We start from the raw sequence: 144,179 nt of genomic DNA on the forward strand, positions 1-144,179 counted from the left end.
AAATTTAATCCAGAAAATCTGAAGAATAACTGAAATTTAGCATCGGTCTTCTCAGAAAACGGGACCGGGGGCAAAAGGGTCTTTTTTACAAAACTTTGAAAAATTTGGGGTGTTCACAGAGCACCACTCTTAATAATTTTATGGGTACTTAATCCTCGCAAGGGGGTTTTTATTTAACAATTTATATTTTTTATATTTTAATCCGAGAGATGGCAAAAGAATTGCACCAAAGTCTAAAATACGTCGTCACGTCATCCCTTGGATTGGAACGTCGTAGATGCACTACTATAGCTCAACTCCGACACAATTTCAGAATATGAATCCCCTTAGACCACTATGGTAAGAAAAATGTTTACATTTGACCTCACATGACAACTTCAGTCTACGTCTGCCGGAAGAACTAAGGTTACATTCACAATTTTTCACACAATCAGTGTTGGCGCAGGTTAACATTTGACCTACTTGCTCAACCTCAATAGTACGAGCAACTTTCTTAGAGTGACACACATATGCGCAACTTTTTTATCTTTCGATAACTTTTTCTCAATACATGCATTTCATAAAGAATGCACACAACCAAATATTATCACATCAGTAGGTGCACTCGAATCAATACCTAAACATCTCATGCTACTCAATCATGTATTTCATGAACATCATATTTGTCATAATTGAAAATTAGAAAATAAATAACATAAATTTTTACAACAATCAAACACTTGGGTTAATACCCATAATTTATGCCATTCATCTATGCATCATATCACATATCATTCTTCAAACTTGTGAGTGTTAAGACAAATAGCAAAAACTTGCATTTGAACAAATCATTCGAATCTATACTCAAAAATCCATAACATCAAAAACCATCACCATACATTTTTCAAATAGCCAATTATCAAACTCGAATAAGAAATCTTGTATTTGAATCCATCATATGGGTCAATGCCTATCACTTTCATATATGAAAGTATACGATGCACTAAACCACACGAATAGCAAAACTTTCACATTCAATGAAATCATTGAGTTGATACCCATCACTTTCGCATTTAAAAGTATACAAGAAGAAACACATCACATTTACCATATTCTCAAATGCTAAACACAAACAACGAAACATCACATTTGTAGGGACCATTTGAGGTAAATACACTAAACTTCACAATGTCTAATATAAATAACACAAACATTTGTATGTAAACATCAGTTGTATATGAACATGTCATACATCAACATTTGGTATATACAAACCATCCAAGCATATGTACCTCATGAATATTTTCGTTCACTCTACTTTATCAACAACACGAGCTTAATTAGTGGCAATATACCAACAAAATTAAGCATTAGAGACCTCGCCTGAGCGAAAGCGCATGCATACATTATCTTACCCTAGGAACCACTTTGCAAAGGTAATAGACCCAACAAAGACTCGACTTCTAGAAATGAATACAATAAAAATATACATATCAAGTGCACACACACAATATAATTCTCGTATATATATATATATATATATATATATATATATATATATATATATATATATATATATATATATATATATATTGTAATTGCATATGTACGCATCATAATATACATAATCATATGTATGCCTATATTGCATATGCAAATAAATAAACATTCATTTGTATGGCGTTCTGATGCATGCAAAAAAAAACATATTTTTCATACCTATGCTATGATCACATACGTAGGCATCACCTCACACATGTCTATGCATATACCTCTATTGCATACGTGCATAATGAATATTTTCATTCATCATTTCGTATGTTGCAGTTATATACACGCACATATCATCATTAATTGTGTTGTATGCCATAATTGCATATATACACATAAATATCATTTATCTTTCTCTAAATGACATGTCGTAAGCAGATATCTTCTAATGCATGCAAGATGTCTTATATAGTTCAATTCTAATGCATACATCAATTCATTCTATTTCATTTCACACATTATATTTATACATACATTTGTCACTTACAAACATAAACATTATATCATAAAAATTAAACATATGCCTCTATTGCATGCACGCACAAATAAATAATAATTTGTGTGTTGATCCTACACACATAATTAATAACATAAGCATTCACACGTATACCTCAATTGCATAAGCACTCATAACATCACACAAGTATTTTTACATATGATACAATTGTATATGTATGTGTCACCTATCAACATTAGTTATACATTCATGTGTACGACACAATTGCATACATATAGTTCACATCAATAAATATTTATATGTATGTACAATGTAATACATACCCATTTTAACACATATTTGTATATATGCCAAACTTTTATACGTACATATTACCTCAACATTTGTATGTATACAATACTGATATACACATGCAAGCATATCAAACATTTGTACGTATATCATACCGATATACACATGCATCACATCAATCTTTCATATGTATCCTTCAATTGCATTCACACGTACTGCATATCGATAATCAGTTATTTGCAAACCACCCCAATTCTATTTTCTTATACATAACAATTGCATACGTACAGGTCGCATCACATAAGTATATGCAAATGCCTTAATGACATATGTGTATAATTATACACTTGTACGTATGTCATCTCAACACACTCACACACATCGAACATTCACTTTTAGTATTCTTACATGCACAAAACACAATTTTATATAATTTGTTTTATCTTGTAATGTATGACATTTATTGTGCAACATAAAATACTTTTAAAAGTTCTTAGTTACCTTATTCTACAATTGTAATTTTTAGTTCGCCAAATCTCTCAACACTGGTTAGTTGATTAAAATAATTATATATAATTATAAACCCCAAGATGCCTTTTTTGGGATTTGTATATTTTGTCAAAAGTTAGGGTAGAGCTTGCTCTATATCCACACAATTATCCTAAAGATGCAGTAAGGAACCGAGAAACCATACCTTTCTGGTCATGTCCTTCACTTCAGGAATTTTTCAAACTTAGCATGAACTCGAGTGGCATATCAACCACACGAGCGATCGAAGACAACTACGAGGCGACTGTGCCATGATTCTCAAGGCAGCTTCGACAATGACAATGGTACGATAGTGGTAACGGTTTGCTTCCAGCATAAGTGGGGCCCACCCAACCCGATGAGAATGGTTGCAACAACTTTAGAGGTGTGGTAGCTAGGGGTGGAAAAATCTGACACGACCCGCCAACCCGCTTCTTATGACGGTTCGAGTTTGGCTTAAATGGGTTCGTGTCGTAAACGGGTCGACCCGCCTAACCCATTTAGTAAACGGGTCGGGTTCGTGTTAGGGGTATGTCAACCCGCCAACCCGTCTGACCCGTTTAATAAACGGGTTAGGCGGACGGGTCAACCCGTTTACCCAAACCTGACCCTCTTGCCAACCCATTTACCCATTTACTCGAACCCGACCTGCCAACCCGTTTACCCGATCCCGACCCGCCAACCCGTTTACCTGACCCCGACCCGCCCGCCAACCCGTTTACCTGGCTCGACCCATTTATTAAACGGGTTAACCGTGTCGTGTCGGGTTACCCGTTTAATAAATGGGTCGGGTTCGTGTTTGCCACAGCCTACCCGTTTAATAAATGGGTCGGGTTCGTGTTGAGGTATGTTGACCCGCCAACCCGACCCAATTACCACCCCTAGTGGTAGCAACGATTGCAGACCTCTAGTCAGCCAGCAAAATTGATAGGAGGAGGGGGCAGTCCAGGTGCCCTCGGTTGGGAGGAAACCTCTGTGAAGTGGGGGGTTCAGCTGGCAGAGGATCCCTTGTGTTCGGTAGCCGACGGTTGGTCAACGACTGCAAGGTGGCTGGACAAAGGAGGCTGGCTACAATGGTGGCTGGACAGGGGAAGGACCGACGAACAAAGAGGAGGCTAGCTAGGGTTCAGGTGACCTCGGTAGGAAGGAGCTTCGACAGAGGGTGGCTCTGACAGAAGGTGGTCCTGACAAATAGACAATAAAATATGCACCCTAAGACTACACCAACTACATTTCATACTCTTTTTTTTTATTGGTTGTTGCTTCATCAATAAAATATTTTTCTTTATTTATAATTTTAAATACTTTTTATAATTTTTTTAGGTTTAAAAAAAATTAAAGCTTTATGCCTGGCCTCAAATTTTGGTGGAGCACCTAGCTAAGCCTCAACGATTTTCACAACACTCGATTTGTCTAATCATAAGCAAATTGTGTTTAATAATATATACAACCGACTGAAATGACCAATGTATCCATAAAAGTAATGACATTTTTTAAAATACATAACCTTTTGGGCCAAGTTGATCCTTGATTTTAGAGAGAAACATAATGTCAAATACTTTTGAAAAAACATTAAAAAAATGTGTATTTTTACAAAGTTGATCAGACCTCAAAAAAGTGATCATGAAATGTTAAATAGGTTAAAAGTGCCTCTGCTTCTAAGGATATTTTAATATTTTAAATTAGTTAAATGTTACTAATGTTAAATTCAATTAGTTTAATATTAAATAAACCCTTATCTATATAAATATTGAGTAAATCTCTCAAGTCACACATATATATATATATATATATATATATATATATATATATATATATATATATATATATATATATATATATATATATATATATATATATATAGTGGTAGCTGCACAGCCCTTAAGTGCGCAGCTACCGACGGAATACCTCTGGCCATCCATCACTGAGTGTGATGGACGACCCCCAAAAAATGCAAAAATGAGGCAAAACCATGCTAAAAACGCTAAAGTGCATTATTTATGGATGGTCAGCGCAATTGTGTAGGTAGCTGCATACTTAAGAGTTGCCTAGTTATCACTTTATTTATATATATATATATATGAGTTTATATTTGGTACAATCGATTGTACTTACAATCTAATTTGAATATCACATTGAGTTGTTTTCTCACAATCTAACCTCACAGATGCATTCAACATACTTATTCAGTAGGAATAGACTTAGTTCATGTTTTTTCAATGAAAAAATATATTTTTATTAATTGCAAAAAATCTATGCTTAGGCATTGATTTTTGGATTGCTGAAAGAAACTGTATACAAATCCTTATTTATTAAAAACGTGATTTTATTAGACCAGAAAGAAAGTACATAATATGGACTAAAAGCCCTTATTTATTACTTAGGGGTAGGCACAAGGCCATAATTTGCTAGGAACAAAATGTAGACTTTTAAGACATGGACCAAGTGACTAGTTTATCACTATCGGTACTGAGACCCAGTGCATGCCACACAGCTTGCGAGCCGTCCACATTCGGACCAAACCCTATAGGGTCTGGGTATGGTGACAAATAAGAAGGCCCGATTAAGACCTGGGTCTGATTAATACATGGACCTAGGTATAGTTTGTGAAATTTTATACCGGACCCTGGCTCGACTCGAGTTATGATTAATGCCTGCAAAATTTTAATGTAAAAATGATAAAAAATATTATTTCATTGGGTATGATCCGGGTCTGATTCATGTAGTTTTTATCGGGTCTGGTTATGGTTTCTCTTATAGTATATACCCGATTAGACTCAAGTCCAAACCCATACCATACCCAAAAAATTTAGTTGATGTAACTTCATCAAGTGAAAAAAAAATCAGTTCATCATGAAGATGGAAATTGTTGATCTATAGTGGTCTACGAATATGGACCAACACTGACAAACTAGGTCAAGGTCGAAGTCCCTTGTCACCTACAAGGACAAGTTTTTTCTTTATTTTTATTTTTGTTGCAAAACCTCTTATTGTTATGTTATATTTAATATAAGTTTTTCTTTTCCTTTTTCTTTTGATTTTTGTTTTAGCTGGAGAAACTAGCAACCTTGTCCACCAACTAGGGTTGTCAACCGGTCACGAACGGTACCCAACCCTATAGGGTTTGAGTATGGTGATAAATAAAAAGACCTGATTAAGACTTGGGTCTGGACTTGAAGGTCCGATTAATACATAGATCTGGGTATTGATTGTGAAATTTTATTTCAAACTCGGGACCGGCCTGAGTTCAGATTAAGACCCACAATTTTTCAATGTCAAATAAAATAAAAAATTATTTTACTGGGTCTGGCCCGAGTTTTGTTCATGTAGTTCTTATCAGGTCCGAGTTTTGTTCATGTTGTTAAAATAAGATGTGAACCTATAATCGGATCTGGTTCAGATTTATGCAGTTGTTTTTTCTTTTCTTCTCCTACATCAGATCCAAATAAATTATTTGTTGGTTGATCTTTACTCGGATCAGTGTTAAATCCTACCCCTTAGTATTTTTACGTGGTGTTTCCGCTTTACCAGATTCAGTATTGATATATACATAAAGCTCGGATCCAGATTCAACTAGGACTGTCAATGGGTCGGGTGCCCAAACCCATCCGGGTGTACCTGAAGTGCCCAAATAACAAAGTGCTGGGCTCAAATTTTTCCGGGTCATATTAACGAAATCCCAAACCCAAATCCAAATCCATATAATTTCAGAAATTTATTTTGTACTTAAAATACACATAAAACAGCTGGGTCGGGTCGGGTAACCAAACCCATCAGGGTGTACCTGAAGTGCCCAAATAACAAAGTGTTGGACTAGAGTTTTTCTGGGTCACGTTTATGAAATCCAAAATCCATATAATTTCAGAAATTTATTTTTTACTTGAAATGCACATAAAACAGTTGGGTCGGGAACTCGGCAAAAATCTGGGTCGGGTTGCTACCTGGCAAAAATCATAACCCAAACCCGACCCGACCTATCATATTTCGATCTCCAGCCTCATCTACAGAAAGAGGGGCTTCAACTGAACCGTATCATACTTGGATCTGAATCAACGTGCCAAGCGAGTCCCAATCCAGACCCGATTAAATCCTACATTTGCATCCGATTCCTACTCGCGTATGAAAGCAGGTCTGATTCATATCCTATTTCCGAAAGGAACCGACCCTTTTCTCTTGGCAGCTGGGGTTCTTTCTTTTCCCTGCCCTATATTCGCTTGCAGAAGACGCTCACCGATCGTCTCTGAGGGAGATAGATAGGAGGAAGAAGATGAGGGATAAGGTGAGTACCTGTTATTCTCCGTTGCCTCTTTGATTTAGATCTTCTTTCATCTTATTGTTGGCTTCTCCTCTTCTGGGGCATTCTGAACCTAGAAGGTAGTGAAGATCGGTTTCTCATCATTTTACTGCTTTTGTGTCGGAGATCTTTTATGGTCGATTTGGTTGCTAGGATTTTTTCTTTTTAGGATTCTTTTGTTAATCCTACCAATCCTAATTTTTGCGATTTTAATGCTGGTCATGTGTATGTTGGCGAGGATAGTCAGGATCGATATCTGGATTTTGTTAGTTGCTTCTGTGATATAGATCTTTTGCGCCCCGTGGTTATTTGGCTTTCTTCCAAGGTTTTATTTATTTATTTTTTCCGGATAGAAACCCTAATCTAGGTGTCTGTTCTCACAATCCCTAAAAAGGACTGGAGGTCAATTTCTCATATTTTCTTTGCTTCTGCGATCGGAATCCTTTGGAATTTGGATCACGTGGTTATTGGGGTTTTCGAGGGTTTTTGCGGAGATTATGGACTCTAAATTGAAGTGTTTTCTTATGTTGGGCTGGTACTAATTGGCTAGAATCATCATGATGGGTTTCTAGTCTTATTGATCGCTTCTGTGCTCGGGAGCCCTTATGTTTCGTGGTTAGTAATTTGGGTATTTGAGTTGTAAATGCACCGAAGTTGGATATCTTATCCTTGATTACTTCTACGATTGGAATCCTGTAGGCTGCTTGGTTATTAGGGTAGAGCTTCTTATAGGGGTTTCACACACCGTATCAACCCTAGTTTATGTGTTTCTTATGTTGAGAAAGTGCAAGCTGGTTATGACTAAGATCCACGAATTTTCATAGAAACCCTAATCTAGGTTTGTGAAATTTCACATCAGACCCATGCCCAACCTGAGTTATGACTAAGATCCACAAATTTTCAATGCAAGAAAGATAAAAAATACTATTTTACCAGGTACAACCTAGGCCTGGTCCATGTAATCCTTATAGAATCTGGGTATGGTTTTTCTTATGATGGATCCGATTGGATCCATGTGGTGCCATCATTCAAATCAGGTCTAGGTTTGGTTCTGCGTGAATCCTAACCAAACATATCCATCAGCTTGCCTTTTTTTTTAACTGTTATTTAACGAGAGTCATTGCGCAATAAAATATTCATTTTTTCTGTGGAAGAGATTTTGGTGGGATACCCAACCGAATCTGAATCCACTTAGTCCCATTCAATAGAACATATAAAATTTGAATTCGAACTGGATCTAATCCAACGAATGACCCGAATCTGAACACACATAAGATTTATCAATTTAGAAAGTTGTGCACAAATTTGGCATTATAATTTTTCATTTTAACTGTGACTTAATTTGCGTCTAGAATCTAAAAACTAATTACATGGATCAATTCAGTAAAAAATACCTACATCTTGATCCAATCTGAATCGTCTAAATCCTTAAAGCAGAGGGGCACCGTACCAAAACTGCTTTGAATGGGCAATTTGTGGGCCACACTCAGCCATAGTGACAAACGTTTTTATCGGCAATTTCTAGTTTTTCAAAAACTCACGAGAAATTGAAAAAAAATCCATAAATCACAATTTTTGGCCAAATAAAAAAAATGATTTTTATAAAAAAATATTGATAAAATTTATTAATATCGCATTTAAATCATGATAAATAGCAGTTTAAAATGTAAATATCATGTTTAAATTACAGTATCTATGTTTTTTTCATTAATCTCACGATATTTTGAAAATCTTGCTAGAAATTGCCGTTTTAAAATTTTAGACAATTTCTCGCTATATTATCACTAGATTTTCATAAATCTCGCGATATTTGTCACTATGGTTGGAGGGTAAATAACTATGTGCCTAAGACAATCTGCTAAACTTGCCGGTGCTTAGCTGGATCATTAAATTTTCTATCCGTGCGATTCAGGCTCCAAACGGATGGGGTTGAATTGTTCAATTTTTATAATTTTCATTCAAGAAAAATATAAAAAAGACAAAGAAGTTTTATCTTCTGACTAGATTGTTCATACTTGAGTGGGGCAGCATACTTACTCTTTTGACTTTGTCAAACTCCCCAATTCAACTGTTATTTATGAAATGGAGGCGGAGATGAAGGTTAAAATCAAAATGTGTGTGTGTGTGTGTGTGGCAGTGTTGTGAGAGGCGTACGCCTCAGTACCTGAAGCGTACACCTCAAAGGCGAGGCACATGCTCAAGGTACTGAGGCGTTGCTGTGATGCGCAAATTGTCCCTCATCAACCTCCGGAATCCCCTCCTTCATCCCCAAGTCTTCCTCCTCCGCCCGATTCGTCGGCTGTGCTAACCCCAAGTGCCGGTGGATCCACCGCCACGTGCCGGCCAACTGCTGCTCCGCCGCTCCCTGTCCCCCGTACATCCTCCTGTCCAGCTCCGGCATCACCGGTGGCGGCCTCCTCCTCTCTGATACACTGTCGCTGTCGGGGAAGCCCCCGGTGGCGAACTTCGCCGTTGGCTGCTCAGTCTTCTCCGACCACCGAACGACCGACATAGCTGGTTTCGGACGCGGCCTCCCTCGCTTCCGTACCAGCAGGGCGCGTGGTCCTTCTCCTACTGCCTCCCCTCCCACCGCTTCGCTTATGTACCAGTTGTGAGAGGCGTACGCCTCAGAGGCAAAGCGCAGGCTCAACGCCTCGCTTCGCCTCATCGCATTTAACAACCTTGGTGTGTGTGTGTGTGTGTGTGTGTGTGTGGAGGGGGGGGGGATGGACTTACGCTTTCTCCTTCTCTTCTCTTCTCTTCTCTTTCTCTATTAGTAAAATAACTAAAATACCTTTAGGAATGACAATAGATCGACAAGAAATGGGGCTTTGCCCACCTCACCCCGTTTCTACCGGGAATGAAGACTATGAGATGGGAATGAAGGTTAAAAATCAAAACTCATGCAAAGATGGAGGGGATGGAAGGCAGAATTTTGGGACAGGGTGGGAGTGGAGACCTTGTCCTCCCACCTCTGCCCCCATCCACTACCATCCTTATATTCAAGCTCGCTTGTTCAAAGGCTGACCCAATCTCGACCTTATAGCCGCCTCAATTAAATGAACTGAGATCCAACGGACTCACTTGTAAAAAAAAAAAAATCTTTTTTTTTAACTGAAAATAATATAACTATGTATAGTAATTGGGCTTTTGAGTTTTCCTAGTAGTGTGGTTAAATGAAAACATTTCTAGCCATTGTAACTAGTATTCAGATAACAATGTATATTTTTCAGTGGCATAACAAGGATATATATATATATATATATATATATATATATATATATATATATATATATATATGTTTCTAGGTTTTTATTTAGGCATGGAGTATGAAATAATTGGCTTTTTTTAATAACAATTTGATCTAATGCAAGTTTCACTATAAACAAGTCATAATAAAAAATTTATTGATGATTCAGATAACCAAATATCACCTCTAGATATGACTTTTTGAACATGTCTTTACCCTTTTAGTTTGAACTCATCTTTACCTTTTCAGCTTGAACCCTTCTATACACTTACAAATAGGCACATCTTTTATTGTGTGGTGTGTCATTAAGGGTTTGTTTGATGGCTTGTCTAGGATTGGATGGACAGAACACACATTTTGTCTCTTCTCCAACAACTGTACTAAGTCCAATATTTGTTTTGACTATACACAAACATTATGTTTCAAATGTTCATTATTTGATTATGATGTGCCAACAACTTGGACAGACATGGATAATGGGTTAAATTACTTCATTTTAAACCATACTACTTGATCTCCTCACCGTTATCCATGGATTTAGACCTTGTATATGGATCTCGAATTTGATTCAAATACGAAAGAAAAACTTATGTAAAACAATTTCACAAACCATATTTCGATATACAAATATATTTTTTGTATTGGATCCAATTCTGAATGTGTGTCAAAAATCATAGATTTTTTTCTCGAATATAAATCTCAAATTAGATCTTAATACAAAATAGTATAAAACTTATGTATAAAAAAACCATAATCATTTTTTTTTAATATCCCAATGTTGTAATTGGTATCATACTGGATGCAATTATAAATGTGTGATTAAAATCATGATTTTTGTCCCTAATATGAAACTCAAATTGGATCTAAATACCAAAACAATATAAAACTTATATAAAACAAATATGCAACCATTCAAAAATCCACCTATTCATATATATGTTTATTTAATTCATTAAAAAATCAACATCCTTATAAATAAATTTATTCTATTTATTAAAAAATCAACTTGTTCATGCATACATTCATTCAAGAATCAACTTGCTCCTACAAACATTCATTTCATTTACTAAAAAATCAACTTGTTTATACATATATTCATTTCATTCATTCAAGAATCAACCATACATTCATTTTATTCATTAAAAAATCAACCTACTCATACATACGTTCATTCTATTCATTGAAAAATCAACTTGCTTATAAATACATTCATTTCGTTTATTCAAAAATCAACTCACTAATATATACATTCATTTCATTTATTCAAAAATCATTCAAATTATAAAATACATTCATTCAAAAAGCAACTTGGTCATACATACCTTCATTTTATTTATTAAAAAATTAACATGCTCATACATTCATTTTATTTATTCAAAAATCAACCTCTGGCACATACATTCATTTTATTCATTCAAAAATCAACTTGTTCATATATAAATTCATTTGTCTCATTTAAAAGTTTATCAGCTCACATATGCATTCATTCCACTCATTCAAAAATCGACTTGCTCATACATGCATTCATTCCACTCATTCAGAAATCAACTTGCTCATACATACATTCATTTAATGCATTCTAGGACCAACCCAAGGTACACCACGAGATGACATGGAAAGACGTATTGCAAGCAATAACATTTTGAGAGACATGTTCCTTTTCTTTGTAGTCAGCTTTTGCTTGATAGATTCCTGAAAGATTTCAAGCAGTGAAATGATGAAGAGACTTTGTTTAACAGCAACCAACAAGAACAAGATATCAAAACAAGAATGAGTTAGACCACCTCCTCAAATAAAAAGATTGTTAAACAATAAATTTGTTTTAGAAGAAAGCGACGCACTACCGGATTGAGATTTCAAGCACAAAACAGAAGGCTAATCAAGCATGAATTCAAAGGCATGGCAGGCGTACAAGCTGCATTATCCAAAATTAGTATATACATCTGTTTGCAAAAATGTACCATCTACAGCAAGAGCAGGCATGAAATCAGAGTTACATATAATTGCACTGAACACAAGGCAGAAAAGAACCATCAAGTATCAAACAACATGATGTAGCCCAAGCTCTTTCAACCAATACAAAAGGCTAAGCTAAGGAATTTAAGGGCATGTTTGCAACACCCAGTGATTCTTGGATTTTACCAGCTTCCAATGATTGCAAATCACATTGAAAGCACTTTCTACAAGTTTAGTGAAACGTGAGAAAGTGCAAGTTGTGATTGTGATTCTCACTAGAATACTGTCAAAGTTGGTCACAAGACAAACCTTGTGACCAACAATCTCAGCTCTGATTTCTCATTCGACCTGTGACCAAAGCAAACATGCCCTAAGTGGATCATAGTATGAAAATGAATTTAGACCAAAGGTTCAATAGTTAATAAGTAAATCAGAGCCTACACAAAGTCAATATAACCTTTTGCATATGAAGGAACTTTTCGTCAACAGCGAGACACTTTTTAACCAATACTTAGTAGACAAATTAAAAGTAGATAATCTGAGGATGATGCACCACATACAACAATACAGATCTACCTGTTAAACAGCACTGTTAAGAGGTTAATCTATAACATGGAAACTAAATACAACACCAGCATACCTTGTACTGCGCTGTAATTTCAGTCAACTTGTCCAGAATATCACGTTGTAGCTTTTCCCTTTCTTGTGAAGGGTCCCAACTGGCTCGTTCAACAGATGCATCTGATATTGTTTAGAAAACATTAGTAATAATGCTGCACATCGCCCATGCCCACCGACACACCCACATGCAAGCAAACACAAGCACAGAAACACACATGTGCACACACATGCACATGCACGCACACATATGGAACAATGTATCAGGCAAACATGACCGTTCTATATATGTAGCTGGAAACCATAGGTCCATGTCATATCCACCCAATCTGACATAGTATATGTGTTCAACATGGTATGTTTACTGAGGATTACAGCATAGATCAGGTTTTCCCAACGCAAAAACTCAATTGTTTAAGAAGTGTATCCACTGTGGGCTAGGGTCTGGTTCACCAAACAGATTAAAAAAGAAAAACTTAGACCAATATGATGCCATCTCAACATTATCTCTCTCTCTCTCTCTCTCTCTCTCTCTATATATATATATATATATATATATATATAGAGAGAGAGAGAGAGAGAGAGAGAGATTGGTCTGTCCTCCCCTGAGTATTGACTCAATATAGACCACTTCCAAAAGCTATAGATGCAGGTGTTTCTTGATTAATCTGAAGCTGTAGATGTGTTCACCATTGTTCATTTGCTAGAAAACATGCCATCCATGGAATTATTTTGATGAAAAAATACTACAAGAAAAACCTTGATTAGCGACGGATATTTGGGATGGATTTTTTTCCATCGCAAATTAGCGACGGACTTAACGAGAGAACATTATCCGTCACCAATCTTTGAAATATTTTTGAAATTAGCGACAGCATTGTTCCGTCGCTAATTATCGACAGATCGTCGACAAAAAAAATTCGTCGAAAAAAATGTAAGAAATTAGCGACGGAATTAGCGAGGGAATTTTTCCGTCGCTAATTAGCGACAGATTAGCAATGAAAAAATTCCCTAGCTAATTCCGTTGCTAATTTTCGACTTAAACTGTCCCACCTAAGGCGCGAAATTTTCCCTCTCTCTCCCTTCCGAAATTTAAACTGATGTTCGATTTAAACTGTTCCCAAACGAACGTTCTTGTGGGCAATTTCTTAAAATAAAAGAGGAGGGCGGGGAAATCTCGCCAGACGATCCCGCTGGCCGGACGATTTAAACCGCCTTGCCGGACGATCCTGCTGGCCGACGATCCCGCTGGCCGATGATCCCACTGGCCGATGAAGCGGAGCCTCGTTCTCACCGTCTTAAGGCTCGTCGGACGATCCCGTTGGCCGATGTCGACGGATGTCGACCGCCGCAACGGCCGTCGAGCCATCGCCCAACTCCGACGCAGCACAGGAGGGCGGGGGAATCTCGATGAAGGGTGTGCAGATCGCAGAATGGCTGTTGTACCTGGACATGCAGACGACGTCGCCGATGGACCCGCGGATGCTGGACGCGATGCTGCCCTTCTTCACTGGCCGCTTCGGCAACCCCCATTCCCGCACTCACCTCTACGGCTGGGAGTCGGACGAGGCGGTCGAGCGCGCCAGGGAGCAGGTTGCTTCCACGCCACCTCTACCTCCCCGTCGGCTCCGACGACCTCCTTGACCTCGACCGCCTCTGCCACACCATCCGCCCCGACACCGGCCTCGTCTCCGTCATGGCCGTCAACAACGAGATCGGTCCATTCCGACATCTGCGAGACCCAATCAACGATCTTGGGGTTGAGGGAGTACGACTTGCTGGGATCCGGTGGTGGGTCATCTTCCTCCTCCGCCGCCGCCGATGAATCGGTCCAAGTCCGACCTATTGCTGCCGGAATACCGCCCGACATGGAGCAAATTTTTTTAAATTTTTTTAAAAAAATTTAGCGACGGATTAGTGACGGATATTATCCGTCGCTAATTTAAAATAGTGAAGGACTCACGACGGATAATTTTCATCGCTAATCCATCGCAAATTAGCGATGGATTAGCGACGGATAAGTTTTGTCGCTACTTAGCGTCGAAAAATTCACGATGAAAGCTATCCGTCTCTAATCTGACGTTAATTCGTCGCTAAACTGTTTAGCGACGGATTAAAGACGAATTTAGGTCGTCGCTAATCCACAAGTTTCTTGTAGTGAAACTAGAACATTTTATTGCAAGATTTTGGTGCATGAAATGAAATTAGGATCTTCCAAAAATGAACTAAGATTCGCAAGAGAGAGTGTCACATAACCCTTAAAAAGGATATAATGGGAAATACAAAAAGAGAATAAAATATATTCTTTATTGAAGTGGAACTCACAATGCTTAAGAAGCATTGGATACATTTACAAGAGGGGCTGCACCCCTATATATACAAGTGGGAAGAGGAGAGCTCTTAAGGAGCTCTCCTTGTAGCCATTGGAATAGTCCAACGGTTAGAAATGTAACCGTTGGACTATTCCAATGGTTACCATTCTAGTTAAGTTCCATGTAGAACTTAACTAGATAAGATATGTCTCGTTCTATTAGAACTAAACACTAAAAAGTGCTAAAATAAAATAAAGAAAAATACAGAAAAAGATAAAAATAGAGAAATATATATATATAATAATAATATAAATATTAATATATATATTTTATATTTTAACACTCTTCCTCAAACTTATGGTACAATGAACAAAAGTTTGTCTAAGAGAAAGTAAAATCAGAGAACAACGAGAGGCTTTGTAAAGAAGTCTGCTAACTGATATTCTGAAGTAACATATGACAGATCAATTGTCCCATGTAGATATTCCTCTCTGACGTAGTGAAAATCCATTTCGATGTGTTTGGTGTGTTCGTGAAATGTTATGTTTCTTACAATGTAGATCACACTTTTGTTGTCACAGCAGATTTGTGAAGCTTTTGTTGCTTTATCTTCCATGTCAGCAAACAGACGGCGGAGCCAAACTACTTTCATGGTCGTGGTTGTCATGGTTCAGTATTCAGAGTGGATGATAGAGAGACCTTCTGCTGATTTTTGCACCTCCACGAGATTAATGATTCACCTAAGAAGACACAAAAACCAGTGGTTGAGTGTTTGTTATTAGAATTACCTTCCCAATCAGCATAAGTATATGCAATTAAATCAAGGAAGGATGAGGAAGACAAGAAAAGTCCCCATGAAAGAGAGGATTGGATGAATCTGATAATGCGCATGACTGCTCCTATGTGAACAGAGGTGGGAGCATGTTGAAACTAGCTTGTTGTGTGAACAACATGTGCTATGTCTGTCTGATAATGAATAAATAAGAAAGTGAGGAGTAGTATCTTCAAGAAGTTCTCCATCATCAATCTTCATTTTAATATTGACAACTTCTGGAGTGTCTACTTTCTTATCATCGGTAATGTCAGACCTGAAAACAATGTCAAAAGCAAATTTAGTTTAGATAATAAATATCCTCTAGGCAAATATGTGACTTTAATGCCTAAAAAATGTCTCAATAAGCCTAAATCAATCATTTCAAAGTGAGATTTAAGGAGTGTTTTGATGTTTTCAACTTTCAATTTATCGCTTTCGGTGATGATCATATCATCAACATAGAGAAGCACAATAATTCCCAATAGGGGTATTATGGTCATTTTACATAATACCCAATAGGGGTATTTGGTTTTCTTCTTTTTTATTTTCTGTATTTCTTTCATTTTTTCTTATTTTTATTTTCTTTATTTTATACACTTAAGGGGCCCCACCATAGAGTCGTTGGGGGCTCCCAACGACTCTATTGGGAGCCCCCAAGTGGTCCCTTTGAGTGTATAAATAGAGATACTCCCCTTGTGTTTCTTCAAGCCTTAGAGCTCATTTTTTAATAAAAAGAATCTATCTTTTTTATGTATAGCCTTCTTGTAAGGCCTTTTCGTATTATCCCTTAGTGGATTTCCTCTTTGTGTGCCTTTGTGCCAAGTACATTGTGAATGCATTTACATTCTTGATTCTTATGCATACTTCATTACAAAGGTATGTCTAGTTCTATTAGAAATAGACACTAAAAAGTGCTAAAATAAAATAAAAAATATATAGAAAAATAAGATAAAAATAGAGAAATATATAATAATAATATAAATATTATTATATATATTACATTTTAACAATATGGACTAGTGAGTTTTAGATTCTTTTGCACACTTGGTTTGACATAAGAAATTCCCCATGTAATAAATGCTCAACTTGAAATAATTCAGGGTTTGATTTATAAAACATATGCAATAGAGCACCAATCCAGATGGAGCCATACACAAACCAGGGAACACAAGCAAACAAATGCGCATACATATAATGTGAGCTCCTTTACGAACCAGGGTTTTCAAGTTTTTTTTTTTAAACTGAGAGTATGGATGTGATCTGCATGGTTGATTTCATGGGGATCAACTCTTGGATTATGTGATTCCAATAGCTAGGTTTTTATAGGTTTTTATATGTTTTTATAAGTTTTTATAAGTTTCCAAAATAAGATCCAAGTGTCAAATCCTATCAAATGGACAACATTGAACACATTTGTGGGTCAGATTTGTAGAAAAAGTGCTGGAAATAACCTCACATAGATATGCCAAATCTCACAGTGTGTCCCACTTGATACAGTTACAACTCATTTATCATATGGTAGTGTTCACATGGAACCACAATCAACCTCATTTGATCACCTTTCATTTATTATTAACATTATATATATATATATATAGAGAGAGAGAGAGAGAGAGGAAATCACAAAGAAATTTGTGTAATATATACTTAATTACAAAAAATAACCTTATAAAAATTGAAAATGAAGGAGAACCCTGAAATATGAACTGAATTACAAGGACTTTAAATAAATGAACCTAACTATGAAATATAAAAAATGCATTAAACAAAAGGCCTAAACTTTTAATTATATTGCAAAAAGACCATTATATACTAAGTCACAGGGACTCGACAACGCAGGTGTCGCACCCATATCGATGCGATGTGATGCGGGTGCTGCACCTGGTGTGGTCAACATGACTTTGGGTGCAGTCAATGCACCCAGGGTCATTTTAGTCTAATTTTCATACACAAAAAAATTGTTGCTCGATCAAAAGGCTGTCAAAAGAGGATTAGGGCAATTTTTTTTTGCACTAATCCTCTCCTCTCCCGTGCAGCTCCACTCGCGTCCTCTTCTACAGACGCCTCTCAGGGGAGCCCAATGCCACCACCTCTTCTCCCTCGTTGTAGGCACCCTCTAGCTCCCTGCTTCCTCTGATTTCAGGGGAGGGGCCGAGCCTCCCTCCTTGCTCCCTCTGATTTCAGGCCCTATTTTCGACAGTGGAGGGTTCGAGACCCTAACCCTACTCCCTCTGATTTTAGGGGAGAGGTTGAGCCCCTCCTTGTTTTCGGCAAGGGAGGGGTCGAGCCCCCCTCAACGCTCCATCTGATTTTAAGGGAGGGGCCGAGCTCCCACCCTGCTTCCTCTGATTTTAGGGGAGGGGCACAACCCCTCCCTCTTTTCGGCAAGGGAGGGGCCCAGACCCCCTCCCTGCTCCCTCTGATTTTAGGGGAGGGGCCGAAGCCCCCACTCTGCTCTCTTTGATTTTAGGGGAGGGGCCGAGCCCCTCTCCATGCTCCCTCTTATTTCAGGGGAGAGGCCGAGTCCCTCCCTATTTTCGGCAGGGGAGGGTCGAGCTCGCCTCCCTACTCCCTCTGATTTCAGTATATTTTTTTATTTCGAAATAATGTCTGCATAATTGATTTCAATGTAATTTTTTGTGTTTTCAGGATAAAAATGACGGATAAAGGTAAAGGACTTACATCATTCTCGTCCCCACATGTGAGTTTTGCTGCTAGTTTTGCTGATAATTATAGTGGGAGTGATGATGTGGGGGCACTATGGGTACATATAGATAAACTTGCAAAAACTGGAGAAGGAGGTGGTGAAAACAAGTGATTTTGATGCAAGCTCTGTGAAAGAGATTTTGTTGGGTCTTAAACAAGAGTGAAGAATCATTTGTTGAAGACACCAGAACATGGCATTTCAAGATGCAAAAAAGTTGATGAGGCAATGCGTAGACAATACAAGAAGAATATGAGAAGAGAAAGACAATGAACGATTCTTGTGCAATTAGTATGCCAATTGGAAGCCACTAAAAAGATGCTAAAAAAAAAAGAAAAGTCAATGTAGGAGGTAAAAGAACGATACACACAACATTTAATACATATGGAAGGGAGAATATAGATAGAAAAGTAGGGAGGTATTTTTATTGTAGTTCACTCCCATTTAATGCGGCTAGAAATCCTTATCAGAAGGATTTAGTAACATCTTTGGCAAATTATAATTTGAGTGGCTATGTGCCTCCAAGCTCAAAAAAACTATGAACCACACTTCTTGCAGAAGAGAGGGCAAATGTGGAGAGGTTGCTAGAGATTAAAAAATATTCATGGGAGCAAAATAGAGTTTTTATTGTTTCTGATGGATAGACAGATATCCAAAGATGTTCACTGATCAATTTCATTGCTTCTTCTCTTAGTGACCCGGTATTCTTGAAAGCAGTTGATGCATCTGGGGAATATAAAAATACTAAGTATTTGAAGGGGTTGTTTATAGAAGTCATAAAAGAAATAAGTGATTAAAAAATAGTACAAATCATTACAGACAACACTCCAATTTGTAAAAGTTCAGCGTTGAGTTTGGAGAGTAAGTACCCTCATATTTTTTGGACTCCCTGTGTAGCACACAACTTAAATCTAGCCCTAAAGAGCATCTGCAACCCCAAAAAAAAAGAAAATTCACAAGCATATGCTTTATGTTCATGGATTGAAGATTTAGAAAGAAATGTCAAAAGCATTAGGAATTTTGTTGTTAACCACCATTGTGCTAATGCTATATTTAATAGGCATTCTGACGTGAAATTATTGAAGGTCGCTTAAACACATTTTGCATTCATCATTGTGATGGTGAAGATGATTAAAAAAGTGAAGAATGCTTTGGTTAGCATGGTGATTGATGGAAATTGAACATTTTATCGTGATAATGATGATGTCAAGGCTCAAAAAATTAAGAAATTCATTGTTGATGATGAGTTTTGGGACAGAGTGTTATACTTTCTTCAATTTATTTGGGAAATGTTAAGAGAAGTTGATAAGGATGAGCTCATGCTTCACAAAGTTTATGAAATATTGGATAATATGATTGAAAAATACAAGTAGTTTTCAAGCATGAAGAAAAAAATCTTGTATTGTATGATTCAATTTTTTTTATCAATATTCATTCAATTTTAGTTTGAAGATGCGATAAGAGCAACACTTCTTTGCATTGCATGACACATTCTCTAAATCCAAAATAATATGCAAAAAAGTGGCACGCAGGTGGTATTGGTCATGTCTCTCAAAATCTAGACCGAGAGCTACCATGATATAGAAATTTGTATATGATAAGACTTTTTCCAGAAGCATATCTTCTAAATCAAGTCACACAAGAGTTTGAAAAATTTTCATCTTTGAGATTATATGGACCGACATTATTCGTGAGAGAGGAGGATAATATAGATCCTATCACATGGTAGTCAGCATTTGGATCAAAAACACCTCTTCTCCAACGTCTTGCATTAAGATTGCTATGGCAGACTGCTAGTTCATCTTGTTGTGAAAGAAATTGAAACACATATTCTCAAATTCACAACGTGAAAAGAAACAAACTCACCAACAAGCGTGAAGATGATTTAGTATATGTTCATTCAAATCTTTGATTACTTTCGCGAATCAATGATGAATACAAGTACTAATTTGCTCTCTTAGTTATTTGATTATTTCTTAGTTTTTCATTTAAATGTACTTGTATTGTATTTAACATTTTCAAATTAGGTTTTTAACGTAGTCAAGGAACATCCAAATTTTGGGATGTAAACCCAAAAGACTGTGACCTCGAGGGAGACCATGATTTCAACATGAAAAACATGAATTTGTCTAAGCCCAGTCTTCCTTCTAATTATGCATTTGATGATGAAGAAGAAAATTATTAAGTTCCATTACTTCATCGTCATATACATTGTAGGATAGACTTTTGGTATGTAATTTAGTTCTTTTTTTATTTACTTATTTGATTGATATTTAGGTTGATTTATGTAATTGGTTTACTTGTTTGATTGATATTTAGGTTGATAATGCATGATGAATGATATTATGACAATGTTAACTGTTAAAACTTCTAAATTATATATATATATATATATATATATATATATATATATATATATACACACACACACAATTTTTTATATTTTTACCCTGCCGCACCCAAGGTTTTTTAAAGTACCACATGCTCGCACCCGCACTCGCATCCGCACCCATGTGACTTAGATTATATATATAGTTGGATAGCTTCCTACTCTGATCCTTGTCTGCCGTTAGCATACCAAGCTTCTAAAGGGTTTTTTCATGTTTTCCACAAATTTGACCATATAGATGTGTTCAACATGCTTGATTTTATAGAAAGACTCTTGGATCATCCCTTTCTGTCACATGGGTAGGAGTGCACACGAGCCAGGCTCAAGCTCGACTAGACTCAAGCCAAGCTTGAAAACCTATGTACTTCCCAAATTCAAGCTCGAGACTGGCTCAGCTCAGCTCGAGCCGCACTAAATTACATAAAAAAAAGAATTCAGTCTCTTACAGGGTAGGATTTGAACCCAGGACCTCTCACATGCACACAAAGACGTTAACCACTTGGCTAAGGGGAAGTTATATGATTATTATCTAACAAAGAATGATACATATCCTAAAAGTGGTCACCATATGATACTAATAATCAAGCTTAAAAGGGCTAATCGAGCTTAATCAGGCTTGAACCCCTGATCAAGCTCAGTTCATTTATTTACTCGGACAAGCCCAAGTGGGGTTTATAAGAGTCATTCCTGAGCCGAGCTCGAGCTAGCTCGTCTCGTTGTGCAGCCCTACAGATGGGTAGGTTTCTATGAGGTTTGAAAATCAATGATGTAAAATTTTCATAAATATTCAAGCTTAGAAGTTTATATTTTTTTATCAAAAAAACACGATCCAAGTGTTGTTTTCTAGCAAATTGACCATGTTGGAAAAACCTTGTTCGCTGGAGGTGTATATATATATATATATATATATATATATCGAGGTGATTTTCTCGACGAGGATTTTTCTCAAGACTTTTAAATATATAAAATATAAAAGATATTAAAAATCATAAGAAATATAAAAAAATACTAGGTATTCTTGGAAAAAATATAAGAAAATAACTATGAAAAGTTTTTAAAATACAAAAACTGAGATTAAATTTATAAAATATTATCACAATATTTTTATTTATGGTGATATTTTGCCGATAATATCATAATATTTACAAAATATCAACGATATTGGTGACACTGGTATGTATACATATGTTTGTCATAGTGTCATATTTTCTTGAATCCATGTCCCATTTGTGAGTCAAATACAAGTCTGTGTCCATGTCTTTGCAACATACATACATACATATATATAAATATTCATATTTATGTATATATGAGCCCGCTAGTGAAGAAGTTGATTTTGATTCCATTGAGGATTAGAGGCAAATAGGGAGAAGACAAGGAAGAAAGCCAAGAAAAGATGGAATCTCTTCTTAATAGGAAGAACCGAGACCCAAAGGCTTGCAAAAGTCGGACTATGAAACTGGTTAGGTTCCAGCACGAAAAACAAAACCCAAAAGAAAAGGAAGTGGCTCCAATTTTGGAGCCCCACCAATTTATGCACTCCAAGTTTCCAGCAAGCAAGGTGCCAGAAAAAATGATTTGATCATGAATCACCTAGCCATTTCCAGGAAACTAAAACCAGAAATGTATGTCTAAAAATTATACGTGCAATACAAAAGATAACATATTTAATGTTTACTTGTAAGATTCACTTGGGAACACATGTTATCAACCAATGTAAAAAACCAGTAGGGATGCAAAGAACAAGAAAGAACAAATAGAGAAATAAGCAAAGAACATTTTTTTTCAAAGTAGACTAAAAGGAGAATTTTCCTGGTAACTACCTGCACATCCTTTATCAAATTCTGACATGCCACGAAAGCCATAATTTAAAGCATCCAAAGCAGATCCTACACCTTGTAGAGCTTCATCAGCGAATTTTTTAAAACTATCTAGAATTCTAGTCCTTAGGTGCCCCAGCACAGATTGATATGCAGGAAAGACAAGCTACAAAGGTGGGAAAAAAGAAACATGAGAAAGTAAATCATATGTAGCACTCTTGAATGGAAAGATCAACTCAGATACTTTTTGAGAGTGTCATTATACTTGGCAAAATAAATATCAATTCCGAAAATTGAACAACAGAGTGAAATGAAAGCTTATTTTGTCTCACACAGTTATTGCGAGCAATGCTTGTTAAGATTCACACAGTACTTGGCGAATGATCAATAAATAGAACGGCTGGAGGCACACGGGTGGTTTTTTTTCACAATATAACACTTTTAAATTCCTCATTCATTAAATATCCAATAGAATGGGTGGTTTTTACCATGTATGGGTTAATAGGTGTATCATGTCATGCACTGCATGCCTGACTGAGCAAAATTCATGTGTTACTTCGAAACCAAGAAGCCAGAGAAGGGTGAATTGGGATGTCTTCTTGCCCTTCTAAAATAATAATGTCTATTTTCAGCTACTTTAGAAATTTAGTAATCAAGTGCGTTTTGGGGTTACAAACACCATTTTCATCTGTTTACTTCATAGTTTTGAGTGAAAGGTAGATATGTTGGTGTTTACGACACCTTGTTTGGTATGTTTCTCCTCCTATTTTATTCTTTCTAACTCACATCCCTGCTGTCCCTAGAGTAATTGAGTTTGATTATTTTTTTATGATGAGGAACCCTTGCCGAAGGGAGAAAACCCCCGGGTGGGGGGCCACCACAGTTGAGTTCGATTATTCTGCATTACTTTTTATACTTTATCTTTTTAACTTATGATTTTTGGGAATGGTAAATGTAGAACCAGGGATATGTTACCAAAACCTATTATGATTTCTACGGCAGGGTAAACAATGGCAGCATGGTCATGGGTTGTGGGTTATTGATCACCTATTGCAGGGTTCCTGAACGCCCTGGAATGTTAGCAGGTGCACACACACATGGTTTGAATCTGGTATTAAAGACAGTACCATACTATCCCATAAACCTCATTAATTTTTTTAATAATCTATTGATTGGATCAGAGCCTACAGATGTGACCTCTATGGATAAATTAGTACAAGAACATACTTTAGGTTTTGATAGTCAAAGAAGGTGTTTAATGACAAGTGAAGACAGTAACCCACAATTCTCTAAACTTTCATGATACAAAAAAACAGATTTTTCTGTTGGAAGTTGAAAGAATTCAATCCAAAACATGTTTTATAATTAAAAAAGGTTAAAGTAGTACTCGTGTTCTAATTAAGTAGATTAAGTCATGCAACTATAACTTCTAAGCAAAATATTCAATAGAATTTTAGAAAATCAAGGGGCTTACCTTTTACGAGGTAGCATCTCCCTGAACTGTGGCGGAAAAAATGCACAATGACTAATATATTGGTATATCTAATACGTGGGTCATGCAGACAACCAGACATGGAGAACATGTGTTAGAGACCCCTGATTTGAGATGGCACCACAATTCATGAGGTGCACACAAATTTAGTTCTTAAACAGTCAATGATTTCTAGGGGGCTGCAACGTGGGTCCATCAGAACATCTGAAGTCCCAACAAAAATAAGGCATATGTGATTAACCATATAAATAGTAAATAAAGTGCATGAGATTTCTACATGATAGCATGGAGGGGAGTTTAAAGTGAACCTTAATCCAATTCTTCGCATATTATCGATCATCAAATTTCTAAGGAAGTCTATAGTTCCAAGCTTCAAGAAGAAATGAAAACTTCCAAATTCTAAGACGAGAATTTATTTTTAAGATTACATGTAGCGCTTTGGATTCCAACTGTTGGCGTTTTCGCACTCGAACAACTTCATCATAATCAATAGCTTCCTTATCATACCTGTTGAAGCAAAAATATGAGTTAGGTTCCGATTCTTGGCATAACATTGAACAATTCAGATGACCTGAAAGCAGCCAATCAATACACTAATCTATGCCAACTTATATGTCAATTATCTATTAGTATTGATAGTATAACTGAAATAGAAAAATATATTACATCACAATAGGTTTTCTTATATATCTGCATGCATATATATGGGCCTTTATATGCCATTGTCGCCATTACCTACAAATGCCTCCTTTTTTTTGCTTTTTTGTTTTTCATGACTAACCTTACAGATGTGATCTACATCTTAGTGGGAACTCTGATTACAACACGTAGGCAGAATTTTACAAGTCTTGAAAAATCAACTACAATGTTACGATACTTTCCCAGGTCATAAAATCGATTTTTTCATCAAAAAAACATTATCCAAAAGACGGTTCCCACTATTTTGAGCATGCTGAATCCATCCATGAGGTCAAATTGGATCAAAACAACCCATGCATGGGACATCCAGAGGCGTTTGAACATAATGGCAACATTATTAATACATTACCCTATATACATACATACATATATAATATATATAGAGGGAGAGAGAGAGAGAGAACCCCAGAAACACACACAAGCACAAGCACATTATTTTCAATATTTATTATCCACTGGGAGCAGGAGAAGCCAAATGCGGATTATATAATTATGACTTGTTACTCTTCCTATTGATTCAGGAGGAGATAGTAGATAAAGGAATATATAAATATGCATAACAGGCCGAGTCCAGTCTTAAACATCAGTGTTTACAGGTCTTGGCATCATGTTGTGCTTCTCCAACTGAAATACGAAAAAACATTCATTACTCATTATTTAGTGGGGATTTGTATCTAATTTGCTTGTTTACATATTATTTTTTCTTTTTAAGATGCACATAGTCATCATGATCAATCACAACTGAACTAGTCTTCAAGAAAAGCTGAGATATCATGACAAAGACCATCAGGTATTAGTTATTACATTCCCGTCTCTTAGAAAGAGCCGCTACACCATCCGACCAGACAGGTCCTCTACATCTAAATTAGATCAACTTGCAAACAATTTAGGTGGCCTAATTAGTTGTCTTCGCTATGTTGGTTGAAACAGTTTTACTGTTAACAGGTGAATAAGATCAAAAAATCATATGGAGGCATCAGGTGTTTAAAAAACAGAAAATGCAAAAGATGGTTTACCCTGACAAACAGGAATTTAGAATTGCAGTGAGCTTCTTTCCAAACTCAGGAACTGGACCCAGTTGTGCAGCCTCTTCCAGCTCACACCAATCCTATTAAAATAGTAGTACAGGGCACAGTGTGTTATAACTGGCAAAATTAATCCTAACTACCTGCAATGACCACAATGCCCAATGTAAATTATATACCTTATCAGCTGTTAAATCAGACAATTTCTCATTGGCAATTTCTTCACACCGGACAGTCGCCAACATTACCTATGATCATGAGCGGAAAGAAGAATACTTCAGTCTGAACAAATAGAAGACATCCAGGGTAAAATCTATTTCTTAAATCAACATATACAACATAAATCTATGAACAGTTGACAACCTAACCTAACTAGCATTGCAAAATAACAAGCAAGATTAATGTTTGGGAAATTTGAATGACTAAATGTTAAAATAATATATCGTGGTTTACTTGAAATTGCTTTCCCTTTTGCCACTAAAAACTAGAAAAAGCATGAACAGGTCGCCATGACATGTCAGACAATTGAAGGGACTTTTCGTGAACAGCGAGACACTTTTTAACCAATACTTAGTAGACAAATTAAAAGTAGATAAGCAGAGGATGATACACCATATACAACAATACAGATCTACCTGTTAAATAGCACTGTTAAGAGGTTAATCTATAACATGGAAACTAAATACAACACCAGCATACCTTGTACTTCACTGCTATAATATGCCCATCAATATCACGAACTAAATTTTCCCTAACTTGTGAAGGGTCCCAACTGGCTCGTTCAACAGATGCATCTGATATTGTTTAGAAAACATTAGTAATAATGCAGCACATCGCCCATGCCAACAGACACACCCACATGCAAGCAAACACAAGCACAGAAACACACATGTGCACACAAATACACACAGACACACACATGGAACAATGTATCAGGCAAACATGACCGTTCTATCTAGCTGGAAACCATAGGTCCATGTCATATCCACCCAATCTGACATAGTAGATGTGTTCAACATGGTTTGTTTTCTGAGGATTACAGCATAGATCAGGTTTTCCCAACTGTTGAAGATAAGGATAAGATCGTGCCACCTCCTGCTTCCTTTATCTTATGAGTTTGTTTAGGAAACCTGTTGAACCGTTATGATGGTTTCCTTTCTTTTCTTCTTATCCTCTTGGATGGGTCTTATCCCACGAGCCTGTGCAACAGGCTATAAATATGATGTATATTGTACCAAGGAGAGACAGAAAATATATGAGATTGTGAGGTGTTGCCATGGATGTAGGTCTTCATGACTGAAGCTATCCGTCTCTAATTCGACGCTAATCCGTCGCTAAGTTGTTTAGCGATGGATTAGCGACGAATTTAGGTCGTCACTAATCCACAGGTTTCTTGTAGTGCCAAGTGTTGTTTTCTAGCAAATTGACCATGCTAGAAAAACCTTGTTCGTTGGAGGTATATATATATATATATATATATATATATATATATATATCAAGGTGATTTTCTCGATGAGGATTTTTCTCCAGACTTTTACAACAACAAACAACAACAACAACTATGCCTTCATCCCAAAACAATTGGGGTCGGCGATATGAACCAAAAAAGAAAATCATTCTGGGTCTTTCACATGAATCCTTCTCCTCCAATCATTTCTATCCAATGCCATGTCCTCGGTGAGGTTCAAAGCATTCATATCCTTTCCTATCACCTCCATCCATGTCTTCCTAGGCCTACCCCGACCTCTTTTAACTAATATTTCTCCAGACTTTTAAATATATAAAATATAAAAGATATTAAAAATCATAAGAAATATAAAAAAATACTAGGTATTCTTGGAAAAATATAAGAAAATAACTATGAAAAGTTTTTAAAATACAAAAACTGAGATTAAATATATAAAAACAATAGTTTTTTTCCAAAAATTTCATGATATTATCACCATATTTTTATTTCTGGTGATATTTTGAAAATATCGTGCTATTTTGCAGATAATATCAAAATATCAACGATATTGGTGACACTGGTATATATACATATGTGTGTCTGTGTGTCATATTTTCTTGAATCCATGTCCCATTTGTGAGTCAAATACATGTTCGTGTCCATGTCTTTGCAACATACATGCATACATACATATATATGAATATTCATATTTATGTATATATGAGCCAGCTAGTGAAGAAGTCGATGTTGATTCCATTGAGGATTAGAGGCAAATAGGGAGAAGAAAAGGAAGAAAGCCAAGAAAAGATTGAATCTCTTCTTAATAGGATGAACCATAACCCAAAGGCTTACAAAAGTTGGACTATGAAACTGGTTAGGTTCCAGCACGAAAAACAGAACGCAAAATAAAAAGAAGTGGCTCCAATTTTGTCCCCACCAATTTATGCACTCCAAGTTTCCAGCAAGCAAGGTGCCAGAAAAAATGATTTGATCAATGATCACCTAGCCATTTCCAGGAAACTAAAACCAGAAATGCATGTCTAAAAGTTATACGTGCTATACCAAAGATAACATATTTAATGTTTACTTGTAAGATTCACTTGGGAACACATGTCATCAACTAGTGTTGTTAAAAACTAGTAGGGATGCAAAGAACAAGAAAGAACAAATACTGAAATAAGCAAAGTAATAAAAACCAGTATAAGCCAAACTATCAAAACTAAACATGCATGCTGTCGAGTTTCGCATGCATAAGTAGTTAACAGAGAAGCAGTAAGACAAAGTGCTAAAACAAGGCAGCATAAGCAACTAGTAGTGCAACTGATTCTACAACTAAAGTGTAACTGACACAACCAAACAGTCAAGCAATAAATAAATGAAATTAAGGTAGCGGTTTAATATCACAAGTGTCACATTCCAATTATGAAGAGCAATATGCTATATAACTATTATAAGCATAGAATTGGCACGAGTAGGTTAATCACAAAAAATGAACTGTGCAAGTAGTTTTAACTAACTAGTGCAATGCTACATCAAGCATGCATAGCTCAAACGAGTAGCACACTGAACTACTAAGCAGATAAACAAGTCATGTCACAATATGCACATAAAAAAAATAATGTGAACATGTTAACTTATGTTTCGATATTAGTTGGTCAGGCGGGTACGCGCAAGGCACGAAACTTATAAACAACCGAGACTAGTCTGAGGATTTATTATGCTATGTGTTTTATGATACCCCGAGTGACTGACTGAGTCCATTCCTAAGGGTATGGCCAGTGACTAAGAGAGTAAATCCCGAAATGCATAAGTGGCCCATGGATGCATCCAAACTTATGCAAAAGTGGCCTGAAAGCTATCTTTTATAGCACTTTTTCTCTTAACTCCGATGACTAGGAAAGACGAGTCTTTTGCCCGTAGGGTGATTATTAACAACCTCTTTATATGAGTTTTATACCATCTGGTCCTCTCTCTCGGTGGAAGTCAACGGGTCGAATGTGTACGTGAGGTGTTACTTAACTGAAGACTCATTCTATATGCTCTGGTCTTTCGACCCACTTGAGTATCTTGCCTGTAAAGGCAAAACCATCACTATTAAGTGATTTATACGCTCTATTGCATGTTGGAGGCAACCACACACCTCTAATCCTTCTCACCGCAGTACGTAACATTCATGTACAAAAGTACAACCACGATGAGAGGGGTCAACTTATTGAGGGTGAAAACATCACCATTTTTGTATTCACAAACACGTGCCATTGCACATTCGAGGCAACCACGCACCTCTCATCCAACTCACCACAGTACGCAACGTACATGTTCAAAAGTACAACCACGATGAGAGGGGGGGTCTGGATCTCTCTCTCTCTAGTCTCTTCTTTTCCTTCTGTTTTTCTCCTTTCTTCTTCCCTTCTTATTCCTCTGTTCTGCTTTTTCTTCCTCTCTTCTTTTTCTTGTTCCCTTCTCCCCTCATTCCTTTTCTTCTTGAGTTCTTCTTCCAACGTTCTTCTCCTTCTTTTTCTTCATCTTTTTTTTTTCTTCGGCCCTTCTTTTTAATGACTGGATTTTTTTTCAATTAATTGACTATATATAAAAATTTTGTATAGGAAATTTGGTAATTTGTTTATGCTTTAGTTTGTTTATATAAAAACCATACATGTGAAATTGTTACTTTCAGTTTGTGTAATTATTTGCAAATATGCATGTGAGTGTGTATGTGCATGTAATTGACTGTAATTAGATCATGGAAATTAAAAATATTTTTTTGTTAAATGAAAATGATTGTTTCTTTGTTTGTGAGACCAAATGTAGATATGGATTATTATGTGTGATTTTAATAGTTTGATAAAGCTAATTTTTCAAACAAGCATGCATGAAAATTTAGTTTAATGTTTGTATAGAACTTTAGATGAATTTGTGTGCATTATATGATGATGTTGAAGAAATTGATTGTTAGTGATTTTGTTAATTTTTTATTGAATGCACATATTGTATTTGTTAGATACTTGGAGAGATTTCTAATTAATTGCTTCATGAATAAAGCATTTTTTATTTATTTGTATTTTAGATATATATTTTTTAATTTAAAAGCTTTTAGAAATACATTTTTGAAGCTTACGCTTTACGCCTCGCTTCATTTTTGGTGGAGTGCTTAGCTATGCCTCAACGCTTTTCACAACATTGTTATCAACTCCCTCTATGAGAAACACTGTAGGTGCATGTGTGCATACATGTGCCAATAGAAGAAAGGGAGCATTATAGTTGCATCATACATAGATAAAAAACATTGGGAAGGAGAACCCAAATTAGAAAAATTCAAACCTGTAAATTTTATGGTAAAGAAATCGGAACAACATTTTTTTGCTAGGTAGACTAAAAGGAGAATTTTCCTGGTAACTACCTTCACATCCTTGATCAAATTCTAGCATGCAAAGATTGCGACAATTTTGAGCCGCCACAGTAAGTCCTTCACCTTGTTGTAGAGCTTGATCAGCGACATTTTTAAAAATATCTAGAGTTCTAGTCCTTAGGTGCCCCAGCACAGATTGATATGCAGGAAAGACGAGCTGCAAAGGTGAGAAAAAAGAACCAAGAGAAAGTAAATCATATGTAGCACTCTTGAATGGCAAGATCAACTAAGATACTTTTGGAGAGTGTCATTATACTTGGCAAAATAAATATCAATTCCGAAAATTCCACAACAGTGTGAAATGAAAGCTTATTTTGTCTCACACAGTTATTGGCAGCAATGCTTGTTAAGAGCCCCAACAAGATTCACACAGTACTTGGCAAGTGATCATTAAATAGAACAGCTGGAGGCACACGGGTGGTTTGTTTGAAATTGTGCCCAATCATTTCCAACAATGAGGTATGGGTTAATAGGTGTATCATGTCATGCACTGCATGCCTGACTGAGCAAAATTCATGTGTAACTTCGAAACCAAGAAGCCAGAGAAGGGTGAATTGGGATGTCTTCTTGCCCTTCTAAAATAATAATGTCTATTTTCAGCTACTTTAGAAATTTAGTAATCAAGTGCGTTTTGGGGTTACAAACACCATTTTCATCTGTTTACCACATAGTTTTGAGTGAAAGGTAGATATGTTGGTGTTTACGACACCTTGCTTGGTATGTTTCTCCTATTTTATTCTTTCTTGCTCACATCCCTGCTGTCCTTAGAGTAATTTTTTATGATGAGGAACCCTTGCCGAAGAGAGGAAAACCCCGGGTGGGGGGCCCACAACAATTGAGTTCGATTATTCTGCATTACTTTTTATACTTTATCTTTTTAACTTATGATTTTTGGGAATGGTAAATGTAGAAACAGGGATATCTTACCAAATCCTATTATGATTTCTAAGGCAGGGTAAACATGCAATGGCAGCATGGTCATGGGTTGTGGGTTATTGACCACCTATTGCAGGGTTCCTGAAGGCCCTGGAATGTTAGCAGGTGCACACACATGCTTTGAATCTGGTATTAAAGACAGTACCATACTATCCCATAAACCTCATTAATTTTTTTAATAATCTATTGAGTGGATCAGAGCCTACAGATGTGACCTCTATGGATAAATTAGCAAAAGAACATACTTTAGGTTTTGATAGTCAAAGAAGGTTTTTAATGACCCACAATTCCCTAAACTTTCATGATACAAAAAAACAGATTTTTCTCTTGGAATTTGAAAGAATTCAATCCAAAACATGTTTTATAATTAAAAAATGTTAAAGTAGTACTCGTGTTCTAATTAAGTAGATTAAGTCATGCAACTATCACTTCTAAGCAAAATATTCAATAGAATTTTAGAAAAATCAAGGGGCTTACCTTTTACGAGGAAGCATCCAAAATATAACTCCCTGAACTGTGGGGGAAAAATGCACAAGCATGGAGGGGAGTTTAAAGTGAACCTTAATCCAATTCTACGCATATTATTGATCATCAAATTTCTAAGGATGTCTATAGTTCCAAGCTTCAAGAAGAAACGAAAACTTCCAAATTCTAAAGACGAGAATTTATTTTTAAGATTACACTTAGCGCTTCGGATTTCAACTGTTGTCGCTTTCGATCTCGAACACTTTCATCATAACAAATAGCTTCCTTATCATACCTGTTGAAGCAAAAATATGAGTTAGGTTCCGATTCTTGGCCTAACATTGAACAATTCAGATGACCTGAAAGCAGTCAATCAATACACTAATCTATGCCAACTTATATGTCAATTATCTATTAGTATTGATAGTTTAACTGAAATAGAAAAATATATTACATCACAATAGGTTTTCTTCTATGCGACACAGACCGGCTAGGAGGTCGACGCACCCGCATCGACACAAGTGCAGACACGAACACGGGATGGACATGGTCAACAAGTGTCAGACTCGGTCAATGCATTGGGGCCGAGTCTGTCTACTTTTTGGACTCGGTCAACTTTGACTAAGTTTATTTTTGTCCATTTTAAGGCAAAAGAAGTATAAAAAATAAAAATATATATTTATATAACAAATTTTACAAATATAAGAGTTCCCATTAAGTCTTTGTACATTAGCCCTAAACCTAAACAAATCGGGTCTGATCCATAGGAAACTGGGTGTCAAACATAAGCCCAAAAAAAAAAATCTGGCTCCACAACGCACCCGGGCCGCGCCGAGGGAGACCCCAGACCCCCCCTTCTGTAAGGGCAAAAAAATTCTCTGTCAAGCTCCACAACTCATGAGTCCTCACTGTAGTAGCACAAGTCGGCTACTTTATGATATTAGTGAACAATAAAAGAAAATCCTATGAATTTAGAAACAATTTCATGCTTCCATCCCTATGACAATAGGGCAGCAATGCTAATATAACTAGAAAAAACTTTAACCGAATCTTTAATGTTTCACTTATATTTTATGCATGTATCCTTATTTTTAAATTATCACATGCATGCACCAGAAATAGAGAAACCAAGAGTATAAAAGCTTATTTGTTTATTTTTGCTTTAAAATTTACAATCTTTATGTGTTAATTTATTGCTATATATATATATATAGCCGAGTCCCCGTGTCCAAAATTTTTGAAATTGGGCCGCACCCGTGTCGCACCCGCACCCATGTGACATAGGTTTTCTTATATATCTGCATGCATATATATGGGCCTTTATATGCCATTGTCGCCATTACCTACAAATGCCTCCTTTTTTTTGGCTTTTTTGCTTTTTTGTTTTTCATGACTAACCTTACAGATGTGATCTACATCTTAGTGGGAACTCCGATTACAACACATAGGCAGAATTTTACAAGGCTTGAAAAATCAACTACAATGTTACGATACTTTCCCAGGTCATAAAATGGTGTTTTTTCATCAAAAAAACATTATCCAAAAGATGGTTCCCACTATTTTGAACATGCTGAATGCATCCATGAGGTCAAATTGGATCAAAACAACCCATGCATGAGACATCCGGAGGCGTTTGTACATAATGGCAACATTACTAATACATTACCCTATATACATACATACATATATAATATATATAGAGGGAGAGAGAGAGAACCCCAGAAACACACAGAAGCACAAGCACATTATTTTCGATATTTATCCACTGGGAGCAGGAGAAGCCAAATGCGGATTATATAATTATGACTTGTTACTCTTCCTATTGATTCAGCAAGGAGATAGTAGATAAAAGAATATATAAATATGCACAACAGGCCGAGTCCAGTCTTAAACATCAGTGTTTACAGGTCTTCGCATCATGTTATGCTGCACCAACTGAAATACGAAAAACATTCATTACTCATTATTTAGTGGGTATTTGTATCTAATTTGCTTGTTTACATATTATTTTTTTCTTTTTAAGATGCACATAGTCATCAAGATCAATCACAACTGAACTAGTCTTCAAGAAAAGCTGAGATATCAAGACAAAGACCATCAGGTATTAGTTATTACATTCCCGTCTCTTAGAAAGAGCCGCTACACGATCGGACCAGACAGGTCCTCTACATCTAAATTAGATCAATTTGCAAACAATTTAGGTGGCCTAATTAGTTTTCTTCGCTATGTTGGTTGAAACAGTTTTACTGTTAACAGGTGAATAAGATCAAAAAATCATATGGAGGCATCAGGTGTTTAAAAAACAGAAAATGCAAAGATGGTTTACCCTGACAAACAGGAATCTAGAATTGCAGTGAGCTTCTTTCCAAACACAGGAACTGGACCCACTTGTGCAGCCCTTTTCAGCTCACACCAATCCTATTAAAATAGTAGTACAGGGCACAGTGTGTTATAACTGGCAAAATTAATCCTAACTACCTGCAATGACCACAATGCCCAATGTAAATTATATACCTTATCAGCTGTTAAATCAGACAATTTCTTTTTGGCAATTTCTTCGCACCCGAAAGTCTCCATTATTACCTATGATCATGAGCGGATAGAAGAATACTTCAGTCTGAACAAATAGAAGACATCCAGGGTAAAATCTATTCCTTAAATCAACATATACATCATAAATCTATGAACAGTTGACAAACTAACCGAACTAGCATTGCAAAATAACAAGCAAGATTAATGTTTGGGAAATTTGAATGACTAAATGTTAAAATAATATATCGTGGTATACTTGAAATTGCTTTCCCTTTTGCCACTAAAAACTAGAAAAAGCATGAACAGGTCGCCATGACATCAGACAATTGAAGGGACTTTTCGTCAACAAAGAGACACTTTTTAACCAATACTTAGTAGACAAATTAAAAGTAGATAAGCAGAGGATGATACACCATATACAACAATACAGATCTACCTGTTAAATAGCACTGTTAAGAGGTTAATCTATAACATGGAAACCAAATGCAACACCAGCATACCTTGTACTTCGCTGCTTCAATATGCCCATCAATATCACGAACTAAATTTTCCCTAACTTGTGAAGGGTCCCAACTGGCTTGTTCAACAGATGCATCTGATATTGTTTAGAAAACATTAGTAATAATTCAGCACATCGCCCATGCCCACAGACACACCCACATGCAAGCAAACACAAGCACAGAAACACACATGTGCACACAAATACACACACACACACACACACACACATGGAACAATGTATCAGGCAAACATGACCGTTCTATCTAGCTGGAAACCATAGGTCCATGTCATATCCACCCAATCTGACATAGTAGATGTGTTCAACATGGTATGTTTACTGAGGATTACAGCATAGATCAGGTTTTCCCAACGCAAAAACACAATTGTTTGAGAAGTGTATCCATTGTGGGCTAGGGTCTGGTCCACCAAACAAATTAAAAAAGAAAAACTCAGACGTAGTGTTTTCTACCAAATTTGATGCCATCTCAACATTATATATATATATATATATATATATATATATATATATATATATATATATATATATATATATATATATATATATAGAGAGAGAGAGAGAGAGAGAGAGAGATTGGTCTGTCCTCCCTAGTTTGAGTTACTGAGTATTGACTCAATATGGACCACTTCCAAAAGCTATAGATGCAGGTGTTTCTTGATTAATCGGAAGCTGTAGATGTGTTCACCATTGTTCATTTGTTAGAAAACATGCCTTCCATGGAATTATTTTGATGAAAAAACTAGAACATTTTATTGCAAGATTTTGGTGCAATATGTGAAATGAAATGACGATCTTCCAAAAATGAACTAAGATCCGCAAGAGAGTGTCTAGAAAGACACTAAAGCATAACCTTTAAAAAGGGTATAATGGGAAACACAAAAAGAGAATAAAAAATATTCTTTATTGAAGTGGGAACTTACAATGCTTAAGAAGCATTGGATACATTTACAATAGGGGTTGCACCCCTATGTAGTCCAACGATTACCTTTCTAGTTAAGTTCCATGTGGAACTTAACTAGATAAGGTATGTCTAGTTCTATTAGAGCTAGGCACTGAAAAGTGCTAAAATAAAATAAAGAAAAATACAGAAAAAGATAAAAATAAAGAAATATATATAATAATAATATAAATGTTAATATATAGATTTTACATTTTAACACTCTCCCTCAAACTTACGGTACAATGAGCAAAAGTTTGTCTAAGAGGAAGTTAAATTGGGGAACAACGAGAGGCTTTGTAAAAAAGTCTGTTAACTGATATTCTAAAGTAACATATGGCAGATCAATTGTCCCATGTAGATATTAATCTCTAACGTAGTGGTAATCCATTTCGATGTGTTTGGTGCGTTCATGAAATGTTATGTTGCTTGCAATGTAGATCACACTCTTGTTGTCACAACACATTTGTGAAGCTTTTGTTGCTTCAGCTCCCATGTTAGCAAGAAGACGTCGAAGCCAAACTACTTTCATGGTCGTGGTTGTCATGGCTCGGTATTCAGCTTCGACGGATGATAGAGAGACCTTCTGCTGCTTTTTGCAGCTCCACAAGATTAAGGATTCACCTAAGATGACGCAAAAACTGGTTTTTGAGTGTTTTCTATTGAGATCACCTCCTTAATCAGCATCAATATATATAATTAAATCAAAGGAGGATAAGAAGACAAGAAAAGCCTTCATGAAAGAGATGACTGAATAAATATGATAATGTGCATGACTGCTCCCATGTGAACAGAGGTGCGAGCATACTGAAACTGGCTTGTTGCATGAACAACATGTGCTATGTCTGGTCTAATAATGGATAAATAGGAAAGTGAGGAGTAGGATTGTAAAGTCCACTTAAAAAACAAATGAGTCAAACACGTATCCGACATGCGCTAGGCATGTGTCGGACATGTGCCTTGGTCGATCCGTTGCATCGAACCCAAGCTGGACCCGGATCCGCGCTTGAGCGGGACCCGGATCTGAGCCTATGCCTTTTAAAAAGGCACAGGCACCTCGGGCGATGGGCTAATGCCCTCGCCCGTTCTCTCTCCTCTCTACACCTCATGCCTTCTTCTTTCGCTCATTCCTCGTAGTTGTTGTTGTCGGTGAATGATGTCGTTGGCCATCTCACCCTCTGCATGAGCGCCGACAGTTGAAGCTGTCGGCCACCTTCCTCCTCTGCAGTGTTGGCGTCTGCAACCCACCACCTCCGCCTTTCGTTCTGGAGGTCTCGACCGATGCCTCTGACGCCAGCCCCCTCTTGTTCTTCTGCGTCTGCCGATGACACCGAAGTCATCACTGGTAGCCCCCAGGTAAAACCCCCATCTCTTGCCTCGCCGTGTCGATAGGGGGGTGAAGCCCCCTGTTACCTCTCGTTTTGACTGGGGGTTCCGTCCCACTGTCTCTCTATGTTTGTCGGCAGGGGGACGGAGCCCCCTGCCACCTTTTGTTTTGACAGGGGGTTCCATCCCCCTGTCTCTCTGTGGTTGCCGACAGAGATGGGGGGGAGTCCCATGCCACCCCTCGTTTTGAAAGGGGGCACCGATTTTTCCTGTTCCTTGTTTGCTTTTTGCTAGGGAGGGGGAGGGGGGGGGGGGGCTGCTGATTCGTGTGTCGACATGGGGGCTCTGCTCCCCCCTATTCCCTATTTTTTTGTCGACAAGGGGGCGGAGCCCCCTGCCGATTCGTGTGTCGACAGCGGGGGCTTCGCTCCCCCCTGTTCCTTGTTTGTTTGCCGGCAGGGGGGACGGAGCCCCCTGCCAATTCGTGTGTCGACAGGGGGGCTCCGCTCCCCCCTATTCCCTGTTTGTTGTCAGTAGGGGGGGTGCCCTCTGCCGATTTGTGTGTCGACAGCGGAGCTTCACTCCCCCCCTGTTCCATGTTTGCCTGCCGGCAGGGGGGGTGGCGCCCCGTGCCGATTTGTGTGTTGACAGGGGGGATCCGCTCCCCCATGTTCCCTGTTTGTTGCTGGCAGAGGGGGGGAGGGGGGGCTGCCGATTCGGGTGTTGACAGGGGGGCTCCGCTCCCCCCTGTTCCCTGTTTGTTTGTCAGGAGGGGGGCGAAGCCCCCTGCCGATTTGTGTGTCGACAAGGGGCTTTGTTCCCTCTGTCCCTCGTCTTGTTGCCGACAGGGGGGGGGGGGAGCCCCCTGCCATCAGTTGTGTTCGATAGGGGGCTTCGTTCTCCCTATCCTTTCCTTGTTTGCCGGAACGGGGGCGGAGCCCCCTGCCATATATTGTGTTCGACAGGGGGCTCTGTCCCCCTGTCCCTTTTCTGTTGACCGGCAGGGTGGTGACTCTGCCCCCTGCCACCTGCTTTTCGACAGGGACTCTATTACCCTGTCCCTCTTTCGTTGTCAGACCCATGTCTCATTTTAGCTTCCACACTAATCTTTTTATGCTTGCAAGTTGCACGACGGAGCGCACTCATGTCTTGTGGCCCAAGACCATTCGCACTTATGCTCGCAGGCGTTTGGGATCTCGCAACCCCCCAAGGTAGGGGAAAGTTATATAAAAAGGACTTTGAATGAATAAAACTCAATTAAAGAAAAGATAATCAAACAAGAGGATAATTATATGTGTATACATATAAATTATATATGTATGTTCTTTAACTCAAGGACGCAGTTTCGCGATCCTTGTCCTCATTATCTTTTCAACACTTTATTTTCTGTTGCAGCCGCGCTTTATGTGCCTAGACTTGTTTTTCTGTCATTTTAACTCAAGGATGCGATTTCGCTATCCTTGTCCTATTTACTTTTCAGTACTTACCTTTTTGTTGCACCGCGCTTTATGCGCCTTAGCTGTTTACTTTTCAGCACTTACCTTTTTGTTGCCCGATGCTTTTTGTGCCTTAGATGTTTACTTTTCAACACACACTTTTTTTTTTTGCCCCGCGCTTTATGCGCCTTGGCTATTTACTTTTCAACACTTACTTTTTTGTTGCCCCACACTTTATGCGCCTTGGATGTTTACTTTACAACAGTTACCTTTCTGTTGCCCCGCGCTTTATGCGCCTTGGTTGTTTACTTTTCAACACTTACTTTTCTGTTGCCCTGCGCTTTATGCGCCTTGGCTGTTTACTTTTCAGCACTTACTTTTTTGTTGCCCCGCGCTTTATGCGCCTTGGCTGTTTACTTTTCTGCACTTACTTTTCTATCGCCCTGTGCTTTACGTGCCTTGGTTTTGGTCTTGAATTGTTTTCGTTCTTACTGCTTTATTTCTTACATGCGCCATATAAATTACGATTATGCCATTACCTCTGTTGCTCAGGTTTCTCTCAAGAATGCTGACAGGTTTGAGCTTGGTTTGGGTGCCTTCTTTGGGCCCTTGGCTATCATCGTAATCACACCCCTTTGCGTTGATGTTGTGTGATGCTACAATGAGTAGCACGAGGTGGATGAACATCCTGGTATGCGATAAAGCATATTTATGGACATTCACTAAATAGTAATCATGCACCTTCACAGGCAGTATGCTCAAAGGGGTCGAATAGACCAGGGCATATAGAACAAGGCGACGATGAAGAAAACCCCTCGTTGTACTTGTTCGATATGGTTCATCAAGGGAGATGATGTATGGTACAAAAAATCTGATGGACAGACCAATAATGGCTATTTCGTGCAAATGCTCGGTTTTTCTCAGTCATCGAAGGTAGGGAAAATGGAGGCTACCATAAGTATTCTAGGTGGCAGTCGCTTGACACTTCTGCAGAAGTTGGATGCATTATTGGGTCGTGTTTGCCTTTGAGGACTTACTCTCTTGGCCGTTGGTCGTCCTCTTAGAAGTGGACTCAGTCAGTCATTCGAGGTATAATAAAATACAAGGCATAATGAACCCCCAAATCAACTTTAGTTGTTTCTATATTTCATGCATTGTGCGTACCCACAATGGCCAGATAATAATTAGAATAAGATATGACATGCTCACAATACTATTAGATTGGCATCTTGGCGATGCCACCCCAGTTCTTTGCTTTTGAGCTTGACTGCATGTTTTACCTTGCTACTAGTTTGCTACTTGTGATAGTTAAAAGTCATGATTTGTTATATTGCAAACTGTTTACAGTTAGATTTGTTATTACTGTAGTACTAGCTTGGTTGTGCTCATGATGATACTTATGTTAGCTTTGCTAAGGTCTTGGCTATTTACTTGCTTTCTACCTGTTGCATTAGTTGTTATCATAAGATTTTATCTCGATAGATATGATCATGCTTTAGATTAATTATTGTTCTTCTTGTTCTTTTTGCCCACCTACCAATTTTTACAGGACTGGCCCTATTTTATAGGGGTAGGTGACGAGTAGGCTCTCCTCACAGGCGGCGGTGCAATGCTACATGATCAAAGCCTCACCTTTCTTGTCAGCATTCTGGCTACTTCGCTTTGAGTTTTGTACTTTTGTTGTTGGGGTGGATGACCCCATTGTTCTGAACAAACTAAACATTTTTACTGGTAAGATCTTTTCTATCTTTTTGTTCACTATTTGGCTCAGTTAGAAAATGTGTTTTTGCTAGATTTTTTTGGCTAACGTACTCAGAAGTTTGGATTTGTGCTTTATTTGAAAACCTTTTGTATCACTAAATATCCTAGCTGCAAACTCTGATCTTCGAAAGAATTTTCATTCAAATTTTCTTGTCTCAAGATGAACTTTTGGGGCGTTACAACTTTTGGTATCAAAGCCAGAATGGGAAGGGTTTAGCTTTGACCATCAAGCATTCCATTGCACTATAAGTAGACCTTCATTATCATTTAATTTTGAATTTGATGAATTAAATTATTGTTTTTCTGTGATAAGTATTTTTGCCTGATGGATCCTTCAGCTGGTCCTAGTGGCTATCACGGTAGGCATGCACATAGAATGTGTGGTCGTTCGGTAAGGGGTAGGGGCCTCTTTGTAGAAAGGGGAGGACGTAGGGTGTTCCGGGAGGATTATTAGGCTAGCCACCCACCCCCATTGACCTTTACGGATGAGACTGGTAGTCCGCTACCACAAGATTTTTAGATACCATTGGTAGCAACGTGGTCTTCGGTCTATGCTCGGATGGGTGGGTGTATACCTACGCAAGTCCAAGTGAATTAGCAAGCTACGCCAGATGCGTCAGGGTGTGATAGTCCTATCGAGGTCCCGATTGAGTGTGTCTACTGTGGAGATTTGGGGCACACTTTAGACTCTTGCCTTTTTATGGTGGAGCACAATGCGGTTTTTGCGGCTCAGGTTTCTTCAGAGGCTGCCATCCCAGACTTGAATATGACAGATCTACCCTTGGCGGTCCTCGAGCAGCCATTGCCCCTGGTAATCTCGGAGGACCCGATGCTCCCAATACATATTGTTGATTCTTCGTTCAACATTTCAGATTCAACTACGAGCGGTTCAAGCTAACTTGACTACATGCCTTCAACGCCGATGTATGAAGTAGAGGTTCCCTCTGATGAGTCACTCCCTTTTACTCTTCGACGTAGGTTTAGGCATACTGGTAATAAGAGGTAATACCTTCGAAAATTCGACTGTCTTTAGAGGAAGATTGTGCTTGCACAATTTTGTTCAGTTTTTGTAAGGGAGTCTGCGAACTGCAGTGCGGATGAGTTCTTGTTTGGCTTGTACACCAACATCGCTCGGATTTTTGTATATATAATGACTTCAAGATTTATAAAGTATTTTGTTTTTCTTGTTAGTCTTGGTGCATTCTGACTTGTACTTTTTGTTCGTTGTTAAGTATGGTGCGACAACCGAACGAGGATTTGACTGAGGATGGACTCGAGCACAGGGGATTCATTCTGAATTTTCTTAATGTGCTGGCGGAGGCAATCCGGAATCAGGGTACTACGCAGTGGGATGAGGCTCCTTCCTCTGAGTAGAGGGTTACTTTTAAGAAATCCTTTAAGTTAGACCCTCCGATTTTCTCCAGTGGAGTAGACCCAGACGCAACAGAGTATTGGGTCAACGAGATTGAATGGGTCTTTGAGGTCCTCTCAGTGCCCAACGAAAAGAAGATTTTGTTTGGGTCTTTTTGACTGAAGGACGAGGCACGTGTTTGGTGGGATACCACTCGAAAGATGTGATTCCTGAGCATGGGTGTGGTTTCTTGGGAGACCTTCAAAAAGGCGTTTCTTGATAACTATTTTTCCCCTCATGCGAGGGAGAAAAAGAAGATTGAGTTCTTGTTGTTATGCCACGGCAACCTATCATTGAGAGAGTACGTGGCAAAATTTCAGCAGCTAGAGCAGCATTGTCCTAACCTCTATGAAGATGAACGTGAGAGGGAAAGAAAGTTCATTAGGGGTTTGAAAGAACGGCTCAGACCTAGGGTTCTTATGAGTATGCCTGCAAACTTCTCTACGGTTGTTGAAACAACCGCCTTTCTCAATGAGGACTAAGAGCATACGAAGAGCGCTCAGGTCAAAAAGCCACCTGTGGCAGGTGGCGATCGAAAGCAGAGTCAGGCCGACGTCCAGTCTAAGCAATTGTTTCTGTCTGTCACGATCGAGGAAGGAAAGCAATCGGTTCTGCCTGTCAAGATCGAAGGTGTGAAGCAGTCAAGTCCTCCAGCAAAGAGGTAATGAAACCATTACCGTCCATCGCCATGACAGTCCTCCAGAGACACCTGCAGAGGGTGTGGAAGATCTCATGTTGGCCAACCCTGTCCCCGAAAGACAGGTGGCTACCTGTACTATGGCAAGATGGGCCACTATATTCGAGATTATCGCAAGAAGGTGGCAGAAGACCTTAGGCGAGCGAGTGGTGCATCCCAGCCTCCCCAACTATAGTAGTAGGTACCGCAACTGGCGCATCGTGAGCAACTGCAGACTAGCGGTGTAAAGAAAGCACCTAGACGAATCTATGCTGCCACGGTCGAGCAGCTGACGAAGAGGAATCTTGTGCAAGGTACGATCTTAGTTGCTGATCGTGCAACTTTCATTCTTTTTTATTGTGGTGCCACTCATACATTTATTTCTTCAAGTTTTGCTGCACAATTGCAATTACCTGTATCTCGGTTAGACTCTGCCTTAGACATATACAACCCAATTGGGAAGAATACGGTTTGCGTTACTTGCTAGAATTAGACGTAATCGTGGAAAAGCGACACTTACCTGCTTATGCCATTTTGCTCAAGATGTCTGAGTTCGACGTTGTCCTAGGCATGGATTGGTTGCATAAATACCATGCCAAGGTCTTATGTCATGATGGCAGGATTGTTTTGTCTCCTTCAGGCTTTCCAAAGGTGGAATTTAGGATTCTGAGACTGGTGTGCGAGACCAAGATGATTTCAGCATTGAAGGCACAAAGTTTCTTACGTAAGGGATGTTTTGCTTTTCTAATAAGTCTTATTCAATCAGTTGCAGCACCTACTCCCCTTGGCGAGTTGGACGTAGTACGTGATTACCTAGATGTTTCCCCCTAAGAGTTGTCAAGTCTTCCTCCGCCCCAAGAGGTGGAGTTTTGTATTGATTTGTTGCCAGGTACGATGCTCATCTCGAAGGCCCCATATCGTATGACGCCTACGAAGCTCGAGGAACTCAAGAAGCAACTCCAGGAGCTTATGGTTCAGGGGTTCATTCACCCTAGTGTGTCACCTTTGGGAGCGTCTGTCCTATTTGTTAAGAAGAAGGATGGATCCTTGAGGTTATGCATCGATTATCAGATGCTCAATTAGGTTACAATCAAGAATAAGTACCCGCTATCACGCATTGAGGACCTATTCGATCAACTGCAGAAAGCCAGGATCTTCTCAAAGATTCATCTTAGATCTGGATATCATCAGCTCCGGATCAAGGAGAGCGATATTTCTAAAATGGCTTTTTGAACTCGATACGGGCATTATGAGTTCACTGTTATGCCTTTTGGACTCACAAATGCCTCAGTAGCTTTTATGGATCTTATGAACAGGGTGTTCAGACCTTTCTTGGACATGTTTGTGATCATGTTCATTGACGACATCCTGGTATACTCAAAAAATTGGGAGCAGCATCGAGAACATTTGAGCATTGTCTTAGAGACCTTGTGAAGGGAGCGTTTGTTTGCCAAGTTTTCCAAATGCGAGTTTTGGCTCGAGGAGGTGATGTTCCTGGGACACGTCATTTCAAAGGAAGGAGTGTTTGTAGATCCTTCAAAGGTTGAGACTCTATTGAGCTGGCAACAACCAAAAAATTTACGCGACATTCAAAGTTTCTTGGGTTAGCTGGATATTACCGAAGGTTTATCCAGGATTTCTTCAAGATTGCTTAGCCTATGACCAAGTTGTTGAAGAAAGAGACAGTTCATTTGGGACGATAGTTGCGAGGCAAGTTTTTAGTCTTTGAAGGAGCAGCTTACTTCTACTCCTATCCTGGCCTTGCCCTCTGGCCAAGAAGGATTTGTGATTTATACTGATGTCTCAGGTATGGGCCTCGGTGGTGTCCTTATGCAAAATGGTAGGGTGGTAGTGTATGCCTCTCGTCAGCTCAAGCCACAAAAAAAAATTTATCCGACGCATGATTTAGAGTTGGCTACCATAGTCTTCGCATTGAAGATATGGCGACATTATTTGTACAGAGTGCAGTTCGAGGCCTTTACTAACCATCAGAGCCTCAAATACCTTTTTCCCCAGAAGAAACTAAATATGTGTCAGCGACGATGGCTTGAGTTCCTTAAAGACTACGATTTCTCTCTCTCTTATCACCCGAGAAAGGCAGACATTGTGGCAGATGCCCTTAGAAGCAAATCTTCTGGGGTCTTGATCAGCACACTAGCTACTGTGTGGAAGATGATCAAGGTCTTTGTCTCGTGGAAGCCTTTCATTTTCTCAGCAAACTCGTTATGTTTGTCAAACCTCGTGGTCGAATCAGATTTGTTTGCCAAGATTCTTGCCGGACAGAGGGATGATCGACTCTACGAAGGGTTAAAGGAAAGAGCGACACATGATGATACTCCTTTTCATCTGAGGGAAGATGATAGTATATGGTTCAAAGATCGGCTTTGGGTTTCTCATGATCCTGTGCTGAAGAATGAAATCTTGATCAAAGCACACGGGTCCAGGTATACCATCCATCCCATGGGTACAAAGTTGTTCAAGGATTTGCAACAAAATTATTGGTGGAGCGGCATGAAACGTGAGGTGGTAGGATTCGTCTCCAAATGTTTGACTTGCCAGCATGTCAAAATCGAGCACCAATGGCCAGGTGGAGTCATACAGTAGATGGAGATCCCGCTATAGAAGTGGAAAGATATTACCATGGATTTCGTTGTCGGTCTCCTAGGACAAGAAGAAAGCATGATGCGATTTGGGTGATTGTCGATCGACTCACAAAATCAGTGTGTTTTTTGCCTTTCCGTCTAGGTCAGTCGGTGGACAGCCTAGCAGATTTGTATATCCGTGAGATTGTGTGACTGCACAGTGTGCCAGTCTCTATTATATCCGATCATGACCCAAGGTTTACCTCGAGATTTTGGGGACAACTTCAGCAAGCGTTGGGCACCAAGCTAAAGTTTAGCACTGCCTTCAATCCTCAGACTTATAGGCAATCTGAGCGCATGATCCAGACTCTAGAAGACATGCTGCGAGCTTGTATGATAGAATGGAAGGGGGAATGGGATTCATATGTCAGTTTAGTGAAATTTGCATACAACAATAACTACCACTCTAGCATAGGCATGGCTCTTTACGAAGCCCTGTATGCAAGGCCAGGTCGAGCCTCAGTATACTGGGATGAGGTTGGTGAGCATAGGCTTGATTCACCCATCGTGCTTCGGCACTGCACACAACAGGTACATCAGATTCAGGAACGACTTCGCACAACGCAGAGTCGGCAAAAGAGTTATGCCGATCATCACCGTCGTGAACTCTCTTTTGTAGTTGGAGATATGGTATTTGTTAAGGTATCTCCGACAAAGGGTGTATTTCATTTTGAAAAGAAGGGGAAGTTAAGTCCCAAATATGTTGGGCCTTTTGAGATTTTAGGACGAGTTGGTGAGGCAGCCTATTGTGTGGTGTTATTGCCTCAATACACTCAGATCCACAACGTCTTTCATGTGTTCATGCTGAGGAAGTATGTCCACAATCCATCCCACATCATTCGTTTTGATGGCTTTAATATTTGCAAATGACTTGACATTCAAAGAAAAGCTGATAGAGATTGTGGATCAATGTGATAGAGTGATGAGATCAAGGATGATACCTTTTTGTAAAGGTTTGATGGAAGCACCATGGCATTGACGAATATACTTGGGAACCCGAAATAGATATCTGAGAGAAACACCCCGAATTGTGTTCCTAATTTTTTATTATAATAAAATTTTGAGGATGAAATTCTTTTAAGGGGAGAAGGATGTAAAGTCCACTTAAAAAAAAATGAGTCAGACACGTATTCGACACGCGCTAGGCATGTGTCAGACACGTGCCTCGATCGATCTGCTGCGTCGGACCCTAGCTGGACCCGGATCCGTGCTCGAGCGGGACCCAGATCTGAGCCCAGCCCAGACCCAACTTCTTGACCTTTCGAGAAGCATGTGCCTTTTAAAAAGGCACAAGCACCTCGAGCGAGGGGCTAGTGCCCTCGCCCGTTCTCTCTCCTCTTTGCGCCTCTTGCCTTCTTCTTCCTTTCATTCCCTGTGGCCACTATTGTCAACGAACGACACTGTCGGCCATCTCACCCTCTGTATGAGCGTCGACAGCCGAAGCTGTCGGCCACCTTCCTCCTCTACAACGTGGGTGCCAACGACCCACCGCCTCCACCTTCCGTTCCGACGGCCTCGACTGATGCCTCCGACCCCACCCCCCCTCTTGTTTATCTGTGTCTGCCGGTGACATCGGAGTTATCATCGGTAGCCCTAGGTAAAAGCCCCATCCCTTGCCCCGACATGTCGGCAGGGGCTTCGCTCCCCTTGCCACTCACTGTGTCGACAGCGGGACTCTGCTCCCCTTGTTTCCTCTTCCTTTGTCGGCAAGGGAGGAGGGGGGGGGGGGCAGAGCCCCTTGCCATCTATCATGTTCGACAGAGGATTTCGGGCCTCTGTCTCTCTATGTTTGTTGACAGGGGGGCGGAGCCCCAAGCCACCTTTCATTTTGACAAGGAGCTTTGTCCCCCTGTCTCTCTCTGGTTGCTGGCAGGGGGGCCAGAGCCCCTTACCACCTCTCATTTTAACAGAGGGTTTTGTCCCCCTATTTTTTTCTTTGTTTGCCGACAGAGGTGCGGAGCCTCCTACCACCTTTCGTTTTGACAGAGGCTCTGTCCCCCTGTCACTCTATGGTTGCCGGCAGGGCGAGCGGAGCCCCCTGTCACCTCTTGTTTTGACAGGAGGATCCGTCCCCCTGTCTCTCTGTGTTTGCCGGCAGAGGAATGGAGCCCCCTGCCACCTCTCATTTTGACAGGGGGCTCCATCCACCATGTCTCTCTGTGTTTGTCAACAAGGGGGGCGGAGCCCCCTGCCAATTCATGTGTCGACAGGGAGGCTCCACTCCCCCGTGTTCCCTGTTTGTTCGTCGGCAGGGGGTGGAGCCCCTTGCGGATTCGTGTGTCGACAGAGGCCTTCGTTCCCCCTATCCCTCGTCTTGTTGCTGGCAAGGGGGGGTGGAGCCCCCTGCCATCCGTTGTGTGCGACAGGGGGCTCTGTTCCCCTTGTCCTTGTTTGTCGGCAAGGGGGGCAAAGTCCATTGCCATCCGTTGTGATCGACATGGGGCTCTGTTTTCCCTATCCTTGTTTGCCGGCAGGGGGACGGACCCCCTGCCATCTGTTGTATTCGACAAGGGGCTTCATTCTCTCTGTCCTTTCCTTGTTTGCCGGCATGGGGGCAGAGCCCCCTACCATATGTTGTGTTCGACAAGGGGCTCCATCCCCCTGTCCCTTTTCTGTTGACCGGCAGGGTGGTGGCTCTGCCCCCTGCCACATGCTTTTCGACAGGAACTCTGTTTGTCTGCCCCTCTTTTGTTGCCAAGCCCATGTCTCATTTTGGCTTCCACGCTAATCTTTTTACGCTTGCAGGTTACACGACAGAGCACACTCGCATCTCGTGACCCGAGACCATTCACACTTACGCCCACAGGCGTTTAGGATCTCGCACCCCCCCAAGGTAGGGGAAAGTTGCGTAAAAAGGACCTTGAATGAATGAAACTGAATTAAAGAAAAGATAATCAAACAAGAGGATGATTATATGCGTATACATATAAATTATATATATACGTTCTTTAACTCAAGGATGCAGTCTCGTGATCCTTGTTCTCTTTATCTTTTCAACACTTTATTTTCTACTGCCATCGCGATTTATGTGCCTAGGTTTGTTTTCCTGTCTTTTAAACTCAAGGATGCGGTTTCGCGATCCTTGTCATGTTTACTTTTCAGTACTTACCTGTTTGTTGCCCCGCGCTTTATGCGGCTTGGCTGTTTACTTTTCAGCACTTACCTTTCTGTTGCCCCGCGCTTTATGCGCCTTGGTTGTTTACTTTTCAGCACTTACTTTTTGTCGCCCTGCGCTTTACGTGCTTTGGCTTGGGTCTTGACTTGTTTACGTTCTTACTGCTTTATTTCTTATATGTGTCATATAAATTGTGGTTATGCCATTGCCTCTATTGCTCAGGTTTTTTTCGAGAATGCTGACAGGTTTGAGCTTGGTTTGGGTGCCTTCTTCGGGCCCTTAGCTTTAATCGTAATTGCACCCCTTTGTTTTGATGTTGTGTGATGCTACGATGAGTAGCACGAGGTGGATGAACCTCCTGGTATGTGATAAAGCATAATTATGGACATTCACTAAATAGTAATCATGCGCCTTCACAGGCAAGTTGCTCGAGTGGGTCGAATAGACCAGGGTATATAGAACAAGGCGACGATGAAGAAAACCCCTCGTTATACTTATTCGCGATGGTTCATCAAGAGAAAGGATGGATGGTATAAAAACTCTAATGGACAGGCCAATAATAGCTATTTCCAGTAAAGGCTCAGTTTTTTCCAGTCATCGGAGGTAGAGAAAATGGAGGCTACCATAAGTATCATAGGTGTTAGTCACCTGGTACTTCTACAGAAGTTGGATGCCTCCTTGGGCCCTGTTTATCTTTGCGGACTTACTCTCTTGGTTGTTGGTCATTTTTTTATGAGCGAACTCAGTCAGTCATTCGAGGTATAATAAAATACATGGCATAATGGACCCCCGAACCGACTTTGGTTGTTTCTACGTTTCATGCATTGTGCATACCCACAATGGCCAGATAATAATCAGAATAAGATATGACATGTTCACAGTTTTATTTGATTGGCATCTTGGCGATGCCACCCCAGTTCTTTGCTTTTGAGCTTGACTGCATAGTTTACCTTGCTACTAGTTTGCTACTTGTGATAGTTAAAAGTCATGATTAGTTATATTGCAAACTGCTTACAGTTAGATTTGTTATTACTGTAGTACTAGCTTGGTTGTGCTCATGATGATACTTATGTTAGCTTTGCTAAGGTCTTGGTTATTTACTTGCTTTCTACCTGTTGCACTAGTTGTTATCATAAGATTTCATCTGGATAGATATGAGCATGCTTTAGATTAATTATTGTTCTTCTTGTTCTTTTTGCTCACCTACCAGTTTTTAGAGGAGTGGCCTCATTTTTATGGGTGTAGGTGATGAGTAGGCTCTCCTCACAGGTGGCGGTGCAATGCTACATGATCAAAGCCTCACCTTTCTTGTCAGCATTCTGGCTACTTCGCTTTAAGTTTTGTACTTTTGGTGTTGGGGTGGATGACCCCACTATTTTGTACAAACTAAACCTTTTTACTGATAAGATCTTTTCTATCTTTTTGTTCACTATTTGGCTCAGTTAGAAAATGTGTTTTTGCTGGATCTTTTGGCTAACGTACTCAGAAGTTTGGATTTGTGCTTTATTTGAAAACCTTTTGTATCACTACATATCCTAGCTGCAAACTTTGATCTTCGAAAGAATTTTCATTCAAATTTTCTTGTCTTAAGTCGAACTTTTGGGGCGTTAGAAGGATCTTCAAGAAGTTCTCCATCATCAATCTTCATTTTAATATTGACAACTTCTAGAGTGTTTACTTTCTTATCATCGGTAATGTTAGATCTGGGAACAATGTCAAAAGAAAATTTAATTTTGATAGTAAATATCCTCTAGGCGAATAGGCGACTTTAATGCCTAAAAAATATCTCAATAAGTCTAAATCAGTCATTTTAAAGTGAGATTTAAGAAGTGTTTAAATGTTTTCAACTCTTTGTTTATCGCTTCCAGTGATGATCATTTCATCAACATAGAGAAGAAGCACAATAGTTCTAGATAGGGGTACTATGGTTATTTTAGATAATACTCGATAGGGGTATTTGTTTTTCTTTTTTATTTTCTGTATTTCTTTTATTTTCTTTATTTTATTCCACTTAAGGGGCCTCACCATAGAGTCATTGGGGGCTCCCAACAACTCTATTGGGAACCCCCAAGTGGTCCCTTTGAGTGTAAAAATAGGGGTACCCCCCCTTGTGTTTCGTCAAGCCTTAGAGCTCCTCTTTTAATAAAAAGAATCTATCTTTTTTATGTGTAGCCTTCTTGTAAGGCCTTTTCATATTATCCCTTAGTGGATTTCTTCTTTGTGTGCCTTTGTTCCAAGTCCATTGTTAGACATTATGAATGCATTCGCATTCTTGATTCTTCTACACACTTCATTACAAAGGTATGTCTAGTTCTATTATAACTAGACACTAAAAAGTGCCAAAATAAAATCAAGAAAAATACAGAATAATAAGATAAAAATAGAGAAATATATATAATAATAATATACATATTATATATATTACATTTTAACAATATGGAATACCGATTTTTAGATTCTTTTGCACACCTAGCTTGACATAAGAAATTTCCCATGTAATAAATGCTCAACTTGAAATAATGCGGGGTTTGATTTACAAAACATATGCATTAGAGCACCAATCTAGATGGAGCCATACTCAAACCAGGGAACACAAACAAACTAATGCACATACATATAATGCGAGCTTCCTTAGGAACCAGGGTTTTCAAGGTTTTTTTTAAACTGAGAGTATGGATGTGATCTACATGGTTGATTTCATGGCGATCAGCTCTTGGATTATGTGATTCCAAATAGCTAGGTTTTTATATGTTTTTATAAGTTTTTATAAGTTTTCAAAATAAGATCAAAGTGTCAATTCATATCAAATAGACAATATTGAACACATCTGTGGGTCAAATTTGTAGAAAAAGTGCTGGAAATAACCTATCACATAGATATGCCAAATCTCACAGTGTGTCCCACTTGACACAGTTACAACTCATTTAGCATATGGTAGTGTCCACATGGCACCACGGTCAACCTCATTTGACCACCTTTCATTTATTATTTATATTATTATTATAGAGAGAGAGAGAGAGAGCAAATCACAAAGAAATTTGTGTAATATATACTTAATTACAAAAAATAACCTTATAAAACTTGAAAATGAAGGAGAACCCGGAAATATGAACTGAATTACAAGGACTTTAAATAAATGAACCTAACTATGAAATATAAAAAATGCATTAAACAAAAACCCTAAACTTTTAATTATATTAAAAAAAGACCATTATATACTAAGTCACAGGGACTCGGCAAAGCAGGTGCCACACCCGCGTCGATACGACGGGACGCGGGTGCAGCACCCTGTGTGGTCAACACGACCCTGCGTGTGGTCAATGTACCCAAGGTTGTTTTCATCCAATTTTCGAACATAAAAAAAAATGTTGCCTAATCAAAAGGTTATCGAAAGAGGATTAGGGAATTTTTTTTTTAAAAATCATAAGAAATATAAAAAAACACTAGGTATTCTTGGAAAAAATATAAGAAAATTAACTATGAAAAGTTTTTAAAATACAAAAAATGAGCTTAAAATATAAAAACAACAGAATTATTTTTTCAAAAAATATCAGTATATTATCATGGTATTTTTATTTCTAATGATATTTTGAAAATAGTGTGCTATTTTGCCGATAATATCGTAATATTTATAAAATTTCTGCGATATTGGTGACACTGGTATATATACATATGTGTGTCTGTGTGTCATATTTTCTTGAATCCATGTCTCATTTGTGAGTCAAATACATGTCTGTGTCCATGCTTTACAACATACATACATACATACATATATATAAATATTCATATTTATGTATATATGAGCAAGCTAGCGAACAAGTCGATTTTGATTCCATTGAGGATTATAGGCAAATAGGGAGAAGAAAAGGAAGAAAGCCAAGAAAAGATGGAATCTCTTCTTAATAGGTCGAACTGGAACCAAAAGGCTTGCAAAAGTCGGACTATGAAACTGGTTAGGTTTCAGCACGAAAAACAGAACCCTAAAGAAAAAGAATTGGCTCCAGTTTTGTCCCCACCAATTTATGCACTCCAAGTTTCTAGCAAGCAAGGTGCCACAAAAAATGATTTGATCATTGATCACCTAGCCATTTCCAAGAAACTAAAACCAAAAATAAATGTCTAAAAGTTATACGTGCTATGGAAAAGATAACGTTTTTAATGTTTACTTGTAAGATTCACTTGGGAACACATGTTATCAACCAGTGTTGTTAAAAACTAGTAGGGATGCAAAGAACAAATAGAGAAATAAGCAAAGTAATAAAAAACAGTATAAGGGAAGACTATCAGAACTAAACATGCATGTTGTCGAGTTTCACAGGGATAAGTAGTTAACATAGAAGCAGTAAGACAAAGTGCTAAATCAAGGTAGCATAAGCAACTAGCAGTCCAACTGATTCTACATCTAAAGTGTAACCGACTCAACCAAACAGTCAAGCAATAAATAAATGAAATTAAGGTAGCGGTTTAATATCACAAGTGTCACACTCCAATTATGAAGAGCAATATGCTATATAGCTATTACAAGTATAGAATTGGCATGAGTAGGTTAATCATAAACAACGAACTCTGAAAGTAGTTTTAACTAACTAGTGCAACGCTACATCAAGCATGCGTAGCTCAAACGAGTAGCACACTGAACTACTAAGCATATAAACAAGTCATGTCACAATATGCACATAAAAAAATAATGTGAACAAGTTAGCTTATGTTTCGATATTAGCTGGCTAGGCGAGTACGCACAAGGCACGAAACGTTCAAACAGTCGTGACCAGTCTAGGGTTTATTATGCTATATGTTTTATGATACCCCGAGTGACTGACTGAGTCTGTTTCTAAGGGGATGGCCAGTGACCAAAAGATTAAATCCTCAAACGCATAAGTGGCCCGTGGATGCATTCAAACTTATGCAAAAGTGGCTTGACAGCTATCTTTTGTAGCACTTTTTTCCTTAACTCCGATGACTAGGGAAGCCGAGTCATTTGCCCGTAGGGTGGTTGTTAACAACCTATCTATAGTACATTGAGAGGGGTTAACTTATTGAGGGTGATTTATACGCATCTTGCCTGTAAAGGCGAAACCATCACTATTAAGTGATTTAAGGAACTCGAACGAAGATTCTGCTGACGAATGGTCAGAACAGTGTGAATTCATGATGGATTTCCTAAGTACCCTAGCAGAGGCTATACGAGGACCGGTTCATTTCCAAAGGGATCAAGCACCCTTTCCTGAGCCATGCCAGCATACCTTAGTGACTTATGAGAAAATTTTGAAGCATGACCCCCCGACTTTCACCGGCAGGCCCGACCAAGACATGGTTGAGAACTGAGTGAAGGAGGTGGAACGATTGTTTGATGTCTTGTCGGTCCCCGATGACAAAAAGATGTTATACGAGACCTTTAGGCTGAAGGACAATGCCTGTAGATGGTGAGACATGGCCTGGGGTGTGTAGTTTCAAGGAATTTCACCAATTCCTTGGGAAGCATTCAAAAAAGCGTTCTTGGAGAACTACTTCCCTCCTCATGCGAGGGAGAAGAAGAAGGTAGAGTTCTTGGAGCTCAAGCAAGACAATTTGAGTTTGATGGATTACATCGTCAAATTCCAGAGTTTAGAACCCTACTGCCCCAACCTGTTTGAGGATGATCGCGAGCGGGCAAGAAAGTTTATTCGGGGGCTGAAGGAAAGGCTCATGCATCGGGTCCTAACTAGTATGCCCTCAACCTTCTCTGCGGCAGTTGCTGCTGCCACCCTCCTGAGTGAAGCCTGGGAGCACTCTAAGAGTGATTAGAGCAAGAAGCCACTCACTACGAGTGGTGAGCCGACGACATCATCTAGCGGCCCAGGCAAGAGGTTGTTCTTTCCTATAAAGATCGAAGGAGGAAAGAAATAGTATCCTCCCTCGAAGCGTCAGTGGCCTCAGGGCAACCCTCCAGCTAGGCAGCAGGCTGACAATGTATGCCCCAGATGCCGACGACATCACTTTGGGCAGGCGTGCCCGCTCGAGACAGGCGGATGCCTGTATTGTGGCAAGATGGGCCACTACCTTTGCGATTGTCACAAAAAGGAGATGGATGACCTCAAGCAGAACAACGGAGCACCTTTGCTCCCTCGGCCACCGCAGCAGCAACATCAGTTATCGCAACCACAATTGAGTGGTCAGAAGAAGGCGTCAGGATGCATCTACACCACCATGGTCGAGTAGTTGACCAAGGGTGATCTAGTGCAAGGTACCCTTTTGGTCACTAATCAAACGACTTTTATGCTTTTTAATTGTAGTGCTACACACTCTTTTATTTTGGTAAATTTTGCTAAGTTGTTGCACATACTTGTAAAACCCTTGCATAATACCCTTGAAGTGTATAACCTGATTGAGAAAAACACAATTTATGCGACCTACATACCAGAGTTGGACGTAGTTTTGGCAGATCGACATTTACCGGCTTATGCTATCTTGCTAGATATGACAGAATTTGATATCATCTTAGGCATGGATTGGCTGCACAAGTATCATGCCAAGATCTTCTGCCAAGATAGTAGGATTGTCTTATCTCCACCAGAAATGCCCAAGGTGGAATTCAATATCGTGAAACTCATTCGGGCGATCAAGTTGATTTTGTCGCTAAAGGCGCAGAACTACCTGAGAAAGGGATGCACTGCCTTCATGGTCAGTGTCATCCAGTCCAAGCTGATGTGAGTCCCGATCGAAGACTTAGAGGAGGTTCAAGACTTTCCAGATGTCTTTCTGGAAAAGCTGACAGGACTTCCTCCGTTGCGTGAGGTGCAGTTCGGCTTGAGTTTCTGTCGGGTACTGCGCCAATTTCAAAGGCTCCATATCAGATGATGCTAATAGAGCTCGAAGAGCTCAAGAAGCAATTGCAGGAGTTTATGGATCAGGGATTCATTCGCCTCAGCGTCTCGCCCTGGGGAGCTTCTGTCTTGTTCATGAAAAAGAAGGATGGATCATTGCGGTTGTGCATCGACTATCAGATGCTCAATCAGGCAACAATAAAGAATAAGTACTCATTGCCACGTATCGAGGATCTGTTCGACCAGTTGCAAAAGGCCAAAATCTTTTCAAAGATCGACCTTAGATCTGGGTACCATCAGCTCAGAATTAAGGGAGATGATATCTCCAAGACATCCTTTCGGACCAGATACGAGCATTATGAATTTACGATCATGCCCTTCAGACTCACTAACGCTCCTGCAGTCTTCATGGACCTCATGAATAGGATATTCAAACCCTTCTTGAACACCTTCGTGATAGTGTTCATTGATGACATCCTGGTGTATTCAGACAGCTGTGAGCAACATCGTGAGCATATTAGAGTCATTCTCGAAACTTTGCTTAAGGAGCGTTTGTTCGCTAAGTACTCCAAGTGCGAGTATTAGCTAGAGGAAATCATGTTTTTAGGGCATGTCATCTTCAAAGAAGGTGTGTCAGTAGATCCGATGAAGGTGAAGGTTGTACTGAGTTGGCAACAGTCGATGAATGTTCGTGACATCAGGAGTTTTCTTGGATTAGTTGGGTATTATCGAAGATTTATCCAAGACTTTTCTAAGATCTCTCAACCTATGATGAAGCTCCTAAAGAAAGAAGCTAAGTTCATGTGGGACGACAAGTGCGAGAGCAATTTTTAGAAGTTGAAGAAACGTCTTACGACTGCTCCTATTCTGGCCTTACCTTCGGATCAAGGTGGCTTTGTGATCTACATCGATGCTTTCAGGACAGGCTTGGGTTGTGTCCTAATGCAGAACGATAGGGTGATCACATATGCATCACTCCAACTTAAAATTCATTAGAAGAATTATCTGACTCATGATTTGGAGTTAGCAGCGGTGGTCTTCACATTGAAAATATGGTGACACTATTTGTACGGAGAGTGATTCAAGGCTTTTACAGATCATAAAAGCCTAAAATACTTGTTCTCGCAGAAGGAGCTTAATATGAGGCAGCGGTGTTGGCTAGAATTCCTCAAGGATTACGACTTCACCCTGTCCTACCACCTAGGAAAGGCGAATGTCGTGGCCAATGCTCTGAGCTGCAAGTCTCCTAGCATTTCTATTAACTTGTTATTCGCTAGGTGGAAGCTGATCGAGGATCTGGTATCATGGGAACCATTTGCAGTCACTCAAGATTTGATCAGTCTATCCAGCATGGTAGCTCAACCTGATCTATTGGCCAAGATCTTGAGCTATTGGCCAAGATCTTTGTCAGAAAAAAGGTCGATGCGCAGTACAAAAAGCTAAAGACTCTAACGTAGCGTGCCGATACCCCCTTCTGTCTGAGTGAGGAAGGAAGTGTATGGCATAAGGATCGCCTCTAGGTGCCAAAAGATCCTAATTTGAGAGAATAGATTCTTGCAGAAGCCCACAAGTCCAAGTACACGATTCACCCTGGCAGCACAAAGATATTCAAAGATTTGCAGCACAGATATTGGTGGAGCGGAATGAAGCGAGGTGTAGTTGAGTATGGCTCAAAGTGCTTGACTTGCCAACAGATTAAAATTGAGCACCAACGACCAAGCGAAGTGATGCAGCAGATGGAGATTCCACAATAGAAGTAGAAAGACATCACAACGGACCTCATCGTCGATTTGCCGAGGATGCGGAGGAAACACGATGTGATTTTGGTGATCGTGGATCGACTCACTAAATCGGCGCATTTCCTCCTTGTCCGCCTCAGTCAGTCAATGGACAACTTGGCAGACCTCTATGTCTGGTAGATTGTGAGATTGTACAGTGTTCCTATGTCAATCCTCTCCGATTGTGACCCGAGGTTCACCTCAAGGTTTTGGGGGCAGTTGCAGTTTGCTTTAGGCACGAAATTGAAATTCAACACTCCCTTCCACCCTCAGGTCGATGGACAATCCGAACGTATGATTCAGACTTTGGAGGATATGTTGCGATCTTGCATGATGGATTGGAAGGGAGAATGGGACTCTCATACCAGATTGACAAAATTCACTTACAATAACAATTATCATGCTAGCATCAAAATAACACCATATAAGGCATGATACAGGAAGCCTTGTCGATCACATGTTTATTAGGATGAGGTCGACGAATGGACGCAAGATCCACATATAGTGTTACAACACTATACTCAGCAAGTGTAGATGATTAGGGAACATCTTCGTTCCACGCAAAGTCGACAGAAGTGTTATGCGGATCGTTGACGTAGAGAGCTCATTTTCTTAACGGGAGATATGGTTTTTGTCAAGGTATCTCCCATAAAGAGCATTTTCTTGTTTGGGAAGAAGGGAAAGTTGAGTCCTCGATTCATCGAACCATTTGAGATCCTGGATTGGATTGGTGAGGCAGCTTACTGTGTTGTGTTGCCTCCTTAGTATGCTCAGATCTACAACATCTTTCACGTATCGATGTTGAGAAGATACGTTCATGACCCATCGCACATCATTCAGTACGATGATATGGACATTCAAAAGGACTTGACGTTCGAGGAAAGACATGTGGCAATTATTGATCGCAGAGACTAAGTACTTAGGTAAAAAATGATTTTTCTTGTAAAAGTACGTTGGCAACACCATATAATGAATGAATGTACATGGGAGCCTAAGTCAGATATCAGGGAAAAATACCCTGACTTGTAGTTTGACCAATGAATACAATAGAAATTTCGCAGACAAAATTATTTTAAGGAGGGTAGGATGTAAAACCTCAAAAAAAAAGGGGGATTTGGGTCGAATCCGGATCCGAACCCAAACCTGAACCCGACCTGAGGCCACTGCCTCTCTTGGGCATTCTAAAGACAGCGAGGCAGGAAGGGTTTCAAAGATGAAACCCCTGTTGCTCTTCCCTCTCGCCCCCTTATCTCTCTGCACTCTCTCTCCCCCTGACCCCCTCTCGCTCTCTCGTCTTCTTGTCTCCTCTGCATCTCTCTCTCTCAGCACTCTTGCTGTAAGGATCGACTCAGGCGACCCCTGACAACCCACGGCCACTGGTGACACTCGCACGCCAGCCACCCTCACTCCGACAGACTCCTTTTCGGCAAGCTTCTCCTAGCTACCCTCAGGCATGCTCCCCTTGTTCTTTCTCTATTGTTCAGTCTCTCTCCCTCATCTTTTCATGGCAGGGAGGAGTTGAGTCGCTTCCCTGTTTCCCCAAATTGCAGAGGAGGGGGCAAGCCCCCTCCCTACGACTCCTATTAGCGAGGGAGGGGTCGAGCCCTTCCTTGCACCGTATTTCGTAAGGGAGGCATTGAGCCCCATCCCTGTACCCTCTGGTTGCAAGGGAGGGGTTGAGCCCCTCTCTGCACCATTGTAGGAAAAAGAGGGGCCGAGTCCCCTCCCTGTATCTCCTTCCGATAGGAGAGGGGGTCGAGCCCCTCCTTGCTCCCCGTTACGACAGGGGAGGGGTCGTGCCCCTCCCTGCTCCCTTTTACAGCAAGGGAGGGGTTGAGCCCCTTCCTACTCCCAGTTACCGCAGGGGAGGGGTCGAACCCCTCCCTGCTTTCTTTTTTTGGCAGGGAAGGGGATCGAGCCCCTCCCTGCTCCTTGTTATGGTACAGGAAGGGGTTGATCCCGTCCCTGCACCCTTGTTGTTCAGGGGAGGGGTCGAGCCCCCTCCCTGCGCCCTCCTTTCTCTTTTGGCAGAGGCATTGCCTCTGCCTCCACTGTTTTCTAACAGGCAAGGGCAAGGCCCCCTGCCTCCCTCTTCTCTAGCGTCAAGCAGGGGCTTCGCCCCTTACCTGTTTGCATATTTGGCAGGCAGGGGCGAAGCCCCTTGCCTCCCTCTTTGTGGCTAACAGGCAGAGGCTTAGCCCCTCCCTCTTTGCTTTTTGGTTGGCAAGGGTAGAGCTCCTTGCCTCTTCCCCGACATTAGGCAAACACTTTGCCCTCTGTCTGTTCGCATTATCGCCAGGCAAGGGTCAAGTCCCTGCCTCCTTGCATTTCGACAGGCAGGGGCGAAGCCTCGTGCCTCCCCTTTATTGTTGACAGGCAGGGGACCCTTCCTTTCTTCTATTTTGTCAGGCTGGGGCACAACCCTGCCTGCCCTCGCTTTCTAAGGGCAGGGGTGCAACCCTTGCCTCCCTGTGGTTTGCTGACAGCAGGTCAACAGGGGCTCGCAGCTCCTGCCCCTGCCCCTGCTTCTTGCACTTATAGCAGGTGCGAAGGGGCACAATGCCCCTACCTCTGCTTCATTCATGTCAAAACAATGATAGTGCCCCTGACCTTCTATTTTTGGTATTAGCTTGCTAAGATGTCTTTTTTGCAGCATGTAAGATGGATCTTGCCCGTGCTCTGCTACTCGAGCCGTCAATTCCTTACACCCGCAGACGCAAGCAAGCTCGCAACTCTTCAAGGTAGGGAAAGATTGCATAGAGGACTTGGACAATTGAATTGAGTTCAAATAACTAAAAAGGATAATTAAAAAAAATATATATATATATATATATGTTTATACGAGTACACATTTAACTCAAGGACTCAGTTTTGCGATCCTTGTCTTTTACTTTCTGTCATGTCTTTCTTTTTTCGTCGCGCTTGCGCCTAGACTTTGCTAACACATTCCTGCTTTTGGTCTTTACTTTGTCATCGCGCTTTGTGCCCAGGCTTTGCGTTTGCACTTCTGCTTACAGTCTTTACTTTGTCATCACGCTTTGTGCCCAGGCTCTTGCTTTTGCAAATGTTTCGTTAATGCCTTTCCATTGCAGATGGCATTCAGGTCTTCGCTTAGTGCATGTTCTATTTACCGCTCTCCCTCTTGCATTAGAGTTGAGTTAGAGGCTTAACGATACATCTTCATCTCAGGAGAGGGATCCCAAGCAGGGATCCTTGCTTTTTGAGTGAGCAGTTTTGCAAAGTAGACTTGAGCAAACTTCTTAGCGGGGCTTTGTTCAGAAACCCGTATCCCATCTATCGAGGTCAATATCGAGTCATGCGAGGCATGTACATACCCCGATAACAGATAAGATTCTAGAAAATCGCATGCCGAAGGTTGGCACAAGTTGTTGATTGTTTCGAAAGATAGTTAATGTCAAAAGATAGTTAATGTCAAAGATGAAATCCCTGTTGCTCTTCCCTCTCGCCCCCTTATCTCTCTACACTCTCTCTCCCCCTGACCCCCTCTCGCTCTCTCGTCTTCCTGTCTCCTCTCATCTTCCTGTCTCCTCTGCATCTCTCTCTCTCAGCACTCTTGCTGTTAGGATCGACTCAGGCCACCCCTGACAACGCACGGCCACTAGTGACACTCGCACGCCAGCCACCCTCACTCCGACAGGCTCCTTTTCGGCAAGCTTCTCCTAGCTACCATCAGGTATGCTCCCCTTGTTCTTTCTCTATTGTTCATTCTGTCTCTCTCCCTCATCTTTTCCTGGCAGAGAGGAGTTGAGTCGTTTCCCTGTTTCCCTAAATTGCAGGGGAGGGGAAAGCCCCCTCCCTACGACTCCTATTAGCGAGGGAGGGGTCGAGCCCCTCCTTGCACCGTGTTTCGTAAGGGAGGCATTGAGCCCCATCCCTGTACCCTCTGGTTGCAAGGGAGGGGTCGAGCCCCTCTCTGCACCATTGTAGGAAAAAGAGGGGCCGAGTCCCCTCCCTGTATCTCCTTCCGATAGGAGAGGGGGTCGAGCCCCTCCTTGCTCCCCGTTACGGCAGAGGAGGGGTCGTGCCCCTCCCTGCTCCCTTTTACAGCAAGGGAGGGGTTGAGCCCCTTCCTACTCCCAGTTACCGCAGGGGAGGGGTCGAACCCCTCCCTGCTTTCTTTTTTTGGCAGGGAAGGGGATCGAGCCCCTCCCTGCTCCTTGTTATGGTACAGGAAGGGGTTGATCCCGTCCCTGCACCCTTGTTGTTCGGGGGAGGGGTCGAGCCCCCTCCCTGCGCCCTCCTTTCTCTTTTGGCAGAGGCATTGCCTCTGCCTCCACTGTTTTCTAACAGGCAAGGGCAAGGCCCCCTGCCTCCCTCTTCTCTAGCGTCAAGCAGGGGCTTCGCCCCTTACCTGTTTGCATATTTGGCAGGCAGGGGCGAAGCCCCTTGCCTCCCTCTTTGTGGCTAACAGGCAGAGGCTTAGCCCCTCCCTCTTTGCTTTTTGGTTGGCAAGGGTAGAGCTCCTTGCCTCTTCCCCGACATTAGGCAAACACTTTGCCCTTTGTCTGTTCGCATTATCGCCAGGCAAGGGTCAAGTCCCTGCCTCCTTGCATTTCGACAGGCAGGGGCGAAGCCTCGTGCCTCCCCTTTATTGTTGACAGGCAGGGGCTCCTTCCTTTCTTCTATTTTGTCAGGCTGGGGCACAACCCTGCCTGCCCTCGCTTTCTAAGGGCAGGGGTGCAACCCTTGCCTCCCTGTGGTTTGCTTACAGCAGGTCAACAGGGGCTCGCAGCTCCTGCCCCTGCCCCTGCTTCTTGCACTTATAGCAGGTGCGAAGGGGCACAATGCCCCTACCTCTGCTTCATTCATGTCAAAACAATGATAGTGCCCCTGACCTTCTATTTTTGGTATTAGCTTGCTAAGATGTCTTTTTTGCAGCATGTAAGATGGATCTTGCCCGTGCTCTGCTACTCGAGCCGTCAATTCCTTACACCCGCAGACGCAAGCAAGCTCGCAACTCTTCAAGGTAGGGAAAGATTGCATAGAGGACTTGGACAATTGAATTGAGTTCAAATAACTAAAAAGGATAATTAAAATATATATATATATATATATGTTTATACGAGTACACATTTAACTCAAGGACTCAGTTTTGCGATCCTTGTCTTTTACTTTCTGTCATGTCTTTCTTTTTTCGTCGCGCTTGCGCCTAGACTTTGCTAACACATTCCTACTTTTGGTCTTTACTTTGTCATCGCGCTTTGTGCCCAGGCTTTGCGTTTGCACTTCTGCTTACAGTCTTTACTTTGTCATCACGCTTTGTGCCCAGGCTCTTGCTTTTGCAAATGTTTCGTTAATGCCTTTCCATTGCAGATGGCATTCAGGTCTTTGCTCAGTGCATGTTCTATTTACCGCTCCCCCTCTTGCATTAGAGTTGAGTTAGAGGCTTAACGATACATCTTCATCTCAGGAGAGGGATCCCAAGCAGGGATCCCTGCTTTTTGAGTGAGCAGTTCTGCAAAGTAGACTTGAGCGAACTTCTTAGTGGGGCTTTGTTCAGAAACCCGTATCCCATCTATCGAGGCCAATATCGAGTCAAGCGAGGCATGTAGATACCCCGATAACAGATAAGATTCTAGAAAATCGCATGTCGAAGGTTGGCACAAGTTGTTGATTGTTTCGAAAGATAGTTAATGTCAAAAGCATAGCTTGAAAAACATTACATCTTTGTGAAACACTTTTGTTGAGGCTCCCATTGAGGAACTATACCCCTTTTATCCAAGAGTACTTGTAGTCGTGCACTACACGCTAGTACTGTGATGATCGAATGAGACGATCATGTGACCTCGAATAGTGTTAAATGCACAATGTTGTAATCACATAAAATGGTGACTATTCGCCTTCACAGGCAAGATGCTCGAGTGGTTTAAAGACCACAACATAAGAATGAGTCGTTAGTTAAGCAACACCTAACACACCCATTTGTTTCTTGTAGCCTGTCAAGGGAGAGGACAAAGTAGCACAAAACTCCAATAGACAGATTGTTAACAACCACTCCACGGGCTAAAATCTGACCTCCCAAGTCATTAGAGTTAGGGGAAGGGACTACGAGACATTATCTTAGGTAATAGATCTCATGGACTTTTGCAGAAGTTGGATGCATCTGCTGCTCAGTACCTGCCTTTGGAGAATCCTCTCTCAGCTGAAAGCTGTCCCCTTAAGAGCGGACTCAACTAGTGATTCAGGTTATTAAAAATACATAAAATAACAGACGCTCGAACTAGAATCAGTTGTTTCTACGCTTTTGTCTGTGCGTACTCGCATTCCAATAATATCAAAACATAAAGTTTGTTCATACTGGTTGATAGGTTATAAGACTTGCTAGTTGCGTGGTAGTTCATAGCTTACGATCAATTGAATCGTCATGCTGCATTTTGATAGTTGCACAGCTTATCTGTTTTGAATTGCTTATCTGCTTTGAACTGCCTACCTGCTTTGTACTGCATACCTGTTTAACTGTTGATCTGCTTTAAACTGCATAGCATGCTAAATCAAATGCTCTTAATTCAGTTTCTTGTAGTCTCTTTTATGCACCTACTTGTTTTTTGCGAAACTAAACCATTGTATGGGTATATGTGATGAATAGTTACACCACGGGTGATGGTGTGATGCAAGATGGCTTTAAGATTTTCTTTTTTCTGCTTTTAGCTTACGTCATAGATGTTTTTGGGTTTTGTCATAGATTTTTCTTGGGATATCCAAATTTTTGTACTATTTGGGAACTCCTTTAAATAAAAGTGACTTTTCCAAATGTTTTGGAAGTAGCATGTGTAGTGAGTTTTGGTTCTTTTAGCTAACGTGTCCAAGGTTGTTTGCTTGCCTTTCTAAATTCAATAAAAGAATTATCTTTCGCTGATTACATAAATAAACTCTGAAAGGAAAGAGATTTTTTCTAGTCTCTTGCCTATTTTTTGATAGGTTTGCAAGTTTGAAATTTTGGAGAGTTACACATGATAGTCAACATTTGGATCAGAAACACCTCTTCTCTAACATCTTGCATTAAGATTGCTATGGCAGCCGGCTAGTTCATCTTGTTATGAAAGAAAATGTAGCATATAATCTCAAATCTACAACGTGAAGAGAAATAAACTCACCAACAAGCATGCAGAGGATTTAGTATATGTTTATTCAAATCTTTGACTACTTTTGCGAACCAATGATGAATACAAGTACTAATTTGTCTCTTAGTTATTTGATTATTTCTTAGTTTTTTATTTAAATATACTTGTATTGTATTTAACATTTTCAAATTGGGTTTGTAATGCAGTCAAGGAACATCAAAATTTTGGGATGTAAACCCAGAAGAGTGTGACCTCGAGGGAGACCATGATTTCAACATGAAAAACATGAATTTGTCTGAGCCCAGTCTTCCTTCTAATGATGCATTTGATGATGAAGAAGAAAATTATTAAGATCCATTATTTCATTGTCATATACATTGTAGGATACACTTTTGGCAGGTAATTTAGTTTTTTTTGTCTTTACTTATTTGATTGATATTTAGGTTGATTTATGTAACTGGTTTACTTATTTAATTGATATTTAAGTTGATATATTGCATGCATGATGAATGATATTATGACAATATTAATTGTTAAAACTTCTAAATTATATATACATATATACAATTTTTTACATTTTTGCCCTGCCGCACCCCCGCACTCAAGGTTTTTTAAAGTGTCGCACGCCCGCACCCGCACCCATGTGACTTAGATTATATATATATATATATATATATATATATATATATATATATATATATGTGTGTGTGTGTGTGTGTGTGTGTGTGTGTGTGTGTGTAGTAGTAGGGGATAGCCGCCTACTTTGATCCTTGCCTACCGCCAGCATACCATGCTTCTAAAGGGTTTTTTCATGTTTTCCTCAAATCTGACCATATAGATGTGTTCTACATGCTTGATTTTATAGAAAGACTCTTGGATCATCCCTTTCTGTCACATGGGTAGGAGTGCAGATGAGCCAGTCAAGCTAAACAATCTCGACTAGACTCAAGTCAAGCTTGAAAAACTATGTACTTCCCATGTTCAAGCTCGAGCCTGGCTCGGCTCAGCTCGAGCCACACTGAATTACATAAAAAAAAGAATTCAGTCTCTTGCAGGGCAGGATTTGAACCCAGGACCTCACACATGCACACAAAGACGTTAACCACTTGGCTAAGGGGAAGTTATATGATTATTATCTAACAAAAAATGATACATATCCTAAAAGTGGTCACCATATGATACAAATAATCAAGCTTAAAAGGGATAATCGAGCTTATTCAGGCTTGAACCCCTGATCAAGCTGAGTTCGTTTATTTACTCGGACAAGTCCTAGTCGAGCTCGAGATAGCTCGGCTCATTGCGCAGCCCTACACATGGGTAGGTTTCTATGAGGTTTGAAAATCATGATATCAAATTTTCATAAATATTCAAGCTTAAAAGTTCATATTTTTTTACCAAAAAAACATGATCCAAATGTTGTTTTCTAGCAAATTGACCATGTTGGAAAAACCTTGTTCGCTGGAGGTATATATATATATATATATATATATATATATATATATATATAGAGATAGATAGATAGATAGATAGATAGATAGATAGATAGATAGATATCAAGGTAATTTTCTCGATGAGGATTTTTCTCAGGACTTTTAAATATATAAAATATAAAAGATTAAAAATCATAAGAAATATAAAAAACACTAGGTATTCCTGGAAAAAATATAAGAAAATAACTATGAAAAGTTTTTAAAATACAAAAATAGAGATTAAAATATAAAAAGAACAATTTTTTTTCAAAAAATATCATGATATTATCACGATATTTTTATTTCTGGTGATATTTTGAAAATATCATGCTATTTTGCCGATAATATCATAATATTTACAAAATATCAACGATATTGGTGACACTGGTATATATGCTTATGTGTGTCTGTGTGTCGTATTTTCTTGAATCCATGTCTCATTTGTGAGTCAAATACATGTTTGTGTCCATGTCTTTGCAACATACATACATACATACATATATATAAATATTCATATTTATATATATATGAGCCAGCTAGTGAAGAAGTCGATTTTGATTCCATTAAGCATTAGAGGCAAATAGGGAGAAGAAAAGGAAGAAAGCCAAGAAAAGATGGAATCTCTTCTTAATAGGATGAACCGGAACCCAAAGGCTTGCAAAAGTTGGACTATGAAACTGGTTAGGTTCCAGCACGAAAAACAGAACCCAAAAGTAAAAGAAGTAGCTCCAGTTTTGTCCCCACCAATTTATACACTCCAAGTTTCCAACAAGCAAGGTGCCAGAAAAAATGATTTGATCATGAATCACCTAGCCATTTCCAGGAAACAAAAACCAGAAATGCATGTCTAAAAGTTATACATGCTATACAAAAGTTAGCATATTTAATGTTTACTTGTAAGATTCACTTGGGAACACATGTTATCAACCAATGTTATTAAAAACTAGTAGGGATGCAAAGAACAAGAAAGAACAAATAGAGAAATAAGCAAAGTAATAAAAAACAGTATAAGGGAAGACTATCAGAACTAAACATGCATGTTGTCGAGTTTCACAGGGATAAGTAGTTAACACAGAAGCAGTAAGACAAAGTGCTAAATCAAGGCAGCATAAGCAACTAGCAGTCCAACTGATTCTACATCTAAAGTGTAACCGACTCAACCAAACAGTCAAGCAATAAATAAATGAAATTAAGGTAGCGGTTTAATATCACAAGTGTCACACTCCAATTATGAAGAGCAATATGCTATATAGCTATTACAAGTATAGAATTGGCATGAGTAGGTTAATCACAAACAACAAACTATGCAAGTAGTTCTAACTAACTAGTGCAACGCTACATCAAGCATGCATAGCTCAAACGAGTAGCACGCTGAACTACTAAGCATATAAACAAGTCATGTCACAATATGCACATAAAAAAAAATAATGTGAACAGGTTAACTTATGTTTCAGGCGAGTACGCGCAAGGCACGAAACGTCCAAACAGCTGAGACCAGTCTCGGGAGTTTATTATGTTATGTGTTTTATGATACCTTGAGTGACTGACTGAGTCTGCTCCTAAGGGGACGGCCAGTGACTAAGAGAGTAAATCCGCAAACGCCTAAGTGACCCGTGGATGCATCCAAACTTCTGCAGAAGTAGCTTGAAAGCTATCTTTCGTAGCACATTTTTTCTTAACTCTGATGACTGAAGAAGTTGAGTCTTTTGCTCATTAGGTGATTGTTAACAGCCTATCCATTAGAGTTTTGTATCATCTCGTCCTCTCTCTTGGCGGGAGTCAGCAGGTCGAATGGGTACGTCAGGTGTTACTTAACTAAAGACTCATTCTATATGCTCTCGTCTCTTGACCAACTCAAGCATCTTGCTTGTGAAGGCAAAGTCATCACTATTAAGTGATTTATACACTCCATTGCATGTTGGAGGCGACCACACACATCTCATCCTTCTCTCCACAGTAGATAACATTCATATTCAAAAGTACAACCACGATGAGAGGTGTCAACTTATTGAGGGTGAAAACATCACCATTTTTGTGTTAACAAACACATGTCATTGCACATTCAAGGCAACCACGCACCTCTCATCCTACTCACCGCAATACGCAATGTACCTTTTCAAAAGTACAACCACGATGAGAGAGGTGGGTTTGGATCTCTCTCTCTCTCTCTCTCTCTCTGTCTCTCTCTCTTCTTTTCCTTCTGTTTTTCTCCTTTCTTCTTCCCTTCTTATTCCTCTGTTCTCCTTTTTCTTCCTCTCCTCGTTCTTCTTTTTCTTGTTCCCTTCTCCCCCTCCTTCCTTTCCTTCTTGAGTTCTTCTTCCTCCGTTCTTCTCCTTTTTTTTTCTTCTGCTCTTCTTTTTAATGTCTGATTTTTTTTCCAATTAATTGATTGTATATAAAAATTGTATATAGCAATTTTGTTAATTTGTTTATGCTTTAGTTTGTTTATATAAAAAACATACATGTGAAATTGTTACTTTTAGTTTGTGTAATTATTTGCAAATATGCATGCGAGTGTGTATATACATGTAATTGATTGTTAGATCATGGAAATTAAAAATATTTTTTTGTTAAATGAAAATGATTGTTTCTTTGTTTGTGAGACCAAATGTAGATATGGATTATTATGTGTGATTTTAATAGTTTGATAAAGCTAATTTTTCAAACAAGCATGCATGAAAATTTAGTTTAATGTTTGTTTAGAACTTTATATGAATTTGTGTGCATTATATGATGATGTTGAGGAAATTGATTGTTAGTGATTTTGTTAATTTTTTATTGAATGCACATATTGTATTTGTTAGATACTTGGAGAGATTTCTAATTAATTGCTTCATGAATAAAGCATTTTTTATTTATTTGTATTTTAGATATATATTTTTTAATTTAAAAGCTTTTAGAAATACATTTTTGAAGCTTACGCTTTACGCCTCGCTTCATTTTTGGTGGAGTGCTTAGCTATGCCTCAACGCTTTTCACAACATTGTTATCAACTCCCTCTATGAGAAACACTGTAGGTGCATGTGTGCATACATGTGCCAATAGAAGAAAGGGAGCATTATAGTTGCATCATACATAGATAAAAAACATTGGGAAGGAGAACCCAAATTAGAAAAATTCAAACCTGTAAATTTTATGGTAAAGAAATCGGAACAACATTTTTTTGCTAGGTAGACTAAAAGGAGAATTTTCCTGGTAACTACCTTCACATCCTTGATCAAATTCTAGCATGCAAAGATTGCGACAATTTTGAGCCGCCACAGTAAGTCCTTCACCTTGTTGTAGAGCTTGATCAGCGACATTTTTAAAAATATCTAGAGTTCTAGTCCTTAGGTGCCCCAGCACAGATTGATATGCAGGAAAGACGAGCTGCAAAGGTGAGAAAAAAGAACCAAGAGAAAGTAAATCATATGTAGCACTCTTGAATGGCAAGATCAACTAAGATACTTTTGGAGAGTGTCATTATACTTGGCAAAATAAATATCAATTCCGAAAATTCCACAACAGTGTGAAATGAAAGCTTATTTTGTCTCACACAGTTATTGGCAGCAATGCTTGTTAAGAGCCCCAACAAGATTCACACAGTACTTGGCAAGTGATCATTAAATAGAACAGCTGGAGGCACACGGGTGGTTTGTTTGAAATTGTGCCCAATCATTTCCAACAATGCGGTATCATGTCATGCACTGCATGCCTGACTGAGCAAAATTCATGTGTAACTTCGAAACCAAGAAGCCAGAGAAGGGTGAATTGGGATGTCTTCTTGCCCTTCTAAAATAATAATGTCTATTTTCAGCTACTTTAGAAATTTAGTAATCAAGTGCGTTTTGGGGTTACAAACACCATTTTCATCTGTTTACCACATAGTTTTGAGTGAAAGGTAGATATGTTGGTGTTTACGACACCTTGCTTGGTATGTTTCTCCTATTTTATTCTTTCTTGCTCACATCCCTGCTGTCCTTAGAGTAATTTTTTATGATGAGGAACCCTTGCCGAAGAGAGGAAAACCCCGGGTGGGGGGCCCACAACAATTGAGTTCGATTATTCTGCATTACTTTTTATACTTTATCTTTTTAACTTATGATTTTTGGGAATGGTAAATGTAGAAACAGGGATATCTTACCAAATCCTATTATGATTTCTAAGGCAGGGTAAACATGCAATGGCAGCATGGTCATGGGTTGTGGGTTATTGACCACCTATTGCAGGGTTCCTGAAGGCCCTGGAATGTTAGCAGGTGCACACACATGCTTTGAATCTGGTATTAAAGACAGTACCATACTATCCCATAAACCTCATTAATTTTTTTAATAATCTATTGAGTGGATCAGAGCCTACAGATGTGACCTCTATGGATAAATTAGCAAAAGAACATACTTTAGGTTTTGATAGTCAAAGAAGGTTTTTAATGACCCACAATTCCCTAAACTTTCATGATACAAAAAAACAGATTTTTCTCTTGGAATTTGAAAGAATTCAATCCAAAACATGTTTTATAATTAAAAAATGTTAAAGTAGTACTCGTGTTCTAATTAAGTAGATTAAGTCATGCAACTATCACTTCTAAGCAAAATATTCAATAGAATTTTAGAAAAATCAAGGGGCTTACCTTTTACGAGGAAGCATCCAAAATATAACTCCCTGAACTGTGGGGGAAAAATGCACAAGCATGGAGGGGAGTTTAAAGTGAACCTTAATCCAATTCTACGCATATTATTGATCATCAAATTTCTAAGGATGTCTATAGTTCCAAGCTTCAAGAAGAAACGAAAACTTCCAAATTCTAAAGACGAGAATTTATTTTTAAGATTACACTTAGCGCTTCGGATTTCAACTGTTGTCGCTTTCGATCTCGAACACTTTCATCATAACAAATAGCTTCCTTATCATACCTGTTGAAGCAAAAATATGAGTTAGGTTCCAGGTTCCGATTCTTGGCCTAACATTGAACAATTCAGATGACCTGAAAGCAGTCAATCAATACACTAATCTATGCCAACTTATATGTCAATTATCTATTAGTATTGATAGTATAACTGAAATAGAAAAATATATTACATCACAATAGGTTTTCTAATATGCGACACGGACCGGCTAGGAGGTCGACGCACCCGCATCGACACAGGTGCAGACACGGACACGGGATGGACATGGTCACCAAGTGTCAGACTCGGTCAATGCATTGGGGCTGAGTCTGTCTACTTTTTGGACTCGGTCAACTTTGACTAAGTTTATTTTTGTCCATTTTAAGGCAAAAGAAGTATAAAAAATAAAAAATATATATTTATATAACAAATTTTACAAATATAAGAGTTCCCATTAAGTCTTTGTACATAAGCCCTAAACCTAAACAAATCGGGTCTGATCCATAAGAAACTGGGTGTCAAACATAAGCCCAAGAAAAAAAAATTGGCTCCACAACGCACCCGGGCCGCACCGGGGGAGACCCCAGACCCCCCTTCTGTAAGGGCAAAAAAATTCTCTGAATCAGGCTCCACAACTCATGAGTCTTCACTGTAGTAGCACAAGTCGGCTACTTTAGGATATTACTGAACAATAAAAGAAAATTTTATGAATTTAGAAACAATTTCATACTTCCATCCCTATGACAATACGACAGCAATGCTAATATAACTAGAAAAAACTTTAACCGAATCTTTAATGTTTCACTTATATTTTATGCATGTGTCCTTATTTTTAAATTATCACATGCATGCACCAGAAATAGAGAAACCAAGAGTATAAAAGCTTATTTGTTTATTTTTGCTTTACAATTTACAATCTTTATGTGTTAATTTATTGTTATATATATATATATATATATATATATATATATATATATATATATTTAGCTGAGTCCCTGTGTTCAAAATTTTTTAAATTGGGCCGCACCCGTGTCGCACCCACACCCATGTGACATAGGTTTTCTTATATATCTGCATGCATATATATATGGGCCTTTATATGCCATTGTCGCCATTACCTACAAATGCCTCCTTTTTTTTTTGTTTTTTTGCTTTTTTGTTTTTCATGACTAACCTTACAGATGTGATCTACATCTTAGTGGGAACTCCGATTACAACACATAGGCAGAATTTTACAAGGCTTGAAAAATCAACTACAATGTTACGATACTTTCCCAGGTCATAAAATCGTGTTTTTTCATCAAAAAAACATTATCCAAAAGATGGTTCCCACTATTTTGAACATGCTGAATGCATCCATGAGGTCAAATTGGATCAAAACAACCCATGCATGAGACATCCGGAGGCGTTTGTACATAATGGCAACATTACTAATACATTACCCTATATACATACATACATATATAATATATATAGAGGGAGAGAGAGAGAACCCCAGAAACACACAGAAGCACAAGCACATTATTTTCGATATTTATCCACTGGGAGCAGGAGAAGCCAAATGCGGATTATATAATTATGACTTGTTACTCTTCCTATTGATTCAGGAAGGAGATAGTAGATAAAGGAATATATAAATATGCATAACAGGCCGAGTCCAGTCTTAAACATCAGTGTTTACAGGTCTTGGCATCATGTGCTGCTCCTCCAACTGAAATACGAAAAACATTCATTACTCATTATTTAGTGGGTATTTGTATCTAATTTGCTTGTTTACATATTATTTTTTCTTTTTAAGATGCACATAGTCATCATGATCAATCACAACTGAACTAGTCTTCAAGAAAAGCTGAGATATCATGACAAAGACCATCAGGTATTAGTTATTACATTCCCGTCTCTTAGAAAGAGCCACTACACGATCCGACCAGACAGGTCCTCTACATCTAAATTAGATCAACTTGCAAACAATTTAGGTGGCCTAATTAGTTGTCTTCGCTATGTTGGTTGAAACAGTTTTACTGTTAACAGGTGAATAAGATCAAAAAATCATATGGAGGCATCAGGTGTTTAAAAAACAGAAAATGCCAAAGATGGTTTACCCTGACAAACAGGAATCTAGAATTGCAGTGAGCTTCTTTCCAAACTCAGGAACTGGACCCAGTTGTGCAGCCTCTTCCAGCTCACACCAATCCTATTAAAATAGTAGTACAGGGCACAGTGTGTTATAACTGGCAAAATTAATCCTAACTACCAGCAATGACCACAATGCCCAATGTAAATTATATACCTTATCAGCTTTTAAATGAGACAATTTCTCTTTGGCAATATCTTCACACAGGACAGTCGCCACCATTACCTATGATCATGAGCGGAAAGAAGAATACTTCAGTCTGAACAAAAAGACATCCAGTGTAAAATCTATTTCTTAAATCAACAAGGGATATAACCCATTTCTTAAATTCACAATAAGGGACATCAAAATCAGGAACGATAAAACACCTTGTGTGCAGGAAGATTGAGGTCCTTGTTCTCTTTAATAACTTTCCAGATCTGTTCTGCACTAAAAGCAAATCCCGAGGCAGGCACAGCACCACGCGTATCACCAGCCAACCCTCCAGGAGCAATAGAATTTAAAAATCGTTGCCTTAAACATGAGACCTTCATAATTATTCAAATAATTTTCAGGTCTTCCCATGAAACCAGGTGATAAAAATCAATTCTGGAAATCACGCAAAGGCACATAAAATCCAGCATAGACTGACACAGGTAATCCATGGTGAATAGAACAGTTGCGCCCCGTAGGTAGTGCATAAGAAAGTGATCATTAAATTGAGATACATTGATAAAATCTGTCTCATGTAAGAATGGTAAAACAAAATACCTGCTCCTTAAATTGCTCTTGCTCGTACTCATAACTTGACAGGGCCACAACTTCCACCTGGACGTTGAACATGAATGATGAGTTCCAATCAAGGAGGCACCACCGAATCATTTTATATGCAAAAACTCTATTCATGTTATCAAACAGAAACTTACATTAAAAAATTCACTAAGTGGGGTGTCTTTATGATCCTGTGGCTTGTGAAGTGTATCCCATATCTAAAACAAAAAAAAAATAGTTTAAAGCATTGGAACATCAATAGTTGACAACCAAGCAATATTGATAAGTTACCTTCTGTATGTCTTTTCTCAAGACTGCTTCCAACTTTTCAAGAGGCGTCTGCATGCAAAACAGAAACAGAATGACAAAGAAAGCAAAAACTATAGTTTAAGTATCTCTATGTCACCAAATGCAAACCTTTGTTTTATCACGTATGACGAAGACCAAAGTTGTTTTACGAGGGCTAAACAATCGCATCATAACCTGTGATTACCAAATGAATGAAGTAGTTAGCAGGTGAAAACATCACACTGTCGGATAACACAAAGGAAGAGCACCTCGAAAACAGTCTTTATGAGAGGCTTATTTGCTGCATGTTCACGTCCAATGTCATGACACCACCTAAAACATAACATTTCAAGTTACTGTAAACAAAAAGTGCACCATTTTGACCAGGAAAAAAAGCATGTCAAGAACTTATGTACTCACATGTTTATAAGTACTATATCCGAAACAGCTAAGGCAAAAAGAGCACTCTGCTTCTCAAATGCAGTATCATCCTGAAAACGAGCAGCATGCCACATAATTAGGCCATGCAAATTGAAGTACTTCCACTAGATAAGCTGAATCAGAACAATGACAGCATTACATCATAAGTGCTTTCTCATATACACCATGGCGCTAAGGGTCCCCAGGAAGCATCAGAATACAGCAATTACAAACCATGAATAATGATAAATTACAGCAAGCCATAAAGAAACACATAAATACATAAAACACAAGCAACATTATTTTTGTTTCACAAACATGAAGGTAGAACAGTAATTAATTGAGCATGGAAAAGCTAAAATTCTAATGAAAAGAAGCAAATCATATTTTGAATATAGAAGAGTGGATCATAAAATTGTTTCCTTAAAGACTGCAGCACCCAACTGACAAATACAGAGTGAAACCACCCACATAAAGTGAAGAGACATGACAAGAGTGAGATTGAGGTTATTTGAAAAGGTATCATGACAATGGTAGTTCAAGCACATTAAAATGAGTACCACAATTGGTAATGTTTGCATGGACCACTTTCAAGCATGCAAAAGCCACAACAAGCCTATAATATCAACTTAAACCAATAAAAAGAGTATCACCATGCCAGAATATTTTACACTGCCATTGGCATGATACCTTTTCAAACATTACAAGAAAATACGTTGTTAGCGACGGAATATTTTCGTCGCTAGTTAGCGACGGATTAACGAGCGAAAAACATCCGTCGCTATAATGAACGAAGTTCACGAAAATCGTGACGGAATATAGTCCGTCGCCAAGCTCGTCGACTTTTGCGACATATTTTTTTGTCGTTATGTCCGCACCATTTGGCAACGACGTTTGCAACAAAAGTTGTTCCGTCGCTAATTATCGACGCATTGGGCGACGGCATATAGTCCGTCGCTCATTTCGTAAATTTGATTTATGTTGGTTTAGCGACGGAATTAAGCCATCGTTAAGTCGTCGCTAATTTTCGAATAACCCTAATCCCAGACAACTTTTCATTTTCTTCTTTCGCTGCTCCCGTCGTTCGCCGCTCCCGTCGTTCGTTGTTGGTCGTTCGTCGTTTGTCATTTGTCGGTCTCACTCCCGCCGTTCGCCGGTCCCACAGTCCGCAGGCCCCGCCGCCCGAAGATAGGTAAATGAACCCCCCCCACCCCCCCCCCCCCCCCGCGTTTTCCGGCAGGGGGTCGACCCCCTGCCTGTTCTAGCAAGGGGTTAACCCCCTGCCTGTTCCGGTAGGGGGTCGACCCCGACAGGGGTTCGACTCACTGGCAGAAAGGCTGGGGGTCGACCCCCTGCCTGAACAAGGGGTCAGTTAACCCCCTATGTTCCGTAAGGGGTTCGACCCCCTGCCGGAACAGCAGGAGAGTCGACCCATTGCCATAACTTCTTTTTTTTTATGACTTCATTTTAAAACAGCATTTTTTTGTGCAGATTTTTCAACGGAACCAACTCGTGCTCAGCCATCTGTGGTAAGTAAGTGACAAAAACAATGCAAATCGGGTAAATACCTGTGGTGAGTAAATGATGCAAGTGTATCGCATGTTATTTAATTTATTAGATGTAACATTTTATTGTTCACACACTCACTTAGTTGTTGATATTTAGGGTTGCTTTGTTGGAGTTCGGAGATCATGTTGAGCATGATTTTAATGTATGAATATGGAAGTGTTCTTATTTTTTAGTACGGAGTTCATGCTAGGCATGGTAGTAGTTAGTGAGATATTGAAGTGTGTTTGCTGCAGGTACATGTTTGCCATTTGTTTGATATGAATGATTACGATGTATTGCAATGTTTGATGTAATTGTATCTATGCTTGCATGTAGTTACTTTCAATTTGATTATGACTTCCATGTGAAATTGTATAATGAAAGCATGCTTCAAATGATTGTATTGTGTCATTAATAGTTTGCACATGAAAATATTAAGTTATCAATGCATGCATCAAAATTCTTGTTATTGTATGACATCATATATTGCATGATAAATTTGATATTTTCTTCATCATAGCATTCTGATTGTTCTCTTTTAATTCGTTAGGTTATTATTTGTAACATCATAAGAAAATGACTGTAAACCCTGAATGGATGTACCATATAATAGTGGACAATGAGTTATCGCATGAATATATGGATGGTGTTGACAGTTTTATTGAATTTACAACGGCAAGTGTCAGTACAGTGGATCCCACAAGTCAGATTAGGTGTCCCTACAAGATTTGTAAGAATAATCGATTTGTAAAACCTCATAGCATTAGACATCACCTATACAAGAAGGGTTTTGTGAGTGATTATCAGAACTGGATGTTTCATGGAGAAGAATTTAGAAACGATTTTGATGCACGGGTGAATGTGGTGCACGATAATCCATATACGGATTTGATATTTGATGTCGCAGGAACATAATTGGGTTTTGCTATGAGTTCTAGTGATGTAAGAACTGTCGTAGATGAATAATCATCAAACAATGTAGCTAGTAGATTTTATTATTTACTTAGAAATGTTGATGAGCCACTTTGGAACGGTTGCGAGAGTCACACTATCTTGTTTGCAGTTCTTCAACTAATGAATTTGAAGTCCAAGTATAATTTGAGTCAATCATGTTTTGATCGTTTGTGCATGATTGTGAAGAGTATATTGCCCAAAGATGAGAAATTGCCACAAAATTTCTATCGTGCGAAAGTTATGGTCAACGCTCTAGGTATGGGTTACAAAAAGATTGATGCTTGTCCAAATCACTTCATGTTGTATTTCAAGGAGCAGGAAAACAACATATCATGTATGTCATGTGGGCATCATCGATTAAAGCCAAAGACAAGAGGCAATGATAGCACGAGATCAAAAGAAGTTTCATACAAGTCGCTCTGCTACTTTCCTATCACTCCTAGATTGCAGTGATCGTATATGTCTTCAAAGACAGCTAAACACATGAGATGGCATGCAAATAAAGTTCGATAGGATGAAAACAAGATCATGCATCCTGTTGATGCTAAAACTTGGAAGCACTTTGATCGTACTCATCAGAACTTCGCAATGAAAGTGTGAAATGTTAGACTCGGTCTATGTACAGATGGATTTAATCCATTTGGGGGTAGATCAACTTCATACTCATGCTGGCCAGTATTTGTAACTCCATACAACCTTCCATCAAGCTTGTGTATGAAACATCCAAATCTTTTCTTGTCTCTGTTAATCCCTGGTCTGACCTCACCTGGCCAAAATCTTGATGTATATTTAAGGCCATTGATTAATGAACTAAAAGTATTGTGGGATGACGGTGTTACCACATATGATGCTCACAAAAAACAAATTTTCAATATGAAGGTCGTTGTTCTATGGACAATCAGTGACTTCCCTGCATATGGTATGCTATCTGGTTGGAGCACACATGGGAGGTTGGCATGTCTGTACTGCATAGAGGATTCCAAAGCTTTTAGATTGAGGCATGAAAGGAAGCTTTGCTGGTTTGAGTGCCATCGTTGATTTTTACCCAGCGACCATCCGTTCTGTCGACAAAAGAATGTGTTTAAAGCAGGCACAACTGAAACGAAAGGTTCATCCTCTAGATTGTCTGGCATAGAGATTCTAAGAAGATTGTGATACTTTCTAATACTATATATGCCCGCAGTCCTACACCCTTCTGTGGATTTGGGAAGGATCACAATTGGACGAAGAAATCTATATTTTGGGAACTACCGTATTGGCCGACCCTATTGATACAACATAATTTGAATGTGATACATGTGGAGAAAAATGTGTTTGATAATGTGTTCAATACAGTAATGAATGTTAAAGGAAAAACAAAGGATAATCCGAAGGCTCGTATGGATTTAAAATTAATATGTAAAAGAACAGAATTGGAACTCAAAGAGTATAATGGCAAAGTACTGAAACCAAAGGCAAAGTACGCGCTCGGACCTGATCAAATAAAACATGTATGTCAATGGTTGAGACAATTGAGATTTTCAGATGGATATGTCTCTAACATTGCTCGGGCTGTAAAGATTGATGATGGACAGTTATATGGGTTGAAGAGTCATGATTGTCATATCTTTATGCAACGATTGATACCCCTAGCATTCCATGATATGTTAGACAAACCTATATGGGAGGTCGTAGTATCAGATGTAAAGAATCTCGAGGACTCTGTCATCACCACTGTTTGTCTGCTAGAAAAGATATTTCCGCCAGCATTTTTTGATGTTATGGAACATTTGATCATACATTTGCCATATGAACTAAGGGTTGGTGGCCCTGTGCAATATCGATGGATGTACTCATTTGAAAGGTATATGTTTTTTTCTATTTGTCTCTTTAATGACAGATATTTAAAATTTGAAATGTATATTTTTGCCAGATGCATGTTCGACCTCAAAAAAAAGGTTCGGAATAAAGCAAGAGTAGAAGGCTCTATTTGTGGGGCGTACACTTTAGAAGAGATTTCAAATTTCTCATCTATGTACTTTGAACCTCATATTCCAACACGTTACACATGCCCGCCCCGTAATGATGATGGAGAATAAGTAACTGTAGCTGACAAACTGTCGATATTTCAAACACTTGGGCATGCATTTGGTAGTTGCCGATCAAGGCTCTTGACAGATCGAGAGCAAGACGCAACACACATCTATATTCTTTTTAATTGTTCAGTGATCGACTTATACATCGAGTAAGTATATGTAGATGCAACACAATTATAAATCCTTTTATGTTTTATACGTGCATACATGGTTCGGTAATATAAGTATTTGTGGTTTGCAGAAGATTTGATCTGGAGTTGCGAAGAGAAGTTTCATATCTCACTAATGTAGAAGTACAAAAAGAACGTAAAACTAAGTTTGTGGAGTGGTTGAAACAGTTGGTAAAGAAGCTAACATAAATTTTGTACTTATAAACAACACTAAGTTAATTGATCGTGATCACAATCATTGTTTATGTCTGTGCATAGGTCCGCCATGGTGATGTTAAAGATCAAGGAATATGTGATTTAGAAAATGGTCCGACCAAAGTTGTGCAATGCTAATACGGGTACATCATAAATGGTTATCGATTTCATATAAAAGATTACGGTATAAACAAATCAACGATGAATAGTGGCACGTGTGTCAAGGGTAGCAGCTATGGTGAAAATGAACATGATTACTACGGTGTTATAGAGCAAATAATGGAGTTGACTTACTTAGGCATAAATAATAGGGTAACTTTATTCAAGTGTCATTGGTTTGATCCAACTGCAACAAGACTCGACAAAGCTTCAGGCATTGTGGAGGTGAATCATAAATTCAGGTTTGGAACATATGAACCATTCATATTAGTCTCGCAAGCTCAACAAGTTTATTATACTTCATATCCAAGTATAAAAAAGTCAGATAGAAATGAATGGTGGGCAGTTTGCAAGGTGAAGTTCAAACTATACCCTGAGTATGATCAGTTACAGGAAGATGAGTTAGCTGACAGTGATTACTATCAATCAGATGATGTCTATGACTTCGCTTATGGTCACGATATTGTGCATGATATGCATGTCATATCTTCATTGGCCGATGAAACATTTATAGAGGAATGTGATCCAAATGATGTACCAAGTGGATGGGTAAACAATGAAGAAGAAGAAAAAAAAAAAAAGTCAAACAAGTGACGAGAAAGAATTCTCAAGCTAGTGAGCAAAATCTTGTAATACAAACCTCTATTTAAATGCATTGCAATACTTGATGTGAATGATTTGAATTATTTGAATATATTGTAATACTTGATGTGAATGAATGAGTTGTATTGCAATACTTGATGTGATTGCATTGAAAAATTTTATTTGAATGTATTGTAATACTTGATACGAATTATTCGAATGCATTGTAATATTTGATGTGAATTATTTGAATGTATTGTAATACTTGATGCGAATGAATGAATTGTATTGCAATACTTGATGTGAATGCATTGAAAATTTTTATTTGAATGTATTGTAATACTTGATACGAATTATTCGAATGCATTGCAATACTTGATGTGAATGATTTGAATTATTTGAATATATTGTAATACTTGATACGAATGAATGAGTTGTATTGCAATACTTGATGTGAATGCATTGAAAAATTTTATTTGAATGTATTGTAATACTTGATACGAATTATTCTAATGCATTATAATACTTGATGTGAATGATTTGAATTATTTGAATGTATTATAATACTTGATGTAAATGATTTTAATTATTTGAATGTATTGTAATACTTGATACGAATGATTCGAATGCATTGCAATACTTGATGTGAATGATTTGAATTATTTGAATGTATTGTAATTTATGCAACGAATGATTTGAATTATTGCAATACTTGATGTGAATTATTTGAATGCATTGTAATACTTGATGCGAATGATTTGAATGCATTGCAATGCTTGATGTGAATGACTTGAATGCATTGCAGTACCTGATATGAATGATTTGAATGCATTGTAATATTTGTTGTGAATCATTTGAATGTATTGCAATACTTGATGCGAATGATTTGGATTATTGTAATACTTGATGCAAATGACTTGAATGTATTGTAATACTTTATGTGAATTATTTGAATGTATTGTATGACATATGTTATTTGTTAGAATATGGTTCATGGAGGTTACAGTGGTCGCTCATCCAGTAGTAGCCAGACTCAACCTTCATCTTCACGGGCTCCTGTGATAGGTATATCATTTAACTAATTGGATGTTTGATTAGTTCAAATGCGCATTCTGAGAATTTCTAACGTATTTTTTTACAAATGATGTTTCGCTTGTACACGACGCACCTACACCAGTTGATCACACAAGTCATGAGCCAACACATGAAACAGGGTCTTCTCAGTCTGGCACAAGAAGACTCATTCGAATAGTGTATATCGATAATCAACCGTAAGTATTTCGTTTTCAATTATTGCATATCTTATAAATATTTTATATTGATATTTACTGTGTACCAATTCATATGCAGCACGAGGTTTGAGCCACAAGAAGTAGTACGGGAGATTGGGAATTCACTTCTTCAACATCTACCATGACTGGTTGCTCAATGGAAAGAGTACCCAAAGGAGGTGTTAGACAGATTGTGGTCTCCATTCACGGTATACAGTTGTTCCTCATAGTTAATTTGTTTTATATTTATTTTTTTTAAGTAATGTCTACCAACTTTCTGAAAATATTTGTAGGCTTCAAATCGCTTCGCAACTACGGTGGAAGAAAATGATGCAAGGAAGGTGTGGCAGAAGGTGGCTGCCAATCGATTTGCGTACATACTGCACAATATGAAGACTGCAGCAAAAAAAGCATCTGGCGTAATAGATGATCCCCTATAGTGGAAGGGCCATGGCCCTATTACTATCAGGAGAAATTATTGGGATGAAATGTGCAATAAGTGGGTGGGAGATGCATTTCGAAATCGTTCTGCGAAGGCTGCACAAAATCGAGCGAAAATGTCTGAAACCCATCTACACACAGGTGAATCTAAGACATTTGGGAGCCACCTTAAGAAAATGGTAACTCATCAATATATAATATTAATTTTATAAGTATTGTTGCAAACTTGTAAACTAAATCTTTTGTTCTTTAACTTCGCAGGAAGCAGAAAAAGAAGGCATTGTACCATATAAGAATGTGTTTGTTGAAACATATAAACGGAAGACCACGAGAGTCTTCGTATCAGAGAAGGCGAGAACGACAACGGTATGTATTTATTCTATTAATAATCCTTGCAATATGCAAGTTATCATAATGTTATCATTAATTATTAATGCATACTTTAAACATTATTTTGTAGAAGGCATATGAGCAACAGATGGTAGAGCGATATGGCGATGACGCTACTCAGCATCCATCATTTTATCCTACAGCATGGATGACTGCAGCAGGTGAACCCAAAAAAGGTCGCGTGTTCGGGTTTAGGAGTAATATGAACACTTCACCAGTTATTGCTTCTTCCAGTTACGGCTCACAGACTTCTTGCGCCGACATAAGCTCCAAGCAGCAACAACTTCTTTCCAGTGATGATGTACGTCAGATCGTTAAGGAATCACTAAATGACTACTTCTATGACATTGTCACCCCCTTTCTTTAAGATGAGATCAACAGTTTAGTGCTGAACAGGGGATCTTCGATTGCAGGTCCCTCTCAGGTATAATCACATATTCAGTTTTTGTCTGCCTTAGAACACATATGAGCATAATCGAATCACATATATAACTTTTTACTTGCCTTAGAGCACATATGAGCATGATAGAATCACATATGGAGTTTTTTGCCTGCCTTAGAGCATATATGAGCATGCTATAATCACCTATAAAGTTTTTTGCATGCCTTAGAGCACATATGCGCATGATAGAATTACATATAAAGTTTTTTTGACTGCCTTAGAACACATATGAGCATGCTATAATCACATATTCAGTTTTTTGACTACCTGAGAACACATATGAGCATGCCAAAATCACATATAAACCTAGCAAAGGCTTAGCGACGGAAACATTCGTCGCTATGCATATAAATCTAACGACGGCTTAGCGACGGACGTAAATCTGTCGTCAAGCCGAGGTCGTTATTTAGTACCAGCGAATTGGCGACGGAATACATCGTTCGTTATTCCATCGCAATTAGCGATGGACCTGGCGACAAATTTATTCCGTCGCCAGTTAGCGTCAAAAAATTCGTGATGTAAGCATACCGTCGCCTCGTCGTCGCTAAGCCAGTTAGCGACGGAATGTGGTCGTCGCTAATCCACTGCTTTGTTGTGGTGAAATACTGGGCTACCATCGAGGAGAATTACAAGCAACTGACATGGCCAAAAATAAAACTTATGTTGGAGACCAAATTAACTACTAGATGGGTACCTCGAAACAAATAATAAGTACTTAAGAAATGTAAGATTTTCTATCGAACATACAAGCAGTACATTGTCACCCAGAATCATGTGTATGAGGAATTCACTAAGCAGGAAAGGCTTCAAATCTAAAGACTGTCGTAGGAATGCTAATTGAGACCTAGTTTTTTTTTTCTTCCTTTTCTTTTGGTATATATATACTCTTTTTTTCTTCCTTTTCTTTTGGTATATACTCGATGCACTACATATCTTCGAGAAGATATATCTACAGACATTTCTTTAACTATATACTATTTTGTACAGATAGGATGTTAGATGGCACTACATAAAGCTTTGTTACGCTCGTTCATTACTATGACAAGCTGAACAAGACCAGCAAGAAACACCAATAGCAGTGCCAGTAATAGCAATCACCATCGTCATCATTATTGATTTTATTATTAATGACGGTGATGAAGCATGTTGTAAGCTATGTCACTAATATTGTTCTTGGGAATACCTCAGAACTGAAAACATAAAGGTGTTGTTTGGATGGCACCCAAAACCAGGTTAGAAACCTGGTTTTGGGTAAAAACCCAGATAGTAGCTGGGTTTTGGTGTTTGGCTGACACCAAAACTTTCTTATTTCGGCTGGGTTTTTGCCGAAACGAAGCTAAGTTAAAAAAAAAAAAATGCCCCTGTGTTGGAAACCCAGTTTATCAGGGGAGGGGTTATCCCAACCCCACCCAAGCTCTCTCCCACCCAAGTGCATTCCGGCCATTTCTGCGTGCAGTACCAGTCTGGCCCCAGCCGGAAATTGCTGGAAGCATATCTTTTTTTTTTAACCATGGTAATCCGGCTAGCCACCGGCCGGGATGGTGTCACCCATGTCAGGATACACCATCCCCGCTGGCAATTTTTGTTTTCGTTTGTTTTTAGCCCCCCAGCCATTTTGGGGCCAACCATTTTTTTTCTTTTTGTAATTTTTTTCCTAAAATGAGGGCTGACCATTTTCCACCCAGCCACCGACCGGAAAATGGCCAGGGCTATTTTTTTTATATTTTCTTTTTGGGTGACCAAAAATCTGAATATCAGGTTTGCCAAAAAACCTGATTTTAAGCAAAACCAGGGTTTCTCAAGCGCAGATTTTGCCCCCTGTCATCAAAATGGCCCCAAAGAGATTATCAGAAGTTTCAAGAAAAACTATCAACATCTAGGGGGTGTCTGTCATGCACAAGATGAGACATAATGCCTCCTGTAATGTAAACAAAGTCTGATACCCCTCCCTCTAGGTTGGAATCTGTTGCAGTGGACGTATTGTTTTGGGCCTGGCACCAATAGTTTTTTTAATACAGGTTTGTGGGTCTACAGAAAATTTGCTGTTTCTAAGCCAAGTAAATATCCCCTTAGACTAAAAGGGAAAAGAAAAAAAATGGGAAAACAAGACATTGAATTCTTTCCATCTTGTGACCACATAGAGATAATCTCACAACCACATTGTGATAAACAAGCTCAGATCTAGTTAGTGTACCTTTGAAAATATCAGGATAGACTTGAGATACTGCCATTTTGGAAAAACAAAAATACAATATATTCACAAATTATCAGAAGTATTTTACAATGGAAGTTCCAATTAGGGATTATCAAATGACTAGATATGACCTAAGTACAACCAATAGGACAAAACTTAGAGTTTCTACTGGGTCCGATGACATCATCAAATCTGGCCAATCACGGACAGAGCTCACTTAGTGTCAGGCCACAGAGGAGAGTATAGTACTTCCAGGCCAATTACATATACCTAAAAATGATTAGGCCTTCCTTGGTCATGAACAAAAAGTCTCTGGGACTAAACAGAGTCAAGGTTAACTGAAGGCAAAACCATGAAGTAGCCCGAGTCTGATCACATACAGTCGTAGCACTAAGAGACCCAAACTGAAAGCATCTGCACTATAAAAGATGAATAAAAGGAAAGAAACACCGTGTAAAACATTAAAGTTTTGTATAATCACCTCTCCTCTCTCTCTTCCATCAGTACCCTCCAAATCCATAACAAATGTGAAAGGATCAATATCAACACACTTTGCTAACCAAATTCCTTTAGTAGTCTGACTCCTGAAAAGGATTTAATTAGCATTACTTCTCACCTCATCCAATAACAACCAAATACAGCAACTGGTGAAGCATAACTTTTGAGGGAACATGCAGAGTTCATAGGAATTAGAAATCCAACAAAGGTCATCAAAGTTAGACACTTACCTTCCTTCGGAATCATCCATTTCTCTAAAATTTGTACAAAAAAGATGGTTTAGAAGAGTGCTTTTTCCTGTTAAAAAAAAACATATAACTAGGCTGTGATGCAAAAAACGTGTTTAACATACGTAGAATGCCATATAAACTTAATCTTTTATTTTATGAGAGAAGGATAAACTTAATCTTTTTCAACATTAGATAAGTGAACCGTTGGACAATATTAAGCACGAATAATCATATTAGCACACATGTTTCTCATAATATATTCTATATATCAAACTTATTGTTGAGGAAAAACGGGCTTTCCCACAAGTGTGAATCAATAGAAGCAATACAAAATATAACAACGGAAATAAAAGAAGCACACAAGGATTTGCGTGGTTCCCTCTCAAACTGAGGTACATCCACGGCAATCGATAGGTAGGCTCCTTCCACTATCTTCAAACAGATATTACAAAATGATCAAAAGGCATAATAAGCCTTACAAACACACAATGTGTAACGAAATAACAAGATGATAGACCTCACCAAAGAACAAAGAACAAATGTTCTGAAGAACCAAACTCACGAAGCTGTCCAGAAAGAAGTGTAGCAATACTTCTTGCTTTGTTCTCTCTGTACCCTTCTCGGTGCCCTAAAAGTGTATCCCACTTTCTCAAAAAAATCTTTCACTTCACACTTATCCCCTTTAAATAGAGAACGTGACTAGCATTTAATGTGGAAGACTAAATGCCATCCACAAGTTACGAAACGCCTAAATCGCCTTACCACAAATTAATCGCTATCTAGTTGAAGCACAAGTCACAATGCAACTAAATCATAGATCGCTATGCAGCTAAAGCACAAACCACAAATCATCATCGGCAAATCGCTGATCCTCAAATCTCTGAACAGCTGATTTGTCATTCAGCTGAGAAGACTTCTACAAATTGCTATATGGCAAATAATGAAATCGTCCTCGAGTCAATCAAACATTGTGATTGGAAATTCTGCTGCGATAATGAATGTGCATGGTTCCAATTATCATACCATAAATGATCCATTATCTGACGATCCATTTCCAAGATGGATGGGTCCCACAAAGGAGGGAAACCCAACAATTATTACATCAGACGGTTCTTTAAAAAGGCAATCAACTGATGTAGCAGCATTATGTGAAGAACGTGAATCATTTGTGACACAACCACATCAGCAAAATAAAAACCAAGTCCATTTTCATGCAGCAAGTATTAAGTGATGTCCCATAGTATGGGACAATGCAAGAAAAAGCAGGAAATTATATCAACAAGTAAATAGATTTTGTGCAAAAGAACGAGCAGCAAAAAACCATTATCTTTCATAATGCACAAAAATCCATTATGACACAAAACTAACAATGACTACAAAAGTTACCTGAATCCTCTTTCCCAAGCATATAGTATAGGCTTTGAAATAGTAAAGAAAGTAGATCTCCAATGAATACATATCATGCAAATGCTACACAAAAAGTAAAGGCAAAAACAGCTGAACTTACCACTACTTTGAGGACCCATGATGGAAACTACTGCATAGGAAAGTCCACATTTACCAAAATTCAATGCTTTAGTCAACTCATTAATACCAGAAATATTAAATAAACCTTCTCCATCAATAAGCTGAATAGAGCAACATTTGTTCGCCATTTCTGCAATTAAGGAAAAAGGCAAAAGAGAAAAGATGTGTGAATCCAGAATCAGACTTGAGGATGCAAAGAAAAAACATAAAATGCTGAAGATAAGGCCTCAATTGAAGCATCCAACACAAGAACAGACTAAAACATGTATGCTTTATTCTCAAACAATTGGCATATGTCCGCTGGATGAAGCTGAGAAGGACCCTCTCTTTAGGGAAGTAGATACTAAACAAGGAAACACACATATATCTTGGTTCCCTAGGTACAGTGTAAAAAATGAGATATAGAACTCTCGAAATTCTTGTAGGAGTCAATGTTAAAGCTAAAAGCAATTGAGGATTAATGAAACTTTGATCACTGAATATTGTCGTCTTCCCATTCTGGTTGCAACTGCATCCCAAATTTGATACCCAGAGAGGTGGAACCTTACCTAAAAACACACTTCCAACTACATTAGAGCATGATTATCATGAATTCAAGATCTGATTTACATAGTTTTTTTTTATCAGAACTTAAAAACCAGGGACAAGCTGAGACAAGGGAATGGAGTTATTCACATCAATAGCTAATAAAAAACATTCAAACCGGACTCAGTTTAGAATCAACCTACCAACCAAAGACCTACTGAAGTCTCTTCCAAGTCTACAATGTCTTGAAAGATTTGTTCACCTTCCAAAAGATGGCTCAACCAGTTACTGTTAAGGATGAAAGCAAACTGGATGTGATATATCCCAACCAGGTCAGCCTAACGAGCTTGAGGGGATAGTGAAACACACACAAGCACATGTGCAAGATCACAAAGGGAGTGTGTCAGCGCAATCTCACAAGCATGCACGCGTGCAAATTATCACATAAACAAAAAGCAAGAAGAAAGCAGATCACTTGAAGGAAACGTCTATGTATTAAGAAAAGCAATTGTACATCAGTAGAAGACCTATATGTGTCGAAGTAGCAGCGAGCACAATCATGCTTCCACTAACACATATATATACAGGTAGGCTTTTAAGTCGGCCCAGGACCCCACAAACAATGAAACACACACTATAGGCAGAATTTTTGACGGGGTGAGAGTGGTGCAAAATTTTTTATTTTTTATTTATTGTATTATAGCATAGACTCTTTACAAAGTGACAAACTAAGTAAATATCGAGTCAGCCAATGGTGGCCCCTTAACTTGCATATATTGATGATAAAATTGGACTGTCGGGAGAGAAGATCATTACCACATATATTGAAATTTCTATTTTTTTTTGACGGGGTGAGAGTGGTGCAAAAAAAAGATATTATAAAAAATCGATAAACTTGAAAGGTGCATTTTCAATATCATTGGAAATTATTATTTTATATTAACGGATACAAGCTTCTCATGCATAAATTACACACATGTTTTTACACTTGAGAAAGCGAGTTTTTTAGGCAGCAACAGTGAAACGTCCCAAAGAAATGTGCAACAGTTCATCATGAAGATGGAAACTGTTGATCTGTAGTGGTCTACGGATATGGACCAACACTGACAAACTAGGTCAAGGTCGAAGTCCCTTGTCACCTACAAGGGCAAGTTTTTTCTTTATTTTTATTTTTGTTGCAAAACCTCTTCTTGTTATGTTATATTTAATATAAGTTTTTCTTTTTCTTTTGATTTTTGTTCCAGCTTGGAGAAACTAGCAACCTTGTCCAATGTACCAACTAGGGGTGTCAACCGGTCACGACCAGTACCAAACCCTATAGGGTTTGAGTATGGTGATAAATAAGAAGACCAGATTAAGACTTGGGTCTGGATTAATACATAAATCTGGGTATAGATTGTGAAATTTTATATCAAACTGGGGCCAGACCTGATTTCCGATTAAGACCCACAATTTTTCAATGTAAAAATAATGAAAAAAATTATTATTTTACTGGGTCTGGTCCGAGTCTTGTTCATGTAGTTCTTATCAGGTCCAGGTATGGTTTCTCTTATAGTGGGTCCGGACCCAATACCATACCCAAAAATTGAGGTCAGTTCGACCTGGGTCTGAACCAAACCCGACCCATTGACACCCCTAGTACCGACCCTTGGTAAATACTCTTGTGACTCTTGCTGTGTATGTGCAAAAAAATAATCCCATATTGATGAGAAAGAGTGGAAGGGCCACAGCAAGATGTATTATAAATGGATCTCCCACCCACTCGGATCTGCATAACTACTATTCCTAAGGGCTTTAGAAGAAGCATTAAATGTTTTACTTTCATTTTTCTTGTTCGCCCCTTCAAAAGTAAATATTGTTTTTTTGTTCTTACTTTGAGTGTTTTTTTTAGTTAATTTTAGATAGGACTTAGTTGACTCGGTCCAGGTATGGTTTTTCTTATGGTGGGTCCGATTGGATCCATGTTGTGCCATCATTCAAATCAGGTCTAGGTTTGGTTCTGCGTGAATCCTAACCAAACCCGTCCTTCAGCTTGCCCTTTTTTTTTTACTGTTATTTAACAAAAGTCATTGCGCAATAAAATATTCATTTTTTCCGTGGATGAGATTTTGGTGGGATACCCAACCGAATCTGAATCCACTTAGTCCCATTCAATAGATCATATAAAATCTGAATTCGAACTGGATCTAATCCAACGAATGACCCGAATCTGAACACATAAGATTTATCAATTTAGAAAGTTGGGTACAAATTTGGCATTATAATTTTTCATTTTAACTGTGAGTTTGCGTCTATAATCTAAAAACCAATTACATGGATCAATTCAGTAAAAAATACCTACATCTTGATCCAATCTGAATCGTCTAAATCCCTAAAGCAGAGCGGCGCCGTACCAAAACTGCTTTGAATGGGTAATGTGTGAGCCACACTCAGCCATAGTGACAAACATTTTTATCGGCAATTTCTCATTTTTCAAAAACTCACGAGAAATTGAAAAAAAATCCATAAATTACACCTTTTTTTTTGGCAAAATCTCAACAATAAATAAAAAAAATTGATTTTTATAAAAAAAATATCAATAAAATTTATTAATATCGCATTTAAATCATGATAAATAGCAGTTTAAAACGTAAATAGCATGTTTAAATTACAGTATCTATGTTTTTTTCATAAATCTCACTATATTTTGAAAATCTCGATAGAAATTGCTGTTTTAAAATTTCAGACAATTTAGATTTTCATAAATCTCGCCATATTTGTCACTATGGTTGGAGGGTGAATAACTATGTGCCTAAGACAATCTGCTAAACATGCCGGTGCTTAGCTGGATCATTAAATTTTCTATCCGTGCGATTCAGGCTCCAAAGGGATTGGGGGTTGAATAGTTCAATTTTTATAATTTTCATTAAAAAATATATAAAATAGACAAGAAGTTTTATCGTCTGACTAGACTGTTCATACTTGCGTCAAGTGTTATTTATGATAAATGCTAACCAATTCCCCACTTGTCAAACTCCCCCATTTAAGTGGCACATGGATTGCGTCAAGTGTTATTTATGATAAATGCTGACCAATTCCCCACTTGTCAAACTTGCCAATCGAAAATTTAAACTGAAAATAATATAACGATGTATAGTGATTGGGTTTTTGAGTTTTCCTAGTAGCGTAGTTAAATGAAAACATTTCTAGCCGTTGTAACTAGTATTCAGATAATGTTTTTTCAGCGGCATAACAAGGCTATAGTATTATATATATATATATATATATATATATATATGTTTTTGGGTTTCTATTTATGTTCTTAATGTGTTTTTTCAAAAATTATCATCTGAGCCATCCATGACTTAATAAAAGGTTGAAGCTTTCAATGTGCTGGAATATTTCTTCCTTCACTGGGCTGCTTTCTTCTTTAAAATACATGCAGATGAAACTCTGTAATAGAAAGAAACGTAATATTAGATTTATATGAATCACCAGAAATACCGGTGGATGATTGTTTCAAATATTTGGGATCTATCATTCAAAAGTATGGAGAAATTGATGGAGATGTAAATCATAGGATAAAGGTTGGGTGGATAAAATGAAAAAGTGCAACTGGAGTGTTGTGCGATCATAGAATGTCATTGCGGTTGAAGAGAAAGTTTTATAGGATGACTATTAGGCCTGCTTTACTATATGGCACGGAATGTTGGGCTGCCAAGAGACACCATATTCAAAAAATGAGTGTAGCTAAGATGTGTACGCTTAGATGGATGTGTGGAAATACAATAAAAGATAAGATTCGGAACGAGGATATACGAAAGAAGGTAGGCGTTGCAACCATTGAAAATAAGATGAGAGAGAATCGTTTACGGTGGTTTGGACATATTCGGCGAAGGCCTAATGATGCTCCAGTTAGAAGGATGGAGAAATGGAAAAATATATTAGTTAAAAGAGGTCGAGGTAGGCCTAGGAAGACATGGATGAAGATGATAGGAAAGGATATGAATGCTTTGAACCTCACCGAGAACATGACATTGGATAGAAATGATTGGAGGAGAAGGATTCATGTGGAAGACCCAGAATGATTTTCTTTTTTGGTTCATATCGCCGACCCCAATTGTTTTGGGATGAAGGCGTAGTTGTTGTTGTTGTTGTATTTAGGCATGGAGTATGAAATAATTGGCTTTTTTCCTAACAATTTGATCTAATGCAAGTTTCACTATATAAAAAAAGTTATAATAAAAAAATTGTTGATGATTCAGATAACCAAATATCACCTCTGGATATGACTTTTTGAACATGTCTTTACCCTTTCAATTTGAACTGGTCTTTACCATTTTCGCTATTACCCTTCTACACCCTTACAAATTTGTATCTTCTCTAACAACTGTACTAAGTCCAATATTTGTTTTGACTATACACAAACGTTATGTTTCAAATGTTCATTGTTTGATTACGATGTGCGAACAACTTGGACATACGTGGATAATGGGTTAAATTACTTCATTTTAAACCATACTACTTGATCTCCTCACCGCTATCCATGGATTTGGACTTTGTATATGGATCTCGAATTTGATCCAAATATGAAAAAAAAAGCTTATGTAAAACAATTACAAAAAACATATTTTCAATATACAAATATATTTTTTGTATTGGATCCAATTATGAATGTGTGTCAAAAATCATAACCAAATGTATGTCAAGAAGTTTTATAATTATGAATTTTATAATTTTCATTAAAAAAAATATAAAATAGACAAGAAGTTTCATGGTCTGACTAGACTGTTCATACTTGAGTGGGCTGCATACTTACTCTTTGACTTTGTCAAACTCCCCCATTTAAGTGGCACATGGGTTGCGTCAAGTGTTATTTATGATGAATGTTGACCAATCCCTGACTTTTCAAACTTGCCAATGATTTATGCATATGGCCTTGGGTCAGGTAAGGTTATAATTTTGCCCATGAAATGGAGGAGGAGATGAAGGTTAAAATCAAAATCTTTGTGGGGGATGGACTTATGCTTTCTCCTTCTCTTCTCTTTATCTGATATCCGTTAGTAAAATAACTAAAATACCTTTAGGAAACTAAGTAAAATAACTAACTCTTTACAAAGTGACAAACTAAGTAAATATCGAGCCAGCCAATGGTGGCCCCTTAACTTGCATATATTGATAAAACTGGACCATCGGCAGAGAAGATCATTACCACATATATTGAAATTTCTATTTTTTTTCTTGTTTTATAGCATTGACTCTCTACAAAGTGACAAACTTAGTAAATATCGAGCCCACCAATGGTGGCCCCTTAACTTCAATCGTTAACACTTCAGGCAAAGAGCCAGAGATCATCATCAACCACTCCAACAACTACCTTGAAGATGTTAAAAAGTACTTAGTGCAGTAGAAGAATTTGCCAGAATGTGAAGCCACCTGGTAGATGGCCAACAACATGTTCCAGTATCGACAACTCGTAGAAGACTATCATGAATAATTGGCGTCGAGGATGACACCAACTTAGGCGGGAAAGCGTGTTTCAGACTGCCACATTTTTCAGCTTTTTGCTTTGATGTATATACCTCTTTGACACTATCGAGTGCCCCATTAAGCCTTACGGCTAAGCACCTCGTATATTTTGACCTTCTTTTCTCCTCTTGATGTACTTTGCTTTTGAATATCTATAAAGAAGCTTTTTGCTTCTTTGCCTCTTTGCACTCTTTGTGATTGTATAAGCACACATCCTTGCTTTTGTTCATGCATGTATGTTGTGAGTTGCTTATGCGCTAAAAGGCTTGCTTTCGGTGTTTGTGGTTCACCAAAGCAGTGTCATTGGGGCCTTCAGTTCTAAACCCGTGACACTAACAATCTCTCTCTTTATACACACCAATGTTGTTATGTAACTGGGAATCGGCCTCAATTCATGTCATATTGATAAGAAATTGATACCAAAACCTTGGTTCCTTCACACCATCCATTAGGTGTGGAGGTATTGATTTTCAATGTTCCAAGCCACTTTTGATAAAATCAGGCCCCGCCAATGTGTTCAACATAATCCATTTTTTTTCAACAAAAAAACTATTTTAATAACTTCAAAATTTATAAAAAAGTCTAAACCATAGATTTTTGCATCGTTATAAAAACTTGCTCACATATAATCAAAAGTTTATTCCTTCTAAAAATCCATGTCAATCACATAAAAAAGGTTAGATTCCAAGAAAGGTATTGAAAAAATGGAAAATTAAGACTTTCCAATCCAGGTGTTCACCTTTCATAGATAATATCCAAGGGAGGATCAGGTGAAATGTGATTGCACACTTTCAGTGTGATGTCATCCAGCAAGCCAATCCAGGTTTGCATGGATAAAATAACACCATCTAGATCCATAGACCCATGGATAAATACTGGGTCCTTCGGCCTGGTGGGAACCTGATTGTCCAGTTGATCTGTTTCTACTTTCTCTTCACCAATCAAGATCCAACTTAATTGAGTCTTGTACGCGTTGGACTCGAAATGAGCCAACCCACTCTCAGCTATGACACTGCGTGTGAGAATGGATTAGATTGGGTTGGATCTGCAATCAAAATATGACAACTTTAACTGGATATTTATATATATGCAAAAAAAGAGGCAAAACCATGCTAAAAATAATAAACTGCATTATTTATACATGGTCAGCGCAATTGGGTAGGTAACTGCACACTTAAGAATTGCGTAGCTACCACTTGATATATATATATATATATATATATATATATATATATATATATATATGAGTTTTATATTTGGTAGAATATCGATTGTACCTATGTACCTGCAATCTAATTTGAATCTCACAATGCGAGTTGTTGTGTCACAATCTAACCTTATAAATGTGTTCAACATGCTTGATTTAGTAGGAATAAACTTAGTTCATGTTTTTTCAATGAAAAAAAATATATTTTTATTAATTACAAAAAATTGATGCTTAGGCGTTGATTTTTAGATCCACTGAAAAAACCTGTATACTAATCCTTATTTATTAAAAACATGATTTCATTAAAACCTAAAGAAAGTACATAATATGGTCTAAAAGCCCTTATTTATTACTTAGGGGTAGGTATAAGTACATAATATGGACTAAAAGCCCTTATTTATTACTTAGGGGTAGGCATAAGGTCATAATATGGACCAAGTGACCATTTCATCACTATCAGTACTGAGACCCAGTGCATCCCACACAGCTTGCGAGTCGTCCACTATGTTGTTTCGGCAAGGTGGGTGACAAGCATGCTCTTTATCGCACCCGTGCATCGAGTCGCACTCGTCGACGACCATCGCCACCGTTGTTTTACCATTACTAGCAGTTATGGTGATACTCCGGTTGCATAGTTCCTTATTAGCAAACCATCCGGTTGACAGAGCCACCACAGACGTGCCCTCTTCTTCAAATTCGCTGGTACATTTCGGTGGCCCACCTCCATCGCCACCTTCAGTGAAGTCGTTTAGCGTGAGTATTGCACTAGTAGGGTTGGAAATCGGAGGCGAACATTGAAAGGTTTGCAGCGACCGGCCATCTTCGCAGGTCATACTGCCATCTGACGGACAGCCATCAATATCATCACTTGGGAGTGAATCGCTTGTAAGGGTACAGATAGGCTCGCCATTGCAGTCACCGTTGCCATTGCTACACAATTGTATAGTGGTAGAAGAAAACACCAACACATGAATTAGGAGGAGGCACAGGAAAAAATTTTGTGATGAGATGGCCATTTATGCATAAACTAAGAGAGAGAGAGGTGTATTTATAAGAGAATGTAGCTACGTAGTAAGCAAAGCAGGTTATATGTTCCCCCCCCCCCGAACAGGGCAGTTAGCTACATCTCATGATTGGGGGTTCCAAAGAGCACCACGTATGTAAGCATGTGCGTCTCGTATCTCCATGTTTGTCAGCATTAATTAGCGTTGGAGTTTGATGCGATTGCAAAGACTTAAGTACCCTCTCCTCCATTGGTGCAAAAAAAAATGACGGTTCTTGAAAAGTAGTGGTTGTAAAGACTTAAGTGCCCCGAAGATGATTATTTAAGACTCAGTCTCTGCACTGCAGGATTATCCGAGAAAGAAATCTCCCCTTGAGGAGGCCATGAACATCAACCCTCTCACTCTCTCTCTCTCTTCTATTTCTGCTTCTGTGCACATCCATTAGAAGATCATATATTGCTCCATCAAGCACCGACTGACCTGTACATTGACTCTTGTGGAGCCTGACTCAGAGTTTTTACCCTTACAGGAGGAGGGTTTGGGGGCTCCTCCCAGCGTGGGTATCATCATTCAACTAAATGAGTTGTAGATCCTGATTCAGAGTTTTTACCCTTACAAGAGAGGGGTAAAACTTCATCTCACTCTCTCTCCCTTCTCTCTTTACTTCTGTGCACATCCAACAAACGATCCAACATTTCTCCATCAAACACCGACTGACCTGCACACTAACTGTAGCATGATTCAACTTGAAAAGTTGTGGAGTCTGATTCAAAGTTTTTACCCTTACAGAAAAGGGGGGTCTGAGGGCTCCTCCCAGCATGGGTAACATCATTCAACTTGATGAGTTGTGGAGTCTGATTCCAAGTTTTTACCCATTCATATTTTAAGGCATTAGATCTCATCTTTGAACATCCACGCATGTGCAGTTTGCTTTCATCATGTCCAGTTGCTTTCTAGATTATACTTTGAATTCTAGTGTAATTTATATCTATCAATTTGTATGTAACCAGAGCTCATTTTAATCTGAATTTTTTACTGCAACTTCATGCATATGTCTTAATGCTCTCCATCAAAAATCAGATCATTCTGAGTTTGTTTGACTCACTTTAAAAATCGAGATTCAAAACTTGTTATTTTGCACCGTCAGGATTTTAGCAGAATCAGGACCAACTTGCGAGAGTGATTTCTCCCTAACCAGAGATGATTTTTCCAATCCGTAAAAAGGGTTGTTTTCTAAATTGAATCTAGTTTGTTCATACCAAATTTCAACGATTTATATGGTGTTTTCATACCAGTTTTGGGTCAAAAACCATAACCCTGTCACCCTATGTCATTTTAACAACTTAGATTTTGATCCATTTTGTTTAAATTTTATTTTCCTAATGGAAGATTATTTTTCAATTCTGTAAAACGGGTTCTCTTTGTTTATGTGTCTAGTTCATTTCTGTAAATTTTCAGAATTTTTCATGATCAATTACTATTTTATTTTGATTAAATACCAGAACATTGTATCCAGATTTTATAAATATTCTGATTTTGGCCCCCATATCATGACGGTTGTAGCACTTCTTCAACAAATCGTTATTTGATTGGAAATATTCTTCAGCAAATTATTGTTATGATTTTTTTGAGTCTCTAATGAGTCCTTATTATGATTTGTAGTATTTTTGGGTCTCCAACGAGCCTCACAATGATTTATAGTATTGTCCGGTCTTTTAACTATGATTTATAGTGCTTTGGGGTCTCCAACGAGCCCCACAACGATTTGTAGTATTTTTAGGTCTTTTAACTATGATTTATAGTGTTTTCGGGTCTCTAACGAGACCCACAGCGATTTATAATGTTGCTGGACCTCGCTATAGCGATTTGTAGTGTTTCTCGCTAAACACTACAGCGATTTCTGATACAAATCGCTGTCCGAATCAGGACCAACTTGTCTGGGCCATATCTCCCTAACCAGAGATTGGATTTCAAATCCGTAAAAACTGGTGTCTTCGTTATGAAGTGTAGTTTATTCATGTAAATTTTCAGCGATTTATATGGTCATTTGATACCCCATTTGGATCTAAAACCAGACCCCTATTAGTCTGCCTTATTTGAGTGACATAGGTTTTTATTTCATTTTGTAAGACTCATATCTCCCCAACGGAAGATCATTTTCCAAATCCATAAAAAAAAGTTTTCTTCCTCTGTGTCTAGTTTATATCTAGAAAGTTTTATAACTTTTTATGCTCATTTGATATTTCAAACTTGTTAAAAATCGAGACACATAGAGGAAGTTTCAAACTTTTTAAGTTTTATAATATTTTATAACTTGTCTCGGTTTTTAATAGGTTTGAAATATCAAATGAGCATAAAAAGTTAAAAAACTTTCTAGATATAAACTAGATATATAGAGGAAAAAAACCCTTTTTACGGATTTGGAAAATGATCTTCCGTTGGGGAGATATGACTCTTACAAAATGAAATAAAAACCTATGTCACTCAAATAAGGCAGACTGATAGGGATCTGGTTTTAGATCCAAATGGGGTATCAAATGACCATAAAAATCGCTGAAAATTTACAAAAATAAACTAGACTTCATAACAAAGACACAAGTTTTTACGGATTTGAAATTCAATCTCTGGTTAGGGAGATATGGCCCAGACAAGTTGGTCCTGATTCGGACAGCGATTTGTATCATAAATCGCTGTAGTGTTTAGCGAGAAACACTACAAATCGCTATAGCGAGGTCCAGCAATATTATAAATCGTTGTGGGTCTCGTTAGAGACCCGAAAACACTATAAATCATAGTTAAAAGACCGAAAAACACTACAAATCGTTGTGGGGCTCGTTGGAGACCCCAAAGCACTATAAATCATAGTTAAAAGACCGGACAACACTATAAATCATTGTGAGGCTCGTTGGAGACCCAAAAATACTACAAATCATAGTAGGGACTCATTAAAGACTCAAAAAAATTATAACAACAATTTTTTGAAGAATATTGCCAATCAAATAACGATTTGTTGAAGAAGTGCTACAACAGTCATGATATGGGGGCCAAAATCAGAATATTTATAAAATCTGGATACAAGGTTCTGGTATTTAATCAAAATAAAATAGTAATTGACCATGAAAAATTCTGAAAATTTACAGGGATGAACTAGACACATAAATGAAGAGAACCCGTTTTACAGAATTGAAAAATGATCTTCCATTAGAAAAATAAAATTCAAACAAAATGGATAAAAATCTGAGTCGTTAAAATGACACAGGGTGACAGGGTTATGGTTTTTGACCCGAAACTGGTATGAAAACACCATATAAATCGCTGAAATTTGGTATAAACAAACTAGATTCAATTTAGAAAACAACCTTATTTACGGATTGGAAAGATCATCTCTGGTTAGGGAGAAATTACTCTCGCAAGTTGGTCCTGATTCTGCTAAAATCCTGACGATGCAAAATAACAGGTTTTGAATCTCGATTTTTAAAGTGAGTCAAACAAACTCAGAATGATCTGATTTTTGGTGGAGATCATTAAGACATATTCATAAAGTTTCAGTAAAAAATTCAGATTAAAATGAGCTCTGGTTACATACAAATCGATAGATATAAAATGCACTAGAATTCAAAGTATAATCTAGAAAGCAACTGAACATGATGAAAGCAAACTGCACATGCGTGGATGTTCAAAGATGAGATCTAATGCCTTAAAATATGAATGGGTAAAAACTTTGAATCAGACTCCATAACTCATCAAGTTAAATGATGCTACCCACGCTGGGAGGAGCCCTCAGACCCCCCTTTTCTATAAGGGTAAAAACTTTGAATCAGACTCCACAACTTTTCAAGTTGAATGATGCTACCCACGTTGGGAGGAGCCCCCAGACCCCTCTCTTATAAGGGTAAAAACTCTGAATCAGGATCTATAACTCATTTAGTTGAATGATGCTACCCACGCTGGGATGAACCCCCGAACCCCCCTCCTGTAAGGGCAAAAACTCTAAATCAGGCACATAAGTAGAGAGAGAAGGGAGAGAGAGTGAGAGGGTTGATGTTCATGGCCTTCTCTAGGAGGAACCCTTTACCTCCCTTGATTTCTTCTCTAGAGACAGAGAGGGTTTTACAGTGTTTTACGAAGAAGGAAGAAGAAGAAGATGACGATGGAGCAATGTAGGATCGTCTGTTGGATGTGCACAAAAGTAGAGAGAGAAGGGAGAGAGAGTGAGAGGGTTGATGTTCATGGCCTTCTCCAGGAAAAACTCTTTGTTTCCCTTGATTTCTTCTCTAGAGAGAGAGAGGGTTTTACAGTGTTTTACGGAGAAAGAAGAAGAAGACATGTTTGTCCTTTTTTTGAATAGAAAAAGAAGAAGACTTTGAAGAGTCAACATCATCCTTGACTTTCTGGATGGAGGACATGTTTGTCCTTTTTTTTGAACTGTTTGTTTTTTCTTTTTTGAATGAAGGGCATTTTTGTTATTTTCTCAAACCATCACTTTATGAAAAGAATAGCAAGAAAGGGTACTTAAGTCTTTGCAACAACACCAGAGTCCGATGCAAAGTTATGTCAACATACACGGGAATGCGAGCCTCATGTGTTTGTATACGTGGTGCTCATTCAAAGCCCCGAACACAGACGTGGGATTCAGTGAATCATCGGGGGTGAACATACACCACCCTCTCACGTAGTAGCATAGAAAGAAAAGCTAGTGTCGGCGGATTAGGTGCAATCACTTTAGCATGCCACTGCACCTGATCTACCCTCCATCTTTTGTTGATCCCCACAGCTCATAGGTTGTACCCCTCATAGATGAAGAGGAGACAGCTGGTGCAACTAGGGTGTGTCAACTGGTCCGGTTTATTCGGACCAAACCCTAAAAGGTGTGACAAATAAGAAGGCCCGATTAAGAACTGGGTTCGATTAATACATGGACTCGGGTATAGTTTGTGAAATTTTATACTAGACCCTGGCCCGACCCGAGTTCCGATTAAGACCTGCGATTTTTCAATGTAAAAATAATAAAAAATATTATTTTACTGGGTATGATCCGGGTCTGATTCATGTAGTTCTTATCGGGTCTGGTTATGGTTTCTCTTATAGTAGACCCAATTAGACCCAAGTCCAAACCCAATACCATACTCAAAAATTGGGTCTAAGTCTGGTTCCACTGGGTCCGAACCAAACCTGACCTGTTGACACCCCCTAAGTGCAACAACTAAATTCACTTAAAGTGTGCAATATGATTGCACCTGATCTGCCCAGGAAGGGGATCACACTTAACTGGTCCCTTATATGTTATCAACCAATCAGCATTCCATGAGCCCCAGATCAATGAAATGCAGCCTTCACTCAAAATGGAGTCATGTGATTGGCCGTGTCACTTAAGGGTTGTTGTTGCCTTCAAATAATAATAAAGATAACCTGCCAGGCATTGACTTTGTCAAAATAGTTTTTGGTCCCATATTTTAGTTGATGTAACTTCATCAAGTGAAAAAAAAAATCAGTTCATCATGAAGATGGAAATTGTTGATCTGTAGTGGTCTACGGATATGGACCAACACTGACAAACTAGGTCAAGGTCGAAGTCCCTTATCACCTTCCAGGGCAAGCTATTTGTTTATTTTTATTTTTGTTGCAAAACCTCTTCTTGTTATGTTATATTTAATATAAGTTTTTCTTTTTCTTTTTATTTTTGTTTTAGCTGGAGAAACTAGAAACCTTATCCAATGTACCAACTAAGGGTGTCAACAGTTCACGACCCGTACCAAACCTTATAAGGTTTGGGTATGGTGATAAATAAGAAGATCTGATTAAGACTTGGGTCTGGACTTGAAGGTCAGATTAATACATAAATCTGGGTATAGTTTGTGAAATTTTATACACACTTGGGCCCAACCCAAGTTCCGATTAAAACCCACAAATTTTCAATGTAAAAATGATAAAAAATTATTATTTTACTAGGTATGGCTCGAGTCTGGTTCATGTAGTTCTTATCAGGTCCAGGTATGGTTTTTCTTATAGTGGGTCTGATTAAACCCAGGTCCAGACCCGATACCATACTCAAAAATCGAGGTCAGGTCTGGTTCGACCTGGGTCTGAACCAAACCCGACCCATTGACACCCCAAGTACCGACCCTTGGTAAATAGTCTTGTAACTCTTGATGTGTATGTGCAAAAAAATAATCCCATATTGATGAGAAAAAGTGGAAGGGCCATAGCTGTCACGGGCCTATTTCCTTCAATGGGCCAGCGCGGCGCGACGGTCCTTCCTTACCGCCGCAAGCCTACTCGTCAGCTCGCTTGCCGGTCGCGAAAGCTTGTAATCAGAGTGCAAGAGAGCAAGAGAGAATAGAGGGAGAGAAATTGCAATCACAAGAAGCAATCATAACGAGGGTGAACAAAAGAAAGCTCAACGCATTTAATTCATTCACAATTTTGCCTGCATGCTATTACAGTTCAAGTATACGGGCTGCCCCTTCGGGGTATTGATTCACCTGAACCGGGCAGCTTACATCAGACTCAACAAAAGCAAAACAGACTCTAAGCGCAAATGTACACTGTAAGTCGCAAGGGAACATGCTCCCCCCTTCAAATCATGCGTCGTCCTTGGCACCATCTGTTTTGTGGTAGGCCCTGACTTCAGCCGGGTAGCGGCTGTTCATTCGAAATGCGGGCTCCCACGTTGGTTCTGTTGTTTCCTCCCATTGCACCAAGTATTTCTTCGCTTGTCCCAAGTAGTTGACCTTGTGGCGAAGGATCTGACTGAGGTGCTTCTCGGCCCGTTGTGTTGCCGGGGCCCTCTGCATGATGGGAGCGCGTTGCGACACACTGCATTCCGGGTCTCCATCATCTGGATGGAACTGCTTGAGGTTGCACACGTGAAACACCGGGTGCACCTTGAAGTCTGGGGGCAACTCCAGCTTGTATGTCAGCTTGCCCACCTTCTTTATGATGGTGAAGGGTCCCTCATACTTTCTGAGTAGTCCGCGGTGCCGCCCACGGAAGATGCCTGTGCGACCAGGATATAACTTCACCAACACTTGGTCCTCAACTTGGAATCCTGCGGGCCGACGATGTTTGTCCGCCTACTTCTTCATTCTCTTTGCCGCTTTGTGTAAGAATGCCTTCGCTAACTCATTTTGCTCGTGCCAGTCGCGAACAAACTGATAGGCGAATGATGGCCTTCCCGTTTCCTGTGTGGCAAGAGTGTGCGGGGTCAGTGGCTGCTGCCCCGTGGCTATCTCAAACGAACTGTGGCCTGAAGACTCGCTCTTCTATAGATTATAACAAAACTGTGTCACATCAAGGAGCTTCACCCAATTTTTTTGATTGGCACTAACAAAGTTCCTAAGGTACTGCTCTAGTATCCCGTTGATACGCTCTGTCTGCCCATCTGTCTGCGGATGGAAGCTTGTTGAAAACAGCAACTAAGAGCCAAGTAGCCGAAATACTTCACGCCAGAACTTGCCCATGAAGCGATCATCGCGATCACTCACAATGCTCTTTGGTATGCCCTAGTGCTTCACCACATGCTTTACGAACAACTTTGCAGTCTTCTCCGCAGGGCACTCCTTGGAAGGTGAGATGAAGGTGGCATACTTTGAGAAACGATCCACCACAACCAAAATAGAACTGAGGCCCTCAACCTTTGGCAGACTAACAATAAAGTCCATGGAGATGCTATCTCAAGGACGTTCTGGAATTGGTAGAGGCTCAAGAAGACCGACAGCCTTCTGGTTTGTCCCCTTATCTTGCTGGCATATGAGACATGTCCGCACATACCCCTCAACGTCGTCTCTCATCTGTGGCCAATAGTAGCCACGCTCAAGGAGTGCTAAGGTCCGCTCCTGACGAGGATGGCCGGTCCATAGTGTATAATGGCACTCCTTGAGTAGCTCTCGACGAAGGCTTCCCCACCGTGGTACAAAGATGCATCCCCTTTTTGTTACGAGGAGGCCATCCTGTAGTCAAAATCACCGAGTCTTTTCTGCCTGCGCCAGAGAAACAAGGTGTTGTGCGGTCGGATCCTGCTGCGTACCCTCACGGATGCGGCTTAGCAATGCACCCTCCAAATGCACTTCAGAAGACTCCGCACGCGCAGCTGCCAGTTCAGCCCTACGACTCAGGGCATCCGCCACAACATTGGTCTTTCCAACCTTGTACTCCAAGGCAAAGTCGAACTCGGCCAAAAACATCTGTCATCGAGCTTGTTTAGGCGTCAACTTCTTTTGTGTATGAAAATAGCTCGTGGCCACGTTGTCCGTCTTGATGACGAACTCGGCACCCAAAAGGTAGTGCCGCCAGGTCCTGAGGCAATACACAATGGCAGTCATCTCACGTTCGTGCACTGTGTACCGCCTCTCTGCATCCTTCAGCTTGCGACTTTCATATGCAATCGGATGACCATCTTGCATAATAACTCCGCCAATGGCAAAGTCTGAGGCATCAGTGTGGACTTCAAAGGGTCTCGAATGATCAGGCAGTCGCAGCACTGGCTCCCTCACTAAGGCTTTCTTCAAGCCATCGAAGGCATCTTGGCACGCTTCTGTCCAGAGCCATACCCGATTCTTCTTTAACAAATCTGTGAGGGGCGCAGCAATGAGGGAATAACCTTCGATAAAACACCGATAATAGTTTGCCAAACCGAGGAATGACGGCAATTCTAGCACTTTGTTTGGCGGAACCCATTCCTGGATGGCCCTTATCTTCTGCCCATCCATACGCAGCACACCACGCCCCACAACGTGGCCAAGGAAGCTAATCTCCTCCTGCTCGAAGAGACACTTCTCTCGTTTGACACAGAGGTCATTCTTCTTCAGCACCTGAAACATTGTTCGCAAGTGCTCAACATGTTCCTCCATGTTGCTGTTGTAGATCACGATATCATCCAGATAGACTACCACAAATTTGTCTAAGTAAAGGTAGAAGATTTGGTTCATTAAAGTCGTGAACGTGGCTGGAGCATTTGTCAACCCGAATGGCATTACTAGAAATTCGTAAGCACCATAGCGGGTGACGCAAGTTGTTTTCGGCTCATCACCTTCGGCAATCCTCACCTGCCAGTAACCCGATCGCAGATCTAGCTTGGAAAAGATACGGGCACTGCCTAGCTGATCGAACAAGTCCGCTATCAATGGCAATGGGTACTTGTTCTTCACTGTGACCTTGTTCAAGGCACGATAATCCACACATAACCGTGTAGAGTCATCATGTTTCATCTGAAAAATGACCGAGGCACCAAATGGGGCTTTTGATGGACGAACAATGCCTGCGCAGCTCCTTCAACTCAGCTGGCCCCATACGGTATGGAATCATTGCAGGAGGCTTCGCTCCCGGGGTCAACTCAATCTTGTGGTCGACCTCGCGTCTTGGCGGAAGACGCTTTGGCAATTCCGGGGGCATCACCTCCCGAAACTCCTCCAATAGTGGGGCTAGGGTCGGCGGCACTGTTGCTTCTACCTTCCCTTCATCTGCATGCACTGCAATTAAGAATGTCTGCTCTCCATGCTTGACACCCTTCTTCAGTTGCATTGCCGATAACATGGAAGACTTGCCTTTCTGCGTAATGCACTGCACTATGTGTGACAGGTCTGACCCCATGATTGTCAACGTGTTAAACTTTGGCAGCATCATAACATTCTGGTTTCGCAGAAACTCCATACCCAAAATCACCTTGAAATCGTCCAGAGGCACCACAGAGAAGTTGGCTTTGCCGACCCAACTCCCCACTTGAGTAGCCACATCTCTTGCCTCACCAAGGATGGGTTTGGCCTCAGAGTTTATTGTTTTGATAGTCCTCTGCTTTGGCCTAGTTTTCAAGCTCAACCGCTCTGCCTCTTCCCGCGAGACAAAGTTGTGTGTGGCCCCCGAGTCTACCATTGCTGAAGTAGACTTTCCATTCATAATGACTTCTACGTACATAAGTTCCTTACTGACCTGCATGTTCTTAGCTGCGCAACTTCTAGCTGCGTTAATCGATCGCATGGCCTCCATCCTTGGTTGCATGGTCTCAGTGTCATTGCATTCAGTATCGCTGCATTCTTCTCGTGCAGCATTGGCTTGCTCGTCGTCCTTTACAAGGTGCTTTGGGCACTGCCTAGCGATGTGTTTATCGCCACAGAACCAACATGTCACAACTGCACCCTTGTTGCTGTTGTTATGTTTTGTGAAGTTCTGTTTCTTTTCAGATTGATGGCGTGTCGACGCCTCACCTTTATCATTGCGCTGCTCATCCTTCTTGCCTCCGTGGTCAGGCTTCTTCCCAACTTTGGTTGATGGGGTGAAAGGCTTGCGCTGAGTGTCAACTAAGTGCTCTGCCGCCACATATGCATCTTCCAAAATACAGGGGTTGCTCCTTTCCACTTCAAACTGTGCCCATAGTTGAAGTCCCACAATGAACCAGTTGAGCATGTCGTCTTCTGGCATGTTAGGTATCTCCAGCATAAGCTTCTGGAACGTTCTGACATAGTCTTGCAACGAACCAGTATGTTTGAGCTCACGAACCATCCGGTAAGCCTGTCTTTGCGCATTTCTTGGCATGAAGTAGTTGCGCAACTCTACTTTGAAGTCATCAAAGATGTCTATCACACATTTACCCCTCTCCATGTCATTGCGCTTCCGCCTCCACCAAGCGATAGCATCACCATCAAGTAAGGCCGCTGCAGTCTTAATCCTTAGATCTTCAAGGGTCACATTCTGGATATCCAAGTAGTCTTCTACTTGGAACAAGAAGTTCTCAATGGCCTTGCTGTCACGAGAACCATTGAATTTTGCGGGTCTTGACACATCAATCCTTGATGGTCTCTCACCATTTTCGCCATTTAGGGTAACCGTCCGCTGCAACGTACGGTTCCTCAACTCCAGATCGGTCATTGTAGTCGTCAATGAAGTGACCTGCCCCATTAGTAAGTTCACCTGCTCTTGCAGGCTCGCCACCACATCATTCAATCCATTGAATAATTCATGTGCGCGTGAAATCGCTTCATCATGCGAAGTCACATCTTCCACCAGCTTGTTAACAATTGCAGCCAACTCTTCTTGGCCCCGAGGTGAACCCATCTCCTCAGTTTCGGCAACTGTCTTGCCTTTGGTGTTGCGCAAGTGTTGATAAGGCGTCACGATATATTGCTCACAAATCGCAGCCTGTCGGCGTGTCTGTCGACACCGACTCTGGAGTCCCTTCCCCAGCACGAGAATGGGCTCTGGTACCACTTGTCACGGGCCTATTTCCTTCAATGGGCCAGCGCAGCGCGACGGTCCTTCCTTACCGCCACAAGCCTACTCATCAGCTCGCTTGTCGGTCGCGGAAGCTTGTAATCAGAGTGCAATAGAGCAAGAGAGAATAGAGGGAGAGAAATTTCAATCACAAGAAGCAATCACAACGAGGGTGAACAAAAGAAAGCTAACGCATTTAATTCATTCACAATTTTGCCCGCAGGCTATTACAGTTCAAGTATACGGGCTGCCCCTTCGGGGTATTGATTCACCTGAACCGGGTAACTTACATCAGACTCAACAAAAGCAAAACAGACTCTAAGCGCAACTGTACACTGTAAGTCGCAAGGGAACAATAGCAAGATGTATTATAAATGGATCTCCCACCCACTCGGATCTGCATAACTGCTATTCCTAAGGGCTTTAGAACATTAAAGGCTATACTTTCATTTTTCTTGTTTGTCCCCTCAAAAATAAATGTTGTTTTTGGCACATGTTATGCATAATCCTATGCATGATATGTACACGAGCTCATATGAACCAAGTGGAATGCTGTATATAGGTGTGTCAATGGGTAGGGTTTGACCCAAACCCAACCCGTACCAAACCCTCTAAGGTCAGAGTTTGGTGCTAAATAAGAAAGTCCGACTAGAATCTGGATTGGACCCAAAGGGTCTGATTAATATATAGAGCCGAGTACGGTTTGTGAAATTTCATATCAGACCCACACCCAACCTGAGTTATGACTAAGATCCACAAATTTTCAATGCAAGAAAGCTAAAAAATACTATTTTACCAGGTATAACCTGGGTCTGGTTCATGTAATCCTTATAGGTTTTGGGTATGGTTTTTCTTATGGTGTGTCCGATTGGATCCAGGTTCAGACCCGGTGCCATCATTCAAATCAGGTCTGGGTCTGGTTCTACCTAGATCCAAACCAAACCCAACCCGTTGACATCCCTAACTCTAACTGTTTATTTCCCCTCAACTCATTTATGCTTATTGAGCTGCTCATGGCTCGGCTCCACTGATCTCACTTGACAAATAGGTATAAGTTAAACTATTAGTTTTTAGCAAGATTTCCTGCTGCCACTTAAATTCTGTTTTAGTAGGATTTGGACTTGGGTATGGACCCAGATTCCAATACTGTTATCCTACACAAACCGGACATTCAGCTTGCCTTTTTTTTTACTGTTATTTAACGAAAGTCGTTGCACAATAAAATATTCATTTTTTCTGTGGATGGGATTTTGGTGGGATACCCAACAGAATCTGAATCCACTTAGTCCAATTCAATAGAACATATAAAATCTGAATTCAGTCTGAATTTGAACCGGATCTAATCCAACAAATGACCCGAATCTGAACACACATAAGATTTTATCAATTTAAAAAGTTGGGTACAAATTTGGCATTATAAATTTCCATTTTAACTGTGAGTTTGCATCTAGAATCTAAAAACCAATTACATGGATCAATTCAGCAAAAAATACCTACATCTTGATCCAATAAATCCCTAAAGCAGTGGGGCACCGTACCATAACTGCTTTGAATGGGTAATGTGTGGGCCACTATCAGCCAAGCATTAAATAACTATGTGCCTAAGCCAAACTGCTAAATTTGCAAGTGCTTAGCTGGAGCATTAAATTTTCTTCTATCCGTGAGATTTAGGCTCCAAAAGGATCGTCTGACTAGATTGTTCATACTTGAGTGGATAGCATGCTTACTCTGACTTTGTCAAACTCGCCCATTTAAGTCTTATTTATGACAAAGGCTAACCAATCCCCGACTTGTCAAACTTGCCTATGAAAAATGCAGATGGCCTTGGGTCCGGTCTTATTTATGATGAAGGTTACGTTGGATCCTAGTAACGGATCTCATACGGATTTTAAATGAAACGTCAAGAACTAAAAAAAAATAGTGGGTTGATAACTATAACTCATCCCAAACCCAAATGCATGAATGAAAAATACATTAAAGTTTGGGATGAAAACGGCTATACCAAGAGGCTATATATAATCTAAACACATTAAAGTCTAGGAATGAATCCGAATAAATATAGTTGAATTAGTTTGGATCCAGGCAATACCATTGAATTCAGTTGAACCTATTAGACTTGCTTGCACAATTATCATACTTAAACAAGTCATCTTATGAGTTTTGAGGATATCTAAATGATGAGTCAAACAATTCAACATAGATCAAAGTATGAAGATCCGATTTTAGAATTATTTTTTACTCAAAACTCATTATGTGATATGAACCTAGTTATGGTTCGAACGAAATTTGTACATGACACAGGTGAGTTAGATCCATATTGGCACTATGAGATCTAAGAACATTTTATACGATTGAATATTATTTTATTGCATATGCTTATTGACAACTATTGTTTGGACCCATTATATATATATCTATTGTAGTTCTAAATTAATATAATAATATTTAAATTTATTTAACTTGGTTATATAAGACTATGAATGCTTTGATGTATGTTTAATTCAGGGCAGTTTCTTATTGGGTCCTCTTATTGAATGAAGCAAGAGATAGATTCAAAAAAGTATAATGTAGGATATATTTTATGAATCCATTTTATTTGAACTTAAGGATATGGATTTGAACGACAGTCATATCTTATATCACCCATGGTTTTCCTTGAGTTGTCTAAGCTTGCATGAAAATCTATTTTTCACTATTGATCATGTTGGACTTGATGATAACATCTCAAGTTAATTTTAGATATGTACTCATATAAATTCAATAGATTTGGATATACATTTTTTAAATTTGAACTTATAACTTATATGTTAACACATTTGTGGTTTGATTGCTTATTATCATATTTGATAAGATTAAATACTTGAAAAAGAATGAGCTTATAATGTTTGACATACCCAAATGATAATGGAACATGAAAGAATAATTCTCGTTGATTACAAATTTAGTGCATATTTAAATTGAATATGGATATGAGGATTTAAGCTTTATTACTAATGCATATTGCTTCTAGTTTGTGATGTCTTAATACACATATTGTTTAAGTGAAATACGTTAAAAAAGTAAGAGCTGAATTATAATTTGCACATGTATGTGAATATTTATATGCATATTATGATAAATAATCATCATAAATCGTGCTCCGTGCTCCCTATGGTTTGCTTGTATGAATGCATGAAGAAATATTTGTATACTTTATAAACTTTATGTATGATATATATGCAACATGGTGATATTCATATTTTTTTAAATTATATTTATGTATCGATCTAAAATAGGTGGTGGTTAACTTAACGAGAGTTGATTCATGTTATATGTGATGATAATGCACATGAATAGTGACAATATTGTTTATGGTAAAATATTAAAAAATATGAGCATTTGTCATGTTTGGCAATCATAATTGAGTTGATGAAAACACATAGTACTCAACTAGTATGCATGTGAACTTAGTACAAGGTTATTAACATATGATGATGCTCTAGAGTATGGTCATGGAAGAGCCATAAGAACCTCATGGCTAACTAATTAAGTGAGACCTATATTACGATGTATTGGAATGAATATAGAAACCTTATGGTATATGTGAAAAATAATTCACCATGGTTTGAATTGAAGATGCAGTAAATGGTGAAAACTGATTTTTTTTTTTTTTTGCTATGACATTTCACCTTAGCATTTTGATTGAAAATTCTGTCATGATGATAAACTCATATGGTTATGTGAAATGAGTGCATGAAAGCGTTATAATAATAAAAATCAACCTAGTTTGTGAATGTCTTCGTGACAAAGATATCATGAATGAAAAGTTCAACTAGTGTAGGTAAAACTTTATGATATCATGGCTAAACCCATACTATATGTGAAAAGAATCATGGTTCATATAATGATAGAAAGTGCACATAACTATGTAAAAAATTAACCTATAATATATGTAAAAACCTCATATTTAAAAATGAATGATAAAAAAAGCAATATAACTATGTGAGAAATAACTCATAGCATGTGAGAAAAATATCATACTTAAATATTGATATAATCCAAAGAATTGTGCAACTTTATTTGATACATGTTTTATTTTGAAGCATATAATATGCTTGTTCGCCCTTTATGGCCAAGTGAAAGATATTGAATCAAAGTAACAAATCTAGTGTGGCTACATGGTCTCACAAATGGAACCCCAAGAGCAATAAAAATGGTGGGCCCATAACTCTCATGCTTGAATGAAAAATACATTAAAGTTTGTGATGAAAATCGCTACACCAAGAGAGGCAATATAACCACAGCACATATGCTCAAAAATACAATTATAGGAAAATGACCCCTACCATTCACATATCTCTTTTGTCTTTCTGGTTCTCCTCCCTCACTCCACATATCTCGGATCAAGGAAAACCAACAAGTTATCTACTCTCTAACTTGCCAAACTTACCTATCATCCCACTAGATTTTTCATACTTGAATGGGACAGCATACCTAGCAGTTGACTCATTCAGACTACTTAGAAAGAGCGGCTAAGATGGAAAGATGATAAATGACCTACATTTTTAAGCAATTTCTTAGATTTAGGGTTTAAATGGGCCGGAATGGATTAGACTTGAATGTAGGCGTTACTGTATTAGGCACTAGTTAGTTGAGAGGAATTGTAGTCTAAGGTGCTTTTAAGCAGTGTGATTTTATCTACAACTATTGCAGTGTTCTCAGCATTGGCTAGGGAACGACGTACAAGTCCTCCTATATTCATAACTCGGTGGATTCATGCACAAATATGATGCTTTATCAAATGGAAGGTGAATGAGATGGTTTTCCTGGTGGTTTTGGCCTTTGCTTGAAAACAAGATACCGTTTTAACTGTCCATCCTTTATGTGTTATTTTTACATCATTCTGAAAATGGATCCTTTATTCACAGCATCTATTTGTGGATCTGAATTAGTGGAATGTGAGCTACCCAATCCCATGGAACAAGGAGAGATCAACCATCTAATTGCATTTTGGATTCAAATTCAAAATCTCAGCTGAATGAAAAGATGTAATATCAAATTTAGATAGAACGAGCTAATTATGAACATTTATATGCATTCACCATTTGGATTATGCATCGGATTTATATGCATTCACCATTTTGGTTTCAGATTTCATATTTGGATTTGGATGTAAAACTGCAACCCAAGTTCCGTATCATGTGTTCCTAATGAATTCCACTAAATGGATTAAGGTTCCATTGGACGTCTGACCCAAATACTATTATCCATGACAAATCCATGCTTTGGCTCTGTAAATGAAAATTGTATGGATCACAGATATCGCTGATTATTACATTGAGCTTTAGGAGAACATATCACCGTTCATTGTTGGTGAGTGGTGAGCCATCAGAACCTTCCATTACTGTGATCTATCATCTCCTACAGCTAAAATGGGGCCCATTAAACATGATGCCTGGTGATCTCACCTCCTGGGCCCGCTAATCACTGCGATGAGATGTTGTGGATGGTGGTGATGCCATATCACTAGCGGATGGTGATACGACTTGTCAATTGACTGCCCTACATGATACGTCTTGATCGTTGAGTAGTCATTAGAGAATCAAAGTCCGGTACGAATAGAACCTAGACCTAGCCTAGTATGGATTAGCGTGGGTGCTAAATAAAAACATTTTTTGAAGAAAGCCTGATTAAGTCCAGACTTTGGCCATGAGTTAAAATGAGCTTAGGTACCAGGTGAGCTAGTCAGTAGCTAAGTCAGACCGACTCGGCTAAAAGGTCGATGCACCCGCGTCGCATGTACTCAACACGGGTGCGATTTTGGATACAGGGTGGACATGGTCAACTAAGTGTCGAACTCGGTCAACGCATCGGGGCCGAGTCTGTTTACATTTTAGACTAAGTCAACTTTGACCGAGTCTATTTTTATCCATTTATTTTGGTAAGTGTGTGTTACCCTAATAAAATTACTTTTTTTATTTTTGCTTTAAAATTTACAATCTATATATATATATATATATATATATATATATATATATATATATATATATATATATATATATATATATAGCCGTGTCCATGTCAAAAAATCTTGAAATTAATTACTCTGCACCCGCACCCATGTGACATAGGTAAGTAGTCTTGGGTTTTAATTTGGGGATGATAATAGTGAGATTTATAAATAACTAACTATAAAAACAGAGTATGAAATGAAACTAACATTGTGTTTAGACACCTTTCAGACAGCGTAAGGAGTGGGGGATGGCTATAATTCTGCCAAGTTGGTTGTTGGTTGAGTGGAAGTTCACCAACTCTTTATTTATGCCCCACCATGACCCAGTTTCCATGTAAAGGTGAAGTGAGAAAAGAAGAATTAGGTGGCTGCTTGGTTTGTGTGGCTGTCTTGCCACTACAAGAAAATAGGTTGTTAGCGACGGACGTTAGCGACGGAAAGATTCCGTCGCTAGTTAGCGACGAATTGGCGAGCGACAAATATTCGTCGCTATTATCACTGAATCTTATGAAAGTAGCGACGGAAGATAGTCTGTCGCCTAGTCCGTCGCTAATTAGTGACGGATGTTGCGACAGATTGTTTTGTCGGTACGATCGCACCATTTACCGACGACGTTAGCGACGGAAACTAGTCCGTCGCTAACTAGCGACGGATGTGGCGACAGAATACAATCCGTCGCTATTTTCGCGAATTTGATTTTACGTTGGCTTAGCGACAGAATTAATCCGTCGCTAAGCCGTCGCTAACTTTCGAATAACCCTAATCCCAACCAGGTTTTCCTTTTCTTCTTTCGCTGCTCCTGCGCCGGTCCCGCTCCCGCCGTTCGCCGGTCCCACCGTTCGCCGGTCCCGCCGTTCGCCGGTCCCACCATCCGCCGGTCCCACCGTCCGCTGGTCCCACCGTTCGCCGCCCGGAGAAAGGTAACGCCCTCCCCCTCCCGTTTCCGGCAAGGGGTTAACCCCCTGCCGGAAAACGCAGGGGGTTAACCCCCTGCCGGAAACGGCAGGGGGTTAACCCCCTCCCGGTTCACGCAGAGGGTTAACCCCCTCCCGGTTCACACAGGGGGTTAACCCCCTCCCGGTTCACACAGGGGGGTAACCCCCTGCCGTTTCCGGCAGGGGGTTAACCCCCGTTTTCACACAGGGGGTTAACCCCCTACCATTTCTGGCAGGGGGTTAACCCCCTCCCGGTTCACATAGGGGGTTAACCCCCTGCCGTTTCCGGCAGGGGGTTAACCCCCATTTTCACGCAGGGGGTTAACCCCCTGTCGTTTCTGGCAGGGGGTTAACCCCCTCCCGGTTCACACAGGGGGTTAACCCCCTGTCGTTTCCGGCAGGGGGTTAACCCCCGTTTTGACGTAAGGGGTTAACCCCCTGCCGTTTTCGGCAGGGGGTTAACCCCCTTCCGGTTCACGCAGGGGGTTAACCCCCATTTTCACGCAGGGGGTTAACCCCCTGCCATTTCCGGCAGGGGGTTAACCCCCTCCCGGTTCACAGGGGGTTAACCCCCTCCCGTTTCCGGCAGGGGGTTAACCCCCTCCCGGTTCACAGGGGGTTAACCCCCTCCCGTTTCCGGTAGGGGGTTAACCCCCTCCCGGTTCACAGGGGGTTAACCCCCTCCCGTTTCCGGCAGGGGGTTAACCCCCTTCCGGAAAACGGAGGGGGTTAACCCCCGCGTTTTCCGGCAGAGGGTTAACCCCCGCGTTTTCCGGAAGGGGGTTAACCCCCTGCATTTTTCGGCAGAGGACCCTTGCCCCTTGCCTTTCCGGTAGGGGGTCGACCCGGGCAGGGGGTCGACCCCCTGTCGGAACAGCAGGGGAGTCGACCCCTTGTCAGAACAGTTTTTTTTCCGTGGTGACTTCATTTTAAAAAATTGTTTTTTTGTGCAGATTTCTCAACGGAACTCGCTTGTGCCCCGCCACCCGTGGTAAGTAAGTGACAAAAACAATGCAAATCGGGTAAATACCCGTGGTGAGTAAGTGAGGCAAGCGCATCACATGTTATTTAATTTATTGAATGTAACACTTTATTGTTCACACACTCACTTAGTTGTTGATATCTAGGACTGCTTTGTTGGAGTTCGGAGATCATGCTGAGCATGATTTTAATGTATGAATATGGAAGTGTTCTTATTTTTGGAGTACGGAGTCCATGCTATGCGTGGTAGTAGTTAGTGGGACATTGAAGTGTGTTTGCTGCAGGTACATGTTTGACATTTGTTTGATATGAATTATTTCGATGTATTGCAATGTTTGATGTGATTGTATCCATGCTTACATGTAGTTACTTTCAATTTGATTATGTCTTCCATGTGAAATTGTATACTGAAAGCATGCTTCAAATGAATGTATCGTGTCATTAATAGTTTGCACATGAAAATATTTAGTTATCAATGCATGCATCATAATTCTTGTGATTGTATGACATCATATATTGCATGATAAATTTGATATTTTCTTCATCATAGCATTTTGATGGTTCTCTTTTAACTGGTTAGGATACTATTCGTAACATCATACGACAGAATGACTGCAAACCGTGAATGGATGTACCGTAGGATAGTGGACAATGAGTTATCGCATGAATATATGGATGGTGTCGACAGTTTTATTGAATTTGCAACGGCAAGTGTCAGTACGGTAGATCCCACAGGTCGGATTAGGTGTCCCTGCAAGATTTGTAAGAATAATCGATTTGTAGAACCTCATGGCGTTAGACATCACCTATACAGGAAGGGTTTTGTGAGTGATTATCAGAACTGGACGTTTCATGGAGAAGAATTTAGAAACGATTTTGATGCACGGGTGAATGTGGTGCACGATAATCCATATACGAATTTGATATTTGATGCTGCAGGAACAGAACTGGGTTCTGCTATGAGTTCTAGTGATGTAAGAACTGCCGTAGATGAAGAATCACCAAACGAAGAATCTCGAGGACTCTGTCATCACCACTGTTTGTCTGTTAGAAAAGATATTTACGCCAGCATTTTTCGATGTTATGGAACATTTGATCATACATTTGCCATATGAACTAAGGGTTGGTGGCCCTGTGCAATATCGATGGATGTACCCATTTGAAAGGTATATGTTTTTTTATATTTGTCTCTTTAATGACAGATATTTAAAATTTGAAATGTATATTCTTGTCAGATGCATGTTCGACCTAAAAAAAAAGGTTCGTAATAAAGCAAGAGTAGAAGGCTCTATTTGTGAGGCGTACACTTTAGAAGAGATTTCAAATTTCTCATCTATGTACTTCGAACCTCATATTTCAACACGTTACACATGCCCGCCCCGTAACGATGATGGAGAACAAGTAACTGTAGCTGACAAGCTGTCGATATTTCAACGACTTGGGCATGCATTTGGTAGTTGCCGATCAAGGCTATTGACAGATCGAGAGCAAGATGCAGCACACATCTATATTCTTTTTAATTGTTCAGCGATCGACCCATACATCGAGTAAGTATATGTATATGCAACTCAATTATAAATCCTTTTATGTTCTATATGTGGATACATGGCTCGGTAATATAAGTATTTGTGGTTTGCAGACGATTTGATCTGGAGTTGCAAAGCAAAGTTTCACATCTCACTAATGCAGAAGTACAAAAAGAACGTGAAACTAAGTTTGTGGAGTGGTTGAAACAGTTGGTAAAGAAGCTAACATAAATTTTGTACTTATAAACAACACTAAGTTACTTAATTGATCGTGATCACAATAATTGTTTATGTCTGTGCGTAGGTTCGCCATGGTGATGTTAAAGATCAAGGAATATGTGATTTAGAAAATGGTCCGACCAAAGTTGTGCAATGCTACAACGGGTATATCGTAAATGGTTATCGATTCCATACAAAAGACTACGGTATAAACAAATCAACGATAAATAGTGGCGTGTGTGTCAAGGGTAGCAGCTACGGTGAAAATGAACATGATTACTACGGTGTTATAGAGGAAATAATGGAGTTGACTTACTTAGGCATGAATAACAGGGTTACGGTATTCAAGTGTCATTGGTTTGATCCAACTGCAACAAGACTCGACAAAGCTTCAGGCATTGTGGAGGTGAATCATAAATCCAGGTTTGGAACATATGAACCATTCATATTAGCCTCGCAAGCTCAACAAGTTTATTATACTTCATATCCGAGTATAAAAAAGTCAGATAGAAATGAATGGTGGGCAGTTTGCAAGGTGAAATCCAAACTATACCCCGAGTATGATCAGTTACAAGAAGATGAGTTAGCTGAAGACAGTGATTACTATCAATCAGATGATGTCTGTGACTTCGCTTATGGTCACGATGTTGCGCATGATATGCATGTCATATCTCCATTAGCTGATGAAACATTCATAGAGGAATGTGATCCAAATGATGTACCAAGTGGATGGGCAAACAATGAAGAAGAAGAAGAAGAAGAAGAAGAAGAAGAAGAAGAAAGTCAAACTAGTGACGAGGAAGAATTCTCAAGCTAGTGAAAAAAATCTTATACTACAAACCTCTATTTAAATGCATTGTAATACTTGATGTGAGTTGTATTGCAATACTTGGTGTGAATGATTAAAAATTTTATTTCAATGTATTGTAATACTTGATACGAATGATTCGAATGCATTGTAATTTATCTGAATGTATTATAATTTATGCAATTAACGAATGATTTGAATTAGTGCAATACTTGATGTCAATGATTTGAATTATTTGAATGCATTGCAATGCTTGATGTGAATGACTTGAATGCATTGTAATACTTGATGTGAATTATTTGAATGTATTGTATGACATATGTTATTTGTTAGAATATGGTTCGTGGAGGTTATAGTGGTCGCTCATCCAGTAGTAGCCAGGCTCAACCTTCATCTTCACGGGCTCCTGTGATAGGTATATCATATAACTAATTATCTTAAAGTGGTCGATTCCAGGTCCCTCTCAGGTATAATCACATATATAGTTTTTTTGACTATCTTAAAGCACATCTGAGCATGGTAGAATCACATATAGAGTTTTTCTAGATGCCTTAGAACACATATGAACATGCTATAATCACATATTCAATTTTTTTACTGCCTTAGCACACATATGAGCATGATAGAATCACATATATATATATTTAACTTTTTGTCTGTCTTAGAGCACATATGAGCATGATAGAATCACATATAAAGTTTTTTTGATTGCATTAGAACACATAAGCATGCTATAATCACATATTCAGTTTTTTTACTGCCTAAGAACACATATGAGCATATTATAATCACATATTCTGTTTTTTGACTGCCTTAGCACACATATGAACATGCTATAATAACATATAGAGTTTTTTAACTGCCTTAGAACACATATGAACATGTTATATATCATTTATGATAGAATCACATATAAAATTTTTGGCTTTGCCTGCCTTAGAGCACATATAAGCATGCTATATTCACATATTCAATTTTTTTACTGCCTTAGCACACATACGAGCATGATCGAATCACATATATAGTTTTTTGCTTGCCTTAAAGCACATCTGAGCATGGTAGAATCACATATAGAGTTTTTTTATATGCCTTAGAACACATATGAACATGCTATAATCACATATTCAATTTTTTGACTGCCTTAGCACACATATGAGCATGATAGAATCACATATAGAGTTTTTTTATTGCCTTAGATCACACATGAGCACATGATAGAATCACATATAGTGTGTAATTTATTTCATTATATTTTGTTTATCAATACTGACTGTTCTTTTCTTGTGTAGGCTGCTAGCGATAATCAGGGTAGTGGAGCTGAAGGGACAGATAAAGACAATGAACAAGAAGACGCACAAAATCTTGGCGATGATTAGAGGACTATGTTGAAGAAGTTCTATTTTTTTTATTTTTCCTAATTGTAATTGTTGAATTGTAAATAATTAAACTTCTTAGTTTTAAGGTGGAACGATTAATTATTATAGATACTTGTTATATGAATTTTTTTGTGTGGTTTGTTTTTTATTTACAGGAAATATAAATTGTACAGGAAATATAAATTGTACAGTTCTCCGTAATTAATTTTTAAATAAATTTTTTTTTATTTTTTTTCTTTTTTGCGACGGATTAGCGACGGATGATTCTGTCGCTATTCATATTAATCTAGCGACGGCTTAGCGACGGAATTAAATCCGTCGCCACGCCGTGGTCGCCGTTTAGTACCGGCGGATTGGCGACGGAATATAGCGCTCGTTATTCCGTCGCAATTAGCGACGGACTTGGCGACGGAATTATTCCGTCGCCAGTTAGCGTCGAAATATTCGCGACGTAAGCATACTGTCGCCGCGTTGTCGCTAATCCGTCGCTAACCATGTTAGCGACGGATTAGCGACGGAAGGTGGTCGTCGCTAATCTACTGCTCTGTTGTAGTGTGCTAGAGAGGTGGTATGAGTTTCAAAGGCTTTTGGTCCATGTGTTTAGTGCTAGCTTTTTGCACATATGGCATTGCGGGTGCTAGTGCAGGAATTCCAGTCTTCAATGTGAAGAAGTTTGGAGCAAAGGCTGATGGCCAAACAGACGACAGCAAGGTACGTTCCACGGCTAATATGCATATAAGTAGATCTACGTCACAAATCTCATTTTCAGCAAAATATCGACACAGAAAATGTCATGATAATTTGAAAGTGCTCCATGAATCATAAGCACCCATAAACTGGAATCATATAAAATTTATTGTACCGAAACCATTTCACAGCTGAAGCATGAGCTGTTTCAAAAAAAAAAAAAAAGAGCTGAAAACATGAGTTGATTGGCATGTTTGAATCCATCATATGCGGGTGGTGATTATTTGATTAATATTCATGTTTAAAACAATCAAATGCAGATGACCTTTGGTACGAAGTTTAATCTTAAGAGATGATAAGTAATGTTGGTCATTAATATCAGATTCCTCTCAGGTCGTATGGACCTAAGTAGATCTTCACAAGAGTAAGATGCACTGACTTGGGATTATTATCAATTCAGGCATTAGTAGATGCGTGGAAGGCTGCTTGTGCATCAAATGGACGGGTTCATATGGTGATACCACAGGGCACATTTCTCAGTGGCCCAGTTGAGTTTGAGGGTCCTTGCCCAGGTGCATATCCTATCGTAGTAGAGGTGAAAGGAAAGGTGATAGCTCCCACAGATCTCTCCCAATTCCCATCAGACGCTTGAATATCTTTCCAACACATCAATGGCCTGATGTTAACTGGTGATGGCACTTTCGACGGTCGTGGTGCCTCGGCTTGGCCAAGCAATAAGTGCCCCAAAACTGCAAACTGCAAGCAACTACCAACAGTAAGATGAGATGATCATTTGATGCATATCTTTCATTTGAAGGAACAGATGGCTTAATTTAGTTATTAAGACTTGTTGTGAATGTCTGAACAGTCTTTAAGATTCAAATTTCTCACCAACTCAACCATACGGCATATATCCTCAGTGGATAGCAAGTTCTTCCACATGCTTATCTTTGCCTCACGGAACATCGAGGCTCATCACCTAAAGATATCAGCACCAAGTAACAGCCCAAATACTGACGGCATCCACATTGAGGATTCCACTGGGATCAGTATCTATAGATCTTCCATTGGCACTGGTGATGATTGCATATCCATTGGACCTGGCAGCAACCAAATCACCATCTCAAATATTATATGTGGACCAGGCCATGGCATTAGGTAAGATAGGACACAGATAAATGATCAAAATACCACGAAAGCGCATGAATTTGGTCGAGTTTTTCCTCAACTTAATCAGTTGCTTCTGTTTTCTTTCATGTCATAACTTTTTTCCTAAGTTTTAAGAGTAAATTAACCTTGACAGCGTTGGTAGCCTTGGCAAGTATGCAAACGAGAAAGATGTGACCGGGTTAAAGGTAAGGAACTGTACCATCATGAATACCACAAATGGTCTGAGAATCAAGACCTGGCCTGGATCAAAGAAGCTCCATGCGAAAGATTTGACGTTTCAAGATATTTTTATGGACAACGTCAAAAATCCCATCATCATCGACCAAGAGTATTGCCCTTATGATTCGTGCCCCAGTGAGGTGGGTGACTTTTTAACTTGTCTGACAGGCCAAGCCATTTCTTTTTTACTTCAGTAAAGTTGGAAGAAGAAAAGAATGAATTTCTAGGTGTTGCTCACCTAACTCAGACCTGGATCCTACCGGTTAAAGCTAGCCCAAGATGAATGAATGCTAGTGTACGTTTTAATTTTCGTTTGTGTTTCCTTGCACTGAAACAGAGACCACCATCGAAGGTGAAGATCAGCAATATAAACTTCAAGAACGTGATAGGAACATCAGCTTCACATGTAGCAGTAAAGCTCGTCTGCAGCAAGGAGTTCCCTTGTGAGGGCGTTGGGCTTAGTAACATCAATTTGAGGTACAATGGACAAGATGGACAGACCACCTCTACATGTACTAATGCAAATGTAGTCCCTAACGGCACGCAGGTGCCGCCTGCTTGTGTACTGATTTGAACAATGAAGCTGTGCGCCCTTCAATTAGATTTACACGATTTCCTTTGTGAATATTGATGTGTAGCGTTGATTTGATCAACGTAGCTATGCACCCTTCAATTACATTTACACGATTTTCCCTTTGTGAATATTGATGTGTAGCTGTGCAATACTTTCAAACGGTAACCTGATTTGTAAAATGATTCACTTGAGTACCAATACAGCTGAATCAAGGTCTAATTAAGCTAAAACATGTTAACGGATCCCCTCCATATTCTTGCTCATCCCACACACACACACAGGTCGGCAAGTAGAAAATTCGACTAAAGTATGCTGAGAGATGGAGCCATGGAGGGTGGAGGCACATTTTTTTTTCCATGTCTTTTAGGGGAAAATATTATCACCCTCATGCGTACCATACTCTCTAGTACAAACCAACCATTCCTTCATATTTCCTTGATTTTTCTTTATCAAGCCTTATATGTATATGATCTATATGATTTGTTTATCAAAAACATGATTCACATTGTCCAATTGTGTTCTATGAGCTTATTTTCTAAAGGCTACACAATCAATGGTATATAATGCATCAAAATTTCACTATTAATCATATTTTTACGTTGAAACTACAAGATTAAAACTGCACGGATCTCCTAATAAGTGGACCATGATGAATCTATATGTAGGGTCAAACTGGTTAAATAAAACTCGCACTATGAGATTCAACTAGAGTTTTCATCCAAACCATTCTTGGAGAAATTTCCTGAGAGTTTTAGACCACCTACTTATGAAACCTGCGTCTAATTCAGAGACATTTTCCGGGTTAGTCATGGGCAAATTTCTTCCTGGTCATGATTCAGATCCCATGAATGTATGTGTATGCATATAGATGTCGACCTGAAGGTGCAGGATCGAATCCTGATGGGGAATGGAGGCTGTCATTGATTAATTTATGACGGTTTGGTCACGTATGGATGGGTGGTAGTGTTTTCAATTCCGAGTTTTACTTCGCAGGGAAGGGAGATGCATACGCGTCTATGATATTATGTATGACATAACGCATGATGACATACTTTGCTTTCTGCGCAAGTAGTCAACTAAGACTTATCAACAACCAAAACTTGTTTAAGGAGAGAAACTTGTCATAGTCACCGGTCAGTTAAGCTACTTAATTAACCCGTGCACTATAAGATGCTCTTCCGGGCCTGTAGACTGATCTGGAGGAGTACATTTTGAGAATCGAAGGTGAGTTTTGTTGGGGAGGAGCAGAGGCTGAATAAAAGAGCAAAGGAACAGAGTACAGCAGGTGAGAACAGAACAAAATTCAAACTCAAAATACCTCAATTAATATAGAGTTTCCTTAGTGTTAAAATTAGTTAATCATAGGCATAACGTATTTGCTTTTGTTTGTTTATCTAATTAGCATGTTCTAGGTTTTATGTTTTATGTTAATTAGCCATAATTTCATTCACATTTCTTTTTGAGTTTGTGTTAAATCTAGACTGTAGCTGAATTAATTGGGATGGATTTGTCCATCTGTTTAAGTACTTTGTTTTAAAAGTCTGTCTTTTGTTACAATTAGTTATTCATAACTTAATTCGTGCTTTCGTTTTATGCATCAATTAGTCCGATAGTCATTCGGCATTTAGGCTAATCATTGTTTTTAGTATAATCAAGTACGATTAGATTCATCTATAAGTTTTAAATTAGTAGTTGTCGAATTCATGTCTTCTTGATTTTTATTAGAATTAAAAGTTGTTGAGTTTATTGCATATTTAACTAGCTTTCATTAAGTTTTAATTTATTTAACTTAGATTCATGATTTTTATGAAATATTCCCACCTTTGAGCCATTCAGAGGGGCGGTTTGGTCCACTACTGAGCCAGGGCCATCTCCAGCTCGAACTCGAATCAATTTTATCACCTTATATTCTGTCTACATCCGAGATTCAATTTCACTTTTTGCTCGATCCACTACTGGATTTGATATCCAGTGTCCAATCTTTATACCGAGCCTAAATTTTCATTCAATTCATTATCTATATCCAGGATCATTACATTCATCATTCGGAACTTTGTTCCTTTCATTTCATTTCATATCCCGGATCCATTTATTCTTTCATCCTTCATTCGAGATCCAGGTCCATGTTTTGTTCAAAACTTCGGATCCATATCCGAATTCAAAACCTTCTTTTCATCCAATTTCAAACATGGGTTTAAAATTGATTTTTATTATTTTATCTAAGCCCAATGCTTTATATTTAACATTTTGAAATGCTTTTTTTTAGAAAAATGATCTGGATCCAGTTTAAAATCTTGATTTGGATTTTGTCAGGCTTGAATTTCGGAGTAGATCTTGGATCCAGCCTAATTCACTTCAGATGGGACCGACATAGGTGGTGTCACTTCTTGATTTTTTCTTTCATTTGATTTTCACATTTTGGTTATTTCAAAAACAAATAAAAATTTTTAATTAATTTAGGACTTTGTTTTTAACATTTTTTATCTTTATTTTAACTTGTTTTTAAAACTATTGAAAATTAATATCTGCGGTTTACAAATGCCATTGTTGATAAATATACGGCATTTGATAGTGGCGATATAAGTATTTGTAGAAATCATAATTCCCCATATGTGTGTCTGAGCCCGTGAATTAGGAGTAGGGATGGCAGTGGACTAAGGCCGAGGCAGGGACCATGATGGTGGACTGGGCATGGGAGCCAATCCATGATCTGAGATCCAACTAGATCTCCATGTGCGGAAGCTAAGTTCAGTAGTTAAGTCCGAATAGGACTCAAACAAGTTGTGATTTGAGGCCTAGTCACTTTGTTTCGACAGAGGTGGCCAACACGAGAAAGTTGTGTGACACACACACCTTTCTAACAAATCCAAAAACTCAAAAATCAGATCTGGATTATCCGGTCCATGAGCAAATTTCTAAACCAGTGGGACTGGTCTTTGACAGGTTGACTAAAAAGTAGCCAATCATCTTTGAGAGGGTTTTTGAGCCCTCAGGCAGAAGAGTTTCAAAAAACTCTAAACAGAAGAATCGTAGATCACCCTGTGATCTTTCCAGAACACCAAAGCTTGTAATTTTTGGACAAGCCTACAGGATTCTACATCTGTTGGAAGTTGATATATTTTTTGACCTAATTGTTTCGAAATGCATAATAGGGAATTAAACATGCAATTAACAATGATGATTTTTGAGCAACCAGCAAATCGATTCAGGAAAAACTCAAAACATGAAAAAGATCCAACATAGCATTACCAATTCATAACAAGTTTTAGATCCATAAACTAAACATGGATGACAAAAATATTCAGTAAATACAAAGAGCTATCAGGAAATAAAATAGACAGAACATAACTAAATAACTTTCTGCAGACAGAGGTTGTCAACTATTTTAGTTGTGATTAAAGAAAACTCATAAACATGAAAGTTGTATCCCTATGTGTTAATTCCAACAAGACAAACTTTGTAATTTTTTATTCAGTAGACAAGGAAATATGCTAAAAATACGAAACAGTAACCGTGGTGTTCTGCACAGGACATGACTCGGGTTTTGTCTGTCCGTCAAAATTTTGCCAGCGATTTTGGCAGGCTACAAAGGAATATTTATGCTAAATCATAAACAACAAAGATGACAAGCTAGATCTTAGCTTTCCAACAAGCCAAAGATCATCCGAGTTAGACTGGTATACAGAGAGATATGATCAAAGCACTAGGACTGTGTAAGACAGGCTGAGTGCAGAAAATGAGTTTCTTTTGCAGAAACGAGATTCAATCAAACACAAGCATGCAACGACTAAAAAGAGATTTGGATCAATCATAAACATGAAAACATGATCACATTCACTTAAAAAATATTCTCAAATGTTCTTATATGCAGAATGACAGAAGATGACAATGACACATACAAACAACACCAAAGAAAACTCAAGTTCGAAGATGTTATTTGGTGCAACCAACAATTTGGAGCAACTAAGTTTAGCAACCTTGACGTCCCCTAGAGGAAACTTTTCAAAAAATTTAGTGGTTTAACTGAGTCGATTCAAGTAAAATAGTAAACAAAAAACTTGTAGGGTAGGATCTTAGCTTTCCAACAAGTTAAAGATCACGCAATTCAGACCGGTATCTAGGAAGACATGGTCAAAACACTGGGACCGTATTCACCCTTCAAACATTCTCTTCCCACACCATTTTCAAATTTTTTTTCAAAGTATAGAAGCCTCCTCATGGTTGACCCCCCTTGGATTCTTAAGCTCAAAGAATGGAACTTCACAAATGAAAGGGTCATTCCAATGCATTTCATTTTCAAGGCATTTTTGAATTTTTTTTCCTATTTCTGAATATAGCCTTGAATACCTTCTCAACAACTCTTTTGACTTTCAAAGTCAAAAAAAAAATCAAATAAGGCTCAATCTTGTCCACATCTGGGTGGTGCCAACTAGGGGTCCATTTAGGGTTTGGATTTTGGCCCAGATCCAAACAATGCTGAAATACAGACCCTGCACAAAATTGCATTAAAATAAAATGCAAATAAAAAATAAAAACTATTCTTAAACCCCATACACCCTCTAGTATTACAAAAAGAGATCCTACAAGGCACCAAAACTATCCAAATCCGTAAAATCCGGCACCTAAAAAAATAAAAATATATTTAATACAATTTCTTAATGTGACAAAATGAAATAGAAACATAAAAATACAATCTTTGAAAAAGATACAAAATATCTCAGAAATTGCATCAAGATATGCAAAACGGATTTGGGTTTGGACAGATCCAATTGGATTCAGCTAGTCTTGCACGATTGGATCTGCTACAACTCACATCCTGGATCGAATTGAATGAGTTAGATTTGGATCCAACTTGTCTTCAATGCGTGGATCGTGAGGATGCTCTCGATCAGACCATGTCTTCACCCTCACCCCATTTTAAATTTTGCCTTTCATCCATACACAAGTTTTGATTTTAACCGCCATTCTCGGTTCATTCAGCGTTTCATGTCCTCTATCCCCTATCCAAACGGGGTGACGTGGGGCAGGACTTCGTTTCCCCAATCCTTCCTTCATTAGAGAAAGAAGATGTGAGAAATGGGAGCTCCCACAGATCGTTAGAGGAATAAGAGATGAGATATTTAAGAAAGGGTTTTATGTTAATGCTAGAAATATATATGTGCGATTTTATAATATGTATAAAGGTATAATAATAATTTTCTTAATAGGGATCGGCGACAAGGCAGAGGGGCGAGGCAAGTTGTGGGCAAGAGTAAGTTCATCCCGGCACAGGTTTTTATTTTAACATCATCACTGGTCCATTCCCGAGGCGGGGCGAGGCCCCATCCCCCAGTCCACTGCCATCCCTAACTAGGAGGCACTGTAAGTTAACAGCGGCACAAGTGATGCCTCTATAGGTCCTGCGCTTGTCACTATAGGTCGGATAACAGACACTAATACCAACTGCAACAGCATCTATAGCAGCAATCGGATTAGTGCCGCTGTTCGATATATTGGCAGCTATGGGATTCTATAGCGGCAGTTTTGACTGCGTTATAGATCCTTTTTTTTTTCTTGCAGTGTGTTCATCTCAGCACCATACTATAGACAGAAAAACAAAAGACCAATACGTGGCTAATCAACTTCTCCACAGTTCCGCTAGCTATTCCACTAATTAAGCACAACTGAGAAACACGTTGGACACAGCTCCCAAAAGACAAATTAAACCACTCCATAAAACATGACATAGGAAAGTCACTTCCTAAAACTAAGGCACTCTTAGAACCAGTTACATAAGATTCCACTTCTTCCACTCATTTCAGATTGAGCATCATCTCACAAGTTTTGCGTCCACTGTTCGTATAAGCGCTTTTCTTTAGGGCTGAGACGTAACTCTTGTGTCCATGCAGGCCGTGTAATCTCACTAAACAAGGATGGGATTGTCAGGCTACCTTCTCAACAGCTTTGTGGGAATCCTGCCTGTGCTTGGCACCATTCTCTTTGGTTACAGCACTTACCTTCAAGTGGTGCAGAACAAGGAAATCATAGAGTCGTGTTTCTCGATCGCCGTCCTTGCCACCTTCTTGTTGTCTGTTGCATCGCTTGGCTGTGCACATTCTTCTGCCCAAACACCCAATGAAAGGAAGTTGAGAACCACCATGAGTGTGATCGTCACGCTTTTCGTGTTGATAGCTGCTGGCTTCTTGCTTAGGGTGTGGATGGTGCTGCCCAAGGAGATGAAATGGGTGGTGGTTGCTGCTTCTGGTGTTCCTGCCTCGGCAGGATCAGCACTTCTTTTCATCTATTGGAGGCTCGCTCTTAGGCAGGGACATTAAGACCTTAAGGGATGGGGACAGATATTTGATCCACATATACAACTGTTTCACAAAAAAAAGCACTCTTCCATTGTATTAGATATTTACTTTCTTAATATATTTAAAGCTGCGTAGAATGATATCATCCTGAACTGGTTATTTGCAAGAAGATAGAGACCCTGTCCCATTGGAGAAGTGGTTAAGTGATCGGGTCACCCAAAACACAGAGGATCGCCAACGCGGGTAGCCATTTTCTTTGTAAAATACAAACACTGAAAATTGTGACCCACGTTGGCCATTTTCAGTGTAAAACACAAAACACAGAAAATTGCTTCTCACGCGTAGGGGTGTCAACGGACCTGGTTTATCCGAACCCGACCCGAACCAAACCCTATAAGGTCTGCGTATAGTGGTAAATAAGAACCGATTAAGACTTGAGTCCAGACCTGAAGGTCTGATTAATACATGGACAAAGGTATAATTTGTGAAATTTTATACCAGACCCGGACCGGACCGGACCCGACTAGTGTTTCGATTAAGACCTGAAATTGTTTAATGTAAAAATGATAAAAAATATGGTTTTACCGGGTGTGGTCCGAGTTTGGTTCATGTAGTTTTTATTGGGTCTGGGTGTGGTTTTTTAATAATGGACCCGATTCTGGAGCTGATACCGTACCCAAAAATCTGGTCCGTGTGGTTCCACCTGTGTCCAAACCAAACTTGACTGGTTGACACCCCTACTCGCAGAACAATTTCCTGTGTTTTGTATGGCTTGAGTACTTTACAAAGTACTCGGTTCGATTACTTGATCTGCTCTGATCTAATTAACATGATCAAAATGTCTATTTTGAGATATGACTTCAAGAGAAGTCGTCTATAGGTTATGTTATTTCGTGGGCAAAGGAGACGGTTCTGCCGGCTGAATTTGTTCATGAGCATTATGAAGGTTGCAACCTTGTTACTTTGTTGGAAAGCCGATAATAGTCTTCCTTACGATAATCAGGATGTTATTGAGCCTTTTAGGGTGTAACATCTCTAAAAAATTCAACCTTTTCAAAACTTTTCGAAACCCAAAATTTTGAGAAAAAAATTAAAACTTTTTTATTCGTTACAAAGTTTTGTATAATTCTTAAAAGTAATATATCAATAAGTTCATCTATAACCATATTTCTTACTAGCCCACATGAGTGCAAGCACGAGTATATATTAGCCTCCCAATATCAGATTCAGTACGAATTCATCCATAAACACAACTCGATTGAGATTATTACTTCAACAATCTTGGAAAAAGAAATTTCTTTAAGGTTTAAAACAATTGAGGAGTTACGTAAAGATTTACATTTTAAAATCATACACACAGCCATTGCATAAACAGAAAGATGGAATTCACAAATATTCTTAGTCCAAAATATTACAAGTCCTTAAACGTAAAGATTCAAAAATAATAGAGTTAAACTGTTATAAGTTTATAACCATCCAGGGCAATCTCACGAACACAAAAAAAATGCAAGAACAAGTTGAAGAAATGTGTATCTATTTGCAGCCACAAGAAATCGAGCTTTAGCAGCAACAATCAGTTGTTCACGAACAGATTGGGGAGAAGAAAAGGACGACTCCGACATCCAGGGCAATCTCACGAATAGCAACACTATAAGGGTCTTCTTCCTTGTTGAACTAGCAACCCACAATTAGCACCTCTCCACACCTCTCAGAATTTTTTCTCGAAAACAAAGGTTTAGTCCTCCAATGAAGCTCATGTTTTTCATCTCCTCACCCTCATGGTGGTTTCCCTTTCTTCTTTTCCGAATTTTTTTTAAGTTAGTCAAAAGACCCCTCACCAAATTTCCTGCAAGAATTTAAGGGAGCTCAAAAGAGAGCATGGTCTCTCATTGGCCAAGTGAGAGGCAGCCTCCCTTGAGGCCAATGAGAGAACTTATTTCAGACAAGTCTCTTCTCATTGCACCTCAAGTTGGCCCAATGAAATTATACATGGAGAATAGGCTCACCTCTCATTGAGCCAATGAGGTGTCACCTCTTTTTGAACCAATGAGTTTGTAACATTTAAAATGGGCTATTATGACCCTCCAACATCCATTTAACTTTCTGAGTCAAATTGAGATTCAAATGAAGATCATAGCCATCCACATGACGGGGCACGACTTAGGGTTCTAATTGGGTTTGGATCTTGGGCAGGATCCAAACTCTCTATAATTTGAATCTTGCTAAAAAATGCACGGAAAAAGTTTATAGAAAAAAGAAAATTATCCTATAATCTTGTACACCTTCTAGTACCACAAAAAAAATCTTACAGGACACTAGAACTATTTGAATCCTTAGAATGTGGCACCTAAAGAAAATAAAAAATAAAAATAAAAATAAATAGCTAATATGATTCCTTAATTTGACAAGATAGAATAAAAAATAAAAATACAATTTCAGAAATTGAAATAGAGATCCAATTGGACTCGGATAGTCCTGCATGTCATTGGATCTACATGGTAATGCATCTCAAATCGGGTCTGGTGAATTGGATTTGGATCCAATTCATCTTCAATGAATTAATGATCTAGATGCTCTGCATCAAAAAGAGTCAGAACGACGGGGGGTACCTGCCATCCGGGAGCCCCATAGACAATCAAACATCAAGGGAACACCTACTGTCTAGGAGCCCCACAGATAGTCGAATGGTTGGGGAACCCTTTGTCTAGGTGTTGAATATAGGGCATGGGGTGAGGATCATTTGTAAACCCTGAAGATGATTGGACGGTGGGGGTACACATCGTCGGGGTCTCACACACACGAGACATGTGAAAAATTTAGGTGTCTACATATGCCCTTCTTTGTTATTAATCAATGTGATTTCATTTATGACAGAAATAAACATACCCAAATTTTAAAACACAATTGGGTTGTCGAGACCATGCTTAGTCCTGCCAAACGAGGTCGGACCAATTTTAAAAACTATTGAGTTTTGAGGACCACTTGGGTCTCGCCGAACGAGATCAGACCAATGCTTTTAAGGAGAAACTGGGTTGTCAAAACCATGATTGGTTTTACCGAATGCGGTCGAGCTAGTTTTGAAAATCACTTGGGTTTTGGGGACCATTTAGGTCCCACCGAATGAGGTCACCCTAGTGTTTTTTAGAAAAAAAATGGGTTAGTAAAATTGTGATTGGTCTTGTTGAGCGAGTTCAAACCAGTTTTGAAAACCACTGGGTTTTGAAGACTATTTGGGTCCCACCAAATGAGGTCAGGCCAGTGTTTTTGAGTAAAAAAGTGGGCTACCGAAACTATGATTAGTGTCATCGAGCGAGGTTATGCTAGTTTTGAAAACCATTGAGTTTTGAGGACCATTTGGGTCCCACCAAATGAGGTTGGACCAGTGTTTAAAGACCACTAGGTATTGATATGGGCTTCTCTTAGGAGAAGAAGTTGATGACTCTAAAGGTTGTTCAACAGGCTGCACCATCTGATGAGGCATGATATTGTTGACTAGGTGAAAACCTACAATGATTCTTGACTCCCATCGACAAAATGTATTCAATAAAGGAGAAGATAAATTGTTGGTTACGTAGCTTTCTTTAATGCCTTTTAGGCATGTTTGAATTTTTATGTCTTTTGAATGATTTTATAGAAAATTCATGGGGACAAATATTAGGAGTCTTACACCTCTTGTGAATTGGGGGTAAGGTAGATGTGCCTTAGTAAGGTTTTAGAGTGGAGGTGTCCTTCCTAAGATGTTCAGTTTATACATGAAATTTTTTGCCCCAAGTGGAGGAGTCCAGCATATTTTGGTCAGGCAGCATTGAAGAAAGGACAAATCTCTCTATGTACTTTCAGACTTAGGATCTTTGTGGCTAGACTTTTTGATGCATTATGATGCATGCAATAAATTTTTATGATATACAGTGAGACCCATGCATTTATAGTAGAGTGGGTAGCTTAATGCATTCATGAATGATTGATCATTTAAGGTCAAGATTTTTTGTTCTTTGCTCTCTTCTAAAAATTTAGAACCTTCCTGACAAGTTGATTCCTACACTTTATATTATCCTCCTCTTAGGTTGGTATAAGGCCTACACTCGACTTCATGAAAATGTATCTCCTCTAATTTTGTCATGGTTTTTAAGTGACTAGTTACAAAGACAAGAAACATAAAATTAAGTCTCAAGGCATACCTGTTGGGTCTAATGGTCCCCACTAAGGGTTTAACTCTGAAGGACTAGTGCTTAATAAGAACGTATTAAAGTTTACCTTTTACCCCTAAATAAGTTTTTTGGGGTCTTTGTTTTTAGTTTAGGGGGCTTTATTCCTCACTTTTGTCATCTTTTGTCTTAAGATCTAGCAATCATGGGTCTCATGGCTTCCTGGTTCTAGTGGGATGCCCCTAGCTATCTAACTTCTACTTTAAAAGTCCATATGATCAGAGTCTGCCACATTGCCATAGGTCTAGAGGTAAGTATTAACTTTCTCCTAGCACATATCTTTCTATTCTAACCTCTATCCCTAAGACAGTCTCATGATCTCGCCATGGACTCGGGTTAGATGTTAGCCTAAATGCACTATTTTTTTTTTTGTGTATTGCTTTTTCTTTTTAACTTTTTTATACTTTTCTCTTTTTTGTTTTTGCTTTTTCAATGTTATTTCCTATCGAGATAAATAAAAAGACACCACGAATGGTCAACCTATGAAGTAGATTTACATCGAAGGTATCCAACAACTAAATCTTTTCTTATAGTTGATTGCTTAAGTGGTTCAATAAGTTCTAAACTTATGCATTGATAATTATTTCATGCCCCTATAATTCATCTTCATAGACTCATGGACTATAACTATTGGATTAAGGTACCTTAGACTCACTGTGTTACTTTCTTAACTTTTCCTAAGACTTGGATGTCTTATTTTATAGACTCTCGGGTATAGAGACCTACTTGAAGAATGAACCATTTTGAAGAAAGTTGAATCTGTTTTGAGAGAATATTCCTATCGTTTATCAATGATATGCCTTGCATCACGATGAATCTATATCCTCCTTATATGACTATTAGAGTCAAGGTGAACCAAATAGTCAAGACCGTTCTAGGCCTTATTGAATGAAGTTGAATCGATTTAAGGACAACTAGGATGTACGCACCATTTTGTGGTCTCATCGAACGAGGTCAGGCTAGTGTCTCGAACAACTGTGATATGGAGACCATTGTGGGTCTTGCTGAACAAGGTCAAGCCAGTGTTCAGGACAGTTGGGATGTAGAGACCGGTGTGGGTCCCATTGAACGAGGTCGGGACAATGTCCAGAGGTAAATCAGGCTTTCAAGACCACTTGGGTCTCGTCGAACAATGTCAAGCTAGTTTGAAATTTGTATACTTGGCTGCTAGAGGTTCGTTATTACCTAAGAAATTCAAACTTTGGATGACTTCACGATGCCCCATCTCTAGGTTTTAGATATGTTAAAACTCCTTGTCATGCTCTTACATGATTTTAGCAAAAAGGTATCATTGAGAATGGTCTTAAAACAAAAGAAGGGTTTGATAAATGCTTCCTTGGTCTTGTTAATAAGAATAGTATGATCATACAACGAAGATGATAGCTTGGGCCTTAGAAGGAAAAAACCTTTTGAATTTTCTTGGCTTTTCTTATTTTTTTAGATTTTTAGAATATTTTATTTTTTTGAATTTTCAAAAAAATTTATTTTTTACGATTTTTTGTTTTTCAATTTGTTTTTAAAAGACTATTTTACAGAATCCATGTTTTGAAGGGCTACCTGGGAATATGGGATGGTGAGTCGTGCAATATGTCATTTTTTCTATATACCATTATGACTCATACTTGACATGTGATTGCTTTTTTTCTGAGCATGTTGGTTTTTTTCAAAAGGAGAGGTGGAAGGGCCCAAATTATTATTTGATCATTGTGAGCCCAAGTTGAATTGATGCAGAGAAAGTGTCAATTCTGTGTTATCTAGTTCAATTAGACTTTTCATTGAGCTGATGATAGTAGATCTCTTTCTAAAGTGATCCTTCAGGACCCATGTAAGTGTTTCTTTATCTATTTAGGTCCTTGGTATCCTAGATCTTGGGTTTTTGCTTTTGGCATTGTTGAGAGAGGCTCTCTTATGCCATGTTCCCTTTTTATCAGTCCCTTAAATGGTTGGTACCCTATACGTAAGGCGATTCTCCATCCATTTAGATATTTTTGCATATATGGGTACATGGGATGACTCTTAAAGTGAGAGTCATCTATCATTCTTTTGGGTCTGAAGATCTTTAGCTTTTTGAAGAAGTCTATGGCTAACACTTGGCCCAAATTGGATGATGTCACATTCGCGACTGAGTTAGATGATGAGATTGTTTCTTTATTCAGTTGAACTATTGATATGTCAACCTATCCTTTAGATTTGGACAATTGAGATTGTACTTGGAGACCATCCTTTTCTATGATGGACATTAGGAGAGAAACCTTGGTGTGATTATTGTGTGAAGGGTCTAGACGAATCATACAAGAGACTCTCTTAGAATTTTTTGATATTTTGGAGATTGCCTTTCTTATACTTTTATGCCTCCTTGGTAGTAGACTTGTCAAGCCACCAGTAGTTGATAGGAACTGGCATTGCATATGAGGTCTTAGAGAATGTATATCACTGAGTTGGTGGGTGATCCTTTCTCTATAGTTTACAAGCCTAAACCTCCTCTTCCATATTATGATTTGGGAAGGGCTCTTTGAAAATGTTCATACCATTATTGGCCTAGTTCTGTGGTTCTTCATCAACCAGCAACTTGTCGCTCTTGATATGGTCTTCTATTATGTGCTCGAGGATGATGCATTGTTTAGTGTCATGGCCCACCACTTGATGATAATGATAGTATTTGGATGGGTCTTTCCCTTTATCTATGGCAAATTCAATGCTTTAGGAAACTTCACTAGGTCATCCTGTAGTATAAGATCACAGACCTATGATTGGGCTTGTTTGAACTTTGAAAATTTTTTGTCTCTTATTCATTTTGGGTTTTCACCATACCCATTTTCATTTGGGTTCACCTTCTTTGGGGTAGTTCTCTAGTTGCATGTCTTTTGACCCAGATTGTCCTGCTTTTGATGACCATGTCTTGAGGCTTAGACATTATTGATTTGACCTTTGAATGAGTCTAACTTTCTATAGACATTATTGTCTATGTTGTGGTCAGAAACCCATCATATACTCTTCTTTTGGTGCCTACCTCAAAGGCAACAACCTTTTGAGTACAACTTATATTTTGACATGAGCCATGCTAATTAGGCTCATCAAAGGTTGGGAGAGGTTGTTCATTATTAAGACCAAGGTGTAGGAGTCAAAGATTGGTTTTTTCATTCTATTGGTTGTAGACCTCCATCTATTGATAAATTCGTGGGCACTCTCATCCTTTTCTGTTTCAAATCATACAATTGTCTTATGGTAGGGAGGGCCTTAGCATTAAAGCAAAATTGCTCTATGAACAAGTTGATGACCTGCTTAAATTCTTTAATATTTTGAAGGTTTAAGGTGAAACCATTCCAATGTCTCTCCCTTCAAACTCTTGGGGAACCAGTGAATTAGCTTCCTATCATTGTTTTGGTATTTGGCCATACTTTCCATGAACAGAGATATGTGAGTCATTGAGTCTCCATTTTTACTAAATTTCAGAAACTTAGAGGGAGTGTCATTATCATCATCATCCCACCACTCGGATAGAAATTCCTCAATGAAATATTCTTTATAGTTCAAATATATATATCTCATTCTGGAACTGAGCTTTTGAACCATGTTCTACAGGGACTTTATCATTATGTCTGATTCTGACAATGTGGTACGGACAAGATGGATTAAAACGGGTCTCTGAACTTTTCTTTCCCAATCAGATACTTGGGATTCTCTCCACTAACTATAATTTCCTTTATCAACATGTTCTCTAGTCCATCAGGCTTTCCTTCCCCTCTCTGCAACTTGTGCATGCTCATACTCTATCAGCTACTAGTGTTCCCTTATTCTATTTTTGGCATGTTTGACATACCACCTCATTTCAGCCCCTATATCCTTTTCTTTTTATGAAGTCTTGACTCGTGAGGTTCAAAGAACTTGTCTCCTTCCAGATTCATTTATACCACAACTATCCATCTCATAATTTGCAGGAGGATCTCTACAAGAATGATCGGAATGTTTTTTCGAATGGGGTTTTGAGGTGTCTAGACCCTTTCCTCTCCTTTCCTCTCCTTTCTTTTCCTTTCCTTTCCTTGGATTTGGCTTGGGCTCACAAGGAACATCTGTGTGGGTTTGCTCTTCAAGATCCACACCAAAGACAGTGTTCAGCATCATATGAGCTGGCATTTCATGCATGAAATTCTCCATAGATGGCATCCTATACATAAAAAATTTTAGGGATGGTTCCACTGAAATGGATGGAGGTTTGGTCTTTTGGGATTTTGATCGGGTATTCATGATATCCCAAACATTGGTTTAGACAGACCCAAAACAAGTAACAAGAGATTTTTGAAATGAGCGGATACCCTAATTTTCTTCGAAATCTACGAGGTCTTTTTGAGTTTTATGGATAAGGGCTCCCTTTTGGATCCATTGTCGATATACCCAAGCTAACCACTTAAAGGTATTGATAGATGGATTATCTGACTTCAAAAGTTATCACCACCAATATACCCATGCTCATTGCTTAAGAGTTAGTAAAGGAATTCAGAGATCCAAATGGTAGGACAAAATTTTCAAAAATTCTCCAAAAAAAAGGCTCTAATCCTAAAGGAGAGATGCAAATAAGAGCAAACAAAGAAAGGTCAAGCAATGTTTTATCTAAAATTTCTAACTTGTTGGAGGTGATATTTTCTTAAATTCTAAATGACATGAAAATCTCCAACAAGGGTCTCTAAATAATATTATCAAAAACCTAGTCTTATTATGAATGAATGTGGCTAATGCAAAAAAAAACTATACGAAAGGGATAAAATAAAAAACAATCCAAAAATAAACAATAAATAAATAAACTATTAGAAAAGTTACCAAAACAATAGTGAGGTGATTGCGAAATTCCAAACAACAAGGTTCTGGACGACACAAGTTCGGATGGCAGAGGGCTTGGACGAAAGATGCTCGGACAATAGGGGGCTGGACGGTAGAGATCTGGACGACATTGGTCCAAACTGCACAGGTCAGACAACCACTAGATGAGACGACGGAGGGCCAGTCATGGAGAAGCTCGTGTCAGAGGGTCGAACCTGACGGTAGGGGTCTGGACAGTGGGGCAACTGAATGATAGGGATGGTCTAGTTAGCAGGGGCCCATACAGCCAAATGAGATAGACGGTGGGGATGGTTCAGAGAAGATCAAGTCAGAGGGTTGAGCTTGATGGTGGGGGTCTGGATGGCGGAGTAGCCAATCGACAAAGGTCCAGATAGCCAAATGGGACAAACGGTGGGGATGGTCCAAGGGAAGCTTGGGTCAGAGGAGAGAGCTTGATGGTGGGGGTCCAGACGATGGGGTGGCAGAATGACGGGGGTCTAGATGGAATGGGCCCTAACGACAAAGGTCCAGACGACCAAAGGGTAAGAATGCAGAGGTAGTCGAGCATTGGATCAAAAGGCGCATGGGAACCGAATGGCAGATTAGGGCCAAATGACAAACGTGTACCAGATGGCTCATTTTGTAGATTTTGTAGACAAAGGATTTGCAGACGATAATACTTATTAGACGATTAGTCTATTAGACGACAGTCCTCCTACGAGACAACAAATCTCATAGAAAGAATCCCTGGGTTAAATCCTGTAGACGGACCATCGAATGACACAGTGATTGGACGACCAAGGGTCAGATGACAAAATAGTTTTTTAGCGGCCTAAAATAAATAAATAAAACATAGAGAGAAGAAAAAGAAATGGACTTCTTTGATCCTGGAGTGATTTTCTAACTACAAAAAATAAGGAAAAATATGGCGTCCCATCCTGATCACCAAAACTGTTTGCAAAAATTTTTAAATAGGGAAAAATTTCACTTACCTAGATTTGCTAAAATACTTTTTTAGAAAATATAGGGACATTGTATACAAATCTCAATCATCCTTTCCTGACGGGAAGGTAAAGCCTAGATCAGTTTCACGATCTTTGTAGCTCGAAGCGCACTATCACAGATTCAAGTATGCAAGTAAGATCAAACATGTGTAAGTCTTTGTTGAACAAATTAAATAAATTAAAAGAAAGAGCTGAGGATGTGAAAAAATACATTTTTATGACTCGAGGGTTTGTTAAGCTTTTAGGCTCCTTCAGCAACACCTTTGTGTAGGTATGATAACTTACAAGAGAAGGGCATGACAGGGCTATGACTCATTCTTTATAGGGCCAACATTTAGACAGAGAATTTTTAGATTATCAGATTATAAGGGTGAGCCCCTATTTATAAAACTTTTAACATCTAGAAATTCCCTCTCTAACTGCTTGCTCTATAGAAAATGAGCTATAGCCCTGTTATACCCTTCTCTTGGGGTAAGGATTGTTAGAAAATTAACTCAATGGGTATGGCAACTGAGCTTGAACCAAGTAAGCTTAGTGGTACGCATTGAACGTGTTATTTTTAACGCGATAGTTGCCCCACTTAGGAACAAGTTTTTGGTGCTATGGGTAATCGTGCAACTTCACTCCTAAGATACAATCAAGCTTTCACCTACTCAAAGGTTAACCCACGCTCTACATTGGCTCAACGTGGACCGCCTTCGTCTCTTAGCTCGACTAGAATTATACTCACCCTAAGCTCTACTAAGCAGACATCTTAAGTCAAGGCTAGTGAGAAGACAAGCAAGGACTCAAGAGCTCCAAAGAGCTAAAGAGCACAAGAGAACAAGAGAGAGCTCATGAGAAAAAAGGGAGATGAGAGGAGATGCTGCATTCACTTTGAATGCTTAAGGTTGATGGGATTTCCAAGGAAAAACGGGTAGGAAAGAGGTGTTGGGTTGATGAATGTCTAGAGAGGAAGAGTAGGGGGTCGGCTAGATGGGTTTGGGGGATAGAGAAAGAGATTGGGCTGGTTTGGGTTGGTTGAGTAGGATCATAGAAAGGTTATATAGGTGGTTTGGGTTTGTTAGAGGTGAATCTCAAGCAGTTAAATCCTAACTCTTATAGATGAAGGGCAACCTTCATCTTAAAGTTCTCCAGAGTAAAACCAAAATACAACATAAAATGAACAATATCATTTGAATTGGGCCTTATATAGACCACAACCTACATAACTACCCCTAGTACATTGAGTTATTACATTCATGCCACCCAATTTCTAGCTAAATACAAAAGCCCAAAAAATACAATAAATAAACATGTGGTGGGACTATAGGATTTGGATGGTTTGGAAGGTCCATCGGCTCGTGCAATCAACAAGCCGAGAATCTGCGAAAGCCTAATGCGACCCGCAGTGAAGTCGTCTCTAGCCATTGCCTCAGTAGTGTTGTCACGCCAGCGCAAGCCATGGCAGAAGGCCGCAACTGCCAGCGTGGAGTTCAGCAGGTGCATGTGCCTCGGCCACCTCAGCTTGACCAGGTTCAGTGAACCCAAGCAGGTACTAACAGGTGGTGGAGAGAGCGTCAGGTCAGCGGGACCAGATTCAATGCATGGGCGCCTGGGGCACCAAGGCAAGAACGGTCTAGGTTCAGCGCATGGGAGTTGTCTCGATTGGAGACCACTTGAGAAGGGCGGTATCTGGTTTCTGGTATCTGGTTTTCCTCAGCCTACAAATAAGGCTCTTGTGTACTCATTTGTATCTTTTGAATAATTGAATTGAAATTGACTTCGGCCTTTGAGAGTTCCCTCTCTTGGTGTCTTGTGTATACGGTTCTCCTTTTGGAGAAATTCGGAATTGACATGCTCATCAAGCCTTTGTCAATTGCTACTAATCTGAAGCTAGTAGTGTTGGATTGTAGTTCAATCAAGTGCTTCGAGCCTAGACTGATTCAACACACATTTGACATTTCTGCAGATCTTTGGCAAATATGAGTTGCTGAGAAGATGTCAAGAGTGTGCATCCTCATCCGAAGAATCGGTGAGCTCCTGACTTATCTCTCATCTATTTCAGTTTGATTCGGCAAGGACATTCACTTTATTGCATGTGATCTTTTTACCGGATCGATGTGGACTTCTATCGGCCATTCGACGAGCGTTCTGAGGCTTTGTGAGATCTTTCATATGTCTGTGGACATAAGGAGGTTTCTCGGTTAGAAGACATCGTCCAGCTGTTGCAGAGGAGGTTTAACGCCTCCGGTTTGGTGATCCTTCAAAATTAAGTCACAGGTCCAGGAACGGTCTTGTGCCATGACAGTCATCCTATTGATTGTGCCTCACTTTGTGCCCGCTGTCAGCCACGCGCATTCACCGCACGATGCAGCCTGCACTATGCGCATGTGTTCTGCATGCCACCGCGCACATGCGTGTCGCACCTCTGCTTAAGCCTGTTGTGCAAACCTCCCTCAGCGCACAATTTTTAGATGTGCGTTGTTCGTCTGTCGTGCACCTTTCGCATTGCCGCGCACTTTCCCGTCGCACGCCTCTCTGTCGTGCAAACCACCCCAAGCGCACAGCCTCTGCCACGAGCTGTCCGCTTGTCGCGTGCCTGATCGCCTGCCATGCGCATCGATCGTTGCACGCTTCATCTGCCGCAGAACCTCCCCAAGTGCTTGCTACACCGCACCACGCCTGTTCACCTAGCCACGCATTGTCGCACCAGTGCATCCCTTCTGCGCCATGCACCACACCACTGAAGCAGCCCTGTCGTGTGCCTTCCTGCACTTGTTTAGTGCAGAGCTTTGAAACTTGCCTGTGTAAGCCTATCCTGCGTGACAGCTCAAGTGAAGAACCTCCTTGTCGTGTGTGCAGTGTAGAGGTGTTGTCTTGAGTGGCAGCATTAGCTGCATAGGCCAATCAGCCCGTTCAAGTGTGTAGATTAGCTTGCTTCGTAAGAGCCTTGTATTCTATCAAGTTAGCTAGACAAAACCCCCTTGTAAATCCTTGTAATAGTGTAGATGTTATAGTGGAAGCACACTCACGAGCACACACTTCACAAGTGTCACAAGTGGCACCTCACACTCGTTCTCAAAAGAAGAAAGAGCAAAGACAACTTGCTCTCCAACACGAACCTTTCGCGCAAATCAATTGGACAAAAAAAAGCAATGGCCTAGCCTTCGAAAAAAGGATCCTAAAAATATGGTTCCAACAAGTGGTATCAAAGCCAATGAAGGTCGTAGACTGGATGAATGCTCTAGCTCTCAAGGTGAGGGTGAAGGATTGACAAAATCCTTTTTCATCGAAACTCAAACCGAATTCTTGAGAGAGCTATCTCAAAAAGACGAATAGTTTAATGCTAGAATGGAAAGTTATAGATGCTTATGCTCCAACTTATGCAAAACGTAAATGCTATGGTTAAAGGGAAGGAGCAAGTGACTCCAAGGCAAAATCAAGAGGATCGGTTTAGAAATGAAGAAAATGAGATTCCTCCTTAGAATTTTACTCAAAAGTCAAAAATAAAGGTTGATCTACCAAGCTTCAAAGGCGAAAATCCAAAGGAATGGTTATATAAGGCCATTCACTACTTTACTTGTTATCAAACTCCAAATGATAGAAAGATTGATGAGATTATATCTCGATTGGAGGGGAGTGCCTTGAGATGGTACTCTTGGTATGATGTAATGCATATGGAAAATCAGATTGGTAAACTTTCCAACAAGAACTCGTTGAGAGATTTGGTCCAACAAATATGGTGAACTATAGTATCTTCCTTAAGCAATTGAAACAAAAGGGAACTATAGATGACTATCAAAGTGAGTTTGAAGAAATTTTTTCTATGCTACCATCGATGGATCAATGAACCTTATTTGGTTCTTATGTAGGAGGTCTCAAGGATGAGTTAAGGATAGAAGTACTCGCGGCCAATATCTACACTACACAAGAAGCTTATAAAGTCGCCAAGTTATTTGAAGAGAAAATCAAATTAAGTGCTTTGATTCAAAAATGGAAAGGTAAGGACAATCCCAAATTTGTAAAATCAAACTCAAGAGACGAAGGAAAGAAAGGAAGCTTGGCTAAACATAAAACTGAGTATGTGACTAAAACACAACTCAAAGAAATAAGAAAAAGAGGTGAGTGTTTTCGATGTGGAGAGTTGTGGGATCCCAGTCACAAATGTAAAAGTTTGAAAATTCTCCAAATCCAAAAAGAAGAGGTGGAGAGTGAACATTCCGAAGAAGAAGAATTAGAAGAAGACAAGGGATATCATGCACTCACAAGAATGGCTAGTTTAAATTCGATGAAACTTGAGGGCAAGCTTAACAACTACAAGGTTCGAGTTTTAATAGATGCTGGGGCAACACATTGTTTTGTTGAAGAACAAATAGCCTTAAATTCAGGTTGTAAAATCAAGGAACATCTTATGTTCAAAGTTTTCATTGGGGTTGGAGGAAGTCTACAATGCACTCATGTGTGTCAAGATGCTCCACTAATGTTCAAACAATCCAAGTTTATTGTAGATCTCTATCTATTTCTCATACAAGGAATGAATGTGGTATTCGGGATTACATGGCTTAAACAATTGGGGAAAGTTACATGAGATTTTGAGAAAATGGAAATCAGTTACAAAATGGGAAATGAATATGAAATATTGAAGGCAAGCAACACAAAAGAAGTCAAAAACAAGGAAGTTCTTAAATTGATGAAGTCAAGCCAAAGTGTCATTTTATGTCTAATCAAAAAATTATAGACACATGAAAATCAAATAGAAATTCCAAAAGATTTGGCTTTCGTGTTAGAAGAAGTCAACAAGGTATTCCAAGAACCCAAAGAGTTACCCTCACAAAGGAGTCAAAATCATCACATTATAGTAGAGAAGATTTCCATGCCCGTGAGTATCCAACCTTATCGATATGCAGTCAATCAAAAAGAAGTTATTGAGAAAATGGTAAAATTAATGCTGGAAAGTAGAATCATTAGACCAAGCTCTAGTCCATTTTCATCCTCAGTTTTGTTAGTAAAAAAGAAAGACAATACTTGGAGATTTTGCATTGATTATAAAGCACTCAACAACATCACAGTTAAAGACAAACATCCAATACCGGTTATGGAAGAATTATTGGATGAATTGCATGGGGCTAGGTATTTCTCCAAACTCGATCTAAGAGCAGGATATCATCAAATAAGAATGGCCGAAGGGGATATCTATAAAACAGCTTTCCGAACTCATGACGGACAATACGAGTTTCTTGTTATGCCTTTTGGTCTTACGAATGCTCCGGCAACTTTTCAAAGAACAATGAATGACATTTTCAGACCCTTATTGTGGAAGTACATCTTGGTATTCTTTGATGATATACTCATCTATAGTAAAAGTTGGGAAGACCATCTATTGCATGTCAGAGGCATTAAAAATTCTCGAGAAGAATACTCTCTATGCCAAGAGGTCAAAGTGCGAGTTTGGAGTAACTCAAGTCATGTATTTAGGCCACATGGTATCACAAACTGGGGTAATGCTGGATCTCGACAAAATCAAGAATATGCTTGAATGACCTAAACCAAAAAATATAAAAATGTTAAGAGGTTTCCTTGACCTAACAGGTATTACAGAAGGTTCATTAAGGGATATGGAACCATTGCCGCCCTTCTTCACACAATTACTGAGAAAGAATGCTTTTGAATGGAATGAGAAAGGCAATTCTGCATTTTTAATACTTAAAGAAGCCATGAGCAGTGCTTCAGTCTTAGCATTACCAAATTTCTCAAAAGAGTTTGTAATTGAAACAGATGCAAATGTCTATGGGATTGGGGCAATTCTACTTCAACATGAACAACCTATAACATTTATGAGTAAGGCTATTCCAAAAAAGGTGAACACAATGAGTACTTATGACCGAGAGATGCTTGCTATAGTATTGTCTATTAAGAAGTGGAGACCGTATATACTTGGGCAAAGGTTTAAAGTACGAACTGATCATCACAACCTCAAATATCTTATGGAACAACGCATCACTACAGTGAGCCAATAGAGATGGATTATAAAATTACAAAGCTATGATTTCGAGATTAAATATAAAAAAGGTTCATGTAATAGAGTAGCAGATGCATTGTCACGAATGGAAGAAAGCAACCATAAGGAAGAAAAATATGACTTTGAGGACAAAGGGTAGGCGGAGCGTGGTGGACTGATGCGACCCGCAGTGAAGTCACCTCTAGCTGGTTGCCTCAGTAGCGTTGCCATGCCAGCGCAAGCCACGACAGAAGGCCCCAACTGCCAGCATGGAGTTCAGCAGGTGCATGCACCTCAGCCACCTCAGCTTGACCAGGTTCAGTGAACCCAAGCCGGTACTAACGGGCGGTTGAAAGAGTGCCAGGTCACCGGGACCAGATTCAATGCATGGGTGCCTGGGGCGCTAAGGCAAGAACGGTCCAGGTTCAGCGCATAGGAGTTGTCTCGGTTGGGGACCACTTGAGAAAGGCGGTATCCGGTTTTCCTCAACCTATAAATAAGGCTCTTGTGTACTCATTTGTATCTTTTGAATAATTGAATTGAAATTGGCTTTGGTCTTTGAGAGTTCCCTCTCTTGGTGCCTTGTGCATTCATTTCTCCTTTTGTAGAAATTCGGGACTGACGTGCGCATCAAGCCTTGGGCCAATTGCTACTAGTCTGAAGCAAGTAGTGTTGGATTTGAGTTCAGTCAAGTGCTTCGAGCCTAGACTGATTCAACGCACATCCGGTGTTTCTGCAGATCTTTGGCAAATACGAGCTGCTGAGAAGATGTCAAGAGTGTGCATCCTCATCCGAAGAATCGGTGAGCTCCTGACTTATCTCTCATCTATTTCAGTTTGATTCGGCAAGCACATTCACTGTGTTGCATGTGATCTTTTTATTGGATCGATGT

At 39.2% G+C, this 144,179-nt stretch overlaps 3 protein-coding genes and 1 long non-coding RNA gene across 4 annotated transcripts; 1 reads left to right on the forward strand and 3 right to left on the reverse strand.

Annotated features, from left to right (window-relative positions):
• Positions 1 to 32,536: 32,536 nt before the first annotated feature.
• On the reverse strand, positions 32,537 to 35,019 carry LOC149828931 (uncharacterized). Its single transcript, XR_016434369.1, has 3 exons — positions 34,951 to 35,019; positions 34,763 to 34,854; positions 32,537 to 32,731 (listed from the first exon to the last, which is right to left on the reverse strand). It is a non-coding gene; the product is annotated as an uncharacterized LOC149828931 (long non-coding RNA).
• Positions 35,020 to 35,255: 236 nt separating this feature from the next.
• LOC149828932 (protein ROOT HAIR DEFECTIVE 3 homolog 1-like) lies at positions 35,256 to 87,191 on the reverse strand. The gene is made up of 16 exons (XM_090017175.1): positions 87,038 to 87,191; positions 85,531 to 85,597; positions 85,284 to 85,386; positions 74,382 to 74,452; positions 74,231 to 74,294; positions 74,091 to 74,156; positions 73,965 to 74,012; positions 73,829 to 73,891; positions 73,674 to 73,730; positions 73,292 to 73,450; positions 73,080 to 73,148; positions 72,892 to 72,983; positions 70,738 to 70,816; positions 69,128 to 69,293; positions 35,469 to 35,563; positions 35,256 to 35,324 (listed from the first exon to the last, which is right to left on the reverse strand). Exons 1-16 carry the CDS (start codon positions 87,183 to 87,185, stop codon positions 35,256 to 35,258), a joined length of 1,416 nt encoding a protein of 471 aa, XP_089873301.1. The 5' UTR covers positions 87,186 to 87,191.
• Positions 87,192 to 94,719: 7,528 nt separating this feature from the next.
• LOC149828933 (ripening-related protein 3-like) lies at positions 94,720 to 95,130 on the reverse strand. Its single transcript, XM_090017176.1, has one exon. It carries the CDS (start codon positions 95,128 to 95,130, stop codon positions 94,720 to 94,722), a length of 411 nt encoding a protein of 136 aa, XP_089873302.1.
• Positions 95,131 to 118,980: 23,850 nt separating this feature from the next.
• Positions 118,981 to 121,041, forward strand: LOC149828934 (exopolygalacturonase-like). The gene is made up of 5 exons (XM_090017002.1): positions 118,981 to 119,051; positions 119,488 to 119,802; positions 119,896 to 120,185; positions 120,331 to 120,556; positions 120,754 to 121,041. Exons 2-5 carry the CDS (start codon positions 119,707 to 119,709, stop codon positions 120,988 to 120,990), a joined length of 849 nt encoding a protein of 282 aa, XP_089873128.1. The 5' UTR covers positions 118,981 to 119,051; positions 119,488 to 119,706; the 3' UTR covers positions 120,991 to 121,041.
• Positions 121,042 to 144,179: the final 23,138 nt, after the last annotated feature.

This window comes from Nuphar pumila, chromosome 9, assembly GCF_984573655.1.
Source record: "Nuphar pumila chromosome 9, dmNupPumi1.hap1.1, whole genome shotgun sequence".
Lineage (NCBI taxonomy): Eukaryota > Viridiplantae > Streptophyta > Magnoliopsida > Nymphaeales > Nymphaeaceae > Nuphar > Nuphar pumila.

Bases quoted from the DNA above. Each gene is read 5' to 3' on its own strand.
- LOC149828932 (XM_090017175.1), bottom strand. From the start codon at position 87,185: ATGGCGAACAAATGTTGCTCTATTCAGCTTATTGATGGAGAAGGTTTA. The intron at 74,013-74,090 runs GTTTGCATTTGG...TTTTGCATGCAG, and splicing joins TCATACGTGATAAAACAAAG to ACGCCTCTTGAAAAGTTGGA. The intron at 73,892-73,964 runs GTAACTTATCAA...TTTTTGTTTTAG, and splicing joins TGAGAAAAGACATACAGAAG to ATATGGGATACACTTCACAA.
- LOC149828933 (XM_090017176.1), bottom strand. From the start codon at position 95,130: ATGACCTGCGAAGATGGCCGGTCGCTGCAAACCTTTCAATGTTCGCCT.
- LOC149828934 (XM_090017002.1), top strand. From the start codon at position 119,707: ATGTTAACTGGTGATGGCACTTTCGACGGTCGTGGTGCCTCGGCTTGG. The intron at 119,803-119,895 runs GTAAGATGAGAT...ATGTCTGAACAG, and splicing joins ACTGCAAGCAACTACCAACA to TCTTTAAGATTCAAATTTCT. The intron at 120,557-120,753 runs GTGGGTGACTTT...GCACTGAAACAG, and splicing joins ATGATTCGTGCCCCAGTGAG to AGACCACCATCGAAGGTGAA.